The sequence below is a fragment of the Rhinolophus sinicus genome, linkage group LG06 (genome assembly GCF_036562045.2).
Source record: "Rhinolophus sinicus isolate RSC01 linkage group LG06, ASM3656204v1, whole genome shotgun sequence".
Classification (NCBI taxonomy): Eukaryota; Metazoa; Chordata; class Mammalia; order Chiroptera; family Rhinolophidae; genus Rhinolophus; species Rhinolophus sinicus.
Genome location: NC_133756.1, coordinates 480,968 through 620,410, shown reverse-complemented (window position 1 = coordinate 620,410; position 139,443 = coordinate 480,968). Strand labels below are relative to the sequence as shown.

The 139,443-nt window shown below is 50.7% G+C and overlaps 4 protein-coding genes, 1 long non-coding RNA gene, 1 other non-coding gene and 1 pseudogene across 16 annotated transcripts; 5 read left to right on the top strand and 2 right to left on the bottom strand.

Annotated features, from left to right (window-relative positions):
• Positions 1–21,194: 21,194 nt before the first annotated feature.
• Positions 21,195–21,406, bottom strand: LOC109460683 (small ribosomal subunit protein uS14; annotated as a pseudogene).
• Positions 21,407–23,415: 2,009 nt separating this feature from the next.
• On the top strand, positions 23,416–23,532 carry LOC141572624 (U5 spliceosomal RNA). The gene has a single exon (XR_012497932.1). It is a non-coding gene; the product is annotated as a U5 spliceosomal RNA (small nuclear RNA).
• LOC109460685 (uncharacterized) lies at positions 23,425–39,681 on the top strand. Of its 2 annotated transcripts, XR_012497059.1 has the most exons (5): positions 23,425–24,176; positions 32,294–33,468; positions 33,649–33,814; positions 38,516–38,694; positions 39,452–39,681. It is a non-coding gene; the product is annotated as an uncharacterized LOC109460685 (long non-coding RNA). The 2 variants fall into 2 exon arrangements; XR_012497060.1 differs by lacking the exons at positions 38,516–38,694; positions 39,452–39,681 and adding an exon at positions 34,632–35,279 and having other exon boundaries at positions 32,294–33,814.
• Positions 35,356–41,546, bottom strand: KIAA2013 (KIAA2013 ortholog). Of its 2 annotated transcripts, none has more exons than XM_019756284.2 (3): positions 40,364–41,546; positions 37,559–38,412; positions 35,356–36,048 (listed from the first exon to the last, which is right to left on the bottom strand). In XM_019756284.2, exons 1-3 carry the CDS (start codon positions 41,394–41,396, stop codon positions 36,031–36,033), a joined length of 1,905 nt encoding a protein of 634 aa, XP_019611843.2. In that variant the 5' UTR covers positions 41,397–41,546; the 3' UTR covers positions 35,356–36,030. The 2 variants fall into 2 exon arrangements, with proteins under 2 accessions (XP_019611843.2, XP_074190143.1); XM_074334042.1 differs by lacking the exon at positions 35,356–36,048 and adding an exon at positions 36,055–36,585.
• A 4,413-nt stretch (positions 41,547–45,959) lies between these two features.
• Positions 45,960–71,538, top strand: PLOD1 (procollagen-lysine,2-oxoglutarate 5-dioxygenase 1). Of its 2 annotated transcripts, XM_074334041.1 has the most exons (20): positions 45,963–46,139; positions 53,242–53,333; positions 54,281–54,414; positions 54,861–55,024; positions 56,085–56,197; positions 57,526–57,589; positions 58,748–58,837; positions 58,966–59,063; positions 59,917–60,018; positions 60,593–60,724; positions 62,217–62,338; positions 63,384–63,488; positions 63,917–64,042; positions 64,332–64,473; positions 65,409–65,522; positions 66,184–66,249; positions 66,878–66,982; positions 68,193–68,339; positions 69,146–69,271; positions 70,654–71,538. In XM_074334041.1, the coding sequence occupies exons 1-20, from the start codon at positions 46,064–46,066 to the stop codon at positions 70,807–70,809; spliced, it is 2,274 nt and encodes a 757-aa protein (XP_074190142.1). In that variant the 5' UTR covers positions 45,963–46,063; the 3' UTR covers positions 70,810–71,538. The 2 variants fall into 2 exon arrangements, with proteins under 2 accessions (XP_074190141.1, XP_074190142.1); XM_074334040.1 differs by lacking the exon at positions 58,748–58,837 and having other exon boundaries at positions 45,960–46,139.
• Positions 71,539–76,429: 4,891 nt separating this feature from the next.
• MFN2 (mitofusin 2) lies at positions 76,430–106,819 on the top strand. 3 transcript variants are annotated; one of them, XM_019756306.2, is made up of 20 exons: positions 76,430–76,687; positions 77,830–77,963; positions 78,378–78,445; positions 83,904–84,082; positions 87,475–87,610; positions 91,906–92,068; positions 92,718–92,842; positions 93,512–93,620; positions 93,710–93,817; positions 94,874–95,027; positions 95,719–95,786; positions 95,928–96,049; positions 97,826–97,952; positions 98,336–98,440; positions 98,684–98,786; positions 99,215–99,435; positions 100,091–100,246; positions 101,748–101,944; positions 102,765–102,899; positions 104,755–106,819. In XM_019756306.2, exons 4-20 carry the CDS (start codon positions 83,908–83,910, stop codon positions 104,822–104,824), a joined length of 2,274 nt encoding a protein of 757 aa, XP_019611865.1. In that variant the 5' UTR covers positions 76,430–76,687; positions 77,830–77,963; positions 78,378–78,445; positions 83,904–83,907; the 3' UTR covers positions 104,825–106,819. The 3 variants fall into 3 exon arrangements, with proteins under 3 accessions (XP_019611865.1, XP_019611867.1, XP_019611866.1); XM_019756307.2 differs by having other exon boundaries at positions 76,649–76,769; XM_019756308.2 differs by lacking the exon at positions 78,378–78,445 and having other exon boundaries at positions 76,451–76,687.
• A 7,613-nt stretch (positions 106,820–114,432) lies between these two features.
• MIIP (migration and invasion inhibitory protein) lies at positions 114,433–138,611 on the top strand. Of its 6 annotated transcripts, none has more exons than XM_019756330.2 (11): positions 114,433–114,571; positions 115,106–115,164; positions 116,045–116,259; positions 116,503–116,820; positions 117,237–117,321; positions 117,803–117,911; positions 117,990–118,042; positions 118,537–118,666; positions 118,826–118,922; positions 119,801–119,935; positions 120,211–120,534. In XM_019756330.2, exons 3-11 carry the CDS (start codon positions 116,146–116,148, stop codon positions 120,283–120,285), a joined length of 1,116 nt encoding a protein of 371 aa, XP_019611889.2. In that variant the 5' UTR covers positions 114,433–114,571; positions 115,106–115,164; positions 116,045–116,145; the 3' UTR covers positions 120,286–120,534. The 6 variants fall into 6 exon arrangements, with proteins under 6 accessions (XP_019611889.2, XP_019611888.2, XP_074190140.1 ...); XM_019756329.2 differs by having other exon boundaries at positions 114,434–114,571; positions 118,585–118,666; XM_074334038.1 differs by having other exon boundaries at positions 114,548–114,597.
• The last annotated feature ends 832 nt before the right edge of the window (positions 138,612–139,443 follow it).

Genomic DNA, 139,443 nt, shown 5'->3' with positions numbered 1-139,443 from the left:
AATTAGCATGGGAAATCATGCCTCCAAGGCTGAGGAGTTCCCAGCCCCCCATTAATATTCCTGCAGATGTACAACTTGTAGAGAGCCTTCACTTGCAAGTACTTATAGAAATGGGAAGATTTTTTTCCCCCCTTCTTCTGCCTCCTCCGCCCTCTCCCCACTCCGGTTCAAGCCGTTGTTTCTCAGTCTAGTTGTGTAGGACACAGCTCCTTGGCCCATGCTGGTATTATGAGCCTTGCGCTCCCCACAGCTGAGGCAGTCGGTCACCGGTCGTCAGCGGCTGCTCACAGCAGATCATAGCAGCTCTCGCTGGCTGCCAGCCACTCACGGTGGCCACGGGTCACTCCTGGCACACACAGTAGCCCACGGCAGCACAGCAGCCCGCGGCAGCCCAGCTCCAGGGAGAGCTGTTGTTCACAATCTTAGCTGTAGAGGGTGCAGCTTACTGACCCATGTGGGAATCAAACCGGCAACCTCGGCATTAGAAGCACAGCGTTCCAACCACCTGAGCCAATGGGCTGGCCTAGGAATGGGAAGATTTAACTAGAAGTAATATCAACTTAAGATGGCCAAAATGGAGCTCTTTTGACATGTAAAATTAATTTTTTGCATGCATCAGAGGGGGGCAAAAAGCCAGCTCTAGGATCAAACTGAATGAATGTGAGGTTTACCTCAATTGGCAATTAGAAGCCTCTGAAACAGAGCACAGAGAGACTATCTTCTCTCCAGGGAGTTAATAACATTTTAGAGATTGTGTCTGAACCAAAGAAGGTTTCCAAAGCTGCTGAATGCCAACACCCCACTTTTCCCTCTTCTCCAACTGCCCCCCTGTATACTTCGTTGTTCAGACTTACTCTCCTTTCCTCCTCCCCCTTCTCTCTCTCTTCTGCACCTTCTCCACTGCAGCTCTCTATTGATCTAGGGGACACTCAAAATAGAAAACCAGACCAGGATAGACTAGGAAAAAACAGAATTCTCGCAGCTCTCTTCGGAGAAAAGCCATTCTCGGGCAGAGAGGAACAAGCAGTAGTGTACGTTCCTTGGAATAGAACAGAATTAAGGAATCTACTTAAAGATTTCCCCAACCCTCTCCAGGACCCAGGACCCAGAAAACTGTTAGAACATCTGGCCCTGGCTATTCTGAACCATTCTAATGAATACACCTACTAGTTTCTGAGAGCAAAGCAACAGAATGACTAAATAAGTTGTACTAGGAAACTCCTATAGAGAACTCAAAAAGAAAAAAAGAAAGAAAAAAAAAGACAGACAGAAAAATGCATAGGATTAGCCTACTGGCTTTACCAAGCCGTACCTGAGATTTTTCCCTGGAAAATGGACTGGACCAAGACCCAGCAATGATTTCTTTGAACTTTTCAAAAAAACTCAAACAATACTCAGGTCTGTCTCCAGACACTTCTAAAGAGCATCACAATCATCCTTTACTAAATTTGGCATTTTTGGAAGGACTAGATGAAGAGCTTGTCACTCTGCAGAAAAACATAAATTAAACTGGCTGACCACATGCACTAACGAATGGGCAATTCTGACTGATCAACTATCTAAAACTATTCCAAAGAGAGAAAAGGACAAAGCTGCCAAAAATCATGAACTTACAGCTCCAGCAATTAAGCAGCCAGGTCAGACCCTGTCTAAATGAAGGCTTTTAGATAAGGAAAAAGAAGAGTCTGTTCTTAATGTAAAAAGTCAGGTCACCTTAAGAAGGATTGTACAAAAACTGAAATGGGATTTAAGAAAAGAAAAGAAACAGAAGCAGGCGTAGGGCTGTCCCCCTTCTCCTTACTCAGACTGTGACAGAAGTTGAAATTACCATAAAAGGGGAAATTACTGAGGCCTTGTAGAAACTGGGGCTACTTTGCCTGTTTTTAACCCTATTCGATTATTAAATTGTCCTCTCTCCCTCAAATGGTAGGGACATCTAATCAACTAATGTCTGTTTTTAAATCAAAACCTGTTCCCTTCCAGCTAGGGAACACTATGGAGCAACATATATTTTTACTAGTCAAATCTGCCCCAATTCACCTGACAGGGTGAGGCTTTCTTGAAACCAATGATGCCCACCTATCCTTTTCCAAAGAAGGGTGAAATATATTTAGAACTAAATGAATCAGACACTGAACTGATTGGGAAAATAATGATTTTAAAGGAAACTCCACGAGAAGAAACTAATCTTGAGACTGACTGAACGTTTGTTACAGGACGTTCCAACGCGATTAAGTCAGCCACTATTATTAAAATAACTATTGACAATACTTTGCCTCTACGTAATATTCACCAATATCCCAAGGACATCTCCTACTTCCTTTAGGTCCATTTGAGGTATAGTAATTGTATTTTATCCAAACGCCACCATCTCAAAAGTACAAATATATGTTGTGATTTGTGGTTGTTCACTGGGTTGAGGCATTTCCTTGCAGGAGAGCAACAGCCTTAACAGTAGATAAATTATTATTGGAAAAAAATAATTTCCAGTTGGGGAATTCCCTCTGAGTTACTTAGTGATTGACGGACTCATTTCACTGGGCAATTAACGCAATCTATTTGTAATATTTGGCCTATTCCACAGCATTTTTATTGTGCTTCTCACCCCAGCCCTCTGGATTGGTAAAACGTACAGATGGTACAATTAAAACTCAACTAGGTGCATTCTCAGAAGCTTTTAATCTCCCTTAGCCAAAAGCCCTCCCTGTCATGCTCCTCAACCTGAGATCTCCTTTCGGTAAACATAACCTTTTTCCTCATTAAACAGTCACTGGTCATCCTGTGTATCTGGATGAGGGGACATATGAACCAACCTTACAAAAAGGAGACATTCTACATTATTATTATCAAGGACTTATTAACCAGCTTAAAGAAATTGATAAATTAGTATCGGATTTATTTCACAGCGTGCTCCCAGGAGACAAAGACTTCAAAGACCACAACTTACAACCAGGAGATTTTGTCCATTGGAAAAGACATCAGTTAAGAGACTGTCTCCAACCTCATTCAAAGGGATCTTATCAGGTATTACTGACTAATCCACGTGCAGCTAAACCTAAAGGTGTTAATTCAAGGATTCACATTTCTCATCAAAAATGAAAAATAAAGAAAGGTACCTAACTGCAAATGGAGCTCTGTCCCTCTCTCTGACACTTGTCTCTGCCTACAGTGGACATCAAAGACTCCTTGAGGATAAGAAGTTGATGACATGAGAGGCAGACAGCTATCACAAGACATTGACAAGGCTGTATACCGACAAAATGACATTGAACTTAAAAACCATTTGTTTGATTGTCTTTACCTGTCTGCTAAAAATATTAGTCATAATAATAGTCATACTTGTTCTTTGGCTTTTCTCAAACCCTGTTCTTATATAGCCCAACTGTTAATAATTGCTGAAGGTCTATAAGATAACTTTTGTCTTATCAATAATACTGCTTATATGGTTTCTCTTTTGAAATTTAGAAGGAATGTTATTGCAGAAGGAAGAAAAGGGATGTGTGTGTGTGTGTTTGTTTGTGTTTAATTTTTATTGGGGGATATTGGGGAACAGTGTGTTTTCCCAAGACCCATCAGCTCCAAGTCAAGTTGTTGTTTTCAATCTAGTTGTGGAGGGCGCAGCTGGCTGGCCCATGTGGGAATCGAACAGGTGACATTGGAGTTACGAGCACTGCACTCTAACCAACTGAACCAACCAGCTGCCCCTGGATGTGTGTGTTTTTGAGAGAAATTAAAAGAACATAGTTTGTCCTAATAAGTTGGTTATTTCTGAATGAGTAAAAAAGAGAGAAACTAAGAAGGGTAAGAGAAGTTGTGGAAGGTTAGTGGAAAAGGAATCTTGAGAAAGGAATTTCATGTGTAAATGCTAGAACCCTATTATGAGAATGTGCTTACCCCTTAACCCAACAAGGACTATTAACTATATTAATTCAGATGAAAGCTGAAGGGCTATTAAAAAAAAATGGCCCTGTTTGACGGCTGCTGAAGCACAGGAAATTTACTTAGGAAACTCTTACTGTCCTCCTGGCTTCTGGACATTTTTTTTATGGTGCAGTAGTACCTCGGTTTTCAAACGTCTCCATCGACAAACATTTCGGTTTACGAACACTGTAAACCCAGAAGTGAATGTCAGTTTTCCGAACACGCCTTGGTAGTCAAATATGTCACTCGGCTTCCACTGAGTGCAAGATCCTGAGGCCTAGCTGTCGGCTGTTTTCGAACATTTCAGAACTCAAACGGTCTTCCAGAACGGGTTACGTTTGAAAACCGAGGTACCTTGGTAATTGTAATTTACACCATTATGTTCTTACAGCTTTGGCTCCAATTAAACCTAAAAGTTACAGTTCCCAATTGCGCAACTAGCAGGAATTAGATTAATAATGAATGATACTTGAATGCTTCCAATGGGAAGTAGAGAGATCATATTAAAATAATAATAATAATAGTAATAATAATAATAATACCAGTAAATGGGAACCCATCTCATGGTCAGATTGTGAAAACTGAAGAGATGTACCCTCAAACTATAAGTGAATGCTATATTAGATGCTAAATACAGAAAAGTGAGATAGACAGCAAAATTTGGATCACGATAGTTTTCAGGTTAAAAATTATCCAGAGCATGTTTTCTTAATGAAGGCCCAGGAGACCTTCCCATTTACCTGCCTTTGCCTTTTGAGAAAAATTCAGCTTTGACGTCCATCTAAGAATATGGTCTTGCCTCATTCCCAGTGGTCTACCACTTCAGCAAGACAAATGACGACACTAAGACGTCCTAGGAATGAGCCTTCCTGGCACCATGGGACCACCCTATCCCGGGGTCATTAAGTTGGTCATTAACGCATCCTTCAGATTGGTTTATGACCAAAGTGGGTAAGTGTGGATGAAAAGGGGGTCACATACTAAACCCTACAAGCTCAGGGGAGGCCTTACAAACTCAGAGACTGAAAGTAACCATATCGTCTGAACACAAAAATTCCTAACTAAAAGCAGGTCATGGCGGGTAGTCCCTCCTAGGCCTGTAGCTTCCTTGACAAAGGTCAGTCTTTATCTGACGTGAGTCTGTCTGTTGTCTTTTTGCATCTAAGATAACATACCTTTGAAATGTCAGAGTCATCTTGTTTTCCATACCCCTCAGGACACACCCTCCATACCAGGGCACAAGACCAGAGATACCCTCATTGTTATCTTGTTCCCGACATACCATCTCTATGTGCTGTAAATGTTAATTACTAACTGTCCTGTACCCACCAATGTAACAGCAGTACATGTCTCTCCATTTTACTTTTATCCAATCACAGAGATTTCCCCCTCCCCTTTTTGCTTTCTCCCGCCCCTTTAATCTACCACCAATGGATTTCATGTCTCCTCCTTTTATTCTAATATGTAAAATAAACGGCAAAACTGCCATTCTCAGAACATGTCCTCAATCCGTTGAGAGTTTGCTTCCCAGTGATTGTCTTCAGTTTGGCTCAAATAAATTCACAAAAATTCTCCACAGGTTTGGACGTTTCTTACGTCGACACTTCCTTCCTGTGTTCAGATATACACCAGGTTTCTAAGAGCCCTGTAAACCAGTCAGTGTTTACGGAGCACGTCCCACATTCCATGAATGGTTCTACACACTGTAAGCAATCATGTCACTGACAGCGAGGATGGAATCAGCAGAGCCTGGCACACTGACTTTTATTTTTATTACACTGGAACACAGAAAGGCCATGTGCCTGGCCCAAAGCCCCCGGCACATAAATGGTGGCACCAGGGTCTGTGGTCTCACCCACCACACTGCTCAGTCCTTGAGGGCCAGGCCGGTGTGAACCAGCAGGCACTGCTGGGCTGGGTCCTGAGATGCTGTCCCTGTAAATGAGCTCTGCAGTCTGGGGTCTGTGCTGGGCATGCGTACAGCACCCTCGCTGTACCCAACCTTGCTGTCTGGAGACTCAGTCTAGGGGCTTTGGTGGGGGGAAGGTCAAGGCCCTGTCTCCTGATATCTAGGCCAGTGCAGACTTACAAGTAAATCTTAGGACGCGCCCAACGTGGGCATTACTGCTGTCTGGAGGGCTGGGGCTATCAACCCAGCCTGTTTCAGATAGAGGACAAAGGCCAGGAGGACCCAGGGAATGAGGACCCAGGGCTTAGGAGGCTCCCCCTTCAGGGCTGTTAGATGCTCAGAGTGGGGTTTCTTTTCCTCTCTCATACTTTTTTGCCTTGAGCACCTTCTGCCAGGCACAGAGGGCAACTAGGAAAGTTCTCTCCAAGGAAATGGCATTTAACACTTGAAGAATGTGGAGGAGCCTAGATTCCAGGGAAGAGTGATCCAGGCAGACGGAGAAGCTGGGACGAGCGTTTGAGGAACCGCTGGGCTGCCACAGGGAAGTTGAGAAAGGTTAATTAACGGCCAAAAGATGTGCACGTCTTAATCCCTGCAACCTGTGAATGTCACCCGACGTGGCAACAAAAGGACGTTGCAGATGTGACTAAGTGAAGGATCTAGAGATGGAGAGATCATCCTGAGTCATCCGAGGGGGCCCTCAATGCAATCACAAGAGTCCTCAGAAAGGGGGGGCACAGAGAGTTTTGACACAGGCCGAGGGGAGAAGGCGCCATGACCACACAGACAGAGGTTGGAGTGATGCAGCCACTGGAAGGTGGAAAACGCAGGGAACGGATTCTCCCCAGAACCACCCCAGGGTGTGTGCCCCTGACACACACACATTGGCTTTAGCCTGTGGTACTGAATTTGGACTTCTGGCCTCCAACACTGGGAGAGCTCCGTTATCTTAAGGCAGTGAGTTTTGGGTGATTTGTTCCAGCAGCCGCAGGACACTAACCGCCAGGGCAGGGAGGTGGCAGCGGAAGTGGGATGGAGTTCATCTTCCCCACCCCTTCTCCCTCTGATGCGCCTCAACACTCCCCACCTCCTTTTACAATCATTTAACTTGTGGCAGTAACCAGGCATCAGCTGTGAAACTGTAAACACATTTGAAAATCTTTGATGGAAATCAAGTGGGGAAAAAGCAAGTTGGTCAGTTCATCTCTCTCTCTCCTTCTCCCCGCCATCCTCCCCTCTCCTCAAATATCCCTGCGGTTGGTTGCACCTCCCACCCTGTGATGGGAACCGGAGGCACTGAGCAGAAGCTGTGCCCTGCCCAGCTCCTGGCTGTCAGCACCCGTGGCCTGCAGGACTGTTGCAGACTGTCACGCTAACAGCTGATAAAGTCCCACGACCTGGTTGTCTGGAGCCTGGGCCTCTGGTCCTGATAAGTTGGGCCTGTCAGCACCATGTCCACACCTTCTCCTGGCCGGGCCTCCCAGCCCCACCCCTACCCTGGGCTTCCTGCTCACCGTTTACAGCCAAGCCCTAGCCACAGTGCCTAGGCCAGGCCACAGTCACCTTCAGATGACCCCAGGGAGCCAGGCTTGAAGCAGCAGGATTGGGGAGGGCTGTTCATTCAGGACGTGGAGCAGGTCCACTAGGGTGGAGATGGTTTGCCCGCGTGCTGGTCCGGCTCCTGTTTCCAGATTCATCCATGTGGGATTCCGATTGTACACAGAGACTGACAGCATCCCGACCCTTCCTAAGGCAGCCAGCTAGACCACGGGGGCGATCTTGACCCCTGGAAGCTATTTGGCAATGTCCAAGGCATTACTGGTTGTCGTAACTGGGAGAGGGTGCGACCTACAGCCAGTGGGTGGAGACCAGGGAAACTACCAAACATCCTACCTGTACACAATACCCACAACAGAGAATTATCAGGTCACAAATAGCAACAGTGCTGAGGGTGAGAAACTCTGAGCTGGAGGACACAGAAGCAAGCCTGGAAGTGGGGCCTCAGAATGCCTTCCCCAGGAATGCAGAAGCCCAGTATAAGCACTGCCTGGGAGCCCGGGACTGGACCAGAGCCAAGCATACCCCACCCTCAAGGACCCAGGAAAGGCCAGACTCACCTCCCCAGGCTGGCTCCCTGCAACCCAGCCAGGCCCTGTCCTGCCCTGCCCATAGGCATCAAATGCAGGTACTTCCTGACCTTGTAGCCTCTCATCTTAGGAATGTCATAGGAAATAGCTGCTGTCTTCCTGGCATTAACTACAAACTGAGCCAAGTGTTTTTCTTCCTCGTAGTGTTTCTACGCAGCAACTCGGGGAGGGAGGGATTGTTACCAACCCCATTTTACAGACAAGGAAACCAAGGCCCAGAGCTATTATCTGACTTACCCAAGGGTACTGTTATGGTCATGTTGTTGAAGTCTCAAGCCCCGGAAATCAGAATTACCTTATTTGGAGATGGGTCTTTAAGATCCTATCAAATTTAATGAGGTCGTTAGTGTGGGTCCTCAGCCAACATGATTGGTGTCCTTATAATAAGCAGAATTTGGACACAGACACACACACATTTCCACAGGAAGGCAGAGGTCAGGGTGACGCTTCTACAAGCCAAGGACTCCAAAGACTGCCAGCAAACCGCCAGAGCTAGGAGAGAGGCAACAGTCTCCCTCAGAAGGAACCAACCCTGCTGACAACCTGATCTTGGAATTCGCACCTCCAGGACTGTGAGACAACACATTTCTGTTGTTTAAGGAGTGCAGTTTGTGAGCCTTTGTCTGAAAGCCCTAGCAGATGAACATGGTCGCACAACTGTCAGGTGTGGGCTCCGGGTGGAGTGCACATCTGTCCAGCTCCAGGCAGCCTCTGACCATGTTTCTACTATTCCTTCTGAGGCAGGTGCCCTACATTTAACAGGTCCCTTGAAGTAAGATTTCAGCTTCCAGAAGCTTCATTTTATTGCTGCTCATAACACCTAACATAATGCTGCTAAATACCACATTTAATCCATATAAGCAAGCACCATCTCAGGCGGTCTGGTGGGATGTTTTTTACTTCAGAAATAATCAGTCTGGATCATTTGGTTGGTAACTAATAGATGATTGATCAGGAGTAGAATCTGGGCTCTGGAGGCCTGAATGACAGACTCATACTCAAATCCCAGTTCTATCACCCACCAGCTTCATGCTCTTAGGTGAATCACTCAGGATCTAGACTCAGGTTTCCCAATCTGTAAAATGGGTATAACAATTGTATCCATTTCATGGGATTTTCATGAAGTTTAAGTGAGATATAATGCCTATAAATTGCACAGCACAATTCTTGGCACCTCAAAAACTAGCTATTATTATGATTATTACTATTATTATGACTCTGTTTTATGGTCCCAGGAAGACAGGAGTTGGCTATTGACAATCATTAAACTTCATCTCCAGGTCCCCCCCTGCCATTTTTCAGCACCCTACCCTTTTCCTCAGAGCTGGGGCTCAGGAGACCCTGGAGATTTGGGATAGGGGTTCTGGAGCCCACCCACACACTTTTCTTCACAGTTCCCTGAGGAAGTCACATGGGTGATCACACAAGGAGCATGAAGTGCTGTCAGCAGCTCTGCCACATTCCAGGGATTCTTCAGCTGTGTGAGTGTGATGAGAGCCTGGGCTGGCATCACACAGAATGTCTTTGCCCCATCGCATGTGGTACCATCATTCTCCCATCCCACACCCCCCGGAGGCACTGCTAACCACGCCTGGAGCTACTGCCACCAGTTCCCCAGAATCTGTTACAAGACAACCATGTTTGCCATCTTGGTAGGAGAGCTAGAAAAACCTCTCAGAAAAGATGGGAGGGTAACCAAGGACAGGCACCCCAAAGAGATCCTGCAGGCTTCCAGTTTCTGAGGGTCAGGCTGGCCTTCCTCCACTCCCCAGGACTCCACAAACATATATTGACCTTCACCATGAGCCTGACACTGTTGGGCAAAGGGGACCCCAAAATGTCTCTTCCCGGAGTGTAGGCTAAGGGAAGGGTAGGGATGTGTGGAGACAGTTCTAGAGAGCAGTTTCCAGGCTCTCGGCCTCACGTGGAAAGGTGCTGGCTCGGGTAGTAGATGGCCATCAGCTGTGACTAGTTGGCCATCAGCTGTTACTGGTTAACTATTAGCCACTGATATAACTGCCATGGCTACATCGGTGGGTTGGTTGGCAGAGAAGCAGACAGCAGGTTGCGGATCGTGTGGCTCCTGCTTCCATGTCTCCAACCCAGCCGCCAGTGAGAATATAGTGGTATGACTCCCCTACCTATGGCTCCGTGGGTGTTCCTTTTTGTCCTCACCATATCCTGCGTTCTTGTGTGGGGAGCGGGACCAGAGGCCCTGCATGACAAGATGGTAGATGACTGGCCTTTTGTTTGTTTGTTTGTTTGTGTTTCCCCTTTCTTCCACCTCATCCCCCCCCCACTCCGGTTCAAGCTGTTGTTTCTCAGTCCAGTTGTGTAGGACACAGCTCCCTGGCCCATGTTGGTGTTATGAGCCTTGCGCTCCCCCCGGCTGAGGCAGTCGGTCACTGGTTGTCAGTCGGCCACTCACAGCAGCTCACAGCAGCTCTCGCTGGCTGTCGGCTGCTCACACTGGCCACCGGCTGCTCCTGGCAGCACATGGTAGCCCCACGGCATCCCAGCTCCAGGGAGAGCCGTTGTTCACAATCTTAGCTGTAGAGGGCGCAGCTCACTGGCTTATGTGGGAATCGAACCAGTGACCACAGGCGTTAGGCGCGCGGCGCTCTAACTACCTGAGCCACCAGGCCGACCTGTGTTTGTTTTTTTAATTTTATTTTCTGTGAAAATGTAACACATGTTCATAATAATAAAAAAGAAATCAAACTTTTGAAACAGGTGCACCCACCAGGAGCCCCTCCGAGACACACAATGGTCCAGTCCTTATAGCTCCTTCCAGCCCACCCATGCACAGGCACATACGAATATGTCTGCATGATTGTACATCTAGTATTTTGCATATTTCTACTCTTTTACTTCAGTGATTAAGCTATTCAATTACTAAATTACTAAATAAATTATCTTAGAGATTATATGAACATATATTGACCTAAAAGCATAATCACGTAACATAAAGTCCAAACCAGGATGCTTTTGAGCATGAAATGGTCAATGATAAAAATCTGGGCGATGGACATAAACCAGCACTGCCAGACAACATGTCCCAGGAAGAGTCTGGAGAGACCCAGCTAAAGCCGAGGTGAATACAGTTCAACAAGTGAACACATCTTTTCTGAGTGTTTCACATGTTCTCTAAGCACGCAACAGGAGGTGCAGGGGTGACAGGCTCTAAGCCGTGGGCCTCACAGCTGAGAGACTTCCAGTGAGACCCTCTGGGGGGTTCAGAGGGGAACATGTGTGCTAGGCTTTGGGGAAGACATACACATCATTTTCCTCAGTAGGCTTTCTCCTACTTTTGCTTCCAAATCCCTAGCAAGTTCCCTGAGTGTTGATTCCAGCCCATCTGCTTGTCCACTCTGGTCTTTGACAGTCTTGGGGAACCCAGGTTACAGACCAAAGACTCGACAGGAAGCCCACCGATGCTGGCCAGTAAGTGACGAGCCACCCCTGTGTATGACCATTGTGGACACTGCCCCTAGGCCTTATTCCAGCTGCACCCCCTCCTCCCCATCCCCTTCCTGTCTCCCTTGGTGACCCAATCCTTCTTGGCCCAGGCAGTCTGTCTACAGAGGGGCACAGCCACTTCCTCAGATTTCCAGGCCCCTGTTGCCCAAGAGTGACCAGGGCACTGTCCTCTTGTGCTCCACCTCAACTTGACTCATCGTGTGTTCTCGAGCACCTACTATGTGCCAAGCACTGAAGTTTACATTAGTGAGCAACCAGCAGTGGTTTACACAGAGCTTCTACCCTAATGGGGAACAAACACAAGCATACAAGCGATGAGTATAAGCAAAGGGGAAAGGGTCCTGCAGACACAGAGGAGACTAAACCTGGTGTCGGCCTGGGCAGGCCTTTCTGAGGAAGTGACTTTGAAGTTGAGTGCTGAGGCTCAGCTGGTCAAGGAAGAGACAGGTGGTCAAGGAAGAGCAGGTGGGCAGGCCTGTGTCAGAGGAACTTGGCATGTTGGAGAACAGGAAATGGCCATGCAGCTGAGGGGCGGGGTGAGAGGGCGTCCAGACTGGACCTTGGTGGGGACAGGGAGCTTCTAGACCATAATCCAAGGGCCCTGAGCAGTCGTTAAAGGAATTTAAATGGATATAATGATGGGATCAAATTTGCCACCCTCCCTGCCCTGGAAAACAACTTGGGGTAAGGGACAGGCAAATGACAAAGTCTTGGACCCCAGGCCAGGGTCTGGGGAGGGGGAAAGAAGAGCCAGCTCAGAATGGTGGGGCTGGGAGCTCTCCACACCTCACCCCTGGAAGCTGGCTTCATTAGGACTTCCCCAGCTCCTTCGGGGGACCATATCCCTGAGGGTTGGTGAGGCCTAAGGACTGGGGGAGGGAACAAGGAAAGTCCAGTGATAGGGGTCTTCCGTGACCTTGGGGGGCAGGAGCAGAAGCCTAGGCCCAAGCCTGGGCTAGGGCACCTGGCCTCTCACCAGCTCATACTCCCAGCCCCATCCTGGGAGTGCAAAGCTTCAAGATGGCCGCTTCTTGTGAGCAACACACATACACACACCCAGAATGGAGCAGAAAGCACAAGAAGCAAAGGGATGGTCAAGAAAGGAAAAATACAGCCACCCAGGAAGGTCATACTGTGCCAGGAATGGGCAGCTTTGGCCCTTCACCTTCCCGCTCACCTGGTACAGACAGGAAGCAGTTAGGACCAGCTCCAGAATTTTCCACGTAAGGTGGCTAAAGGAGAGGTGCCCATGACCACCGGCCATTGGATGGTCGCATTGGTCCTGCAGGCTGACCTCATTGCCCAGGCCCGCGGAAGCCCTTCCTGGGGTCACATTCCATGCTGAAGAGCCCCTCTCCAAGGCCTTGGGTGGCGCCAATGTCTTTTTAGGAACCAAGGGTCTAATTTTAGTGTGCCGGCCTTCGACACCTTCTCGAAATAGCTCCCTGTTTTCCCTTTGTCCTGCCCCTCCTTGGAGAAGGTGAACCCCTTGCATCCCCGTGATCCTAGTTGGTGAGTACAGGCCTTGTATGGGTTTGGGTGGAGGGACCCGTGTCACTGCCGTGGGTTCTGTGAGACCAGACCCAGAGGACTTACCCGGGGAGAGGGCAGGTCACAGCGCCCACCATGGGTGGGGGGGTGTCCCACAGCAGCAACAGCCAGGGCTCACTCCCACCTCCACCCCATCACATGGCACACGCTTGTGTGACCCAAATTCAGGTCCCCAATCTCCTGGAAATCAAGCCTCTCCCTGTAGGAATAATGGGTCAGCTGACACCTTGACCCAGGGAAGCCTCTATTTTTCATTTTGCAGATTCTGTGCCATTCTTGTATCAACAATAACAATTGCTAAGCCTTTTCTGAGCACCTCCATCCATCCAACAGTCCTTTCTCCACGGCCTTTGTCCCAGCCCCTTCCACAAAGTACTCTGCTCAGATTCTTCTAGGCTTCCCAAGCGAGCAGACCAGAGGGGTCAGCCTGCTTGCCTGAGGTCACACCACACACTAGTGGTGGACGAAAACACCCAGCTCCAAAGTTCTAAGATCCAGGTGGAAAGACCCATGTGTGGGTCCACATCGAGACAAAGAAGGCGGTCCCAGGAATCAGCCAGGTGTGTGCATCTGGGCCTGGCCCTAACAGACCCATGTATCAGCAACACGAAAGCTTTCTAAAGGGGCCAACAGCAGGCTGAGCAATTGGTGTCTGGGAAGCATGATTCAGCAGGCTCTCAGGAATCTGCCTATTAGGACCCATTGTCCTGCTGGGAAATGGACACATCCCAAAGGAGAAAAGCCAGAGTGGGTCTTCCCAGGCCTCCTCCTGCTGCCATCAGAGCCCAAACCCCACATCCAGGGGCTCCCTAGAGAGACCGTGGCAGGCAGCAGCTACCTCCTGGGTCCCTGAGGCCAGGCTCCTGCGATGGGCTCCTGGCCTGCAACCTGGGAGTCTGGTCATGCTGTGCAAGTGCTTCAGAGACCTGGGTGGTGTAGGGGGAAGACAGAATGGGGCTGGGGGCAGAGTGTCAGTGCACTGAGTCAAGTGGGACAGGCCCAGTCCACCTGCCAGAGCAGAGCACATCAGGCGCTTGGGGAGCTCTTTCAAACCCCCAAACTGTCTCATACTGTCTAAACTCATCTGTGCAGCCTGGATGTCAGAACAGGAAAGTGTCATCTCTTGTCTGAGTGGATAAAAAACCACTCTCCTGCAGGGAACCAGAGCCAGCAACTTTCTTAAATGTCACCAGCCTGCTTGGTGCCAGGCAGGTGGGTACACACAGGGCAAGAGGGAGCAGTGGGAAGAAGGGGGGGCTTTCCTCAGCCAGAAGGGATGCCAAGCCTTGAAATGATCAAAGAGACTTCCCATGTAAGTAATGCAGGGGTTACAAACTCAAGCACCTCAAGGGGCCAGAATGGGTAGTGTAAGGACTAAAGCAAGCCAGCTTAGAATCTGACCTTGGGCCTAAGCATTGGGGACATAACAGAGCATGCAGAGGGCTGTGAGGACCCAAGGAACTTGTCTGAAGGGAGAACTCAGCGTGCCTGTGTCTTGGGGGAATGTGTAGAAGTAAATTCAAAATCTTCTTTTTTTCTTTTTAAATTTTAATTGGGGGATATTGGGGAACAGTGTGTTTTTCCAGGACCCATCAGCTCCAAGTCAAGTCATCGTGTTTGTTTTCAATCTAGTTGTGGAGGGCGCAGCTCACTGGTCCATGTGGGAATCGAACTGGCAACCTGGGTGTTATGAGCACTGCAGCACTGTGTTCTAAACAACTGAGCCAACAGGTATGCTCCAAAATCTTCTGTAAAAATCTGATTTTTAAATGTTGGCCAAAAATTAAAAAAAAAAAAATTTTTTTAACTGCTGAGAGAGTTTCTAACAAAATACGTCGCAGGTAATATCCAGCTATGGAGAGGGCTGGGGAGACAGCATTTGCTGTGAGATTATGCTTTTCTTATTTACAAAGCACATTGCCTTCTATTATTGTCACCCCGACCCTGTGAGCAGATGGGACAGATCTTCTGTGCCCATCAGACAGATTAGGAAAACCAAGGCACTTTCCAAGCGTCACAGAACAGTGTCAGAGCAGGGACTTAAACTCAGGTCTCTCTGATCCCAAAGGGGGGGGGGGTGCTCTTTCCGCTCATCTATGTCAAAGCTGTGTGGTGAGGGAAGGCGGGGCTGCCTGCGTGTGGGAGCCACTGCGCACTTTTGCACCAGGAGAGCTGTCCCCATCCTGTTACCTGAACTCCCAGCACCCTGTGAAAAGCTAAAGGTGGGAAATAAGATTGCTGGGGTTCTGACGGGACATGTAACATGAAGATTTCTGCAGCTCCAAAGATGGCCCCACCCTCCCCAGGTCTAGCAGGTGGAATGCAGAAAAGAAGGGTCAGGTGATGGACAGGGTGTTGGTGATAGACAGACTCCAGTGCCAATTCCTGGAACTCCAGGCTGAGCTCTGCCCCACCTCTGAGCCCACCTCCCCACCTGTGGGCTTCCTGTAACTCATCTGCCATGGCTCCTCCCTCTCCAAAGTGTCCTCACAGTACAGGGGACTGCCAGCCTCTTGGGGTTGCGTGGCTCTGAGATCTGAGATCCCCGGTGGGGGAGGGCAGCCCAGATGACTCCCACTGGACTTATCCATCCATAATGCAGGAGCAAACTGGTGTGCTGCAGACCTTGCCTTCAAGACTAGCCAGCTTTACTGGTGCTCTAAAGGAGACCCAGGAGAAGCCATTTGGGACAAAACACAGACCTCCCCCACCAGCTCGACCCGCGATACAGGAGGCTCCAGCTTCTGAGCACCCAGGACACACACACACACTCTGGAAGCACCTGTTCAGCAGCTTCCCTGACTCTGGACTCCTAGCTCTGCTGCCCACCCTCCCGGACTTAACTGCTGCTTCCTGGATGGGGCGTGGTTCCCGTCGTGGGTCCTGTTACTCTCCCCGCTGGGTGCTCTGGCCAGCCCGACATTCTGCTGCCCCTGCTCAGAAGCACATGCCTCAAGCACCCACCGGTTTGCCAGTGGGGCCAGACCCTGCTTTTTCACCGGAACTAAACCAAAACCCCCACCTCTAGCACTGGCTTTGCTGTTTTTTAAAAATCCCCAATCTTTTATGTCTTAATATCACACATAAGCACAATGATGTTTGCCTTGCCAGGCTTTGTCTAGAAAAGCAATTATTTTTTTATACAAAGTAGGATTTTCCCTCCAGCTCTGTTGTGAAAGATGCAGGAGGTAGTATTGGAAAATCGGGGTGATGTGCCCAAGTGCCCCAAATGGGTGGCACATACTAGTGAGCTGTTAGTGGGCTTGAGGAAGCAGTTTCCGGGACTTACCTCGCCCCACCTCTGTCCTACCAGGAGTGCAGTTCTGTTCTTGCTCAGGGAATGGTTTAGAATGAGTAAGAAATAAGCCCCATGCTGGGCTCGGACTGCTGACAGGACCACCACAAGGCCTACGGATGGGGAGTGAACCCCGACACTGAGCATTAGGCATCATTACTCCCATTTTACTGGTGAGTAAACTGAGGCTCAGAGAGATGAAGCAACTTGCCTACAGTCCCACAGCCCTCCACAGGCAGAGCTGGGATTTGAACTGAGGTCTGTATAACTGCAAGGTTTATGCCCTTCCAACGCCCCGGGCACAACTCTCAGAGGAGACAGAGTGAGGGTGGCTCTGACCACCATGTAGGTGATACCAGACAGAAGAAGCACAGGCTCTCCTTTACAGCCTAGGAATGCTCACAAAAGGACCAAGATCTCTTCTGGGAGTTCCCCTGCCTCACCTGCTGGCTTCAGGCTGAGCCACTGCCCTGTGTTCCCAGTCTGGCTGAGCTGCTCCTTCCCAAAGCAAGGACACAGCGGGCAGTGTCACCCAGATGGAGAGAGAGAGAGAGAGAGAGAGAGAGAGAGAGAGAGAGAGAGAGAGACTTCAGCGCCACCTGCTGGAAACATGGTAAGACTGGAAGTGAGATACGACAAAAGGCAGGGATGGGGGCCAGCCCGCTTCTCAGATTAGCTCCTCTACTTGAGCCTATAAACAGGTGTGGGTATTCTTCCTGCCAGAAGCTTAGAAAGTTGCAACTGGAGGTAAGCTGGAGGCTGACCTTGCAAGGTTGGATGGATGAATGGGTGGGCCAACCGACAGATGGGTGAAGGCGTGTCGGTTGCTGAGGGCCAGTTTAGAAGGAAGATTGGCTAATTGCTGTAGCATGTAAGCAAGGCAATTTTCTGCACGCTGCCCTGGCTGTTTGAGTCCGGAGAGGAAGAAGATCAGATGGGCCAGCTGAGGACTTGTGTCATCCCTATTTCTTCTTTTTTTTTCCTTCTTTTTTCCCCTTCTCCCCCCTCCCACACCCCCCACTCTGGTTCAAGCTGTTGTTTCTCAGTCTAGTTGTGTAGGACACAGCTCCCTGGCCCATGCTGGTGTTATGAGCCTTGTGTTCCCCCCGGCTGAGGCAGTCGGTCGCTGGTCGTTGGTCACCCAATCACAGCAGCTCACGGCAGCTCTCGCTGGCTGCCGGCTGCTCCTGGCAGCACATGGTAGCCCGCGGCAGCACTCAGCAGCCTGGGACAGCCCACAGCAGTTCATGCCGCCCTCCACCTGCTCAGAGCAGACCAGCTCCAGGCTGTAGAGGGCGCAAGTCACTAACCCATGTGGGAATCTAACTGGCGACCTCGGCATTAGGAGCACAGCGCTCCAACCACCTGAGCCACTGGGCCGGTCCCTCCTATTTCTGATTAGCCTGAAATTTTCATAACAATCATGACCTTTAGTGAGCCTGTAGCCTCTGCCACTATAAACCTCTCCTCTGTTCCCTCTCCCAGCCTTACTGCCCACAAACTTCCACTGAGGGGCCTGGGGTGACACTGGCCCCAGGAACCTGTGAGAAGTGGGCAGCAGGACTCTAAGGAATGTCCCTCATCCTGAATTTGTCTGATATTTTTCCTTAAGGTAGACACTTCTTCCTCCAAATTTCATTTGTTCCTATATATTAGGCACAGCCGGAGGAATAAGTCGCGGGAGACCAAAATTGGTCTATTAGGATTTATTTGGTGTGTTTGAGCAGTGGGAGGTCAGGTTAGAAAAGACCATCACCTCCCCGAGGGTGTAGAGCTGTATAGGGGGAGGGAAGCAAGGCTGTTCCTCTTCAGTGCTTCAGGGGCTTTTTGTTGCATTGTTCATGGCAACTGAGGGTTTTGGGGTGTGGCCATGTGTGGGGGCAGAGCCCCAGAGAGCAGTTTCCAGGCTCTCGGCCTCACATAGACAGGTGCTGGCTCAGGTAGTAAATGGCCAACTGTGATTGCATGGCCATCAGCTGTAACCAGTGAGCCATTGGCCACTAATATAACTGCTGTGGCTACGCTAGCAGAAGAGAAGGAGAGTGGAGGAGAGAATGGGGGCTAGCAAGAAGATGGCGGCTGGGCTGGCAAGTGTGGATGGCGGTTTGTGGACAGTGTGGATCCAGCCTCCAGTGAGAGTATAGTGCCGCCAGAGAGAATATAGTGGTATGACTCCCCTGCCTATGGCTCCGTGGGTGTTCCTTTTTGGCCTCACCGTATCCTGCGTTCTTGTATGGGGAGCGGGACCAGAGACCCCGCAGGGGTCTCCTGCACAACAAATGGCTCAGCGAGCAGGGTCTCCCGCATGACACCCTGTCGTTTTGCTCCACATCCCTGTTCCCATGCTGTTATCCGGGAATGTTCAGGTCTGTGGATCATGGGCTCCTGTGAAATACAAGCCAGCAGGTATTAATACAAATAAGCAGATAGCTTCTAAGATAAGATGGTTTCTATTCAGGCCATTAGGGGAGGTTTCTCCAGGCCTAAGGTGGTTTCTGCTCTTGGCTTAACACTATATCCTTTAAACTTCTGTAAACTAGATATCAGATCTGCAAGCCTGCTTAGGTTCAAGTTTGTCATTTTTGCATTTTTATATAGTCTGACATGAAATATATTGCACAACAGCTTTTCATGTTATTTCATAGGGTTTTCAGGGGGATGAAAGAATCATAAAGCATTTCTCAACACCTGGCTTATTCCAAGTACAACACGAATCCCAGCTGCCGTCATCATTATCGTTCAATCAGTTACGCCAGAGATGAAAAACCCGCAGCCTGCTGGTTGAATCCAGACTACAGATGGGGCTGGTCTTGTTCTCTAGTTTTGAATTATTTTTCAACATGTAAAAAGCTGAACATTTAAAATACAATTCTGGATTTCTGGCTTCTCTGGAAAAATGAGAACTGGCAACGCTGGGTCCTTTTGTCTGCATGGCCTCATTCAGCTAAAGCTGAGCTGCAGCTCTCCCTCCAGTTCACAGTGGTGCCCTCTCAGGGTTTCTCACACCTGGTCCAGGCTCAGCCAGGGTCTCATCTGAAGCGGAGGGACTATTTCTGATGTCTTTTTCAGGTAGTTTCAGCTCTCAGATCCTCAGAGAAGCTGTGACAATTTTGATTCAGCAGATATTCAGAGTCCTTTACTCAACCAACTAAAATAACAAAGGCCATTCTCAGCAACCATTCTGCCACCAGCCCAGGTCTCTCCAAAGAGTTCCATGGTTTCTATCAGGGGCCCAGTGAACTAACCCTTGGGAAGAAATTTTGACCCCATCCACGAAGAATTTAGTCTCTGTGGTTAAGAAATGGACAAAGCTACCAGTTGGCTAATGGTGGGGAAATAGGGAGAACTTGCTATATGAATCACACAACTCATACTGTGTATAAAATAAGACCAAGATGGCCTCATTTCCCTACCACCATTGTTTCTCGAGAAGTCTCACACAGAAAAATGCAAATGGCAGTGGGGAGGCTGTGTATGTGAGGACGCAGGGGACTATGGGAAATCTCTGTGCTCTACTCAATCTTGCTATGAACCTAAAACTGCTCTAAAAAATAGTTTATCAATTTTTAAAAATCAAATGCACGATTCCACACCAATACAGTTAAGAACATAGACACAGTGGATACAGTTCTAGAAAAATATAATATTTCAAAACTGGCGTAAGAAAAATTAAACTTCGGTAGATCAATAGCCAATCAAGAAATTGATATGATAATCAAAAACCTCCATCCCCAAAGCCTTAAGCCAAAATAGTTATAGACAAGCTCCACCAAAATTTTTAGAAGTAATTATCTCCTATCCTATATCAGCAGTTCCAGCCATTTGGAAAAACATAAAATCGAATCCATACCTGACACCATATACCAGAATAAACTTCAAACACAACAGAGATCTACATGTGAAGTAATGAACCCACATAAGTACGAAGAAAAATATAAGTGAATTCTTTTCATGATACAGAGGGTGCCAAAAAATGTATACACATTTTTTTTAAAAAGGAAAAAGCTATTAAAATTGTAATACTCAATATATACAGATAGCAAAAGATGAATATAAGTCACATTTGACTTCTGCAATTACAAGAGGTGCTCAGAGTGGTTACCATCAGGGTCCAGACACTTCTGATTATGGTGAACTACTGCTTGAGCAACGTTGATCAAAGTGTCCACTTGTGTATATTTTTTTAACACCCTCTGCACTTTGAATAGTAACCCCTTATCAGATATATGATTTGCAAATATTTTCTCCCACTCTGTAGGTTGCCGTTTTATTTTGTTGATGGGTTCCTTTGCTGTCCAGAACTTTTTAATTTGATATAGTCACATTACTTATTTTTGCCTTTGTTGAATCCAGACCTAACGCACATTTGGAGAAATGCTGACATCTCTTAAATCTGGATGTCTGATGCATATTTGCTCATTTGTTATGCTTTTCTGTGGAGCTGGAAATATTTCGTGATGAATTTTTCTTTTAATAATGAATGAGAAAAGTGAGGAAATGGAGACAAAAAGAAAAATAAGAATGCTGTTTTACTATAGAGTTTAGTTTTACCTAATTAAAAATGCATATTGACGATTCTGATACTTGAATTAGTCTCAGGATTTGTGAACCATTGCTCATTTGTGAACCATAGGTCATTTCGAAAAAGTCTAGTGTGGAAATCAATTCAATGTCCTATCAGCTGATGGAAATGTATCAACAGTAAAAGTTATTAAGCTTCTTTCTAAAGGTGAAGCTCAGTGGAAAATAATTGTTTAGCATGAGTAATTCTGTCTCTTGTGGCTTTAGGAAAGTTTTTTGTGCGTGTATGGTAAAATATGTATAACATAAAATTTGCCATTGTAACCATTTTTTTTAATTGAAGTCTTTTTTATTTTATGTACAAAGAGCTGACATTGTTTCTGCAGTGAGGTAGACATCTTGAATGATTCATTCATGGAAGTTCACTTAGTCCAACTTAATGAAGCCTATATCCTTCACATACTGACACATATTGAGGCCGTATTTCTGGATCAGACCGTATCGCTTTGAGCAGACATGGCAAGAACGAGAACTCTGGCCGAATTTTCTTGCATGATTCCAGTAGAGCTGCTGGTGACTCATCTTGCTCTCTTGGATGCAACGAGGTAAAAGGCATTGTAAGCATCTTTAAGTACACAATTCAGTGGCATTAAATATTACATTCACAATACTGTATAACCATCACCAATATTTCCAAAATTTATCATCCCGCCAAACAGAAACTCATTAACCACTAATTCCTATTCCCCTCCTTTCCTCCTGCTACTACCGAGCTGGGGTCCTTCCTCTCACCTGAAGTCAGCCAGCCACAGCCCCCTCTCCATTTCCCATCCCACCCCCTACTATTGCTAATTTCCTCTCTCCCAGATCTTTGCCCTCTCCCATCAATGTTTAAATCCTTTTGTCACTCCCTTGATATCAAAGAAAGGAAAAGGCTTTCTATGACCTCCCACCCCTTCCAGCTGCTCTCTCTCTCTTTCCTCCACTCTCCACCCCCACTCACTCCCTCATCAATTCCTGGCAGTTGGGCTTTCATCACCCCCGCTCCCTGGAACCACCTCTGGCCAAAGTCACCAGCTTCCTTGCTGTGACATCCACTGGCATTTGCAGCTAACTTCGTGACCGCTCATGGACCTTTAACATCACTGACAGCTCTCTTCTTCTGCCCTTGATTTCTCTGTAAGGGCCCCCACTCCTGGTTTTCCTCCTGCCTCCCTGGCATCTTTTAATCTCCTTCAGTGCTCCTCCTGCTGCACCCGTCCCCACCTCCGTTTATACCACCATCCCCTAAGGATCTACCTAGACTGGTCGCTCTCCTCACTTCCCACCTTTTCTCAGGCCTTGCCCCACCCCATCCAGGCCACCACATATTTCTCTCTGGCTTTAATGCTCAAGCTTCCTAAATTACCTCCCCAAGCCTTATCATCTCCTACAATCGCCGCAGTAGCTCCAATGGTTGTCAAACAGTGGTTCTCAGTCTAGCCTGCGTCACAATCCCTGGAGGAGTTGTTAAAACCCAGCTGTTGGACCCCACTCCCAGTTTCAGATTCACTAGGTCTGGAGTGGGTGGGACCTGAGAATTTGCATCTCTAGCAGGTACCCAGGTGAGGCTGATCTGTTGGTCCGGGGACCAGATGGTGAGAAGCACTGTTTTAAAACACTATTCTCTTTGAAAACTCTTCCATGTGCTCCCATTGCCCTCAAGGTAAGTCCAAGCTCTTAGTTTGGCATTGAAGGCAGTGGGTTTACTCACCCCCTCAGCACTGCGCCTCCCTGCCTAGAATGCCCTCACCACGCTCCTACTATGGATTGTTCACTGCTCTGCTCAGATGTCACCCAACATTCTGTGATCAGTGCTCATCACACACACCTGGCTCCCCATCACATAGAACATTCCTTGAAGATGAAATGTTAGGTACGTGCTCTATCTCCAGAACCCAGCCCAGAGTTCAATACATTTTTTTTTATTGTAGGAAGATAATATTGAATGAAGATTATTATTTTCAAGTTTTATTTTATAATTTAATTATAAATTAAATTACAATAATTATAAATTAAACTATAAAATAATTAAAATTACATCATTTTAATTATTTTATTTATTTAAATCCAAAATAAATTTTACTTGGAGTGCCAATTATAAAACAGAAACTTTACACAACTAGACTGAGAAACAAGAGCTTGAACAGGAGGGGGGAGGCGAAAGAAGGGCGAAAAAAATCAAAACAAAACAGGCTTTCCAGGCTGGACCAGAGTCTGGTCTATATCCCTTAAATCTGGCCTCCGCTCTGCCCCCTGGTGGTAGTCCTGGTCCCAGCGTCAAAACGAGTGAACTACTTAAGGTGTTTCCGGAACCGGAGAGTGACGGCTATATTTGCATACCCACAATGCATTGCACACATGATTATTTCTGACCATAAAATAACTAGATTATCCTTCTTACTTTGAACTATTTTTTCCCAAAATGAGATTTATCTCAGGTACTTCTCTGGGAAAAAGAAGGAAGTTCACTAGCTCTTCCGGGTAAATAATCACCATTATAGTGTTAGGTGTAGCAGTTACCCGAGGACTGTGGGCCGTAAGTAATGCGCATACTCTGGTTTCTCTTCAGATCGCATAAATCTTTCGCCTTTTACTAAAGATTTCCGTGGAGAGGAACAATTCTGAGTTTTGAACCAATTTTTTGAGGTCTTGCTTTTTGCAAGACTAACAACTGTGTTTAAAAAGTAGATGTGGTTTTAGCCGCTGACTTTGACATGTTTGTTTTAAGGTTTTGTGTTTTTATTGGTGTTTCTTTGTTATTTTTTTCCGTTTTGTTGTTTTGTTTTTAGCGGTGGTAGAATTGTCTATGTGGTTAAGAAGCGGGGCTGTTCTCACAGTGGGTTTACCGTTAGGGTTAAATCAACTCCAGGAATAGTGAGTGTTTTGATCATAAGTGGCTCCCTGCCTCGTCTCTGCTAATGAACATTTCGGTTTACCAACGCTGTAAATTTTATGGATCTATGTAGTAAAATTCATGCTAAATTTGCAGTTTTAGGGGTTGATTTTAAAGGTCTGGAACGGATTAATCCATTTTGCATTATTTTCTATGGGAAAACTGTGCCTCGGTTTTCGAGGATTATGTCGAAAACCGAGGTACCGCCTTACAGCTTGCCTTACAGCTTGCCGTTCTGCCCGTAAGAAGACATGGGAAACACAAACCAGCTTGAAAGAGGCAACCAGGGAATGCCTCAGACACCTCTGTGCAGTCCCAAGCACAACCTCCTGAGCACCAACACGGAATCATTTTTTAAAAAATGATTCTTGGGCATATCTGTCCATAAACATTTTTTTCCAAGAAGGTAAATGCCTGGTAAGTTCCAGCACCTTTCTGATTCTGGCTGTAAGTGTTGCACTTATTTTCAGTTTTGACTTTTTTAAAACAACGTTTTAAAAAATTGAAGGTTTTCTATGAAATTTTTATCAATATTGCTGTTGGTTTTGTTTTCGTTGCTGATGATGTAATTTAGCCCTAAGACTAAAACGGGTCATTTGTTAAAAAAAAAAGGAATGAGACAATTGATGATGGTTATAATGGATTTGATAAAACTCAAGCAGTGAATTTTTTAACCAATCCCATTGGCCACAACTTAGTTTCTTGGTCACGCCTAGCTGCAAGGCAGGCTGGGAAATGTAGTTTTTCCTCTAGGCAGCCATGAACTTTGCTAATACTATGTGAATACTGGGGAAGAAAACTAGCAGTATCTACCCCAGTAAAGGAGAGAGGGAATCCATCCCGAAGTTCCCTCCTTGGGCTCCCCAAGCTCTTCCCTGTGACCAGTCTTGTATGGAGAACCATGACTCTCTAAGGTCAGGCAGTTACCCACAGTCAAGCCCTGCTCCATTATTCCCAAATATTATTCAAGTGATAGATTATAACATTTTTCTAAAGATATCTATTTTAATAAGATGTAAAATTTGTTTCCCAAATGTTAGTTCATGGACCTCTGCCAATTTCAAATGAGTTTCACTAGCCTAAAAGGTAATACCAAAAAAGAACATATGTGGGGACACAGTCCCAGAGAGCAGTTTCCAGGCTCTCGGCCTCATGTGGAAAGGTGCTGGAAAGGTGCTGGCTCGGGTAGTAGATGGCCATCAGCTGTGACTAGCTGTTTCTGGTTAGCCATTAGCCACTGATATAACTGCCGTGGCTACGTTGGTGGGTTAGTTGGCAGAGAACCAGACGGTGGATTGCAGATCGTGTGGATCCTACTTTGTGTGTCTTGCCCGGCCGCCAGCGAGACTGGGGTGCAGGAAGACCCCTTGTTGGGGTACTGGAGGATGTTTGCTCCCCGTGTCTCCAACCCAGCCGCCAGCGAGAATATAGTGGTATGACTCCCTTATCTATGGCGTCATTGGTGTTCCTTTTTGGCCTCACCATATCCTGCGTTCTTATGCGGGGAGCGGGACCAGAATCCCTGCATGACACATGGTGCAGCGAGCAGGCCAGAGTTTCCAAAGGGGTAATGAAGCAGTTTATACGTATGAAAGGTCAGTTTCACGAGCAGGGTATGGTGCCGGCCAGAGCTCTCTGAAGGATGGTGGAGCAGTTTGTGCCTATGAACACTCAGTCTCAGGAAGCCCTTGAGGCGCGGCACCAGGAACAGGAAACGCAATCTGCTTGGGAGAAGCGTGACCCCTCAGTGAATTGGTGGTCCTCTGAAGCCTCCGGATGGCATGCCGCCCTATTGGCCAAAGCAAGCCAATAGGGCGGCTTTGGTGGTCCTTTTGGTGGTTTGCTGCCATGGGCTCCTAGAGTTGTGGACATTTTACACCAAGGCCTCCACCCAGTCAGACACCTGGCACGGTGAGCAGGATTCCGGCCAAGTAGGAATGGTGTCTGACTCTGGGCAGGAGGACAGGTGGCCTCCCCACAGTGTGTGGTGTCCGGTAGCCGCTGTTCTCAGGAGTTGGACCCCTGAGGAGGGGTGGGAGGACATGGATGGCTCTCCGGCCAGCGTGGAGAAGGCCCTGCAGGTTCTGGCTGAGCGGTTGCCAGAGGAGGCGAAGGGGACAGCCGGCCGTGTGGGCTGGATGTTCCTCACTGTGTTGCATCGTAACACGGAGGCTGTGCTTCATGAACTAGCTCAGGTGCAGGACCAGCAGCCCCTGCGGGAGGCGCTGGAAGCTCGGGTCCGCCTGTTAGAGGAGGAGGCCCCTAGTGGAGACTGAGGCAGAGGCGGAGGACACCGGTGGAGACAGTGTAACTCCCCACCCCCACGCCTGACCCATCGTGCAGCAAAAGGTAAATCATGAACAGCCTTTGGGCCCCCGGGGGTGTTGCTGCTGGCAACCCAGCTGTGACTGAGTTCACGACCTACCCCCCCTTACACTCCCACTGAGTTGCAGGAGCTGGGGAGGCGGTACAGACAGCGCCCTGGAGAGCCAGTCTCGGCTTGGCTACTACGTTTATGGGATGAGGGGGCAGACAGCATTCTCTGCTCCCCAGGCGAGATGGAAAAGCTAGCCTTTGTGATGGGGCATCGGTCCCTGTGACAAAAATTACAGGGTTGCCATAGGTTGGCCCACGACCAGGGCAACCACTCTCTAATGGCGTGGCTCACGGCTGCGGTACGCACCGTATGGGGACAGGCTGGCGAGCTGCCAGACACTGTGAGTCAATGGCAGTCATATACGGAACTTACGCAAATAATCCGTGAAATGGGTATGAGACGTGCTATTTTCAACCCTAATATGCAGAGGCCAGATGACGAGCTTTTTACAGCCAGCATGAGAGATCTGGTTTTCGATACTGCACCTGCGAGTGCTTTTGGATCCTTGGTCACCATTGTTATGCCCTATGTGGGGTGGCGGATCCATGAAGTTACAACTGCCATGGCCACCCTAGGAGATGTTGAAAGCTGGAGGAGAAGGAAGTTAAGACAGGAGGTCCGCGCAGTCGAGACCTGGAGCCCAAACCAAAGGTAAAGGGGCAAGGTCACAGGCCTCAGAGAGTAAGACGCGCACAGATGTGGCATGATCTCGTGGCAGCAGGGGTCGATCGGGAAAAAATAGACCGACAACCCAATGCACTCTTGTTAGAACTTTGAAAACAGTTGCGTCCGGAACAGCAATTCCGGAGAAGCCTAAAGGAGAAGTCTGGGAAAGCGCGACCCGTGTCCCTCCAGGACTTCATGCGGCCGCTTGAGGCCAACTCCTTTCAGCTCGATTAGGGGTGGGGCCAAGGTACCCAGTCAGAGAGGACAACGAGCAGGGACCGGAGGCCCCATGTGGAACTGTCCATACATTGGTCCCCTTCTAATGTGCAGAGGGTTTTGGCCCTAGTCGACACTGGCGCAGACTGCAGTCTTGTTTATGGGAACCCAGAACTGTTCCCTGGACCAGCAATCTGCATTGATGGCTGTGGGGGAAAGACTGACTGTGAAAGCCATTTCCTTACCACTGGGTATAGGAAGGCTTCCCCCTCGTACATACAAGGTTTATGTCTCCCCCGTTCCGGAGAATATTCTAGGGGTGGACGTGCTACATGGCCTCAGCTTACAGACGTCGGTAGGAGAGTTCCGTCTCCGGATCCGGGTGGTGAAAGCGGTGACTCACGGGCATGCTCACCACCTTCTCAAGTGTTGCCACAGCCCTGGCACATGGTTACAGTGCGACAGTACCGCCTGCCAGGAGGGCAGGAGGAGATTGGTCATACAATATTGGAATTGGAGAAGGCACATATTGTGAGGCCGACGCACAGTTCCTTTAACTCCCCAGTATAGCCTGTCAAGAAGCCAGACGGGACCTGGCGAATGACTGTGGACTATAGGGAGTTAAATAAGGTGACGCCACCCTTGCACGCTGCAGTGCCTTCAATACAGAATTTGATGGATCATCTGACTGTCCGCCTGGGAACGTATCACTATGTAGTAGACTTGGCCAATGCTTTTTTCTCCATTGATATTGCACCTGAGAGTCAAGAGCAGTTCTCTTTTACTTGGCACAGGTGGCAATGGACTTTTTAAGTCCTTCCGCAAGGATGCTTGCACAGCCCCACTGTTTGCCACAGGCTTGTAGCCCAGGACTTGGCACAGTGGGATCACCCATCCTCTGTGGTCCTGTTTCACTATGTTGATGATACTCTACTAACATCTGATTCTCTTTCAGATTTAGAGCAAGCAGCTCACTCTCTTCTCCGCCACCTGAAGTCATGTGGCTGGGTGGTGAATGAGGAAAAAGTCCAAGGCCCTGGCTTATCTGTTAAGTTTTTGGGTGTTGTGTGGTCGGGTAAGACAAAGTTCATACCTGAGGCGATTATTGACAAAATACAAGCCTTTCCCCGGCCGACCAAGGTCTCCCAACTGCAGACGTATTTGGGTCTGCTGGGGCATTGGTGGGTGTTTGTACCCCATTTAGCACAAATAGAAAGGCCCTTGTATTCCATGATTAAAAAGGGGGACTCGTGGGATTGGACAGAGGCTATAGAGCAAGCCTTTGTTGCCATAAAATGGGCAGTGCAGCAGGCACAGACTCTATATGGAGCAGACCCTGGTCGTCTGTTTGAATTTGATGTTCACGTAACCCAAGAGGGGTACGGTTGGGGCCTCTGGCAATGGCAAGAGCATCTCCGGTTGCCAGTGGGATTTTGGTCCCAATTGTGGAAAGGAGCGGAGATCCATTACTCTCTAATAGAGAAACAACTGGCTGCTGTGTATGCAGCTTTAGTGGCCGCAGAAACCATCATAGGAACGGCACAGGTGTTGGTTCAAACAAACTATTCCGTCCAGGGGTGGGTCCGTATGTGGATCCAGGGACCCAAAACGGGGGTGGCACAGACCACCACCCTCGCCAAGTGGGGTGCCTACTTGGAGCAACGTAACACCCTTAGTTCAAGCCGTTTGAGCACAGAGCTACAGCAAGTCTTGGGGCCTGTGGAGCTTGTAGCCCAGGCTGAGCCAAGTGCTCTGCCTAGAGGGGAGGACTTGGAGCCCTCACCCTATGGGGAAGGACAGCCCCCAGTACCTGAGGATGCCTGGTTTACTGATGGCTCTCGCCGGGGAGCTGCAGCCGTTTTGGTGGCTATTGGTGAGCAGCCCAAAACAGACACCATTTGGTTTGATACTGGGACGGGCCAGAGTAGCCAATGGGCTGAGCTACGGGCTGTGTGGATGATAATCAGCCACGAGCCTGGGCTCCTAGTTATTTGCACTGACAGCTGGGCGGTGTTCCGGGGCCTAACGTTGTGGCTCCCTACGTGGAAACACCAAAACTGGTTGGTAGGACACCGTCCACTGTGGGGTCAAGCCATGTGGCAGGACCTCTGGGACCTAGGGCAGAGAAAGGAGGTGACCCTAATGCATGTCACAGGTCACTCCCCCTTAGTGTCCCCAGGTAATGATGAAGCAGATGCCCTATCATGGATCTGATGGTTAGAGCTGCTGGCCCATTGGCTGCATAGGAAATTGCAGCACGCTGGAAGCCGAACCATGTGGCAGGTGAGCAGACACTGGGGTCTGCCTTTGAAATGGCAGGAGATAGCAGATGCCTGCTATGACTGTGCTGTCTGTGCCCAGGACGGCCCCCAAAGGCGGAGGCTCCCCTGGGAGACACAGCAGATTACGCGAGGGAGGGTGCCCCTCACTCGCTGGCAAGTGGATTACATTGCACCTCTGCCTAAGGCCCGCAATGTGATGTGTGCGTTCACAGCAGTGGACACTGCTACGGGGTTGATGTTTGCTTGGCCGTGTCTGGCTGTGGATCAGCGGCATACAGTGGTCGCCCTTACATGGCTGTGCGCCCTCTATGGGCGCCCCCAAGTTGTTGAAATTGATGGGTACTCATTTTACGGGGCAAGAAGTGCAGCACTGGGCTGCCAGGATGGACGTGCAATGGTTGTTTCACACCCCGTACAATCCACAAGCAGCTGGCATGATTGAATGCTACAACGGGCTTTTGAAGCAAGGCCTCTGGGTGTCAAAACACCCTCCCACGATGTGCGACTGGGCCTCACGTCTGTGGGATGTCTTGAGAATCCTGAATGAGAGACCACGGAAGGGAGGGCCCACACCAGTAAAAGCTCTGCTACATCGAACGGCCGCTCCCATTCAATTACAAGTTACCACAAGTGAGACTCTGTTAAAGCCAGGCTACGGCAGGAATGGAAACATTTTGCTGCCAGCACCCACATGCTGGAAAGTAGGGAAATGGCAGCAATGGACTTGGCCCTGCTGGGTCAAAAGCCCCCACTGTCGGTGTTTGGGCCTGATAGCCCAGTGGAGGGCTGGTTTGACCCATGATTTGCAAGTGACACCAGGGGTGGTGGCTGAGTGGCCACTGCAAGTGACTGTGGTATACAGAGATCCTGATGCCAGGATGACTTTGTGGGGAACCTATGTGCTCTAGCTATGGCCTATTATGGGGTCCCCTGTTCTGCTACATGTTGAAACTATGCAAGGGACCCCGAACACTGCCATAAAGGTCTGGTACCACAAATCAGGAAAGGTGCCAGTGGCAGCGAACCTCCTTTCCCAGGACAAAATGCTAGCATGTATCCTCCCAGATGGAAGGGATTTGCCATTGTTGGTTCCTAAAACTACTATTCCTTTCTGCCTGTAGGTGCCTATGGGCTAATACGGCACAGGGCCCCTCACAGAAGACATTTGTCACTTAGATTGTGAGGCAAGACCCTGTAGGGGTGGAGTGTGGGGACAGAGCCCCAGAGAGCAGTTTCCAGGCTCTCGGCCTCATGTGGAAAGGTGCTGGCTCGGGTAGTAGATGGCCATCAGCTGTGACTGGTTGGCCATCAGCTGTTACCAGTTAGCCATTAGCCTCTGATATAACTACCATGGCTATGTTGGTTGTTTGGTTGGTTGGCAGGCAGAGAACAAGACGGCGGATTGAGGATTGTGTGGATCCTACTTCATGTGTCTCGCCCGGCCGCCAGTGAGACTGGGGTGCAGGAAGACCCCTTGTTGGGGTACTGGAGGATGTTTGCTCCCTGTGTCTCCAACCCAGCCGCCAGTGAGAATATAGTGGTATGACTCCCCTATCTATGGCTCCGTGGGTGTTCCTTTTTGGCCTCACCATATCCTGCGTTCTTATGTGGGGAGCGGGACCAGATCCCTGTATGACAACATATTTTCGTACAACTAAATGTATTCCATTTAAAGGACTGCTCTTCATTCTGATATTATGCCATTTCTACATTTTTAATGTTAAAATGTGTTTTAAGAAATTATGGTGGTAGTGGATAGCATTTATTTGCTTGACAACTTTGTGTGGCCTTAGATTTTGTGTGTGTGTGTGTGTGTGTGTGTGTGTATGTGTTTGTGTTTTAATTTTACTTGATGCTTCAAATCTAAATGTTTGGAAACCCTTCCAGAGCAGTTTACTACATAATTTAATATATAGTCTGTGTGTAAAGCACCCTGAGAATTACTGTGTGAGGACAGAGCCAGGAGAGCAGTTTCCAGGCTCTCGGCCTCACGTGGAAAGGTGCTGGCTCAGGTAGTAAATGGCCATCAACTGTGATTGGATGGCCATCAGCTATGGCTAGTTGGCCATCAGCTATGGCTAGTTTGCCATCAGCTGTAACCGGTGAGCCATTGGCCACTAATATAACTGCTGTGGCTACGCTAGCAGCAGGTGGTGGCTGGCAAGCATGGATTGCAGTTAGCACGGCGGATTGCAGTTAGCAAGGGGTTGGTTGGTTGGCAGAAAAGCAGACGGCAGATTGCACATCATGTGGCTCCTGCCTCCTGTGTCTCCAGCCCAGCCGCCAGCGAGAATATAGTGGTATGACTTCCCTATCTATGGCTCCGTGAGTGTTCCTTTTTGGCCTCACCATGTCCTGCATTCTTATGTGGGGAGCGGGAGCTGAGACCCTGCATGACACTCCCAAGAACCAAAGGCTATCAAGACGATTAAGATGAATAACCCTAATTTCCTTTGGAGAACCAGCCTCTCCTATTATTTTCTGTTTAGTGGTTTGAGATTGACCAGCTCTGAGGAGGTGGCCTGAGTGGCTTAACCTAATTATCATATCCCTTGCACCTGGCCACAGCGATGGGCCACCCAATCAAGGGTGAAGCTCAGCACTTTAGTTAGGAATGCTGGGGTTCAGACTCTGCTGGCCTTAGCTGGCCTTACTAGGAGAACATCAATCTTGTGATAACTGACTTCACTTTTTTTTTTTAATCTCATGTTTGTTTTTTATTGGGGAATATTGGGGAACAGTGTGTTTCTCCAGGGCCCATCAGCTCCAAGTCATTGTCCTTCAATCTAGTTGTGGAGGGTGCAGCTCAGCAACAAGTCCAGTCGATATTTTCAATCTTTAGTTGCAGGGGGCACAGCCCACTATCCCATGCAGGAATAGAACCGGCAACCCTGTTGTTTTAAAGTCAGGCATCCTTAGAGCTCGTGCTCTAACCAACTGAGCCATCTGGCCACCCCCTGACTTTTCTTTTCTTTTTTCTTTTGTTACCACAGGGTAGCCAGTCTGAGGATGGAAGCCCATCTTCAGGAAGCAAGAGAAGGATCCTGCTGAAGTGACTTGAGTCTGGATCAAGCCATTCCTGAAGCTCCTACTAGACTACACTGTTATGTGAACCAGCACTTTTCCTCTTGTGTAAGCCAGTTAAAATTAAGTTTTGTGTCACTTGCAACCCCAGAAGTCTTAATTGAGACACAAGGATCAAATGACAGAATGCATGCAGATGCAATTCAACAAGCATTCTTTGAACACCTATCCTGTGCCAGGCATTGTGCTAGTTTCTGGCCATCCAAGGGTGATACAGTCACTGCCTTTCCGGAACTGAAGCTAGTGGGGAAGTGCCAAATGTGCAGATGTTCATCAAACGTGAACTTTTCCACTTTGTCACCAAGGGCCAGATGCACCGCTTGCTAGAGGATTCACAAGGAACATTGACTGAAGCAAACGGTTATCTGAAGCTTCCATGGGTCGAAGTCCCCAGGAGTGGCTCCCAGGAACCAGGAGCGTCAGACTGTAGGTGGCTTGTTTGGGGAGAGGCTGTTTGCTGGGCCAGTGCCCAGCAGCTGAGATGACCCCACCCCCCGAACCTCCTTTCTGCAGAGAGGGTAACTGCCCCATGGTGAGTGGGGTGATCTGTCCAATTGCCAGAGCTCTAACCAGATATCAGAAGCTTGGGCCACTGCTGCTTCCGGGGTGGGGGTGGGGGTAAAAACAAGACCCCAAAGTGCAGGTTATTTTGTTAAGGTTTTTTTAAAGTCAGGCATCCTTTTGAGGATCTGAAGAAAGATACAGAAACTCTCCTCATGAAAACAAAAAGTCCACACATTTTGCAATTCCAGGGGTTCACGGTCCCTTGTGGCCAGGTTATGGACTCTGGAGCAAGAAAAGCTCTAAGGTTTCTTCTCTCCCAAGGTCCTGTGAGTCTCTGTGTTCTTGGTTTGTTATCACCCTTGAAACGTTCCATTTCTTCACTGGAAGAATATGTGCGTCTTAGTAGTTTGGTCTATAACAGAATACCATACCCTGCTGGGCTTGTAAACAACAGAAGCATATTTCTTACAGTTTTGGAGGCTGGCAGTCTGAGATCCGGATGCCAGCAGGGCCCGCATTCTGATGAGAACCTCTTCTGGGTTGCAGACTGCTGTCTTCTCCTGGTGTCCTTACATGGCAGGTAAAAGACTAGAGAGTTCTGTGGAGTCTCTTCTATTAGGGCAGTGGGGGCCTGAGCCTGCCAGGGCTGGCTGAGGAGAATGTGTCTCAGAATTCACACTGGAGGGGGCCCTTGTCCACTGTCCCCATCTCCCATGGGGGAAGGGCTGCCCCAAGCAGTATTATCATTTGTATGCTTCAGGGCTACACACGCGCTAGTGCCACGCAGCTTCCTGAAGGTGAGAGAGAAGCTAAAGCAAGGTGCTATCAGGTCCTTATACCATGCGGAGCTGGTGGCTGCAACGGCGGCAAGAGTCAGCTGTGGGCTGAGAGGACGTGAGATGGGGCACAAGAGGCGTGTGGTGCAGGTAGGCTTTCGGGGAGTCAGTCCATTTCCAAACAACTTTTCAGCTGTTGAGAAGTACTGGGTGGCATGCAATCAGATTTTCCGTACCAGGTTCCTGCCCCTGAAAAAGCAACGTGATAAATAAAGCCTTTGATATCCCACCCAAGAGGCTGCGGAGACAGCTCCTCCCAGGGCACGAGTGGACTGTGAGGTGGCCCCACCAGTCAGTGCCTAGCTTGCGGCCGGCTGAGGCCCGCCAGCATTTTCCTTCTGCGAGGGGTGATGCATAGAGGCACTGCAGAGGTTCAGGTAGAGAGTCACTTTTACAGCGGGCTGCTGCTGCCATCCTGGATGGGAGGAGAAACGCTTTACCCACTTCCCATCTTTCAGGATCCATCAGAGGAGCAGAATGAGGAGGAATGGAGGACGGGGGCTCAGAGAAAGGCGGGGCCCAGGGCAAGCCCGAGTTGGCATTCCCGCCTGGCACTCGCTGCTTGCTCAGTCCTGGGCAAATTGTTCAGTCAGAGGTTATTTCCTCGTCTCTCAAATTGGGATCTTAACCCTCAGCAACCTCCTCCCCCATAGGGCCACATTCATGTAAAATCCCTCACACATATGGTGAGCACTAAGTAAGAGCTATAATTCACAAATACCAGTTTATTGAAATTCTGGTTGTTCAGCCAGTATCTCTAGGGCACCAAGTACACGGGTTCGTTTTTACATTGATAGGTACCCACATGTTGGGTTTCAAGTTAAACAGAGTGAGTGGGGCTATGAAGTGTGGCTCTTGACAAGCAGCTTCCAGTGACGCAGTGACTGAAAGGCATGTCACATTATAGGTCCTGCTCCTTGAAATGGGCAAGCCAGCCAAGGGCCCAGGCAGGAAGAGGAAGGCATTTCTGAGCTCTCCACTATCCAGAGCATAAGTGGAAAGTACATGGGACTGAAGCGCCTGGAAAAGCAGGGCAGCTGGTAGTAGAGCCTGACACTTGTTTACTTTGTCACCTAGCCATCTGTTGTGGGCCACAGTTTCTTGGCAAACAAACCAGGCTTCCAGGTGAGTCAAACTGCTTAAACCAACCACAACACTGAGAATGCCGGCCTCCCCAGGTGTGTACTGCCATGCCCAGCTCAGTCTTTTCTGGTCCAGGGGCCAGCTCCATTCTCCCCACAAAGGTAGGGAACCGTATCTTAGTTTCAGGGAAATGACATAAGGCCCACTCAGGGTTTTTCCTGCTGCCTAGTGCTATGGCCAGCAAAACCCAGGGCAGGCAAGTCTAGGCTATTTAGGGTAGGTAGGAGAGGCCACTGTACCAGAAAAAGGACCGGGGTGATGCTTCACCAGCCCACCTGGCCGGGATACCCCGAGAACCCCCCAGGGGAGCAGAAAGGTGGCCTCCTCTATATCTGAGTGTTCTCCGAGCGTAGACGTGGGAAACACAATTCCTGTTGTTACAGCGGGGTTAGGGGGCTGGCCCTTCCGCTTCAGACACTACCCAAAAGTCTGGTGATGGGAGGGAGACAGGCCCTCCGGAGGTTTCAACCACACACAAACCGGTCATGAAAGTTTGAAAGAGATTTATTTAAAAACAGAACAAAAGAAAGCTTTGGTATTTCAAAACCCAACAATCATCAATCACTAGAAAGTTAAACACCTCCCCGAAAGCCCAGAAGTACAAAACCACAGCTCTCCACAGGCTCATGATAAGACAATGTGCAAACCCGAGGATGACCCGAGACCCACGCCCTCCACGCTGGCAGCGTGTGGGGCCTCCAAACACCACCCCGGCGGCGAAATCACCGCCAAGATTCACTGTCTAAGGTGGATGCAAAAGCCATTCAGCAAAATGTCAACAATAAATTAAAAATTCAGTCAAGAAGCAACACATTAAATTAGGAAAAAAGCCAAAATTTTTCCTAGACAAGAGTCTTTTCAAAAGAGGTTCTATTTCCTGGGCCCGAAGGAAGGGGGAAAGTGGAAGGAGCGAGTTCAATTTCAAGTATGTTCCACACAGTTCATTTTATTGAGTGGAAAGCTTACAAAAAGTCCACTGGCCCCTCCCCTCCCGCTCCCCAATGCAAAGTCCTGAACATCCGCACGCACGTCTGCGTCACTGGTGTCCCCAAAACAAGGCACAAAAGGGTGGGTGCTTTCAAAGGATCCCTTGTTCGTAGCAGCAGGACTGAGTGCTGGGTGTCTTGTGCAATTGGTGGCTGAAAGCAGGGCTGCTGGCTCGCTCAGACACTGGGGTCTTCCTGTTCAATTAACAAAACAAGCTGTTACTGCTCGCTGCCAACTCTGCGGACAGCTACAGAAACACTAAGGGAAGCAGGCGATGGCGGCGGCCCTGGTGACGCCCCACCCTGCGACAGCTCCTGGCCCAGGGACAGGCTAGAACTACCACGGAGGTAGTGGCTTGGGGACTCCTCAGGCTGGTGCAGTGATCGCTGGGCTCTGCTGTGGTGTGGACCTGGGGCAGGACCCCATGAAGGCACTTTGCCTTGTCCCCCGGATTACGTGGGGAACCAAGGTGGATGGGTATATGCCAGATTAAGAGCAGAGAAGCCGACCAGCCAGCAGGCAAAGCAGCCCACCAGCTACACAAAGAGGCTGCAGTGCAAACCCACACAATGCAAATGAGCAGCGTTCTAGCACAGCTGGCCCTGCACTTGTCTTTTTCATCTGATTTTCCATTTGTTCTTCAAGCTTGAGGAGCTCAGACCTGCCTCCCACTCTTCTCCCAGTCCTTCAGGTCGAGCGCTACTTCCTTCTAGTCCAGGCCACAAAGCCCTCTGTGGAGGTGAATGAGGCATTTCTTAGAGCGTCATGTACCTCTCTACTCTCACCATCTGGGGAGGGGAGGGGAAGGGAGGGAAATGGGGAGGAGGGGAGGGGAGGGAAGGGGAATGGAGAGGGAATGTAGGGGAGGGGAGGGGAGTAGAGAGGAAGGGAGGGGGAGGGGAGGGAGGGGGGAGGGGAGGGAGGGGGGAGGGAATGTAGGGGAGGGGAAGGGGAGTAGAGAGGAGGGTAGGGGAGGGAGTGTGGAGGGGAGGGGAGAGGAAGGGAGGGGAAGAGAAGGAAGGGGAGGGGAGGGAAACAAGCTCTGCTCCCTCAACAGCACTCTCCTGTGACTGCCAACAATGACCTCCCTTCTGGTCTTTCTCTTGGGAAATCCTGACAGTGAGAAAGCTCGGAGCACTGGGTGACAGGGCAGAGGAGGTGGCCTCCCGAGACACCAATCCTGATCCCTAAGATATATTCTGGAGGAGAGCCTCACAGCAACGGTGGTCAAAGTCACGGCTTCCTGGGGGCAAAGATGTCTCAGGAAACAGGAGGGGACTGACCTTGTCCTGTTCCGACAAGATAAGCACCTTGGGCTGGCCCTTGGTGACAGAATGACCTGGGAACCACGGTGGACAGGCCCTCGGGTGAGGTGGGGGTTCCACCAGCAGTTTAGATAGAGGCTTCAGGTCAATGTAGGGGTTCGCTGAGATTTACGGGGGAGGGGTGGGAGACAACTGCCCCCATGCCTGGGAGGCCGGGGACTCACCTATCCACACCTGGTTTTCTACAGGTGTCCCTTCCTATGGGCTCCTCTCGAAAGTCACTTTTTAATGTCCTTTCAAAACACACTCGCTCCTCTCTCTAGGTTGAGGGCTGAGGGCACTGGCTTAAAAGGACAGCCCGTGACTGCCCAGGCGTCACCCCCTCCTGGACTCAGGAAAAAGCCGGGCCTTGGGCGCTGTAGACACAGGGGGTTTATACCTTACTCCTGAAGAGGGGCTTGGCCCCTGGCCCACAGTACTCGTTGTAGATGAGCTTGAAGAGGAAGAGGTGGAAGAGGGTGATGAGGGAGGCCACGCTGAACCAGAAGAGGAACGGCAGCCCGGGGTCCTGCTGGGCCATGTGCTCGTCGTGGGCCAGGATGGCCTTGAGGTGCAGCGTGTGCCGCAGGTCCTGCAGGTGCGTGAGGTCGGTGGAGATGTACAGCAGCGGCGTGATGGGCTGTGTCACCATGACCGAGAAGGTGTGGCCCTGGGGCGCCGAGGTCAGCTCCACGGGCTCTTGCAGGCAGCCCGCCTCGCAGGCGTAGATCTTGCCGGGCTGGCCGTGGGGCTCCACGGACACGTGCAGGTACGGCTTGCCCTCGGGGTCCGCCAGCACTGCCAGGTTGATGTGGTCGTTCTTGTAGCGGATGCCGTGCAGGGCGTAGCTGTTGTGCAGCACGTCGGGGTCGGCCTGGAACTGGAGGTGGTTCTCGGTGAACTGCAGCCCCCCGAAGCTGAGCACCATGCCTTGCAGGATGCCGGGGGCGCCCACCTTCACCAGCCCCTTGCAGCCGCGCTTCTGCAGGGTCAGCTTCCACAGGTCAGACAGCTGCAGAATCTGCTGGACGGAGGCCAGCCAGCCCGGCCAGAGGTTCTCAGCGTGCATGGTGGCGTGGCCGCTGAAGCAGTGATCTTCGTAGCTGAGCGTCGACTCCATCTGCTCTCGCTCCTTGTGGCTCAGGCTGGGGCTGAGAAGTGGGGCTGCTGAGCAGGACAGCATGTAATACAGGGTCAGGTTCACGGTCAGGCCAGACGGGGTGTGGGCATCCGTGATCTTCTTCATTTCCACACCTGTAATGCCACAAGGATTGAATGTTAAGAAGGGAATGGCAGGGTTGGGAGGCTGAGGTTATGAAACACATCGAGAGCAGCAGAGACACTGTTTTGTCCCTAGGGATGCAAGTTCCAGTCTCCGTCAAGTAAGACAGAAAGTCATCCTGCCCGGCTTCCTCACATGACCACCTTGAGCCCTGGGGGCCTGAAACCAAAAATCCTGTGAAGAGCAGTGGGGCCTCCTGCCAGAGCTCAGAACACAGACTTAGCCAGGACTTGGAGCCAACCCCACGGTGCCACGTAAGTCCCGTCCCCCAATCCCGGACACTGTCATCAATGCCCTGGCCTGTCTTGGGCTTCTCTCCTCTCACATCTGTCTCTCCAGTCCTGTAGCTTTACAGGACCTCTGAACACAGGCTCCCCCAAGTTTGTAGGACCTCTAGACTCAACCAGCTAACCGCCCGCCTGGTACCTCCAACTGGACGTCTGACAGGCATTCTGAACTTGACACGGTTGAATTCTTCGAGCCCCAAACCTATCCTTCCCCAACTTGTCTCCAGACACCTGCTCAAGTCCTCCCCTAAAATTCAGGAGTCACCCTCAAGTTCTCACTCCCCCAGCTAGTCCTTGGAAAGTCTGGGCAGCTTCACCTCCAAAAGTATCAGAATCCATCCACTTCTGTCTCCACGGTCACAATTCTGGTCCCAGCCACCCTCCTCTCTCGCCTGGGCTCCATGCTCCACTTTTGTCCCGGTGGTCTACAGTCTGCATCCAGCAGCCAGAGGGATCTTTAAAAATGGGCATCAGATAGTCTCTGCCCTGCTACCGTCCTCGTTATTCAGGTCTCAGCTTAAGTGTTTCCTTCTCAGAGAAGCCTCCCTGACAACTGGAGCAAAACAGAGGCCCCACCCCACTCCCACACACCCTCACCTGCTCCCATTCCAGTCACCCTCAAACATGCTTTTAACCTTTCTCCATAGAACTTCTTACCCTAAAAGGTATCTTGCTTCTGTATTGAAATTTTCACTTTTCTAATATTTGTCTTCCTCCCATTCAGAATTTCGGCAAGTACCATGAGGGCAGGAACTTTGTTTTGTTCACTTCCATCTCCTCCATGCGAGAACAGACCCCGGCAGAAGCATTCAATACTTGCTGAATGAATTAGACTCTGAGCAACTAAATATATGGATTCAAACAACTACTGTGTTTCCCCGAAAATAAGACCTAGCTGGACCATCAGCTCTAATGTGTCTTTTGGAGCAAAAATTAATGTAAGACCTGGTCTTATTTTACTATAAGACCCGGTCTTACTTTACTATAAGACCGGGTCTTATATTAATTTTTGCTCCAAAAGACGCATTAGAGCTGATGGTCCGGCTAGGTCTTATTTTCTGGGAACCAGGGTAGAACCCTGGAAACCAAAATCTCTTATCTAGAACCGGCCTTTCTTTTCTTAAACAGTCAAGGGGGAAAGAAGTTTTCATTTGACAGGAGCCTCCCACCTGCTGAGAGATCCCACTGCCTCCTTGTGAAAAAGCTGCCGCCACACCAGCCAGGGCACACCTCAGCCTCGCGGGAGGTCAAGAAGCCCATGGCTTGTCACTAGCCAGATTGTGGGGAACTGAAGAAAGAATGGGGATCAGCCAGGCCTCTCTCTGCCTGTTGGTTTATCCTTTGCGAACTGACCTCCAAAACCACTCTGCTCAAATCAGGCCTTACCAACAACAAGACCTCCCCTCTGTGCTCATTTTTTCGTTAGAATCTCACAAAAGCCCTCTGAGGCAGGTGCTGCTCCTGTTCCAAGGACACATGACACCCAGCAGTGGAGGAGAGTCAACCCCAGGTCAAACACCAAGCCCAACTTTTAACCATCCCGTTGCTCTCCTTCAGTATCGCTTCCGCAGACTCTGGAGGGGCATCTCCAGGGTGTGAGGTGTGGACTATGAACCAAGCACCTGCCAGGCCTCACCTGGGCTGAAGAGCTGAGCCCAAAGGCGCTGGTGGTCCTGCAGCAGCTCAGCGGCAGGCATCTCCAAGAGCTCCAGCATTTCCTTCCGTGCCAAGTCCTGGAGCACCTTGAGCTCCTTGGCTGCTTTGTTTTTGAGCACCTGGGGGTTAACAGGACCTGAGACATGCACTACCCACAGCACCGTCTCGTCCAGCTGCGTCTTGGGAGCCACCTGGAGCCGGTTCACTAGTTTCTTGGCGGCCACCACCACCAGGTGCACCAGCCCCGTGGGAGAAGGCGGGGACCGGCCCGAGTAGAGGAGGAATTGATGGTCTCCGACCTTCTCCAGAGTACTGGTGAAGGCCCTGGGAGACGGGCCAGCAGTGGGCCCCACAGTCTGCAGCGCGGCCACGCGCTCCGTGGGGTTGTTGAGCTGGATGCGCTGCAGGTAGACGTGGGGTCGGCCCCGGTGCGCCAGAAAGTCCTCTTGCAGCAGGACACAGTCGCGGCCGGATCCCGTGACAAGGCCGGAGGCCGAGGCTGGCCCGGGGGCGGCGGCAGCAGCACCGAGACCTGGGGTCCCGAGCTGCAGGCAACGCACGCGGCGCAGCAGCCCTTCACGCAGCAGCAACACTGACTCTCCAGCTTCGGAAAGCGCACTCAGCGGGCGCAACTGCACGAAGGGCAGGAAGTCCGGCGCCACGGCGGGCTCCCGCTCTCTGGGGGTCACCCACAGCCGGTTGGCAGCCACGTCCAGGGCCAGGAAGCCGTTGGCCACCAGGGCTGGCACTCCAGGGCCCAGCGGCACAGCCTCGCCGCGCTCCCGCAGGCCGCGCCAGGCGCGGGTGGCCGCCTCCAGGCAGGCAGAGGGCTCGCTGGCACCGCGCTTGCCGCTGGCCCAGGGCAGCAAGTGCAGGCCGCCCGCCGCCCGCCGCGCCCCGGAGCCCCCGAACCACAGAAGCAGCAGCAGGAGGCCAAGCAGGCAGAGTAGGCGGCGGGCCCAGCTGCTCGACAGCAGTCCCGGGAGCCCCTTAAGCCGCTGCTGCAGCCACATCGGGCCGCCAGGCGCGGGCGCGGCGCGGGGGCGGCCGCTGGGCCCGCCGCCCAGCCCACCGGCCCGGCCGCCCGCGCCTCACTCCCAGGACTGGACCGCGGCGCCCACTCCAGCGCCCACTCCGGCCCCTGTCGCAGCCGCCACCGCCGCTTCCTCTTCTTTCTCGGTTGCCTCCGGCCGTCAAACGACGCTGGCCGTCAAGCGCCGCCGAATCTTTTGCGACATATGGAAACGATAAGGGCGGAGAAAGAGGAGAAGGGCGGGCCAGAGGGGAGGAGGCGGAGCCACAGCGAGGAAGGGACGAGACTCGCTGGGGGCTGGACCACGTGTAAGGGGCCTGCAGCGTGAAGGCGAAGGGAGGAGAGACATCTCGGGGGCGACTGAAACATCCAACTCACTTGTGGAAAAAACACCTGAGCCAGCCAAGCAGGACACGTGTGGAGCCCCGTTTGCTACTGATGGATTCAACAGCCCTAAGATTAAAAACAATAAAACATTTTTTCTGTATAAATGACCATCCTCACTGCAAAACAACTTAGTACAGAAATTTTTAAAAAGAAAGGAAGGAAGAAAAGAAAAAAGAAAGTAATCACTGTAAACTAGACTTCTTAGGAAATACTTTGTTGACAACTCTTGCAGACCTGTCTGGCTGCGTGTATGGCGCATGGGACTAAAGTTTGGCCGAGGACTGTCTATTTCTGGGCCACACCAAGTCATCTTCATATCCACCCTGCGTTTTAACTTATTACGTAACATGACACTAAAGTCTCATAATTTGAAAATGCTTTATTGTGAATCATCGAGGCAAAAGTGAAATTTTGCTTTGTTTATGGGGAAAAAATTCAATGTGAGCACAGGGGCAGAATGGGGCGATTGTTTCCATTTTGGTGTAAAGACATTCCAAAGCCAGACAGTGCTTCCCAGTTGTTGAAAATGTAATGGTTATTTGAGGTGGCTTCTTGTGGTCTGTGAGCAGACACAGATTTGTTTGCCCAGTTCGAGGGCCAGCGCCCTGTGAAAAGGTGCCTGTGCAGGTGATCCAACAGTATGCTTACCTTTTTTTTTTTTGTTATTATTAAAACACAAAATTCTGAATTACCACCGGGAGTTCACAAACCCCACAGAATATGTTTGTGGATGTGCAGAAATCCATCCATGCCCTACAGTTAGAGACAGGATCCACCCAAACCCCCACCTGTGAAATGAGGATGACGCTGTCTCTCATTTTCTTGAGGAATAAATACGTTAATACAGGTAAAGCAAGCAAGGTGCATGACACACAGTAAGTGCTCAGTAAATGTAACCCATATCATTTTGTTAATGCTATAAACATCCATGTTATAGGCATATATCTAGACCCACTTGTGTGAATGTTTCCGGGGGGAGCAATTTCTGGAAGCAGATTCCTACGTCAAAGGGAAGACTCATTATTCGTGCTCTTAACTCCCTCACCAATCTCACACACTCCAGGGGGAGGGGACTCCCAGCCAAGGTCAGCAACACAGCCACAACAAAGCTAGGGGGTTAAGAGCAAGGACCCTAGCATCAGGCTGCCTGGGTTTTGAATTGTGGCCTTCTCCCTTGCTAACAAGACAACTAACTTCCCTGGGCCTGTTTATCCATAAAATGGGGATCATGAGACAGAGTAGGATTGCTCTAAGGCTTAAACTGGACAAGCACGTGAAGCATTTAGAATAGTGTCTGGCTTAAAATAAATCATTTTAATTTATTTTTACTTGGAAACAGAATACACGTGTACATGATGCAAAACTCAAAATACGCAAAAGGGTCAAGAGTAACAATTAAGTCTGCCTCCCTCCTGGGGCCTCAGCCAATCTGTTCCTCTCCCCAGATGCAACCACTGCCACTGGTTCCTTGGATATTCTTTCAGATATTCTATTGGTTTGCAGATATATAGATATGCAATACATCCATATTTTTTTCTTTTACAAACATGGTAGCATATGATGTGCACTTGCATCTTACTTTTTCACTTAACGGAGCAGCCTGGAAATTCTATTTGTATTATTATTATTAAAAGGGCTAAGTGCCAGTGGGACTAGTTGATGGGTGGAAAGGGGGAGGAGACTGAGGACCCGCTGGCAGCACAGAGTGTGGCTGTCGGTTCACTGAGGCCATAGCTCTCTCTTGGGCCAAGAAAGGACATGGATAAAAGAAGAGAAGGAAAGTGAGAAAAGTCCCTGTGGCATTGGACAACTGCCCTCCAGGCCAGCTATCCTTTCTGCACCTTCCCAGAAAAGCAGGGTCCTGCGCCTTTAACTGCATAGTACGTGCTGCACGTACAAGGAGTAACATCTGGCGAGCAGCTACCCCTGTTAAAGAGACAGGCTCTCCTTTTGGATGAAACTTGGACTGGGTTCAAGTTCTAGCAATCTGATGAAGGGAGGAGGATACACATACCAAAGGTATGGAGGCAAGTGTTGCCAGGGTGAATCCTTTCTCCAAGGGGGGCCAACAGCCTTCAAGATTCCTTCCCTCTCCTGATTTGCAACGACTCTGGGGACTTGGGCCATAGGAACCTCACTACCCAGGGATTTTTTTCTGTTTACAGAAAATCACCACTGAGGTTCTCCTTAGGTCCCAGCAAATGGAGAATTAGAGCCAGCTTCCAAAAGCTGCCTCCCTTACTGTGGTTCCACGTCAGCTGTGTGACTTCAAGCAGGTTGTATCACTTCTCTGAGCCCCCATTTCCTCGTTTCACAAATGGGGCAACACTGCCTAATTTGAAGGGCTGTCTGAAACAAGGAATGAAACAGCTTTGAAAACTGAGCCAGGGACATATGCTCACTCTCCTCCATTTCCTCCTCGAAAGGTCTGGAATTTCAATCTGCAACCTCCTGAATTCAAAAACATCCGGTGGATTCTGGCACCAAATTCTGTCCCCAGCTGCAGAAACTCCCCGCCTGGGTCCCAGTTGGGTGGTAGAGGCTGTGGATTTCACTCATGCTTCTTCTCTTTATTTGCTTTGTGCCTGGGGCTTGCTGCTGGGGCCCTCCGGGCCTTACTTCTACTGGTACCATCTGTACAACGAATAAATCTCTGTACCATGAGATGATCTCCTGGGTTCCCAGGGATTGTACCTATCTTCTAAAAATAACATGTGTCGGTTTTGTTTGGTTTGTACAAATAGTATATATTCATTGTAAAAAAAAATCCTAAAAAAATTACCTGTCAATAATATACATAAATATGTATATAATATATAATGTTATATACGATATATATAATATATTTGACATACTAATATATATTATATATCTTAGTATATATATAGTATGTGTTATATATACATATACATATATATTCCCACATCCTAGAGATAATCACTGTAAACATTTGGCTGTCGTTACCTTTTATCATTATCTCTATGCATCGTATCTATAAGAATATATTTTTACTGAGTGGGGTCATACTGTGTATATGGCTTCTTCCACTAAACACTATCTTGGGAGTGTATTTTCCTTGCTGGAACAGCCTTAGATACTGTTGATTTCTTTTCTCAGTGGCTACGCATGGCTTGCTTTATGTTGCTCATGACATTCCTTCTCCTTTGACCCTTTGTTCCACTGGCAGGGGGGCAGCCCCTAACCACCAGGGTCGCACTCACCACCCATTCTTCTGGAGCCTACTCCTCTGGAAAGAAGCCCCTGGATCTCTGTCTGAGGGTCTCTTCAGAAGAAGGGAGGGTTTGTTTTCCCCCCCAAAGGTGAATGCCCTTACTAGCTGGCATCTGCTCCAGGCGCCCTTGTTCTAGAGGTCCTGGAGTTGATTGTTGGGCTTTGAGAAGACCCAGTCTGTGAAGAGACCCTAAACAATTTATGTATGTATGTATTTATTTATTTATCATTCATTCATTCATTCATTCATTCATTCATTCATCAATGAGACCTCAGGTGCAAGACCTTCCTTGGCTCATATGTTCCCTTTGCCTCCTGGGGACATATAGGCAGATTAAGTGACTCCCTTTTGGGTGTGTGTGTGTGGTGGTGGGGAGGGGTGCTGCAGTTTCTGCATTTCCAGCAGCCAGGAGGGTCTTGACAGTGGTGTGAATGCCTCGGAACACATTCCTAACCACCTCTCACTACTCAGGGCTGAGACTCTCACGCCCATGGGTTTGGGGAAGGACTAATGAAATTCTAAGAGCTGAGTTTTACTGAGGGCTTGTCAAGGGGCAGTTCTAAGTGCGCTACAGGTGACAATGCCATTTACCCGTGAAAGACCCAATGAATAGATGCTACTATAATCCTCACTTTTCAGGCGAGGAAACTGAGGCTCACGATTATTGATATTATCTATCAAAGCTTTGCGCGAACTCTGGGCTATAGAAATTGTTATCTCCCCCCCACCCCCCCTCCTGGTCGTAGTGAAGCCCCTTTGAGAAGGGAGAGAGGAGGACGGGCCGGCGGAAGGACCCGGGAGCTGCCGGACAGGCTCGAGGGAGCCGCTCCAATTTGGAGAGGCCTCTGTTTGGGCAAGTCTGCAGGAAAATCCTTCCCCCTGGGGCGGGCGACAGGGAGGGGGAGAGGGGCGGTGTGACACCGCCCCCAGGGCGGGTCCAGTGCGTGGCAGGGGGACCGCTGGCCTCGTCACGAAGTTTCCGGCCTGTGAGCGCCGCTGAGCCGGCCGAACGTCTCCAGACCCTGGCTATGCGGCCCCTGCTGCTCCTCGCCCCGTTGGGCTGGCTGCTCCTGGCCGAAGCGAAGGGCGACGCCAAGCCTGAGGGTGAGGGCGCGGGCCCGGCGGGCCATGGGAATCCGGGGCGGGTCGGGTGCAGGAGGGCTATCTAGGGGCTGCCTTCGGGAGGACCGGTCTGTATGGGGTCAGGGGCAGGCCTGGGCTTGCAAGGAGATCTGGGTTCCGGGCTACTTGTCCACGGACTCACTGGTCTCTTGGATTAATCACTTCCCCTCTTGGGGCTGTGGTTCCCACATTTGTGCTTCTAGGGGGGAAGGAACGGCTGAAGTACCATTCAGCACCCAGAGGGACACATAATAATAGCACTCATAATAATTACTGCTATTTATGGAGTACTTACTATGGGCCAGGCATCAGTTAAGCCAGATGGCAATCGTTTGGGTGTGCATCCCTCTGTTATCCCCATTTTTCAGCTGGGCAAACTGAGGCTTCAGAGTTGATTCATGTGCCCAAGGTCACACAGTTTGTGGGCCTGGAAACCAGGATTAACACCCAGGTGGTCTGATTCCAGAGCCCAACTTGGGCCACTAGGCCTTGAAACCCCCCGGGATGGGTGGGAGGTTGCCGGGTGGTGTGGAAGGGGTGTCTCACATTGCAGAGCTGTGGGCACTTTCAACCATGTCCTCTGTGGTCTGCTGTGCCCCTGCCAGGTGAGCCTTACTCTCTCCAGTTTGCCCATGAGGAAACTGAGACCCAGACAGATACTGTGACTGCCCAGAGTTTTCCAGTCCTGGAGTGGTTGCTCCAAGGTCTGTTAGACTCTGGGTCTAGTGTTCCTTCTACGTCCCCAAGGCAGAAGGGATTTCAAGGGCCCCACTGTCTTGAGTGAATGGGTGCTACTCTCCTTCCCAGCCCTCCCTGGGGCACGTCCAGGGCTGCCCGCTGAGCATCTGAGAACCCCAGGAGGGCATAGACTGTGGGCAATCTCAGGGAAGCAGAGCTAAACTATCCACACCTTCCATGATACTCTGTTCCCTGGCCCCACCTCTTGGAGATCCTGGGAACTGGAGGGGGTAGGGTGGTGGTTTAGCAGACTCGTGGATCAAGGGAAGGAATGGGAACCTACGTTTCTTGACTATTCCTTTGTGCCAGGCTGTGCCCAAGGCCACACATCTCCTGGTGGTACAGCTGGGGGTGCTTGACCTCCATGAGGCTTGTTGTCCTCCTCTGCAAAACAGAAGCCATACGTACTAGTACTTTACTCCTAGAGCTCTTTCAAGGATTCTGTGGAATGAGGCCTGTTGGTGAGAATTTAGCTCAATGCCTGGCCTATAAAGTCATTTTCTGGCCCAACGCTGCCAGCTTTCCTGCAGGTATCCTAGCAGGGCAGTAAGATAGCTCAAAAAACCCAGTGAGGGAGGTGCTGAGCACAGGGCTGGGCTGATTGCAAAGGCCTGGGTCCACTCACTGGCTGGCAGCCAGGAACCCTATAATAGTCTTCATTTCCCCTGGGCCTCTTCCCCTGGGCTCTGCTTCTGTGTATGTGAACTCCCTTCACCCAGACCATCCCCATGAGAGAAATTCTAGCCCTGCACAAAGAAGCCCAGAAAGGTGTGTCAGGGAGGGACCAAATCAGTGACAAGCCTTCAGGTGCCCTGATGCCCAGCAGGTGATGGGAGGAGGTGGAGTAGACACAAGGCAGCCCTCACAGAGGGTGCAGGATCCAGGGTGTCGCTGAGATAATCCAGGAAAGGCACCTCATAGATCGTAAGCATTCATTGATGGAGAAGAGACAGCAGGTCCCCAGGTGTGGAGTTAATGTCAAGCCACTCTCAAGCTGAAGCTCTGCTTCTCTTGTTCCATTCAGACCCTTTGGATAAGTAAGGGATCATTAGCCCCATTTTGCAGATGGGAAGACTGAGGCCCTGAAGGGTTAAACACCTGGTCACATGTTTCCACAGCTGATTGAGGGTAGAGTCATTGACTGGGACTCAGACCTACTGCTCTTTCCTGCAAACCCCTCCTCTGGATGGGGGGTGGGGCTGTTGCCTGGAGACACTGCCTGTAGGATCCTGCCCAACTCCCCCAGACCCAGCTAAGGTGGGACCCTCAGCCTACTGGCCAGGAAGACAGAGTGGGATGGTAGTTTTTCCTGCAGTCCTTGCCCAAGCTGCCCACTGACTGGTGTCAGGGAGGGAACACCCTAGCAGTCCCCAGAGAGGCCAGCTCCTTCCTTCCTTCCTCTGGCTGGGCCAGGACTCCCAGTCCAGCACCAGGTGCTGAGGAATGTGTTCCATTGAGGCAGGCATAGGGACAACACTGTGTGTTCCTTGGGGGCATAGTGAGGCCTGAGGTGGGGCAGGGGATTTGCTACGGAGACTTGGGGGTGTGGTGGGTGGAGATGCTCTCTGCAGCTCATCCACCCTTCATCTGAACACCTGTGATTGTGGCACATAGAAAGAAAGATGGACAGGGGGCTCCCAATCTGAGGAGGCAGGACACAGAGCTCCTCACCCCGGTGGACGCCCAGTCTGATGGGGGAGAAAACAACCCTTTGCTCCCAGAGAAACCTGTGCCTGAGGGAAGAGACATTGCCCTGTCCTGGGGGAGCCCTAAGTAAGACCAATGTGGGGACAGAAAAAGGCCTTCAGCAAAGCAGCATCCTATCAAGCAAATTTCCATAGAGCTGAGAGTCCAGAGGCACATTTCGCCCTTTTGTAACGACTTCTAGCCGATCCCCTTTCCCTGGGCTCATGCCTTTCCCTATCGGCCTTGGCATGGAGCTGGAAGGACCCGCCAGAGCTTGGAGCTGCTGAAATCTGAGGCTCCAGGGATGTCAGCTGGGCTTGGGTGGGGCTCCAGGTGATGCCGTTCCATGGCAGGGAATGGAAATGTCCCCGGAGTCAGGCAGGCTGGCAAAATGTGTATGAGTCAGGAGGGGAGAGTCTGAGGAGGCCTGAGGCTGCAGAAATGAGTGGGCGGCTAGACCCGGAGAGGCAAGCTTGGCTCCTGGGCACTGGGGATCCCCATCTCCTGCCATTCTGCCTGACTGTTTATGGCTTCCGGTCAAGCGCAGGGTGAGCATGGAGGCTGGGGGAGGAGCTTCATTCAGTCCCACCTCCCCAAAGAGCAGATTGGGTGTGTCCTGACAATGCCTTGAGAGCCAAGGCCACACACTGACCATCCAGTCCCTTGCCTAGGCTGGCACTACTTGGGACAGACGGGACATCAGCTGGAGCATAGTGAACCCAGCCTGGGTCCTCAGCCTTCTCTTAGGACCCCAGAGAGGTGTCTGCACTCCCCCAAACCCTCTGGCTCAGGTTCTCTGCATCATTCTTGCTCTCAGAAAGGGCTCATCTCCATCTGTGATCCCCAGGGCAGTACCTGCTCACGCACAGCTCCCTCTCTATGCGTGAGAGGTTCCCTATGACAAAAAGACATGCGGCTGCCATGGTAGGTACTGTGCTGAGCACTTGACGGACATCAGCTCATTTAATCCTCACAGTCTCTGGAGGAAGGTACATTATTGTTGTCATTACTCCCATTTTGCAGGTGGGGAAACAGGCACAGACAGGCTAAGCTACCTGCCCAGCTATCTCTACTCTGCCACTGTGCTGTCTTGTTTATCTCTGCTGACCCTGGATGACGGGTTGTCCGTCTGGAGAAACCACGGTTGGATTTTGGGCAGCAGGTTAGGAAGGCTGAGAGCCCTGGGTGTCAGGCCTCATGCGGGCGGGCCCTGGCCTCGGCCCCAGGCGGCAGCTGGACCAGACAGAAAGCAGGTGGGTGGGGCCCTGGTATGCAGACAAATCCTCCATATTGACGCCCTGTGGGTTGCCTAGAGCTCTGGCCAGGCCCCAGTGAGTTGGAAAAAGACCTCACCCCGTGATTGGGGCTGTGCGCCCACACTGGGAGTCTGAGAGAAGGCGGCTGGAAATGCTGGATTCAGTCTTCAGGTGAAAGTCTCAGCATTGGGGATGTTGGACTGGGAAGTGAAGAGGTGCAGAGCATGGGCATTTGGAATTCCAGTATATTCCCTTCCCTCTTCGAGACTCTGTGGCCTCAGGCAGGTTATTTAGCCTCTCTGTGCCTCAGTTTCCTCACCTGTAGAAGTGGGATAGAAGTACCACCTACTGTAAAGGGTGCTGGCAGTTAAATGTGATAATGAATGTGACACACTTCCTGCAGTGCGTGGCATCTGAGTAAGGACTCAACCCGTGGTAGCGCTTAGCAGCATCTCCTTCCCACAGTGCTGCTTAAGGCCAGACAGTGTACACTTAGGAGTCACACTCAGTCCCAACAATGGTGACAGAGAGGGAGACCAAGGAAATAAAGATGTGGTGGGCCTGGCCTGGAAAAGGGAGAAGGAGCAGGTTTATACTGGTACATCAACTGCTAGGCACCCTGACACTGCACAGGCTGACTGAACACATAAGGGGATGAGATTAAGGAGGGCTTCCTGGAGGAGGTGGCCTGGGGCCTCTTCAGGGGAAGGAGCGAGTTTTGTAGGCAGGGCAAAGGAATGTGGTGTTGATTAGGTTCACGGAAGCTGTTCCATTGGGGTGTTGAGAGGGGATGCCAGGGTCCCTTCGGGAGGGGTCTGCCTTGGGTTCTTTTGCTGTGAATCACCTCCCAGTCCTCTGCATTGGAGCTTAGAGTGTGAGAACCAGGGGATGGGTTGAACTAGAGGTTTCCAAATGTGGCTGGTACCAGAAATCCCCTGGGAAATGTAGGAAAAATCCCGACTCCTCGGCCCATCTCAGACCTGGGGTCTTGGGACCCAGGAGTGTGAATTTCACAGCTTCCCTTGTAATGCTGACTTGTAGGCAGGTTTGGGACCCTCTGGACTGTAGTGATCTCCTGGGGTTCTCGGCCAGGGAGGCGGGTGCTTTGTGGCCCAAGGAATGCGGGATTTGTTAAGGCCCCGTTGCAGGCATGTGGCAGCAACCAGGGAAACAGAGAAAAGACAGTCTGGGCAGGAGGAAGGTGGGCATATGGGGATGGTCTGGCATGGCCTGGGACCCTCCCCTCTACCTCAGCTAGACAGTCTCCTTAGACAGACAGATGGAGAGACAGACACTTGGCCAGTGCTTATGGGAGTTAAGAGAGAGGGCTCTCGTTTCATTCAGGCACTTGTGTCCAAATCCTGGTACTGCCACTTCCTAGCTCCCTTGGGCAAGTTACTCACCATGTGTGAGCCTTGGGTTTCTACCTGTAAAGGGGGGTTGGTATGTATAAAGTGCTTAGAACAGGGTCCAATGTGCAGAAGGTGTTCCATGAAGGATAGCCATCATTGTCATTGTTATCTGTAAGCAGACACCTGAAAAAGGAGCCTCAAGACACACCACCCCTTCTCCTCTTCCCTCCCCTGCTGCCTGACTTCAGGAGCCCTGATCCAATGGAGAATCTAGAATCTCACAGACACACACGCTGGCTTTTTCCATCCATGAAAGGCGACACTCTCTCTGTCTCCAGTAGCTCCTGTGGACAACAAGAGGGCCTCAGAGCGGGCAGCGCTTGCTCTCCTCACCAGCATATCGGGGACTGAACCATCCTGGCAGGAGTTAGGGGGAGCCCTTCCACTCTTTCCTGGCCCCCAGGGGCAGGTGGTGAGGTCTCCTCTCTCCACACCTGCCTAGTGAATCCACTGCCTTCTTCCCCAGGTCCCTGGGCCCACTCCCAGCAGATTCCTGCCAATCCCTGCTCTGCCACCTGGCTCCAGACCCCTGCTCTGGGGCCAGCAGCCTGCTCTCCGTGCAGATGGCTCTGCCAGGCTGGACCTCTTTGTTCTTTTAGTTCAGGCTTCTCCTGACTTCCTGGGGTGGGAGTGGGGGTGCCTTACCTGCTTTTGCTGGCCTGGCCACACCACTTGGGGGGGGATCTGTTCATCTCGGAAAGTGTTAAGTCCTGGATCCCAGGGAAGGAAGACTCATCCAGTGGAACAGTGATGAGTGCTGCAAAGTGAGGTGAGAGAGATCAGGAGAAATCTGAGAAGACTTCATAGAGGTGGTGGCAGGGAAGAGGTGTTACTGTCACTGGCCTTGTGACCTGGAGGAAGGTTAGAAAAAGGGCAGGAAGAGGGAACCCTGGCAGGAAGGAGGAGCCCAGCAAGGTGAGACTCTTGGCAGGAGGAGGGCCCACTAGTAGAGGGAATGAACACATCATCGGGCTGATCAGCAAGGGCCTTGAATGCCACAGCAAGGCATTTGCTTTTCACTAATCAGTACTGGTAATATGCTCGTAGTATGTACCAGCATCGCAGTAAGGATTTTATAAGCCCGATCTCATGGAATTAGTCCAGCAGCCCTGGGAAGTACGTACTGTTATTATCCCTATTTTATAAAGGAGAAACTGAATCTCAGAAAGGTCCGGGACTTGCCCAAGGTCACACAGTTGGTAAGGAGCAGAATTAGGATTCTGACCAGGCAGGCCAGCTACGGAGCCTTCACTTCTCAGAGAACGCAGCCTTAAAGTGTGGTCTGGGAGGGGCTTTCCAGGGCTCCCAGAGATGCCGTCTGGGGAGTTGTTTCCTACAGGTTCTATTACAGTGGTAAAGCAACACTACAGAGCCCAGGAGAAGGACCCTTGTTATAAAGGTGATACACTTGCTCTGGCCAAAGACCAGGATTTTAGGTTGGTTTCCACTCCGAGTCAACTCTCATTGCTTCTCACGGTTTTGGGAGAATCCAAGGATGAGTGAGGCTCAGCAAGAAAGCCTGCTGGGATTGATTAGCAATGTCTGCCCTGGGTGCAGGCATGGAGAGTGGTGGCCATCCCTGGGCTAATGTCTGACATTGGCCAGAGAGGTCCTCCTGGTGTTCAATATTCAGAGTGAATCCTTCCCTCTGCCTCTGTGTCTGGCTCCCAAAAGCCAGAGAGACCCAGTCCCACAATGCAAGGTGCTGACACCTCTGGTCTGGGCTCTTCCTGTCATATTGGTCAGTTATAGGTGGATGGAGCCCTGGAGGAGAATTGGGAGACCCAGGTTACATCCCAGCTCTGTCAGTAACCAGCTGAGAGATCTTAGACACGTCTTTTCCTACCTGGGCCCTCAGCTCTTGTCTGTAATGGACATGAAGACACATCCTGCAGTATTTGACAAGACTGGGAATGGGAACAGCAACCCGCTCGTTCCTGTCACCTGTCCTCATCCTCCATTCCCATTCACCACACCCTTCTCTGTCCCTAGACAATCTTTTAGTCCTCACGGTGGCCACAAAGGAGACTGAGGGGTTCCGACGCTTCAAGCGCTCAGCCCAGTTCTTCAACTACAAGATCCAGGTAAGGGGCTCCCCGGGGGGGGCAGAGACAGCTGTGGGGTGGAGGGAGAGTCCAGGGAGAGTCTACCTTTCTCCAACTGACGAGGCCACACAGAAAGCTTCCGGAAGCCTGAAATATGAAGATGAGTTAGGAAAAGCAAGAAGGGAAAGAACATAAGCAAAGTCCAGGAGGGGCTGGAGATGGAGAGTGTGGGAAAGTGAGACTGGACAGGTATGTGGTGGTGCTCAACGTTCGTGTGCATAGGACTCACCTGGCGGTGCTGGTGGCTAGGTTAGAGGGCAGGCCTAGGAACCAGAATTTCCACAATTTACCCTAGGTGATTTTTGGGATGGCCACAGTCTAGAGACCTTACCTGTACAAACCTTGTTCTAAAGACACACGGGCTAATGCCCAGTTCATCAGTGTCCTGGACTTGGTGTCCTGTGCATGTGGCCCATGGCTGAGCCCTGCAGGGAAACATTCCTCCATTGAGCTGAGTGTGCTGAGTACCTAGTTGTGTCAGGCACAGTGGTAGGCACTGGGGATGATGGACAAGACAGACCATGTCAGTACCTACTCAGCTTGCAGTCTAATGGCATTAAGCCAGAAAGAAAGTTTATTAGCTCACATGAATGGGGGTTACAGTAAGGGGTTGCTTCGGACATAAATGGATCCAGTGGTTCAAACATGGTAAAAGCTTTGTCTTCTCATCTCTGGGCCCCGTTTGTTTTCATTGGCAGACGTGCTCTCTCTGTCGTGGCAAGATGACCACCAGCCACACACTCACATGCCCCAGCTTGTCAACCTCAGCAGAAAAGACAGCCTTTCCTTAGTTTTAATAGAACAGTCCCAGGGAAGACTCTGATAGGCTGTGCTTGGGTCACATGCTCAAACTCATGGCTATGGGAGAGCATTCTGATTGGCTAGTCACGATCACATGACCACCTTTAAGGGGCCTCTCCCTGCAGGTCCTGGGCCTGGGGGAGGACTGGATTGGGGAGAAGGCAACATCAGCAGGTGGGGGGCTGAAAGTTCGGCTGCTGAAGAAAGCTCTGAAGAAGCATGCAGACAAGGAGAACCTGGTCATTCTCTTCACAGACAGGTTGGTGGCTAGGGGCATCCTGGGTGGGGCCCTTCAGCAGGGAAATAGAAGAATGTTCTAAAGTGAGGCCCTCCTAGGACTTCGGGGATAAGAGGTGATCACTCTGGCTAAGGTTGCCTATAGTTTTAGGGGGTCTGTGGACCCCAGGAAAGATCCTTTGGTATAACCCATTCCCAATCTTGGTGAAAGATGGGTGAGGGGACCTGCCGAGGTAGGACCAGCCATGCTCTGACTGTGAGAAGGACATGGGTCATAGGGACCATCATTCTCCCTGGGGGTGGAGGCATTGAAACATGGCGGGCAGGGCCAGGGGCAACGGGCCGGATCCATTCCCTAGACTACGGGAGGAAGGGGATTTGTGGAGAGCCTTGATCCAGGTCTCCTGCCTGGGCCCTCACTGCGCTCCAGCTCACCTCTGCCCCATCTTTTCCTGGCTCTGGCTGCAGCTACGACGTGCTGTTTGCGTCGGGGCCCCGGGAGCTCCTGAAGAAGTTCCGGCAGGCCAGGAGCCAGGTGGTCTTCTCGGCCGAGGAGCTCATCTACCCGGACCGCAGGCTGGAGGCCAAGTACCCGGTGGTATCAGATGGCAAGCGGTTCCTGGGCTCTGGAGGTGAGGAACGTGTGGCGGGGCTGGGTGGGCTCCAGAGGGCTCCACCCACTGCCTTCCTGAGTGTCCGTGCTTGCTTGAGGTCCACATGGATGTCTCTCAGGTCCCAAACACGGAATGTCCTGACAAGAACTGGTTTCTTTAACCCTTCATCCTGCTCCTTCTGCAGTCTTGTTCATTAACAGGCACCCACCTGCACAGGGAGAAGCCTGGGAGTCACCCCGACCCCTCCCTTGCTCTCCCCCACCTCAGTCCATTTGAGTCACACCACTCCTACCTCACAATATCTCTTGAATCTGCCTTCTCATGCCCACACCCACTGCCACCTTCTCGCTAGGCTGCTGGCCATCTGCAGTCGTCTGCAAACTGCTCTGCCAGCCTCCACCCTCACCCCATTCCAGCCCATTCTCCACCCAGCATCCAGATGCAAATCTACACACATCACTCAAGGGCTTCCCATTGCAAAGAGAATAAAATCCATACTTTATTTTGGATTTCTCTGTCTAGCCACGGAAGGGGGATCTGCCCCCAGCAGAGAGTTAGCACAGTCCAGGTGGCCTGGCCCTGGCCCAGGGGTAGCGGTGTCCCCTGGGGCAGGACCTTCCCTGGGTGCCCACCTTCTCCCATTTCTCTTCTTCTCTCACCAGTCTGCCCCATAGCCAGGGACCCATGTGGGTTTTTCCCTCTGAGCCCCCATGTGCTTTGACCTGGTCTCAACCTCTGCCCTTCTCTGGGCCAAGTTTCCCAGTTAACTGTAGAAAAGGGGCTCCAAGCCTGTGCCCCACCAGCTCTGCTCCCCAGGGGCTCCTGGTTTAATCCATTCATTCACCACCTATGTGGTGCCTAGTACCTGAGCTGGTTTTCTTTCTGGGCTTAGTGGGAACTCATCACCAAGTGTCATTAACTGGCAGACTATAGATATCACCTCCTGTCAATCTAGGAGACCTTCTGAGAGGAGGCAGGGCTTGTGGGTCAATGAGCAGGAGGTAGATGAGGGGGAAGAGGCTCTAGCTTAGAGGCTGGAAGCTAAGTGTCTGTCTCTGTGTCCCCATGTAACCCCCAGGCTTCATCGGTTATGCCCCCAACCTCAGCAAACTGGTGGCTGAGTGGGAGGGCCAGGACAGTGACAGCGACCAACTCTTTTACACCAAGATCTTCTTGGACCCAGAGAAGAGGGTAAGAGGCAGCAGTGGGGCTGGAGAGTCCTGGATCCCATGGGTCAGACTGCACAGGGAGCAGCCCCTTCAGGGCCTGAACTCTTGGCTTGGTCTTGACACCCCCATTTATCCATTCATTGATTCACTCATTTATTTATTGAACTCCTGCTGTGTGGGAGACACTGAGGGGCAGGGCAGGGATATGGCAGCAAACAAGACAGTCAGGGTCTCTGCCCTCATGGACCCTCAAGTGGGGAGACAAGGAATTTACAACCTCATGTCAGTGGTGGTGATGGCGATGAAAGGAACTGACAGGCTGAGCTGCCCCTCCCCCACTCTGCCTGGGGCTGTTCCTGGGGGGCTGATGAGAGCCTGTCTGCAAGATTGTCTCCAGGCAGAGATCATCAAGGTGGCAGAACCAGGGCGGTGCAGCCCCAGACCCAGCCAGTACCCTCTGGGTCGGCAGGAAGCTCTGGGAGGTCTTAGGGGTCAGGATTCCTAGATTCTGCCCTACTTACTCCCCAACCCCCATCCATGCTGTGCTTTGTGACCTAGGGTAACTCACTTCCCCTCTGGGGACCCCAATTTTTTTCATCCACAAAATGATGAAGTTGTTGGGCCTGTGCAATGGAAACTATGAACTTAATCTTTTTGTTAACTCAGTCCTTCCTCCTTCCCCTTTGCCTCCAGTGACATTGCTTGCAGAAGCCCAGGGTGTAAACCATAAAAGTGGAACTGCTCTATATGGGATGAGGGCCAAGCCTAGAGTGCCCCTTGCCCTTTCTCGGCCTGGCCTAGGGCTCCATGAAGAGGTAGCATTGTGTCATGGACGTCAGGGCCAGGCTACCTGGGTTCAAATGCCAACTCAGCTACTTACTAGCTGTGTGACCTTGGGCAAGTCACACAACCTATTTGTGCCTTGTTTTATAAACCTGTAAAATGCAGTGATGGTGGTATTTTCTCATAGGGATGTTGCATGGATTAAATCAATTAATGTATATATAATACCTAGAATAGTGATTGGTACACAGTAAAGAATTAAACGAGTCTTTGCTACTATTATTTTGGTTGTTGTTATAATGGAATCAGCTATTTCCTTAGATTCCTTCCACTTCTGGGAGCCCCTGGTTCTGTGTGAAAGGAGCCACTAGCCCAGTAGATGCCAGGGGCTTAGCCACTGGCTGGCCTTCCCAGGGCTCCTGGCTGTCCTGATGTAACAGGGCAGAGATGGTGTGAGGAGAGGAAATGACAGAGGTAGGCGGGCAGGCTGCCCACACTGGGTGTGATGGAGCCCTGTCCTCTGCCAGGGCCTGTCCCTGATGCAGCCTGCTGCCCTCTTTCTTGTAGGAGCAGATCAATATCACCTTGGACCACCGCTGCCGTATCTTCCAGAACCTGGATGGAGCCTTGGGTGAGCAGCCCCCAAGGGGAGGGGATCGTGAGAGGTGGTAAGGAGATGAGGATTCCAGGCAGGGTCTGAGTCCAAGGAGGAGAACGAGCTGGTTCCGCTCTGCCCATTGTGCTGGGAGGTCACCGGCCCCATCCTCAGGTCCCCAGAGACCACCTGGGGCAGAGCTGTGTCTTTCTGAGGGTGGAGAAAGTAGAGTCACGAGGTCAGTCCACACAGCCCTCACAGGGTCACCCACCACAGCCCACGCAGGACACCAGGTCAGGGAGGCAGCCACTCAGCCTGGGAGGAGCTGAGTAGTGCACACAGCAGGTACTGACCCCTGCCCGGCATCCTTGGTCCTGTAGGTGAGCCTGCTGCACTTCCTTTCCCTGCCCTTCCACCTCCCAGGTGAAGGCTTTTTGGTCTGGGGGCAGGCACTGACCTGGCAGGGAGCTGGGAAGCAGAGAGGCCACTTGGCCCTTGAAACCACTAATGCCCTTGGGCTGACCCCAAGTCTGGCTGGTGATGACATTGCTTGGCTTCTATTTTGTTGAGTGACCTCAGGCAAGAGACACACACACACACACATATGCGCGCCGTGGGCCTTAGTTTCCCCACCTTTAGGAAAGAGAAGTTGGACCAGATCACTGATTGGTGATTTTATGGGGTATCCCTTTGAAAATCCTTTTGAGAATCCGAGGATGATTATGGCTCCTCTCCCAGGAAGATGCAGGGATATCATGCCCTTTTGCCTGTGGTTTCTGGAAGTTTATGAACCTAGGTTAAGAAGCTGGGTCCAGATCACCTCTTGGAGCTTTCACGGAGGGGCTCCCCTCACAGGCTCATCCATCACAAAGCCCTCCCTCCCCAGCATCTTCTCAGGCCGCTGAGAAAAGGCCCTTCTGCAGCTTCCTGTCTTATGTGCAGAGTAACGCGGTCTGCCGCAGAGGCTCTCTCCAGCAGGACAGGGTCTGCCCCTGCCCGTGTGGCTGGCGTATTCCCAGTGCTGCTCTGCTTGTCTGTCAGAATGGGCACCTCCCAGACCCCGTTCGTGGGGCTTGTCTGAGCTGCGTCTGGAGCTGGGATGTTCCAGGTCTTTACTCTCTCCCATCCCCTGCTGCCGGCTCTAATAAGTGATCACAATAAATAATGGGTTGCCGTGGATTCCGTGCTCACCAGGTGCCAGGTGTGCTGCTAAGTGCTTGCTGGACATGGAATCTTCAGACTTTTGTCCCCATTTTACAGATGAGGAAACTGAGGCTTGGAGAGGTGAAGTGACTAGCCCAGGGGAACACCTTGCTCCCTGGGGGGAAGCTGGGATTTGAGCCCAGCCTCTCGGTCCCTGAGCTTGGCCTCTGGGTCTGATGCTGGATGGCACTGTGTTTTCTGGCCCCCAGATGAGGTTGTGCTCAAGTTTGAAATGGGCCACGTGAGAGCGCGGAACCTGGCCTACGACACCCTCCCTGTCTTGATTCATGGCAATGGGCCCACCAAGGTAGGATGGGGCCCCAGCCACTTGGGAGAGTGGGAAGGGACTAGAGCCCAATTCTGCCCTCATGGTGACCACACGTGCTTCTTGGGGCCAAGGCCACCTACGTGGGCTACCTATGTGGGCCTCAGTTTGAGCTCGCTGCCTCTGACTGCACATCTGAGTTCAGTGTGGCACCTTCTTTCTTTACTGTGGTGATTGGTGATGCCTGTCATCCTGCTGGAACACAGGACACAAAGGAGGCCACTGTCCCCATGCAGGCCTAGGCTGCCCCATGTCATCCACACTCCATTACACCAGGGCAGACTCGTTTCTTCAACAAATATTTATTGAATGGTTGCACAAGGGCATGAGGCATAGTCAGTCACGAACAGGACAGACTGGTCCCCATGCTCCTGGAGCTACAGAAGGGACTGGGACACAGACCGGCCCCTGGGGGCTGACCCTGGCTCACAGCATGTTTCTCTGAGTGTGGTCCTCAATGACCCAGGCCAGAATCACGTGGGAGGGGAGCATGTTACAGATGAAGATTTTCTGACTCCACCCAAGAGCTCCTCAGTTGGAATCTCTGAGGGGTGGGGCCCAAGAACCTGCGTTTTACAGGCTCCCAGGATATAGAGCTGAAGAAGCACCAGAGTGCTGAGCCCTCCCTCTGCCCTCCCAGAGCAGCTCTGGTGCTCTCCAGGGGGATGGACATGCTCTCCAAGGCCCACCCAAAATAAAGTCACATTCCTGTCCCCTTAGGGGTGGCAGATGGGGGGGGGGGTGCGGGCCCACCAGGGGGCCAGGGAGATGTGCCTCGGTGGTTGCAGGTGGGAGGGACTGGCCCAGCTCCTCTCAGACCCCTCGTCTCCCACAGCTGCAGCTGAACTACCTGGGCAACTATATCCCGCGCTTTTGGACCTTTGAGACGGGATGCACTGTGTGTGACGAGGGCCTGCGCAGCCTCAAGGGCATTGGGGTAAGGCCACCGGACACCAGGGACTCCGTTCCCTGGGGTGCGGGAAGAGGGGTGATTCTGGAAAAGACTGTTGTCTTTGGTGGGAGGTAAAGGGATTACTTTCCTGTCTGGGTTTCCATCCTCCTCCTCACCCAGGCACCTCCTCCTGGAAGCCTTCTCAGACTACCCATGACTCCAGCTTCCCCCAGATGCCCATGTTCCAGTTTCTTCTGCCTGGTCATTCAGGCTCTTCTGCAGCCCCCTCCCCATCCCACAAACCTTTTACGCCTAATTTATGGCCCACTTCAAATCCCACACCAGCCAAGCTCTCCTGACAGCCTGCCATCAACCGGTCTTTGCTCCGAGTCTGAGCTCACGCTGCTACCTGTCCCAGCAGGGACGTCCTTTTGCTTCCCTGCCAGTCCCTGCCTCTGCCCACCTGCATATCCTGCTCTGAGCTCCCTGGCCCAGACCCCTTTCCTGCCCCGTCCATAGGCCTCTGCCTCTGGCTCTGGCTCTCAGGCCACCCTAGGGCTCAGCGGCGGCTCCGTGGCTGGACATTGCTGGACCCTTGTGCTGCCCCCTCCCCATGCAGGATGAAGCTCTGCCCACAGTCCTGGTCGGTGTGTTCATCGAACAGCCCACGCCGTTCCTGTCCCTGTTTTTCCAGCGGCTTCTGCGCCTCCATTACCCCCGGAAACGGATGCGGCTTTTCATTCACAACCACGTGAGTAGCAGGTGTTTGGCGGGGTCGCCTTGTGGCTTTGGTCAAAGGCCCAGCCTCACAAGGTGGCCTGAGACCTCTGAGGAACTGAGTAAGCCAGACTTTTCTGGGCCAAATGGAAGTGAGCAGTGGGCTGTATCCCCAAATCACTGGGTTGACTGGCTGGCTTGAATCCCAACACCACTGCTTATATTGGCTGTGTGACCTTCAGTGTGTTGTTCAACCTCTCTGTGCTTCAGTTTTCTCATCTGTTAGAAAGGGATGATGGCAGTGCCGACCACACAGAAATGCTGCAAGGGTTAACCAGGATGACACATAACGCACATGAAGCCTGGCGAACAGGCAGCACATAGTAGGTGCTCGTAACTGTCATCATTATCATTATTTTCCTCCTTGCCCCAGTAAATCCATCCTAATTTGATCTGGTGAGAGTCAAACTGGTTTTTATTCCCTGACTATCTTCTGGGGGAATTGGGAGGGCCCTGAGGCTTGCTGCTTTGTGGGGAGCAGGCCTGGAATCAGCATTCCTAGTTCCCTCCTTTTCCTGCTTCTCCTTCCTAGCCAGATAAAGTCCCACCTCTCAGCGTTTGCTTCTCCCAATTTCCCAACACTCTCCAAATCCTACCTGCTCTCAAGTCTCCTTGTCTTCCATAAAGTCTAGGGTCACCCCTTTCTGAGACCTCTCAGCCCTGACGGCCTGCACCCCACCCCCAGGGACCTGTGGTCCCATACTCAGCTCACCTTTCTGCCTGTGTCACAGACATTCAACTGTGTCACATGGAGACAGGATGTCGGCACTGCCTTTAGGAGGCTCCCAGCTTCCCTGCACACATCAAATAGTACACCCATGAATTGTGACTGGGTAGAAAGAAAGAAGTGTCATAGGCAGTGTTTGAGGAGCTACTGTGTGCTCCGTCCGACTTGTCAACTCGTTATAGTGACCCTGTGAGGGAGGCATGATCACCCTCCTTTTTCACAAGGGAGGAAACAGAAGCCGAGACAGGTGAAGTGACTATTCAAGGCCACACAGCTAATTATAGTAGAGCTGGGCTTCGCTCTAAACCCTGGGTTTGGTTCTAAAGACCTTGTTCTCTCTGCTTCCTTGTGCAAGGGGCCCTGGGTGTAGACTGTTAATTTTTCAAAGTGTGGTCTCAGCATCACCTGAAGTGTTTGGTAACAAAGCAGATCACTGGGCCACATCCCAGACCAGCATAATCAACAACTCTAGATGTGGGACCTTTGGGATTGGGGTGCTGTCTGGTGCCAGGGGCTCTTCAGAGGGCATGGCTTGGTCAGGGGAGGATGGTCAAGGATGGCCAGGGAAGGGCACTCCAGGCAGAAGGTCTGGCATGGGCAAAGGTCTGGAGTTTAGGAAAGCAGGTGGCCAGGGTTGTGCCAGGAACAGAGGGAAGCAGCCTGAAATAGCACAAGGTGCTATGGTCCCTGAGGCCGTACCTGTCTCCTCATCCTCACCCTTCCTCCCCCCACCCCTCAGGAACAACACCACAAGGCTCAAGTGGAGCAGTTCCTGGCAGAGCATGGTGGCGAGTACCAGTCTGTGAAACTGGTGGGCCCTGACATGCGGGTGGCAAACGCTGATGCCAGGAACATGGGCATGTGAGTTGGGGGCCGGGGGGAACATGGTTCTCTCTGCTGACTATGGTGCCAGGAGCAGTAGGCTGGGAGAAAGGAGTTCAGAAGGCTGTGTGGTCTCCCGCATTTCCTGCCCCTCTCTGGGCCTCAGTGTTCCCATCTGTTGAATGGGGAAATAGTCTGTCCTGCGAACCTAGGGGCTCCTGGCTGGGGCTGAGCAGCATCACTAGGGTTTAGGAAGCAAATCAGAGAAAGAGGAAGGATTGGGGGGCCTTGAGTTGATAAATGATAAAAATTAGAGAAACAATCTCTGATTTTTTCCCTTTATTATTAAAACAAACAAACAAGTAAGTTTTGTTGACTGTAGAAGAATTAGACGGTCCAGATCCATGGTTGGCAGACGTCCTTTAATGGACTAGATAGTAAGTCTGCGTAAACTGGCTTTGGGGCTCTGCGGGTGTAACCTGAATGAGCACGGTTGGGCTCCAACAAAATTTTATTTATGGACACTGAAATGTAGATTTCCTGTGATTTCCATGCAACTTCTTTTGATTCTCTCCCCAACTCTTTGAAAATGTAAGACCATTCTTAGCTCACAAGCCGCATGAAAGCTGGCAATGGTCTGGATTGGGACCGTGGACTATAGTTTGGTGAGCCAGATAAACAAAAAGAACAGAAATTCTTCAGGCTTTGGTATAAGTTACCAAACTGCCCTACAGGAAGGCAACGCCAGTTTACCGCCTGGTCCCGGGCAGTGTAGGAACCTGTGTGTGGACCATGCTCTCCCCGGTACCAGGGCACTTGATACCAGTTGCCAAGCTCTGGGCCTTTGTCCTGAGGGCTCAGTAGCCCAGGGTTGGGTCTCAGAGTTGGGAGGGAACTTGGAGGCTGCTGGTGCCAACCTTGCCCCCCAGGCTGGCCTGACCTCTCTAAAGACCCTTAGCTGGTCCCTGGTGAGCACAGATGTGAGCTGGGGTGGAGAGTGCAGCTGCAGGGTAGCTCCAGGATCCTGGGTGGGGAGGCTGGATGGGAGCCCCAGCCCCGCTGACCCTGTGTCCCCTGCCTGCAGGGATCTGTGCCGGCAGGACCGTGGCTGCACCTACTACTTCAGCGTGGATGCTGATGTGGCCCTGACTGAACCCAAGATCCTGCGGCTGCTGATTGAGCAGAACAAGTGAGGCTGTGGGTAGGCTGCCGCGGGCAGGCAGGTGGGCCCCCAGAACGTGGCTCCTGGGGGCCCAGCACTGCTCGTGATAGGCCTGGGCCCAGGCTGGAGGCCCCCACCTACCTTTCCCTTCCTCCTCTGCCTTGGCCTCACCTGTTACCCTTGGCTTGCCCCAACCTGACCACCTGGTCTTGGTCTAGGATGTTCCCCACCTCCCTTCTGCAAGCACTGTATCGCCTTCCCCCTCCGCCACCCTCTGCTCCTAGCTGCCCTGTGGGAGGGAGCAGGTACCAATGTACCAAATCCCCCTTCAGGCCATGCCCCAGGGAGGGGCTTGCAGGTTCAAAGGTACTCTCCTCCCCTGCCCCACACCTGTCTAGATCTGCCCCAAACTCCCTGTGGGCAAAGGGACTACCCTGAGGTGCTCCCTTCCTTAGGAATGTCATCGCCCCATTGATGACCCGCCATGGGAGGCTGTGGTCGAACTTCTGGGGGGCCCTGAGTGCAGATGGCTACTACGCCCGCTCCGAGGACTATGTGGACATCGTCCAGGGCCGGCGTGTGTGAGTACCTGCAGGGTGGGGCGCACCTCTGTGTTCTCCCTGGCCTTGCAGCACCGTCCTCCCCAGCATTCCTGTCGTTGTTGCCCTCACATTCCTGCTGAACCTGCAGCAAGGAAGACTGCAGTGAGACACACAGACCGACTTTCTGACAATTACTCGGGGCCGTGTGCCCAGGGAGGGGAATCCAATCAGCACTATTGTGCCCTCCAGCCTGTGACGTCCCCTCTCCCTGGCCTATGACTCTCACCACCAGCCTGTGGCCCCCTCCATCTTCCTCTGTCTCCCTCAGTGGTGTCTGGAACGTGCCCTATATCTCGAACATCTACCTGATCAAGGGCAGTGCTCTGCGGGCTGAGCTGCAGCAGACAGACCTGTTCCACCACAGCAAGCTGGACCCTGACATGTCCTTCTGCGCCAATATCCGGCAGCAGGTCAGCCTGGGGTGGGCAGTCAGAGGGGGCCCTGGTGACAGGGAAGGTGGGCTGCCTTGTCACCACAGGCCCTGGAGATTCCAGCAGGGTTGCTCAAAGGCTGCCAGGGCCTGGTGAGGGCACTGGCATGTAGACAAGTCCTCAGGGTTTGTGGGGATCATTAGCAGACCCCATTTTCACAACCTCTATTTTATTTACATTTTTGACAGCACCTAAAGAAAACTAAACTTTCCACCTCAACATATTCCAAATAATGTGCCCAAGACACATCCTTACCCTATCTTTGTGCCCCACCCCATAATTTTTTTGGTTATTTTTAAAAATGTGACAGCATGAGGATGTGTTCCCCTGTGCCCAAAACTTCAGGATCAGAACACCACCCTTTTTTTTTTTTTTTTAAAGATTTTATTGGGGAAGGGGAACAGGACTTTATTGGGGAACAGTGTGTACTTCTAGGACTTTTTTCCAAGTCAAGTTGTTGTCCTTTCAGTCTTAGTTGTGGAGGGTGCAGCTCAGCTCCAGGTCCAGTTGCTGTTGCTAGTTGCAGGGGGCACAGCCCACCATCCCCTGTGGGACTCGAGGAATCGAACTGGCAAACTTGTGGTTGAGAGCCCACTGGCCCATGTGGGAATTGAACTGGCAGCCTTCGGAGTTAGGAGCATGGAACTCCAACTGCCTGAACCACCGGGCCGGCCCACCACCTTTTTCTTTTGCACATTCATTTTTTCATTTCTGTTCAGTCCTCCAGGAAGCCTTCCCTGGTTGCATCCCCAGTGTCAGGCCTGGGCCAAGGAGTGGGGAGATGGGGTGACCCGTATTTGGTTCCCTGATCTTATGAACTTAAACCTGGCAGGCAGAGGGAGCTGCCATCACGCCCCTCTCAGGGGCGTACAGGGGAGGGGTAGGGTCTCTTCCATCTGGCCTGCTCTCCCCAGGATGTGTTCATGTTCCTGACCAACCGGCACACCTTTGGCCACCTGCTTTCCCTGGACAATTATCAGACCACCCACCTCCACAATGACCTCTGGGAGGTGTTCAACAACCCTGAGGTGAGGCCCTGGGTGGGCAGGCAGGGGTGGGAGCAGAAGGAACCCCAGTAGTCCTGTATTGCCTTCCTCTCAGAGCCTGACAACAGCTGGGACCCTGTGAGCCACCTGACTCCCTCCACCCCAAGGTGCTTGTTGCACAAAATTTGGGTAGGGAGAGGAGGGCGTCTTGAGAGGCAGCGCCATCTAGTGGAGGAGGGACCAGGAGTCAGAGGCCCATCAGTTGTCACTTAGTGGAGCCTCTCAACCTTTGGGGCCTGTTATCTTAGCTCTAAAATGGGTACATTGTCCCAGCCTGATTTGGCCACAAGGGTGTTATAATGATCAGAGGAGGAGAAACGTCTTTCTAGACGTTGTGCACTTCTGGCTGACATGGGTACACACCCATACCTGCATGCAGACCAGTACACACATGCACACATGTGTACAAATACATGCAAACATCAGTTCCTGTGGGCACACTTTTGCACCCAAACAGCACACATAAACCCACCGGGCACAGGCGCATCCCAGCTCCTCCAGACGTGTACACATTCACTCACATTGTGTGTGTCCTGGGGGGAGGAACCCCCTCTTGAAGCATCCTATGGAGATGAGCAAGGGGTGAGCCCCAGCTGGCCCAGGTCAGGCCCAAGGACCCCAGCCCACTTCCCCCTCCCTACAGGAATGGAAGGAAAAGTACATCCATGAAAACTACACCAAGGCACTGGCGGGGAAGCTGGTGGAGACGGTAAGGACTGGGCCCCCCTGAGAACAAAGCTACTAGATTTATACCCAACACCTGCTGCGGGGGACGGAGGACTGAGGAACAAAACTAGTGACCTGGGGGAGGAGGGGAGAGGAGGCCCCTTTCTATGCTCTGGCAGTGCTCAGTGTGAGAGAATGGACAGCGGGTAGCCCCTTCGTCCTGTTGGTATGTTCCAGCTGCAGTCTGCAGGGGCCTTGGGGGTATTAGGAAAGAGAAAAACATCCCCAAATGTGGTATCAACGGTGGACAATAGTCCCTGGGCCAGGAGTGAAGAGCGGGTACTCCTTTGCTCCCCCCAGAGCCTGAGGGCCTTTGCTCCCTCAACGTGCATGGTCCTTTGCTGGCCCTGGCACTGGTAGCTCTGTGACCCTGGCTGAGAAAGGCCAGCTCTGAGCTCTACTTCCCTCTTCCTTTAGCAGCTCCCTGAGCCCCTGCTCCATGGGGACACCTGCGGGGACCTTCAGAGGGCTCACAGACTGGGATGTGGGGCAGGGTATGGGCTACACCAGGGACTTTGCTTTCAGCGAGTTCCACAGAGGGCTATGAGGACAGGTGGAGGAGGTGGTGGTGCCACTCTGGATCCCTGTGACTGAGTCTCTGTCCTCCCCAGCCTTGCCCAGACGTATACTGGTTCCCCATCTTCACGGAGACGGCCTGCGATGAGCTGGTGGAGGAGATGGAACATTATGGCCAGTGGTCTCTGGGAAATAACAAGGTGAGGGCACCAGGCGCCTGCACTGGGGCTGTGGGGAGACCGGTCACCCCTCCACCCCGTGCCAGCCCTCTGGGTGCTTCTGGCAAGCTAGCCAGCCTCTCTGAGACTCTTTAGATGGGGACACTGGTGGGGGTGCCTGCAGGCTCTTAGGTGTAGAGGAGTCCCCAAGCTGCCGTGGCCACTGGGGACTTCAAGCTGCCTTCATCGGAAATTGCTAGGTTTCCAGTTCCTGGCTTGTTATCAGAGTGATTGAGCTCCTTCCCCAGATTGGACATGGAAAAGGAGAGGACTGAACAAGTGTAGATAAGGAAGAATGAGGAAGGGACATCAGTGCCGCGTTCACCAGACAGCAGAAGCAAGTGGCTTGGTGGACGGGAGAAGCTGTGCGTTCTGTGAAGGAGGAGTGCCATACCTGTACTCATCTTGGAAAGTTCAGGAACCATTTTTAAAGGCCCATGGGCCCTTGGACCTGGGTGCCTCAGAGACCAGCTAACCTTTGATCAGGCAGCCGACTAACCGGTAGTTCTGGTTTCCTGCCTAATCCACATGCTCTGGTGCTGAGCAAGTCTCCAGTGCCCGGTAACTGGCATAACCCCTGCATTCTGGGGTCTGGCCATCCTTGTGCTCCCGTGGCCGGGCTGGCCCTGGGATTTCAGTGCTTGAGCTAACCTGTGGCCCTCTGCATTGGTTTTCTATGCTGTATAACAAATTACCACAAAGCTCAATGGCTTGAAACACCACCCGTTTATCGTCTCCGGGTTTCTGTGGGTTCGGGCGTCTGGGCACGGCTTAGCTGGTCCTTTGCTCAAGGTCTCACAGGGCTGCAATCAAGGTGTCACCTGGGGTTGGGGCCTCATCTGAGGCTCAGGGGTCCTATTTTGAGCTCACATGGCAGAATTCATGTCGCTGCAGCTGTAGAACTCATGTGACTTGCTTCTTCCAGGCCAGCAGGGGACAGAGTTTCTCTCTTTAAGATTCTCCTTTAAAGGGCTCACCCAGGATAATCTCCCTTTTGATTAACCCAAGGTCAACTGACGAGTTACCCGAATTACACCTGCAAAATCGCTTCACTTTTGCCCTATAACCTAACCTTATCCCATCAGGTTCACAGGTCAAGGGGAGGAGATTAGACAGAGCCTGTCCACCAGGTGGTGGGAACCTGGGGGCCATCTCAGAATCCTGCTTACCGAACTCTCTTGGTCACTCCCAGGACAACCGCATCCAGGGGGGCTACGAAAACGTGCCAACCATTGACATCCACATGAACCAGATCAACTTTGAGCGGGAATGGCACAAGTTCTTGGTGGAGTATATTGCCCCCATGACGGAGAAGCTCTATCCCGGCTACTACACCAGGGTGGGCATGCCTGGGGCACAGCCAGGATGAGGGCAGGGGGTGGAGTGGCTGGGGAAAGGAGAGGGGGGAAGAGGGAGAGAAGCATTCCCAGCTTGGGAAGAGGCCCGCATATTTGGTCTCCAGGTAGAAGTAAAGTCTCCTCCCATCAGGCCCTGGGGCCTGCGAGGCCGGGCCACTCTGCCTCCAGCCTCTGACACCACGTGATTCTTTGAATCCTTCCACTGTGTCCTTAAGCCCCCGCACCCCCATCAGTGATTCCTTTGCCAGCTCACCAGACAAGCCCCATGTAGCCAGCCAGCAGGCTCGTTCCTCCCATCAGTTTCTCTTTGGCTCCTCACTCACGGGTCTGTTGACTGCCTCTGGCTTTCACACTCTTTCCCTCACTCAGTCATTCCTGGTTCACATGGTTTTCTCCAGACACCTGCTTTGATTGTGCCTGGGCCTTGCCCTTAAGGAATCACCAGCCTTGATAGTTGCCAAAAAGGGTTGTGAGGATTAGATTCATTCCTCCCGCCCTTCCTGACCTCTTCCCTCTCTCCTTCCTCTCCCTCTCCTCTCCTTCCTCCACTTCCTCTCCTTTCCCTTTCCTTCTCTTCCTTCCCTCCTTCTGTCCTTCCCTTCCTCCCTATGATTTTACTGAGAACCTTTTCTGTGCCAGGCACTGTTCCAGGCCCTGGAGAACACAGTGTTAAACAAGCCTGCCCTCAGGGAGCTCACATCCCAGCAGATTGGGTGAGACATGCCTGCCTTTCCTGGCCTTCGCGGCCTCTCTAACGCCAGTTCTCTGTGTCACCTCCTTGGCACAGGCCCAGTTCGACCTGGCCTTTGTTGTCCGCTACAAGCCTGATGAGCAGCCCTCGCTGATGCCACACCACGATGCCTCTACCTTCACCATCAACATCGCCCTGAACCGGGTCGGCGTGGATTATGAGGTGAGCCGGGGCCACCCAGGCCCTGGGAGCAGGCAGGAGGGAGGGCTGACTTCTGAGCAGCTTACAGGGTGGTTGAGGCTGGGGGGCTCGGGACACCCCAGCACCAGAGAACTAGTGAAACCAGAGAGAAAGGGCGCCAGGCCCATGGCGAAGGCTTCCTAGAAGAGGTGGGTCTGGAGCACAGCGTGGCAGGAGGGGAGGGCTTTGGACACAGGAGGCCTGGGGCCAGATTGCCGGGGCCTGGGGCCTGCCTCTGCCCTTGCTCTGGGGCCTCAGGCGTGTCTCTTCGCCTCTGTCTTAGGTGGGAAAACTTAGAGAGCCCTGCACAGAATTGTCGTGAGAATGAAATGAGCTCATCCAGCTGATTGCTCAGGAGGACCCTTAGTAAATCTCAAGGGATGATAGCGATTAGTGATAAGGAGTTGGGGGTTCCCATCGTTCTGCTTTGGGAACGGCAGGCCAGGGTTAGTCTGGGTGTGGGGCACAGGCTTATGGCTGGAAGGGAAATCTGGGGAAACCAGGAAGACGTAAGAGTGAAGAGGCAGCCGAACGGAGGCCTGTACGTGTGATCAGCTACAGAGGCATTCATTCATTCATTCATTCATTCATTCACTCCATAAGGTACTATTTTTAAAGAGATTTTTGGGACTCAGTCCTGGCTTAGGCATTGAAGGACACCCATAAAAACACCTTTTTTTTTTCAAGAGTTTGCAGTGTACCAGGGGTTCTCATAGGGGATGATTTTGGCTCCTCCTCAGGGGACATTGGCAATATCTGAGGACATTTTCAGTTGTCACATCTACGGGGGTGCTACTGGCATCTAGTGGGAAGAGGCCACGGATACCCAGACAGCCCCCATAAGGAAGAATTATCTGGCCCACAGTGGTGATAGCTGTATATAATAGTGTGAATGTACGTAATACCACTGAACAGTACACTTAAAGTGGTTATAGTAGCAAAGTTTATGTGATGTGTATTTCACCATAATTAAAAAAAAATTTATCTGGCCCAAAAAGTCCATAGTGCTGAGGTTGAGAAACCTGGCCCTAAGCTCTTACTGTATCATCTCATTTAATTCTCACAACCTTGTGCAGTTTAATGCCCATTTTCCAGAACGGGAAACTGAAGCTCAGGTTGGTCACAAAGTCAGTAAAGGGTGTAGCGGACGTTGCCCAGGGCTGCCTGACTGCAAGGCCTCTGCTCTTGATCACTCGGTCTTTGCTTAGTATCTTCCTTAGGCAGCTTATAGCTGTCCCTCCACAAGCGTCCCAGGCAGGCTGTGCTGAGGGCCCCTTGGCTGCGGTGACTCAGATGAGAGAGTAGGGGACTACAGGGGGAAGGCCCAGCTTCCTGTTGGGGAACTGACACTTCCTGTCTTCCAGGGTGGGGGCTGTCGGTTCCTGCGCTACAACTGCTCCATCCGAGCCCCACGGAAGGGCTGGACACTCATGCACCCTGGGCGACTCACGCACTACCACGAGGGGCTCCCCACCACCAAGGGAACCCGCTACATCGCCGTCTCCTTCGTCGATCCCTAACTGGCCAGGCCAGACCGCTCTGGACCTTTTTCTCTTTGCCAAGAACCACTGCCCAGCAGCCTCTGGGGCCTTAGGGTCCCAGAGAACCCAGTGCAGCCAGCAGGCTCTTGACCTCCCATTGCTCTTGGAGCTGCCATAGAGAGATTGGGCTGCAGGCCAGAGACAGAGCACACCTCCTTGATGGGGCTTTCCTGGGGCTCTGGACCCAGCCCGGGGAGACAGTTTCACTACGTTGAACCAACTCATCCTTTCCCACTCGTCTTCCTGTAAAACCCAGTCCCTCTTCCTCCATGTCTTCCATGAGGCAAGACTTGATCAGAACGGGGGCTTACCCAGCTGCCCAGAGAGACTCTAGGGGCGGGGAGCCACACCCCAGAGCTTCTCCCAGCCTCGCTGCAGCCCCAGGGCTTTCTGCTTCAAGCTTCAGGGTAGACATAGAGACCTCGATCAGACTCAAGTTCCCCCCCGCCCCTGGGACTGCTGAAGCCCCTTCTTCCCTGGCTCCTGTCATGATAGCAAAACTGTCCCCTGGAGACTGTGACTCAGGAAACTTGGAAGACAGGAAAGACATCAATGCCACAGCTCCATCCTCTACTTGACCCTTGCGGGGGGTGGGGGAGTAAGTAATGTGTCCACACACTGCACTGTGTCACCCTGTACTGGATGCCTCCAGAAAGACAGACAGATCGTCAGAAACAGGCGAGTTTCTATTAAAGGCCATTCAAAGCACTGAGTGGGAGATGCTTGGGTGGGTGAGTGTGCACGTGTCAGGGCGACTGCAGGGAGAGGTTTTAAGAGCCCGTGACTGGCAAGAAAGACTGTGTCGGCAGACTCAGGGACCTGTGTTTCCCAAAAAAACACATTTATATATTCCGTAAACCATGTCATTTGTATTCCGTCAACCCTTATGTGTGAGCTGGCACTGGATGCCTAGAGCATGCTTCTTCATCTGTCAAGGTCTGCATGAGGTGTCACCTCCCTTCTGAAGACTTTGCTGACCACCTTTCCTGCAAACATGAATATCGGAGAACAGAGAACTTCTGGTTTTCCAGGACCCCCCCACACACACACACACACACACACCTCACCGTACCCTGGACAGACTCATAGCACCAACAATTCAGGGCATTTATCAATAAAAAAAAGCTAACATCGATCCATCCCTTGCTGTGGGCCTGTTCTGTACTCAGCACACAGTTCTCAGGTAGAGCTAGATTTCCCTTTTATAGATGAGGAAATGTAGGCCCAGAGAGGTCAAGTAAATTGGCCTAAGGTCACACGAGAAGTAAGTGATGGATCTGAATATGATTTCAGCAGAAATTGGCTCTAGTGGGAAGAGGGCAGGGATGCTTCTAAACATCCTATAATGCACAGGACAGCTCTTCCCCTTCACAAAGAATTACTCAGCCCAAAATATGAGCAGTGCTGAGATAGAAGCCTGATGGAGGCCCCTAAGGCAGGTCTCGGAGCGGGAGGAGATTTCCATTAGGCAGAGAGACTCCAGGTCAGGCAGCTGAACCCAGGAAGGCACAGACAGGTGGGATCAGAGAATGCAAGTTGGCTGGTGAGGGTGGGGTGGACGGGGTCAGATTGTTAACGCCCATTTTCCCAGGCTAAGGAGAGTTGGACTTTTATCTATTTAATTCAGGGGCTTTGCATATGTGTTCTAAGATAACTTTAAGGGTTTTTTTTTTGTTTGTTTTGTTTTTACATTGGCCCATGGTAAATGCAAACAGCACAAATCTTAAAACCTTTCTCACCTCTCACCCGTGACTGCCCAGTTCTCCCCAGAAGCAATCATGCCTACCTGTTTCTTGAGTGTCCTTTCTGAATTGATCTGTGTGCATATATAAGGCCTGTGTGTGCGTGTTAGGGGTGTTTTTAACCGTTTTTAACCTTATTCTGATTATAAATGCAATTCCTGTCCACCGTAAAAAAGTCCATCAAAATAGAAATAGGTAATGCAGAAGGGTCTCCTGCAACCGCACCCTACCCCTGCCCTGCACCCTCCCCAAAACACTGCCAGTAGAACTGGGAGGTCCTGGAGGGCCTCACCGCTTGAAGTTGTTTCAGAGAAACCCCAGGTGCTGGGTGGAGGGCCAGGCTAGAAATCTGGGGACGGATTCTGAGGCTGCTGCAGCAGTCCAAGCAGGTGACCAGGGCCGAGCGCTCGCAGGAGGGAATGGACAGGATGGATGTTTAGAAGGGAAGCCCTCCAGTCCTCCACCTGACTTGGGCAAGATTCTGCACCAAGGGAAAGGAAATGAATTCAGTTCCTATCTTTACAGAATTGATAGTCCCTTTAGGGAGGCAGGGAGCTTGGAGGAAGAAGCCATCAGCCAGCCAGCTGCAGGACAAGGCAGCAGTAACAGGCCCTCTGTGTATCACATTCCAGAGGCCGGCCCACACCCCAGGCGGCATCCTTGAGCAGCGCCCCAGTCCGGCCTCTCAGGACCTGAGGCTACTAGTTGCCTCAGGGCAGTATGGCAGGACCGCTTCCACTGACCAACCTCACTGGGAACTGATACGCTGGTAGATACAGCGGGTACTGGTTTGCCTCTTGAGGAATTTGTGACGAGATTCTACCGTGCTGTCCAGTATAAAACTCTATTGTTTCCTTTATACTTCACATCATACTCCACTTCTGACATTTCTGATCACCAAGTGTATGGTTTTTTTTTCCCACACCAAGCAACTCTGACACTCAGCAGACACTGAAAAGATGTCCTACAAATTTAATTCAATTCAGACACTACCTGGAGATAGCAATAGATCGAACAGGTTAAGGGCTCAGTCACATACGACTGCTCTACCCTCTGTCTAACACTCATCACACGTCCAGGTTTGCCACCTGTGCTTCTGGCCCATGAGGGGAAGCAGAGTTTGCCACCCAAAATATGCCTTTTGGATACTAATTTTAAGCTGGTTATTTTTAAGAAACAAAAGATTTGGAAAGAAACTTTGACCTTCCCCCTAACCTCCTAAAAATTTTTAGAGAACCTGCTCCAGGAAGGGGGCTCTTATCATAGATAACTATAGTTTAATATGAACTAGGTGTAATAGGGAAGAATGCAGCAAGGTGAAGGGTCCTCTTTGTATCCCATTGTTAAAGATGACCCAGGAAACATTTACTTACCAAATATCTGCTTTTCTATCTCCACGTGAATTGCCTTCCTGCCCTTTGAAGTCCCAAATCACAACCCCCAACCCCTTCTCCTTGGGTCAAGATGGCATATATGAGTTGTGACAATTAAGTTCCAGAAGTTGTTGCAACGATGTTGCTAACCTTTTTTGACATCAGAGGGATTATTCATTATGAATTTGTACTAACTGGACAAACAATTGACCAAGTTTACTATTTGAAAGTGCTGAGAAGGCTGCATGAAAGAGTTAGATGACCTGAGTTTTTCACCAACAATTCATGGCTCTTGCATCACGACAATGCACCAGCTCACACGGCACTGTCTGTGAGGGAGTTTTTAGCCAGTAAACAGATAACTGTGTTGGAACACCCTCCCTACTCACCTGGTCTGGCCCCCAATGACTTCTTTCTTTACCCAAAGTAAAAGGAAATGTTGAAAGGAAGATATTTTGATAACATTCAGGACATCAAGTGTAATATGACGACAGGTTTGATGGCCATTCCAGAAAAAGAGTTCCAAAATCGCTTTGAAGGGTGGACTAGGCACTGGATTAATGTGTAGCTTCCCAAGGGGAGTACTTGGAAGGTGACCGTAGTGATATTCAGCAATGAGGTATGTAGCACCTTTTCTAGGATGAGTTCGCAAACTCAATTGTCCGACCTCGTAAACCTTAACTGCCCCATCTGTCCTGGGGTCTCATATTCTTCTGGAACATATGTAATAAAAATTCGGTCATTTCTCTTGTTAATCTGTCTCATGTTACTTGATTGTTGGTGCAGCCAGAGGAACTTTTTCCTCCCCACACCTAGTAGGTATAAATCAGAGACTCCCACCACCCCCTCCTGGGGTTCGATTAATTGACTGGAGTGACTCATAGAACTCAGGAAAACAGTGTACTTAGTAGATTACTGGTTAATTATAAAAGGATACAATTTAGGAAGGGCCAGATGGAGGAGATGCATAGGAAAGGATACATGGGAAGGGGCAGGACTTTCCGTGCTCCCTCTGGGAGTACCACCCTTCCAGCAGCTCCAAGTGTTCACCAGCTTGGAAGCTCTCTGAATCCTGTAGTTCAGCGATTTTTATGGAGGTTTCATTACCTAGGCATGACTGATTAATTCATCGGCTATTAGTGATCAAGCGAATGTCCAGCTTTCCTACCCTCCCAGGAGGATGAACAGGTGGTGAGGCTGAAAGTTCCAACCCTCTCATCACCTCCTTTTCCCTGGCAACCAGCTCCCATCTTTACGGACCTATCCAAAAGTTACTCATTAACATAAACTCAGATGTGGTTGAAAGGGGCTTGTTATGAATAACAAAAAACACCACTTTTGGGTGGCCGGTTGGCTCTATGAATGCAGTGCTCATAACACCAAGGTCGCTGGTTCGATTCCCACATAGGCCAGTGAGCTGCGTGGGGAGGGGTCTGGGGGGATGTCGGGGTGGGGGCCCTACAACTAGACTGAAAACAATGACTTGACATGGAGCTGATGGGTCCTGAAAAGACACACACTGTTCCCCAATACTCCCCAATTAAAAAAATAATTTAAAAAAAGACACCACTTTCACCTTTATTTGAACAGCCGCTAAGCTATTTCAGGAACTGAAGACAAAAGTAAATATTATAACAAAAAATGACCTTATGGCTCTTAAATAGGAAATTACAAGGATTTCAGGAACTATGTGCCAGGACCAGTGGATGAAGAACAAATATATGTATTTCTTATTATAAACCCCAATATTACAGCGAGCCACATATAATTTTATATTTTTTAGCAGCCACATTTTAAACAGTAAACAGATGAACTTCATTTTAGTAATATATTTTATTTAACTCAATTTATCCAAAATATCACGTTAACACATAATCAATACAAAAATATTGAGATCATTTGCAGTCTTTTTTGGTACTAAGTCTTTCAGCACATCTCAATTCGCACTAGGGGCTCCGAGGTCACACGTGGCTGGTGGCGGCTGAGCTGGAGAGCTGAAGGCTTCGGGCCTTCCATGCTGCTGAGGCCATCAGATCTGTTTCCTGCTGTATCCCAGTGCCTGACACATAATGAGGCCAGGTGATCTTTTATATCTCTTTTATATCCCTTGGGCTGGGGTGATCTCTCCGAGCCTCGTGAGTCTGTTGTGAAGGTTAAATAAAATGAGGTATGTTAAGTACCAGCTCAGTAACTGTTGATGTTCTTACTTCCTCAAAGTCAATTGAAGGGCAGCAGGCCCAAGCTCGCTTCCTGGCTTCCTCTTGAGAGCTCGTCTCTAAAATTACAAAACGAAAGCTTAGATTCCAGAGCTAGTAGAAGCCTTGGGGTATGACTCTGGGACACGAAACGAAAGAACTGAAACCTCTAATCCACGCCCTTGTTTTCTTTGCCCCTTGACAGCTCGAGGCCCCGCCCACCCAGCCCTGACAGGCGCGGGGCGGAACTACAGCCCCCAGGATGCAGCGGGAGTCCCGAGCTTACGTCATCGGCTTGGGACGCCTGGGCAGGGAGGGGAACGCGCGGAGACGCCTCTCCAGGCCATCAGCAAGCGGGCCCTGGACACGTAAGGAAATGACAGGGTCAGCCGGCTGAACTCGGACTCCAGTGACTCACCCGGGCCAGAGCCGCAAACCTGCGGTGGCTGGTGACGCGCGCGTCCTCACTCCTCCCGCCTCTCCTCGAGGTTGCGCTCGCTGGTGACGTCGGGGGCATGATGGCCGCCGCGAGACCGGGAAGGTGAAGGTGAGAGGGCGAGCGCGCCGGGGTGGTGGTAACTGGCCCGGCCCAGCCTGGCGAGTCCTGAGCAGTGCGGTGTGGGCCGGTGGTATGCTGGGGCCCTGGGGCTCGGAACCCGGGCGGGTGGGCGTCCCCACGCTCTGGCTCCGCGCGGGGCCCTCGGTAGCCCTGAGGAGGGGGCGGGACTCGGGGTGGGGTCTCCTGAGGCTCCTCGTCGTCCCCGCCTTCCCAGGCTTCACGGCCAAATGTCGCCCCAGCCCTTTCCCCACTTCTTATCCAGTCCTTTATATCAGCCAGCATTTGTCCCACACAGGATAAGTCCCCGTGTTCATCACCATAGCGCCCTGCCCTGACCTACCCCACGTTGGGCACTTCATACACTCTTGTATAGTCGTCGATTTATTTGTTTGACTTTCAACCAGATGGTAAGCCCCTTGAGGGCAGGGCCTTTTTCACCCATCCCTAACTCTAGAGCCTAGCGCACACTGAGAAGGCATACAGAAAATGCCAAGTAATTAACTGTTTGGATGCACAAAGCCAGATCTGCCTATTACCCTCTTTTGTAATCCTTCATTACCCTATTTCTTTCTCTTTCTTTCCCTCCTCCCAGAAAGGGCTCTGATTACTGCCCTTCTCACCCCATAATTGAAAACAGGTGATCTTTGGAGGCAAAGGGAGGTGATATCTCAATTCTCAGCTTTGACTAGCAGTCTATAAATCTTTTAAGTATTCCAAGCCTCTATTTGCACCATAGAATTGAGAATTAAGTAACATATTTGATAGTGTCTGGCACCCAGAGACTTTCAGTAAGTTCCACTTCTCTTTCTCATCCCTACCCTCCCGTCACTAGTCCTCAGTTCTCAAGCCCAGTTCTTGTCCTGGTTCTGCTGCCTCCTCTTACCCCTCTGGTTTGCCTTCACCAGGGCCCCTGCTTTTCACGTGACAGAACACGTGTTTGTGCACACCCAGGGTTGGCCCCACACCTGTGTGTTGTGTTTTTCCCCAGGGCACTTCTTCGCATATCACCCAGTACTGCAATGAGTAAGCTTCCCTCAGGGATGAGTTTGTCTTTATACCTGATTAGACATGTTTTGCACACCAGTTGTTTTTTTCCCTGCCTGTTGACATGTCTCTTTTTCTTTCCAAAGTTGGAATTGGTGGAGTCAACACAATCAGCCAACCTCAACCTAAGACAGGACAGAGAACTCAAATTCCTTTCGTCTTTTTGACTCCAGCTATGTCCATGATGCCCACCCTGTGACAGTCTCTCACCATCCAAAAAGTAAGTGGTGGCTGTGACATCTGGCGCTCTGGATTCTGGGTTGAGTGGAAAGGGATGTGCTCTGTTAGCCATCCAGTGGCGAGTCTCTTGGATGGGGTCATCTTTGCACAGAGCTGCAGTTTTCCAACCTGTGTTGAAAAAACTGTAACTCCTTTCAACTTCCGTGGAGGATGTCACTGGTTGCTGAGAAAGCCTGTTTAAAGGTTGACAGTTCAGAAAGTAGCTGGGATCTCTAGGATCCCTGAAGAATTCGCTTCTATCTCCCTTGTTTGTTCTTTGCTGTGTTGGCTCCACCCTGCTGCTCTCTGCTCAGCAAAGATTGGCTCCTTATCACATCTTTCCTAAGAGTGTGCTCTGCCCCATTTATCCTGTATACTCTTTTGTTGCAATTTCTCAGCATTTCCTTTGTTCCAGTTGTGCCTGCAGACGATCCGTGGATCCATTTTGTTTTCCCTGCTAGGAGTTGCTGTGCATAAATCTGGGTAAGGAGGTGGTGTGGATTCAGGGACTGTGCTTGGGATCCAGACACATTGCAGTGAATTTTGCTACTACCCAAGATACCTAATACTTCGCAACTAATAGCCTAGGTTGAGGCAAAGCTTTGGCTTACCTTGGAGTGCTAATAGTTTCAGTTTAGAATTAAGTTTGGTTCTGGCCTTAGGTTAATGTCTGTTAATACTGTGCTCCCAGAAATTTTGGGGGCTGGGAATGGGAGACTACCAGGATGAATGAGGCTTTTCCCAAAGTGTGATCCTTAGGATTTTAAAAGTTGTTACGTAGAAGAAGGGTTTCTTCAGATAAATTTGTGAAAGGCTGCGTTCGGTACAGTTCAGCCAGTGTCTTTACTGTAGCCCTTGCTTCCCAAAGTCTTTACTATGCTCCTGTGCTCCAATGGTGGCGGACTGTAGCACGTAGTGTTTTAAAAGTTGATTCTACATGTAACATTGGGCGCACTAGAGTGCTGTGAACTATGCTTTGGGAATGCTGCCATAAACTGTCTGAAGCCATGACCTTCAAGAGCACTTTGCAGCACTTAACAATAGCTCAAAATGTGCCGTTTAGTGTATAGCTGATACTGGAGCAGACTCGGGCCCAGCTATGCTTGGAGGACCAGCCCTACATGCCTGCAGTGAACGCTGTGGTAAAGCAGGGACTATCAGGGCTTTCCAGAGGAGGAACAGGAACCCAGCCGCCTCCCAGCACTCTGGCCAGCTAGGAAGCCAACAGGCGAAGCCCCAAGATAGTGGAGGCCTTATCTTGGCTGGTGTGCGTGTATTTTGCAACTTTGGTTCGTTTGTGCACCGGTGTACGTCTAGCTTGCTCTTTGGAAGGATTAAATCCTGGAGTCTGAAAGGTTTGTTCAACTTGACTCACTGAGCTCTAAATAATAAGGAACAGAAGCTTGGTCAAACGCTGCTTTTTAAGAAAAAAAGTAGGTTTGTGTATTTCAGGGATGGACGGGTAGGAGGTTGCCCCTCTTAAGGCGCAGTCACTAACTCAAACCATGTCTCTTACAGTTGTGGAGGAGGCAAGTAGAAATGGAAGTAGGTCCATACTCTGTGTCAGAGACTGGCTTTCTAGAAGCTGATAGGCTAGACGGAGACAGAGTGGTGAAAAACCAAAAAGTCTGGTAAGGTTGTGTGTTCACCATGGGGACCTCCGGGAGGGCTCCATGGAGGGGTGACACTAGAGTCGGGTCTAGAAGGACAGTAAGAGTCAAATGGGTGAAAAAGGAGAGGATTCTAGGCTGAAAGCAGCAGGTGCAGCGCAAACATGGACTCTCCGCTTGGGAATTAACAGCGAGAGAAATCAGCGAGTCTGGAGGGGTTGGAGGTTCCACGCGAGTGTTTCCGTGTGAGCGTTTCCACAGGAGAGGTTTGGAGCAGGCAGCTGCAAGCTGGGGAACGGTGAGAGTGGGTCGGCTTCTGGACACGCTCAAGTCCCAGCAGACTGAGCTTTTACTAATGTGCATGCCTCTGAATCTTGCCTTCACTGAACACTGATGCTTTTGGTTTCATGTCCGTTGGGTGTGCAAACAATGACCAGAACTTGAAAGCACTTGCTTCTAAAAGCCCAGCTGATCTCAGTGAGCTTGCTGCCTGTAAGCGGGTCACTTCGGGGGCTGGGCACTGCTCGTCCTCACTCCTGAGCAGACCTGTTGACTCCATCCTGGGCGAGCTGTGGGCGTTTTGGTGGAGTTGCCTCTGCCCTTCCCTGATGGCTGGGTGTTGTGATCTTGCTGGTGGAGTTTGCTGTCTTCACCTTATAACATGTAAAGATACCTTTGAGTTTGTCCTGTGTCATCCTTAGTCTTCTCACAGTCCCTGTGGTATCACGCTTGTTGTACACACAAAGAATCCAAGGCTCTGTGGTTAAATAACTTGCTCAAGTTTATACAGCCCAGAAATAGTCCAAGCACAATTTTTCATTTGTTTGGTAGGTTTTTTTAAAGGGAATTTTTTATTTATTGGGGAATATATTGGGGAACAGTGTGTTTTTCCAGGATCCATCAGCTCCAAGTCAGGTCGTTGTGTTCAATCCAGTTGTGGAGGGCGAAGCTCACTGGCCCATGTGGGAATCAAACCGTCAACCTTGGTGTTATGAGTGCTGTGCTCTAACCACTGAGCCAACTGGCTGCCCTTATAGGGAATTTTTATAAGAGTTTATTTGAGCCCAACTGATGACATATGCCAGGGAGCAAGATCTCAAATGCTCCCACTAGCATGATTTGAACCCAGTTCTGTCTCCTTCCAGAATCTGTCATCTATAATGCTATATCACACTCCCTCTCAGACCCCTTTTCTTCCTCTTCTGGTCATGTGTATCCCCTATTTCTCTAAGAGTCTTATCTGCTGGGCCACAGTAAGCCTGATTTCAGTGCACTCTCCTTTCCTGCTTTGGAGGAGTCAGTGGTGTTTTCTTCCCAGTATCCCTTCTCAGAGGTCTGCTGTCTTTCTTATTTAAACCCTTAACATGTGGCCTCCATGCTAAGAAAGTCTCTCTCAGAGTTGTGGTGTTTTACTGAGGAGGAAGGTAGAAATGGACATACAGTCATTTCTATATCATTAAGCTGAAAATCATTAACATCACAGAATAATTTGTAGGTTTAGGCAAAACACGTGGGTTCCCATTTCCCTGTGAGTCTGTCTTTCTGTCCACTCTTTGGGATGGTTAGTTTCCAAGAGCCAGTTTTCAATTATGCTAAGTCTACTTTTTCTAGATGTTCTTTCTGCTTCTCAGGAACTTGTTCAACACCCTTTGGCACCCTTTGGCAGTTTCTCATCTGCTCACTCATGAGCAGCGCCTTCTCCCAGGTAGAGAGAGTGCCGGCTTGGTAGGGTGGAGCGCTGATGGCCCTGTGATTAGGGCTGCTGGGGAGGGAGTGGCCGACAGGAATTTGCTGGGTGTTGGAGAGGCTAGAGCCAGGCACACACTACGCCTCATCCTTGGTCTTTTTCCTTTGATCCCCAGGATCTGAGGGCTGTTTTGGGGAAGTAACTCTGCATGGAGGGATCTCTGAGGAACAGTCCACTTTTGAAAGGGACCAGAGATTCCCAGCCATATCTGGGTGCCACCTTCTGCAGTCTGTCTGCCCCTTTTGACTTTGACCAAAGATCTCTAGGACTTTGGAGTCAAGTCTTGTGCCCCCTAACATGATATTACTATGTGAAAAAAATAAGCTACAAAGATGTGTGTGTGTGGCTAAGTGAGAACAAGAGACCTACCCACACAAGCAGAAGCAGGCTGTGATGATAAGTGTGAACAGTGCTTATCACAGGATGGTGGTATCGACCTTCAGAACTTCCAAACTAGTAGAAAAAATGCACAGGAGTTTATTAGAGTTTATTTCAGCCAAACGGAGGACATGCCCAGAAGCAAGACTGAGAAAATGATGATTGGGAAAATGCTATAGAGAATGGTAGTTTTGCAGTGTTTTTTTTGCGTTTGGAGTCAAAGGAGGGAACATGAGGACAATTACATGAAATCTGCTGATGATGGTAGATTAAGGAGGTGAGAACAGCAAAGCCGGGAAATCTGACCGGTTAAAAAGTAAAATGGGGGCAGACGGGTGGCTCAGTTGGTTAGAGCGCCAGCTCGGCAATGGGGCCAGTTCGATTCCCACATGGGCCAGTGAGCTGCGCCCTCTGCAACTAGAATGAAGTGAATGAGCTGCCGCTCAGCTCTTGGGTGGCCGGATGGCTCAGTTGGTTGGAGCGCGGGCTCTCAGCCACAAGGTTGCTGGTTTTGACTCCTGCAAGGGATGGTGGGCAGTGCCCCCTGCAACTAACAATGGCAACTGGACCTGGAGCTGAGCTGCGGCCTCCACTACTAAGACTGAAAGGACAACTTGACTTGGAAAAGTCCCAGAAGTACACACTGTTCTTCAATACAAGTTCTGTTCCCTTTCCCCAATAATATCTTTTTTAAAAAAAGTAACATGGAGAGATACATACCATATTTTACTATGTATAATGTGCACTTTTTTCCCAAATTTGTGAGGGGGAAAAATAAGGATGCGCATTATACATGGGGAGTACTAATTCTGTATCTGTATGTTTTTAATTCTTTTATTTATGCTTATGAGTTTAAATTGTAACTCTGGAAATCGATGATATCCATATGCAAAATGATACCCTGGAATACGATGAGCAGTTTTGTTGAACTTACGACAAACTTGTAATGATGAAGAGTTCTTGGCCTCCTATCATGTGTAAATACGGTAAATTTGTTACCGGTACATAAAATTTCTTGTACCTTGTATCTTTTCTTGTGTTTTGTAATTATTTATTACGTAAAATTTCTTGTACCATAATATGTTAAAAATAAATGCTAAAATTCCTTTATAATACAAAAAACAAATACCTAAATGTAAACAAACATTTGAATTAAAAAATTAAAGCAAAAGATATTTTTCCCCCTGAAAGTTTAGGCCAAAAACGTAAGTGCATGTTATACATGGCAAAATATGGTATTTCTTTTCCATCGGTGGGTACAGGATGGTTAACATTTAACATTCACAGTCAATAGAGACGGTAATGGACAACAAGATCATGTGCTTCCATGAGGGTAGTTACGCCTCCAAGGGCTCTGGAAAAGGACTGCTCTGGCATTTCCAAGGTATGCTAACCTAGATGCCCAAGAACAAAAGGTGGAGGCAAAGATTAACCTTTCACTAGGGAAGTTATAGACCTGGGGCATGGTTGCCCACCGTGACCTGCCCAGTTAGGAATTTATCAGATCATCCTGTGAGGTCACTCAGTCGTGGAGCTTGTCAGAGTTACTGCATAGTCACAGTGGGGTTATGGATTTTTTACCGTTAGTTTCCACATTTTCTACTGTGCACACATTGATAGTGAGAAACACCAATAAATAGTTTTAAGTACATTGTAGGCCTCTCACTTGAAGATCTTTTTTTTGTCCACCCTCCCCCCAAACCCCCAAACCAAAACTTGTTAGAAATAGGGCCGTCAGGACCTGGACAGCAGAGTGGCCAGGGCCGGGTGGTGGGAGTCACTGACCTTGAGCGACACTTGGCTTTCCCTGTTTTCAGCGCTTTTTCTCAGGGGGGTGATGTATAGGAGATAAGTGAGATTTCTGTCACTCTTTTCTTCCTAAGACGCAGGAGGGCTTCTGTGTTACCTTGTAGTTTCTCCCTGCCTCTCTCAGAGGTGGGGAAGATGGCCTATCGCTGTTCAACAGGCGAGGGACGTCAGTGGTCTGAGTGCCCACGCTGTGTGACGGGGAGACTGGCCCAAGTGTCCTGAAAGTTCCTTTCCTACTCCTGAGGCGCTGGTTCTGATTCCACCACCCTGGTCTAGTCCTGGAGAGCCCTCTGTTCAGGGCTGGTCCCACTTCTCCCTGCTGCACCCTACCCTATCCCTAGGGGGGGCCTGCCGAGCTGGGTGTTTCTGGGTTTGCTTATGTTGTCTTTCCTTGCAGCGCAATGTCCCTATTCTTCTCTCGATGCAACTCCGTTGTCACGGTCAAGAAGGATAAGAGACACATGGCTGAGGTGAATGCTTCCCCACTCAAGCATTTTGTCACTGCCAAGAAGAAGATCAATGGCATTTTTGAGCAGCTGGGGGCCTACATCCAAGAGAGCGCCACCTTCCTTGAAGGTGAGTTAGGTACCCTGGTAAGCCGGGCTGACTTCTATCAGTTTTCATATTTAGGTGGCAGGATTTGGGGGTGGACAGGGGAGCTCATACCCAGATGGGTCGTCAGCTTCCACAGGGCTCTGGTCTTGGAATCATGTGGAGTTGGTCTCCGGGGAGATGGGCCAGGGAAACGGACCTGTCATTTAAGAATTCTGTGTATTCCCTTTCATTTAATCACGAGGGGTGGATGAGTCTTACCCTCACCTAAAAGATAAGCAGATTGAGCTTTGGAGAGTTGATGGACACTTTGTAAGCGCTGGGGGCTTCACCCAGGTGTCTCTGACTCCAAGGCCCAGGTGTTTTTCTCGGCCCAGTTCTAGCTGCCATTAATACTTGGCCGTGTCTGGGTGTTGGTCGTCCCAGGCCAGGGTGTTCTTTCTCTGATATTTTTAGATAACAGGACTATGAATAGGAAGCTTGCATCACTGGCACCTTTTCCATTAGTTACTAATTTGAGCCCACCCTGTAGTCCCTGCGCTGTCCGCAGAGAAGAACTGGTTCCCGGGGTTCCACTCAGTCTGAGCGCCAGCTCCAGCCACTGGCTTTCTCAGGCTCTTTGTCTAGAAGGCACGCCCTGGCTCCACATGCTGGGATTGTCAGTGAAGACCCAGTAGCTGAGTCTTATCTGCCCTTGCTTTGCTCACGTATGAAAGGGGCTCAGGCGAGACCAGAGGTTTTCAGCTCCTAGCCTGCAGAACCCTGGGAAGTACAGTGCAAATGCCCCTGGAGTACCCTTCTCTCCACGCTCTGCTTTCCACCAGAGTGGCTTGGCTGCTGGTTGGTTTACATGTTAGGCTGCCACTGAAAGGGAATGGGCCCAGTCCTGTGGTTTGAATGTCTGTGTCCCCCCAAATTTCACATGTTGGGATCCTGTGGCCCAATGTGATGGTGTTAGGAGGTGGGGCCTTTGGGGGTGATGAGGTCATGAGGGTGGAGCCCTCCCACAAAGCTCTCTAGCCCCCTTCCCCCAGGTGAGGCCACCACGAGAAATCTGCGACCTGGAAGACGGCCTTCCCCCAACCAGGCTGCCCAGGATCTGAGGCTTCCAGCCGCCAGAACTGTGAACAGTCCGTTTCTGTTTTGTGTAAGCCACCCGGTCTGTGGTACTGTTCTAGCAGCCCAAAGAGACTACGACTGAGAACGGCTCTCTGTGTCCTTCCCTCAGCATGGTGCTTGATACAAGGGAAAGTATTCCCTAGGTATCTGTTAACTTTAAAAATAGGAATTTTAAACTTACAAGGCTGGTGGTTGAAATTATTCCAGCATTACCTGCTTACTTAGCAGTAGCTCTGGTGTGCCAGGCCCGGGGCATGTAGGGATGGGGCAGACCAGGCCACTGTCCTCCCAGGGCCAGACCAACCCTCTGAATCACTTATTCAGATGGTGCTGTGGACAGACAGGTGATTCATGAAGGTGTTTATGTGATGGCACCAGGACTGGGTGTTTGGATTTCTCTTTTTGTGAAACTATGAGGCCTCTCCTGTTGGTGGACTGGAAGGGAAAGAGCTGGGCTGATCCTGAGATGTGTTTGGGATTGCCCTGGCGGGGGGAAGGGACAGTTACTGCCTTGGCACTGAGAGTTTGTTGGCTTACTAGCTGTTTTCTTTTAAATGGAGCCGCTTGCTGGAAAGCTGGCTTCCTCTGAGGTACATTCCAAAACTGAGGCCCACATGTTCATATAAAGGAGGAATGTTGATGGGTCTGAGGCAGGGTGACCAGTGGACATGGGGAGGCCTTGTTGGTTTGGTCACTTCTTTTCATGGCTCCAGCTGTAGGAGAAACTCACTGGCCAGTTTCTGAAATGCCACTTGTGCTGTGGGAATGTTCTCAGGGCTGGGGCCTGTCAGCCTAGTGGTTGACGAGTGTTGTAATCTGTTTGGGCTGCTGTAATAGAAATACCATAGGCTGGGTGGCTTATAAACAACACATTTATCGCTCACAGTTCTGGAGGCTGGGAAGTCCAAGGTCACGGCATCAGCAGACGATGTCTGAGGCGGGCTAACTTCCTAGACTGCTGCTGTCTGTTCTCTGGAACCTCACATGTAACTACGTGGCACAAGAGGCTGGCTAGCTCTCTGGGGTCTCCTTTGTCAGGTCACTAACCCCAATCCTGAGGGCTGCACCGTCATGACTTCCCTAAGGCCCTGCCTCCAGATGCCATCAGACCATACACATCACACGGGGGACATAAGCATTTAGTCCACGGCAGCAAGAATGTGCTGAGGGGCCAAATTCCCACCCACTCTCTAGCCAGCTGATGCACCTTCCTGTGCAAGTACTAGATGGGGTGGGGGCAGGATCGTGCTCATTTGCTCCCATCTGTCATAATTTAGTATCCATTTGCCTGTTAGGGACTCTGGGAAAAAACAGTGCAGTGATCCCAGGATCTGCTTGCTTAGCAAACACTGCATAGCTGCTGGGCGCTGGGTGCTGGGATCACACAGTTTGGCCCTCACAGGGTAGATGACGCAGACAGGTAAGCTAGGTGGCTACGCTTCGGGGAGGCAAGTGCTGAGATGGGAGAAGTACAGGGTGCTGTGGGAGCATGGACAAGGGGACCTGAGTCAGGTTGGGGGCGGGGCGGTCAGGGAAGGCTTCCTGGGGGCTGTGCAGTCCAAGCTAGACCTGAGGCGAAGTGGGACTGAGGCAGAGGGGCCCAGCGTCATGCATTCATTCTTCAAAGTGCGGGTTGGGGGCAGCATTGAGCAAAGCCCAGAATAACGAGGCAGCATGCGGGCAGTGGTGAGGCAGCGGGATGGCAGGAGGCCTGGCTGGAGCAGGGGTGGCCCCAGGAAGCCGCACAGGGGGACTAAACGCCAGGACTCCAGAGCCAGCCTGCCTGGTCCCTTTCCTGGCTCTGCCACTTACTCTGTGACTGGTAAATGACACCATGTTTGAAAAGTGATCGGAACAGTGGCTGGCATGTAGTGAGAACTTTGTAAGTATTTGTTAAGTAAAAAACCAAAGTAAATGATGGCAGTTAATGTTTGAGTATTCATCACGCGCCAGCTACCATTTTTAGCACTTCTTGAGTTTTAATTCATTTAATCCTTGCAATAGTCACATGCGGTAGGTACTGTTAGCTCCATGTTAAGGGTGAGGAAACTAAGACCCAGGAAGGTTCGTGTGAGGTCCCAAAGCTAGGAAGGGGTAAGAGCCAGCACTTCGTCGCCTGCACTGGAACCCAGGTAGGTAGTCTTGCCCTGAGAGCCGCCATCTGACCTGCGGCTCTTCTGCCCCACAGTAGGGAAGCTGGACTGCAGGGAGCCACAGAGGTGAACTCTGTCCCTTCCAGCCCTGTGACTGGACCGGCTTAGACCAGGTGTTGACCCATTTTCAATCTCCGCCTCTAGACACCTACAGGAATGCAGAACTGGACCCTGTTACGACAGAAGAACAAGTTCTGGATGTCAGAGGTTACCTGGCCAAAGTGAGGGGCATCAGCGAGGTGCTGGCCCGGCGGCACATGAAAGTGGCCTTTTTTGGCCGGTGAGTCCCTGAAGGCCTCACACCTTCTTTCTTTTTGGCTGGGAGGGAGGGGTGAAGGGAGGGAAGAGAGGAAGGAGAGAGGGCAGGGAGGAAGAAGGGAAGGAAGGGAGGTAGGAAAGGAGGAAGGCGGGAGGGGAGGAAGGAGGGAGGCACTTTGTGCAGAATCGCAGTCTGGGTGCCCCAAGGCGCTCTTCTGTTTATTTTTACTTGTAGTGAAACACTCGTAACAAAATTTAACATCGTAACCATTCGTTTTTTTTAGCAAGGGAAAATAACCAAATTTCATACATACATGTATATGGGAACTCCACATACATGAGAGTCAGAGACCTCACATGCATGAGATGTTCAGAGACAGGAAGGGGGCCTGAGCGCATTTAAGACATCCTGAGCTACTGTGTTTCCCCGAAAATAACACTGGGTCTCCTATGAATTTTTGCTCCAAAAGACGCATTAGGGTGTATTTTCAGGGGATGTCTTATTTTTTCATGTACAACCATCTACACTTATTCAAATACAGTCATGTCATCTTCTTCTGGAACCATACTAAATGCGTCTGTCTAGCTGACGATCTTAACTGGAACTTATTTTTGGGGTACGTCTTATTTTTGGGGAAACACGGAAGGGATGAGGTACTGTGCCCTGGGGGCTTCAAAGGGTCTTTGCAGGAAGATAAGAAGAACAGACATTTTGCAAATAGAAGTTTGCTCTGCGCTGCAGATAGTAGGTAAAGGAAGGGCCAAAGTTTCTCTTGAGTCTGATGCTAAAATTGCCTTTAGCTCAAAGTAATCTACGTACCACTGAGGCACAGCTTGGGGTGACTCCTTCTGAACCCCCACAGGTCCCTCCTCTGAAACTTCCCTGGAAGTTTCATGTTCTGGAAGCCAGTGTGGGAGACCTTCTGTCATTGAATCCGTCTCAGTCCTGAGAAAAGTTCTGTTGGGTTAAATAGTTGTGTCTCATTTCAGGAGGCGGCGATGCTGGTGGGCTCGCCAAGTGAAGCCTGTGGTGCAAGCAGTCAGGCATTTATTTAATAGGAGACATCTCTATGGAAACAAGAAAAACAAAGTAATTATCGAAGTGGACTAGAATCCCGCTTTCTGAGTTCTGAAGGCAGGCAGTCAGGAAGATTTCTGGTATCTGTCTCGAATCATCTTCAGGTGGAGTGGAGGCAGCCAGTGACGGTCTGATAGATTCTCCTGGTCTGTAGTTGGAATGTCTCTGGTGATCTGTCTGCATCCGGCACGGAGACTGTCCATAGATGAGCATCATAATCATTCTTAGGTGTACAGTTCAGGAGTGTTACATACACGTACGTTGTTGTGCAACCGTCACCACAAGCCATATCCAGAACTCTTTCCATCTTGCAAAACAGAACTCTTTGCATCATTAACTCCCCACTCCCCTTCCCCCAGCCCCTGGTAACCACCATTCTACTTTCTGTCTATGAATTTGACAGCTCTAGGGACCTCATATGAGTAGAATCATACAGTATTTGTCCTTTTGTGACTGGCTTATTTCACTTAGCGTAATGTCCTCAAGGGTCGTCCATGTAGCTGCAGGTGTCAGAATCCCCTTCCTTTTTAAGGCTGAGTAATAGTCCATTGTATGGAGAGACCATATCTTGTTGATCCGTTTATCCATGGTGGACACGTGGGTAGCTTCCACTTTTTGGCTCTGTGAAGAATGCTGCTATGAATATGGGGTACAAATATCTGTTCGAGACTCTACTTTTAATTCTTTTGGGTCTATGCCCAGAAGTGGAACTGCTGGATCATACAGTAATTCTATTTTTAATTTTTTGAGGAGCCACCATATTTTTTCCAGAGAGGCTGTACCATTTGATATCCCCACCAGCAGTGTACAAGGGTTCCAGTTTCTCCATGTCCTCCTCCTACTTGCTTCCTGTTTCTTTTTTAGTAGCCATCCTAATGGGTGTGAGATGCTATCTCATTGTGGTTCTGATTTGTATTTCCCTCGTGATTAGTGATGTTGACCATCTTTTCATGTGCTTGTTGGTCATTTGTGTCTCTTTGGAGAAATGTCTATTTAGGTCCTTTGCCCATTTTTAAATTGGGTTTTTTGGTTTGTTGTTTTTTTTGTTGTTGAGTTGTAGTTCTTTATATATTCTGGATATTAATCCCTTACGAGATACATGATTTGTAAATGTTTTCTCCCATTCTGTGGGTTTCCTTTTCACTCTGATGACTGTTCTTTGATGCACAGAAGTTTTTTATTTTGACAGTCCAGTTAATCTATTTATACTTTTGTTGTCATATCTAAGAAATTGCCAAATCCAGTGTCATGAGGCGTTCTCCTATGTTTTCTTCTAAGAGTTTTATAGTTTTAGCCATCAGATCTCCTTCTTGTTCCTCTTTGAGGTCCAGTAGGCACCTCTGGAATGTTTTCCATACCACCGAGCAATTCTCCAGTTCTCGGTGGACACTGACTGGTGTCCTACAAATTGAACTCAGTTCTGACACTGTCTACCTGGACACAGGTAAGGACTCAGTCCCACAAGACTGCCCCCACTGCAGACACCATTCAGAAACCTGTGCTTCTGACTGAGTGGCTGTAAACTGGAGGTTCCCAGGACCTCCTCAAGTTTGATTAATTTGCTAGAGCGGCTCACAAAGCTCGGGAACATTTACTTACGTTTACTGGTTTCTTATAAAAGGCATTGCTATAGAGGATACAGATCAACAGCCGGGTGCAGAGGTACATGGGGCCAGGACTGGGAAGGTGCTGAGTGCGGAGCTTTTGTCCCTAGGGAATGGGGATGTACTACCACCAGGCATGGGGATGCCTTTCGTCCCCTGGAAGTTCATCACATCTCATTGTTGAAGAGTTTTTTTGTTTGTTTTTTAAATTTTATTGGGGAACAGTGTGTTTCTTCAGGACCCATCAACTCAAAGTCACTGTCCTTCAATCTAGTTGTGGAGGGCGCAGCTCAGCTCCAAGTCCAGTTGCCGTTTTCAATTTTTAGTTGCAGGGGGCACAGCCCAACATCCCATGTGGGAATTGAACCAACAACCTTGTTGTTGAGAGCTCGCACTCTAACCAACTGGGCCATCCGGCCACCCCTCCGGAAGCTCAGCAGCAGCTCATTGTCTTCAGTCTAGTTGTGGAGGGTGCAGCTCACTGGTCCATGTGAGAACCGAACCAGCAACCCTGTTGTTCAGAGCTCGCGCGCTTACCAACTGAGCCATCTGGCCGTCCCTGTTCAAGAGTTTTTGTGGGGCTTAATTTGCAGTCCCCTTCTTCCTTTTCCCAGAGGTTGGTGGGTGGGGCTGAAAGTTCCCACCCTCTAATCACTTGCTTGTTTTGGTGACCAGCCCACCTTGAGACTATCTGGGGAGCGCACCCTGAGTCACCTTATAGCATAAATAGGTGTGCTCAAATGGGGCTCCTTGTGAATGATAACGACATTTCTATCATTCGGGAAATTCCAGGGGTTATAGCAGCGCTGTGCCAGGAACTGGGGACAAGGACCAAATACATTTCTTATACCACAGCATCTAAAAAAAAAAGAAAAAGAAAATCCCATCCAGGAAGAAAAGGCTCTCAGACAGTTTGGATGCAGCACAGTGGTAGCCTGAGGAACAGGCACTCTGCCTGGAGTCCTGTCCCTAATGACCCATCACCTCGGGCGTGGCTGTCATTTCTTCATCCTCACCTCAGAGGTGTGGCCCTCACTTCAGGTGAGCTAGCAGCCGGATCCCGCCAGTGTGCTGAGTAGAGCTGTTTTCAAGCACCGGAATCTAGCAAAGGGGCACGGTAGGCAGGGGAGCTACAGCAATCTCCTCTGTACCTGGCAGCTATCAGCTGGGGCGGATGGGGTGAGGCTTTCTGTGTGAGGGGGAGCACGATGGGAGACAAGCAGCAGGACAGGCCTTTTGTGGAAAACCAGCTGAGGTCAGTTAGACTGAGGAAGACAGCCCGGGGGTGTCAGTGGTTTAAGTAGGAGTGGGTCTCCTTCAGGTGGTTTCTATACGTGTTGCTGAGAGGTTTACGGTTGGTGGCAGGCCTGTTTCAGGACAGGTTGTGTCAGCATGTGGCACTGTACTATGTGAGCCCCTTGCAAGTTGGTTGGTAGTGATGAACCAGGAGCACGTCGCAGGCACCGGCCAGAGGTGTTTGTCCATTCATTTTCGGAAACTCAGGCCCCGACTCCCCTGGCTGGGCACTGGTGTCCCTGCAGAGAACAAGACTTTGGAGTTGTACGCTGGTAACTTCATTGTGAAAGCCCCGGATGCAGATGTTCGTGGCTCACTGACAGCAGTATTTCCTCACAGGACAAGCAACGGGAAGAGCACCGTGATCAATGCCATGCTCTGGGACAAGGTTCTGCCCTCAGGGATCGGCCACACCACCAACTGCTTCCTGCGGGTGGAGGGCACAGATGGCCACGAGGCCTTCCTCCTCACGGAGGGCTCTGAGGAGAAGAGGAGCATCAAGGTGAGGGTTCTGTGGCAGGTACTGGCATGGGGACCATGCAGCTGCAGCGTGCTGGCCGGCCGTTCAGCATGTGAGGGGACTGGTGGCACCTCTAAGGAGAGGACAGTGCCCCGGGGGAGGAAATGGGAAGCCCTGTTGTAGCCTAGCTGTTGGGAGGAGCGAGAGCTTCAGGGAGGGTCTGAAACCTGGGGCCCCAGGAATCAGGAGTCTTCAGGGCCTCGTGCGCTGCCAAGCGGGCCATCTGACCTCCGTCTTTGCAGTGAAGGGAGTGTGTGCCTTGGTACTTCTGGGGTTGTTGCCAGAGAGTGAGTCCTGCACTTGCTCTGTGATTCTGACATAGCAGCTAGGGGCTTGCACATTTTCGTTTTTCTGAGAGCCAGTTACATTCTTGTTTGGAGCCAGATACTCATTTTGGCTCATAATGACTTAATACAGAACACGCTCGGCTTTAGGACAATATCCAAGAAAGCAGCTTAAAAGAGGAGTGAAGAGGAGTTGCTTGTTCCTGGCAGCTCCCGACTTTTCTTTTCGCGGGTGAAGTGAAGGAAAGGGGTAACCCACTGGGCAGCAGTCTCAGGCCAGGCAGCACAGGGACTCTGGCTGGTGGCTCGTCCTCAGCCCTGAGCTTTCTCCCCCTCCTCCCCGTCAGACCGTGAACCAGCTGGCGCATGCCCTCCACCAGGACGAGCAGCTGCACGCCGGCAGCTTGGTGAGTGTGATGTGGCCCAACTCCAAGTGCTCACTGCTGAAGGATGACCTCGTGCTGATGGACAGGTAAGGGGGAAGGTGCCCCCCCCGGGAGGGCCAAACTGTGTCCCATTTCTGGATCATCCAGGCCAGTGTCCCCTGGGCCTTGTCATTGCTCTGCTTACGTATTATTGCCTTTCAAACTGGCTCCACCAAATCTTCCTGCCTCTTGGATTTATTATACCCATTGGCACCAATGCCCTGAAGATGGCCCAGTGATAGTCTGTAAGGAGGGGTAGGAGGGGGTGGTGAGAGCCGCAACCCAGTGCTAGTGTGTATGTGTGTGTGGGGGGGGGATGAGGTGGGGGGGTGGTCGTGTTGTACTTTATTTCTACCAAAGGAGCACTTCACTTTGCTCCTGCTTTGTGGACAGGTTGCAGCTATATCAAGAAATACGGTACTATAGTGCTTGTTGGACTCACATCATATAAAATTTCACCTTAATTGTTTGTCCCCCAAGTAAAATTGTAAATCATTGTCTTTATAAAAGTGATAGACGCATAACAGAAAACACATTTTCAGATGATTTGGGATGTTATGAAATGCAAAAGTAAAAATCCCTCCAGTAAGGGACAATGGGCCCAAATACTCTCCCTCTGGCTGTCTCCCTTGCCTGCCTGCCTCAGGTCTGTCAAAGCAGGAAGAAGGGCTGCTCCTGGTCTGTGCCTGATGTTGGTTTACCCCTGTCGCCTCTAGCCCCGGCATTGATGTCACCACAGAGCTGGACAGCTGGATTGACAAGTTTTGCCTGGACGCTGATGTGTTCGTGCTCGTGGCCAACTCGGAGTCCACCCTGATGCAGACGGTAACCCCTCCTCTGCCTGCCTTTCTCACACGCCCAGGGCCTTGGCTAGCCTGGCCCCTCGTCCACTGAGGTCTTTGCTCCTCCCCCAGGAAAAGCAGTTCTTCCACAAGGTGAGCGAGCGTCTGTCCCGCCCCAACATCTTCATCCTCAACAATCGTTGGGACGCGTCTGCCTCAGAGCCTGAGTACATGGAGGAGGTTGGTGTCTCTTCATTCCGCAGTTTGGGGACTGCCACCCCGTGTGTCTACCCACAGCCCCTTCATGCACTCCCAGATCGCATTGGCCCTGACGTCTCTGAAGGAGTTTCATCACCAGAGGTTTCCCAGGTGTTCCCTGGGGTCGCTGTGGGGTCCTCTGCCAGCTTTGAAAACACTCCCTTCATTTCCCCAATCCCGCCACCCTTCAGAAAGTTTTCATCCAGGTCTGAAAAGCATCCTCAGGACGTTAGCTGAACCCTTGATTAGGGCCAGTGCTCAACTTTGGTTCATAAAGAATTAGTCATCATAGAACAGGCTCAGCTTTAGGAAGATATCCAGGAAAGAAGCTTAAAAGAGGAACGAAGATTGGTTCATGTGTGAAATGAGAGAAAAAGGAGTAATAGATTGGTAACATGGGATGATGACATATGCTATACAGTCACAGCAGGCTGACATTGGGCAGTGTGACGCTGGTAAATTCCTTAAGCCTTCTGGTAAATTCCTCACCTGTGAGATGGATAGAAGAGTTACAGAGAGGATGAAATCTCTTAACTGAGAAAAGCACCTGGCACATGGCAGGTGTCCACAAGAGGCTGTTACTATTTTTAAGTTCTAGCAATAGAGCCCTAGGGCTTCAGAGGTAGATGGGCTTGTCTGGTGGCGCCTAGTCATTTCATAAACAAGGCCCTAGGAGGACTCGGCTCGTCAGCATGGAGCCCAGGTTTAGGTTTCTCGACCCCCAGTTCCTTCTGAGGCACCAACGTGAGATCCTGTGTAGACGTGAACAAGAGGCAGCTTGGGGCATGTTGTAGCATTTCTGCTAATGTAAGTCATACCCCCAAGAAACATGGCCATATTGGTTCTGAGGAGTTTAGTGTCTAGAGAACAGAGGTAGTGGCAGATGGCTTGCTGTGTATGTGTTTGCACCTTATGAATACTGAACCGTGTGAATTATTGCTTATTTTTTTAACAAAGAAGCAGTTGGGGGCTGTAGGCTCCATCAGGAGGGTCCACCCACCCCACCTGGTCACATACACCTATCTGTTTGGGCTCCAGGTGCGGCGGCAGCACATGGAGCGTTGTACCAGCTTCCTGGTGGACGAGCTGGGCGTGGTAGATCGAGGCCAGGCTGGAGACCGCATCTTCTTTGTCTCTGCCAAGGAGGTGCTCAACGCCAGGATCCAGAAGGCCCAGGGCATGCCCGAAGGAGGTGATGATGGAACAGACTTCCGCCTTTTCCCTGATGTTTGAGACATTGGGTCGCATGCCAGGTCAGCCAGTAGAAAATAGTTCTGAGAACGAGATGGTGAGAAGAGGCTTGAGTGAGAAGCTGTTTGCTTCCCAGTGTTTAGCCAAGTGCCCAGTCAGCTTGGCTTTGTGGGTTTTCTCCGGTTTCCTCTGCTGCCAAGTTATTGGGTTGGTGCAAAAGTAATAGCGGTTTAAAAGGTTAAAAATACCATGTTTCCCCAAAAATAAGACTGAGCCGGACAATCAGCTCCAATGCGTCTTTTTGGAGCAAAAATTAATATAAGATCTGATCTTATTTTACTGTAAGACTGGATATAATATAATTAATATAATATAACAAATATAATGTAATATAATATAATATAATATAATATAATATAATATAATATAATATAGTATATAATATAATATATAATACCAGGTGTAATATAACGTAACATAACGTAACACTGGGTCTTATGTCATGTAATACAAGATTGGATCTTATATAATATGATATAAGACTGGGTCTTATATTAATTTTTGCTCCAAAAGACGCATTAGAACTGATTGTCTGGCTCAGTCTTATTTTCGGGGAAACAGTGATTGCAAAAACCGCAATTACTTTTGCACCAACCTAGTATTTCGGAACTGATGTTGTGCAATTCTCCTAGGGGGCGCTCTTGCGGAAGGCTTTCAAGTGAGGATGCTTGAGTTTCAGAATTTTGAGAGGAGGTTTGAGGTGAGTCCTTTGATTCTGGTATCTGGCGATTCTGGGCCTCCTTAGCTGTCACCAGCTGTGTCCCTTGGCAGTGAAAGCCAGAGCTGGGCCCTTGGCTGGTGGTCCCTGGTGGCCTCCCTCAGCACCTCTTGTCTGTTCCAGGAGTGCATCTCCCAGTCTGCGGTGAAGACCAAATTCGAGCAGCACACGGTGCGGGCCAAGCAGATTGCGGAGGCGGTTCGCCTCATCATGGACTCTCTGCACATCGCTGCTCAGGAGCAGCGGTAAGAAGGGTGCCTCGGACAGGTGGGGGGAGTGCGGGAAGTGACCACCTGACCCCCTGTCTGGGGATGGGCCCAGGGACAGAGCTGGCAGAGCTGAGTCTCTGGGTGCCCAGCAGGTCCCCCTCCCCAGGCACCAGCCACATTAGGTCCGCATGGAGCAGCCTGGCCAGGGTGGGCCGTTGGGGGTCTGTTGGTCCCACCAGGCCTGTGCAGCACAGTCCCCTGAAATGCCGCCCCCACAAGCCCAGCCATTCTCAGAGCTGGAAGCAGAACACTTTTTTTTTTTTAAATAACTTCTTTTGGGAGATATTAAAATATAGGAAAGTATAGAGAATAAGTTAACACCTTGCTTCCACCACAAGGAATTGACAGTCAACATTTGCTTTATATTATTTTTAAGTTAAAATAAAACACAAAAAATGTTAAATACCTTTGATTCTTCAGCCTCTTGTCCCAGTGTCACTCTGCCCACCTCAGAGGGCACCATGATCATGAATTTTGTGTAGTCTTATCATCCATTTAAAAAGTACTTTTTACATAAATCCTGAAGATGCTTTGTATATGCTTTAAGTGTACAGATATGGCCTCGTACTGTGTGTGTACTGACCTAGCTTTTCTTTCCACTCAGCATTGTTTTTGCCCTTTTGTTTTATTTTTTTATATTTATTTATTTACCCCCCGTTTCTTCCACTTCCCCCCACTCCAGTTCAAGCCGTTGTTTCTCAGTCTAGTTGTGTAGGACACAGCTCCCTGGCCCATGCTGGTATTATGAGCCTTGCGCTCACCCCCGCTGAGGCAGTCGGTCACCAGTCGTCGGTTGTCAGTCACCAGTTGTCCGCTCACAGCAGCTTATGGCAGTTCTCGCCGGCTGCTGGCCACTCTGGCCACTGGTGGGGGCACACGGTAGCCCATGGCTGCATACAGCAGCCCGCTGCAGCCCAGCTCCAGGGAGAGCTGTTGTTCACAATCTTAACTGTAGAGGGCGCAGCTCACTGGCCCATGTGGGAATTGAACCTACGGCCTTCAGCGCGGTGCTCCAACCACCTGAGCCACCAGGCTGGCCTTCCCTTACTTTTGTTGATACATGTAGTTGAGTTTATGATGACTGTTAACTGCTATAGAGTATTCTGTTGTGAATATACCTCATTTTCCCACTGATTGATTTTTAGATTTCATTTTTTTTTCTATTGCAAACTTCACTGCAGTGGACATCAGTTCACGTGTCCCCTCCTGCACATTTGTGCGAGCCTTTCTGGGATTAATTCCGGGAGGTGGAATGGTTCTGTTTTAGGGTATGTGCATTTTCGGTGTTAGCCAATTTCACTTTGTTGCTTTCTGAAACATCTAATCCCGTTCATAGTCCCACCAGCAGGATGTACTGGAACTCCCATTCCCCCGACCCTCACCAGTAGGTCAAATGTGGTGAGTTTTGGAGACATTTTGGTAGAGAGTAGTACCTCTTGTAAATTTCATTTCCCTGATTACTAGTGAAGTTGAGCATTTTTTTCTATGATAATTGGCAGAACTTGTTCTAACCCCCTGAAGGCATCCTCCCCACTGTCACATCTTCCAAATGGAAGACTTGAGAGTGAGTGGTTGGTGCGTCTCTCCCTCATTCCTGGGGAGGGGAAGAGCACGTCTCTGGGTATGTGTGAATCTGCCAAGGCCCCCTGCCAAGATCACAGCTGGGGCCCATGCAAGCTTTCTGGCGTCCCCTCTTGCTCCTCTGCTTAGTTGGGTGGGGACCTGGGTCTAGTAACTAATGATCTTTCTCAGGGTTTACTGCCTGGAAATGCGTGAGGACCGGCAAGAGCGGCTGAGATTCATTGACAAACAGCTGGAGCTCTTGGCACAAGATTACAAACTCAGAATTAAGCAGATTACCGAGGAGGTCGAGAGGCAGGTGAGAAATGGGGAGGAAGCACTTTGGGGAGATTCGGACTGCGGTCCAGGGTGCTGGCAACGTGAAAAAGCAGACCTCATGTGGGGGCTCCTCAGCCTTCCAGAAAGAAGCTGTGGCATGGCCCTGATGCAAGAATGCAGAGCCTCTCTGGGTTCACCGTTCCATTGTGTGACCCTGGGCAGGTCCCTTTCCAGATCTTAGATGAGTGATTGGTCAGCCAGTTTCTCACGTCCCTTCTACCTCAAAGCTTCAATTCCATGGATGAGCTGAGGAAACTGCTGGCTTGTGGGGAAGGAGATAGTCTCTTAGGATCTGGTAGACGCTCCCCTGCAGATTTGAACAACGTTCATCCTTGATACTTAACAGCGCGCTTCCTTCTGTAGGTGTCGACTGCGATGGCTGAGGAGATCAGGCGCCTCTCGGTGCTGGTGGACGAGTACCAGATGGATTTCCACCCTTCTCCAGTCGTCCTCAAGGTCTATAAGAACGTGAGTCGTTATGCAGCAGGTGCTGTGGGCAGGGCCCCCCTTCATTCCTTTTGGCTGCTGGGTAGAATCACCAGGCAAACAGCAGGTCAGCCCCTGCCGGTCTGTGTCAGGCCCCACTTGGCTTTCCCTGGTCACTGGGGGGGCGTAGGCCAACCAGCCTCCTATCTCCTTGTCCCGTGGCTCCCCAGAAGGAACTCCTGACTGGGGATGCTGCTTCTCTCAGCCTCTCTCATCTGGTTACAGGAACTGCACCGCCATATAGAGGAAGGACTGGGCCGAAATATGTCTGACCGCTGCTCCACGGCCATCACCAGCTCCCTGCAAACCATGCAGCAGGAGATGATAGGTCAGTGCAGCAGGGGAACTCGGGTCCTCGGCTCTCGGCTGCCCAGAGCTCAGCTTCGGAGGCCAGGCTGCAGACATAATGACCTTTCCTGGTCTGTCACCTTTTATGATGAGTCAGCTCGATAACTTAAGGTTCTGGGTGTGTGTCGCGAGTTCATTCCACACCTAGACTTCGGAGCTGTCTTGTGTTACCACGTGGGACTGTCACAGGCTGAGAGTGTGGCCTGTTCCTTAATCCATGCCTCGGTCTGTGTACCCCTGGGGGAGCGGGCCTGCCTGCCCTGAGTGCGGCACTCTGGCCCCACAGGCCCGCTCATCCAGGCCTGGTTTCCGGGCAGAACCGTCAGCGTCCTTGGCCGTAGCTGGCTTGGCACCGGTGTGGCACATAGCGGAGCTGACGTGCTTTCTCCCCACTCCCCTTCCTGACAGACGGCTTGAAACCCCTCCTTCCTGTGTCTTTGCGGAGTCAGATCGACATGCTGGTCCCTCGGCAGTGCTTCTCCCTCAGCTACGACCTCAACTGTGACAAGTTGTGTGCTGACTTTCAGGAAGACATCGAGTTCCATTTCTCTCTTGGGTGGACCATGTTGGTGAATCGCTTCCTGGGTCCCAAGAACAGCCGCCGGGCCCTGATGGGCTACAACGACCAGGCAAGCCAAGTCCCTCCCCCGTGGGCGGTGTGGGAGGTAAGTCTGCATTCTGCCTCCACACCCACGAACCATTCTGGAAGGGGTTCCCGAGGTCGACTGCCATGGCACGTGTGCCACCCCACAGTGTACCATGGTCAAGGTTTTTGCTGTAAATCAATCTAACTTTATCCTAAGCACTAATATTTGTGGAAGTATAAATGCTAGCAGGATTTTTTTGTAATACACTAAGTCACTGTTGGTACTATTAAATTACATTAAATTAAGTACTATTAAATAATTTCTAATACATGTGACTATTAAATGCAGATGGCCTATAAAATATGTATTCATATACCACCGTTTTAACATTTAGATTTTACACCACCTGTTTACCACTTGAATTATTGCATGTACTGCTCTTGGTACACGTCCCACACTTTGGGGAACTGTGCTGATGCCTTCCAGGATGGCCACTGCTCATATTTTGGGGTATCCTGCAGTGCTCACCTTTGGCCAGACAGGTCTGTTATGAAGCTTAAATCCTCTTTGCAACTTGAGAAACTCATTTCCACGTTTTTGCCTTTTGGAAGTTGAAGAGCCACCTCTAGCCTCGAGGGTCACTGAGGGTTTTATTGAATAAGCCCCACTCTTCTTACCCCTCGCCTCGTTTCTCCAGGTTCAGCGTCCCGTCCCTCTGACACCAGCCAACCCCAGCATGCCCCCCCTGCCACAGGGCTCCCTCACCCAAGAAGAACTCATGGTTTCCATGGTCACTGGCCTGGCCTCCCTGACATCTAGGACCTCCATGGGCATTCTTGTTGTTGGAGGAGTGGTGAGTAACAAGCCCTGCTTGGGAAGGGGTGGGGGGAGGACAGGTGGGCGCAGACTGGGGCACAGTTCTGAGGCTATTCCCTGCATTGGCCTAGCATCTAACAGCGGACACAGCATCTGCAACTTTAGTCATTTAACGTACATTTATTGACTTATTTAAGTCAACGAGCATGACATTTAGATAGCACCATTCCCATTTTAGAGATAAGGAAAGTCTGTGGTTGGCTTGCCAGGGATACACAGAGAAGACTTGAATTTTGTTTCCATGTGCCTCTAAGGCCATGTTCTTTCCCCTGTGGGGCCTGAACTACATGGTGGGTAGGGAAGTAACCTGGGAAATTGACAAGCCTGGGTTCTAGAGAGCTGGGGATGAAATCAAGAGCAAAACTTGCAAGGGTTTAAGACAAAAGAGGGCAGACCGGGCCTTGAACCCTTCTTCCTCCATCTCCTGGTTTTGTGGCCCTTTTCCTTTCCACCTGAATGCCTGAAATCATAGATTGCCTTCTTGAAACCTAGGGTATTCCCTGCGTCCCGACCCATGATACACTGCAGCCAGAGTAACTTATGCCTTGAATTTTCTTAATGATGTGGGCAGGTTCTCTATCATGGGCATTTGGCTTGTAGAGTGGTGGCAGAATGTAACTGTAACCAAACTGTCAGGTACTGCGTTCTCAGCTTGTAAGATTAGGGTGAGACAGAGCGAAGGCCTCTCCTCCTCCCCATCTACAGAAAGCACATGCTTGGTTCTTTCATGGAGGTGACCTGGCAGAGGGTCATTGGCTGAGACACTGACACTTGTCACCCCTTTACAGTGTCTTGCTTTACCCAAATAGCCCTGTGCATTGGTGGAAACCTTATGCTGGTTCTGTGAGGAAACAGGTGTACAGAAACTTGCCCGAGGTCATAGCCAGGATGGCCGTCTGCTCTAGAGCCTCGGTTTCTGGCTCCAAATCCAGTGCTCATTGAATATATCTGCAGTGCCTTGGAGCAAAGTATTACAAAAGAAGCCATCTGCTCAGGAATGATGGTGGAATTCAACTTGACAGTGTCGTCAGTACATTTATCTTTAAGAAGTCTGTGTTACTGGACCTGTGCTTCTGGCCCTAACACTCCCATGCCCTGCTTTGCACAAGTCACGTGTGCAAACACTAGCGGGGCCAATACTAAGTTTCCCTCATTTTTATTATTTATTTATTTATTTATTTTAGGAGGGCGCAGCTCGCAGTGGCCTATGTGGGGATCGAACCGGCAACCTTGGTGTTGTTAGCACCATGCTCTAACTAGCTAACCGGCCACCCCAAGTTTCCCTCATTTTAAAGCTAGAGACAGTGTCTGCCCGTCTGGCCTCAGTGGGATTAAACCAGACATTGAAAGAGCTGTTCTGAGGCGCAACACAAAGGCTCCTTGAAAGGGGCTCTTGCAAAAGTCCTGGCAGCGACAGGCCGCGATGATGGGCGGTGGGGTGGCAGAGGTCATGCTGGCTGACCGCTGTGCTCCTGCAGGTGTGGAAGGCGGTGGGCTGGCGGCTCATTGCCCTCTCCTTTGGGCTTTATGGCCTCCTCTACGTCTACGAGCGCCTGACCTGGACCACCAAGGCCAAGGAGAGGGCCTTCAAACGCCAGTTTGTAGACTACGCCAGCGAGAAGCTGCAGCTCATCATCAGTTACACCGGCTCCAACTGCAGCCACCAAGTCCAGCAGTGAGTGGCCCTCCAGTCCTGAGGGGCAGCGCCAGCTCCCGTGTTCAGGTTCAAGACTTCCCTCACGGTTCCCTTCCGACCTCGGCCCAGAAGCCATTGGGTCCTAGCATCATCCGACCCGGGCCTTCAGCTGTGCAGCGCTAGCTTGAGGACAGGGATGGGGACAGGCAGCTCTCCAGGGACCTATGGCCTGGGCCCGGCCCACGTAGTTGTCTGGTCCCCCAAAGAAGGAGGACGGTAGAGGAGTGACGTTACTTGAAGGATTTTTTTAAAGGTTGCCATGAAGGCCTTGGGTTGTGCATGAAGCTTTGCAGTTCTAAGCCACAGCCCGTTCTTCATGGCACGACCTCGCTTGGTCTGGGTGGTGGGGGGGTGAAATGCTAGCTGCTGTCTGGCAGGCCCTTGCTAGGCATTTTGTGCCTAATTTTTCGTTTTCTCCTCCAACCCCTTAGAGGTAGATGTTGTTTTTCTTGGCATCTGCTTTTTCAAAATGAAGAAATAGACTTGGAGAGTAGTCCCTTGTCCCCTTGTCATTCAGCTCATTAGCAGCAGAGCCACGATCTGAGTCCTGGTCTCTTGTGCCCAAGCCGGGCACACACTATGGTGATGCCGGTGTGTATGGTGGTTGTGATGGGCACGACCTCAGCAGGGGGTAGGGAAGAAGAGTCTGCCAAACCAGGTCCGGTGCAAGGCAGAGCTACCAATAGGTGACAGTGGGTCTGGCTGCTGCCCTGCTCTGGGTGGCTCGGGTTTAGTCCCCAGTGCGGTCCTGCGAAGCATCCTTGTAGCCTGGTTGACCCCCACTGACTCTATCCCTCAGAGAACTGTCGGGGACTTTTGCTCATTTGTGCCAGCAAGTTGATGTCACCCGGGAGAACCTGGAACAGGAAATTGCCACCATGAACGAGAAAATTGAAGTTCTTGATTCACTTCAGAGCAAAGCAAAACTGCTCAGGTGAGCTTGGCCTGGACGGCGGGAAAGGTTGGCTCTGGTGTGTGGCGCAGGCACGTTGGGAGCTCAGCTGCTTGTCTGTGTCTTGGGTGTTGGCACAGATCTCTCTGGTGGGCATTTAGCTCGCTCATGTGTTAGATGTTTGCTGGGCACCTGCTGGGTGCCAGATGCGGGGCTAGCGCTGAGCCTCAATATGACGGAGTCACTGCCATCCGGGCACCTGCAGTCAGGGCCGTGGTGGCCACAGAGGGACCAAGCAGGATGGGACCGTGAGGTTGCAGCTCATGGGCACCTTCGTAACTGCAGCGTCTCAGGCACTTGACACCAGCTGTTCCACTCAACCTTCAGCGTCCTTTCAGGGTCACATCATCATCTCCATTTTATGAAAAGGAAGGTTGGGGCCTACAGAGGTTGAGGAACTTGTCTGGAATCTCACAGTACATGGTCAGTCTAGGAGTGCTTGGCTCCTGCGCCCCCGATGCTACATGTTGATTGTCCCTGTTGTCTGCTGTGTGCTGGGGACACTGGGCTAGACCCACCCGACACATCTTAACCCCATTTCTCTTTGAGGGAAGGGGACAGATCAGCATTTTTACCCACAGGAAAGCTGGCTGAGTAGCAGGTAACCAACAGGGCCCTGATTGGAATGCAGATTCGCGTGAGGCCTCTGTTGAATCTCAGAGTTTGCTGGACAGAGTCTTGATCTAAGGAGTCAGGAGTCCTGGGTTCTGGGCCAGGCACTTGTGTTCGGGCAAATCCCTGAGCCATCCTGTGTCGCAGTTGTTACCTGTAAAGTGGAGTTAAGACTCCATGACACAGAGCTGAATGTGTCTGTGCTCTGTAAAAGTCCTCGGCCGCTTAGCTGAGATAACATCAGCGCGCGGGGACCCTGTGCTTCCTGCCCCCGCCCCCAACGTCAGCGCCAGAGGAAGCTGCATCAGGAGGCTCGGGCTCCAGGCCCCTGAGCAGATAAATGGGCTTCCCCTTCCCTGACTGCACCCTGCGCCCTCCGCCCACCGCCCCAGCAGCCATTTTCTTCCCCCCCCTTCTTCCGCCTCCCCCCATTCTGGTTCAAGCCATTGTTTCTCAGTCTAGTTGTGTAGGACACAGCTCCCTGGCCCATGTTGGTGTTATGAGCCTTGGCTGAGGCAGCTGGTTGTCGGTCGGCCACTCACAGCAGCTCATGACGGCTCTTGCTGGCTGCCAGCTGCTCATGATGGCTGCCGGCCACTCACGCTGGCTGCCGGCCGGCCATTCCTGGCGGCACACGGTAGCCCACAGCAGCACACAGCAGCTCACGAGGACCTCCGGCTGCTCATGGCAGCCCAGCTCCAGGGAGAGCTGCTGTTCACAATCTTAGCTGTAGAGGGTGTAGCTCACTGGCCCATGTGGGAATCCAATTGGCGATCTCGGCCTTAGGAGCACAGCGTCCCAACCACCTGAGCCACCGGGCTGGCCCCCAGCAGCCATTTTCCAGGGACACTGCTCATCCCCTGGGAACTGTCAGGATGTGTGTGTGGGGGGTGGGGGTTCTGCTGCCTGTTAGCCACAGGGACAGGCTGAACCTGAAACGGGAGAGGCAGGAAAACTGAGTTCCTGCCAGCTCAGGACTTTCCTGTGGTCCCAGGGTGGAGCAGACAAGGCTTGACAGTCTTTCGGTTCCACCACTTATTAATCGTGTGCCTGGAGGGTTGTTTCACCTCTCTGGGCCTCATTTTCCTTGTGTGTAAGAAGATGGGGGTTATAGGAGGAGTAAATGAGGCTCCGTGTCACGTGTCCTTAGAACAGCGCCTGGCGTGTAATGCCAGTGTTACCAGTTGTTAGCTGTGAGCGCTACAAAGTCCCCATTTCTCTGCAGGAATAAAGGTGGTTGGATGGACAGTGAGCTCAACATGTTCGTGCACCAGTATCTGCAGCCCAGCAGATAGTGGGCAGCCTGGAGCCCGCGCCTGCGTGGAGAGGACAGTGCCGCCAGCTGCACGGGGCCTCCACCAGGGCCTCCGCCAGGGCCGTGAGAATGAAAGCACCCTCTGTCTCATACAGTTTTGAGCCCTTAAACACTAGTTACCTGCCCCTCCTCCGCCGGCTGCTGCAAGAGATTTTCCAGCTTGTACCCCTGAAGGAGACTTTCTAACAGTGACCACGGACAGCATGGGACTGAGAAGTCACGTCAAGTCTTCTCTCTGCTTTGTCAGTTCCCTTGATTGAGAATCACTTGACTGCTTGATAAGGTCTTGGATCTCCCAGTGTTGCGAATGCCTGCTTGGAGCCTGTCGGGGTATCAGGCAGGCACCCCTTCCTCCAGCCAACATTAATACTGACCCATGCACTCCTGCTCTCCTCGCCCCAGCACACCCGCAGAAAAAGGGTACCTTAGGAGGTGGGTGGATTTTCTTCCCAGATTGCATCGGCAATAGTACTATCCCAGAAGGACTTGTGGCTTGTGTGTCACTTCCTTCAGCTTTCATGCTTTGTCCCATTTGCAGAGCCTTTCAGACACGTCTTGGTTGTGGGGCTCAGTCCGGATGCCTTGGGTTTTAGGTGAGGTGGTGCCTGTGCCAAGAGGGGAGGAAAGATGCAGCAGAGACAACGGGAGTAGCAAGAACTTAGGGGAGCTGTTGTGGAGGGGCGTGTCCCTGTCCTGATGGCTGTGCTGTCGTGGGAGCTGCCCTTACCTTGACAAGGAGGGATGTGCCCCTCCTCTCCTCGCTGTCCCCTGTTCTAGTTTTGGCCCTTGGCCTGTGGAGTTGGGTTTTAATATTGGTGAAAGATGGTTTAGTCGAGATTGTTAAAGAATGTAGTAGAAGGAAGGATGGAAGGAAGGGGACCTCGGCGCAGGCTGAGGAGTGGGCCCCATTCAGGACGGCTGGAGAATGGAGTTGACGTAGAACAGAACCCTTCACCTGACCTCACTGAGAGGCTCGTGGGGTCGGAGAGCCCGTCCCACTCGCTTCATTACATCCTTGTTACGCCCCTTAAGAGACATGTGCCCACCCCGCCTTGGCCATCAGTCCTCTGGGCTAAGTCTGCTGTGCCAGTGATGCTGCATTTAGCCAAGTGTTAGTGTGGGAACCCCAGGACCCGCCCTCCCAGCTTCCCCGATCCCGTCTCTGACTGATACACATGTGGCCTCCTGTCGACTTTGAGAAATGTTTCCCGTTGTTGAGTTTGGCTGTTGTTATTGGTTAAAGTGGGGGCAGGTTCCTGTCTCCAGTGTGTTGTCAGGGGCAAGTAGCCTTTGGGTGACAGCCTTTGCGGCACAGATCAGAGAACATGCTAGAAACAGGCAGTACCTCTCTCAGAACGAGGCAGGGCTCAGGCAGTGAGCCTGGGGCTTGTCCTGCTTTTTTGAATCCACCTGCTTTCCGTCTTCAGGGATGTGAGTTGGTGGCCTCTGCTCACTGGTGGGTGGCCACGCAGGTGCGTCCTCACCAGGTACCTGCTGGTTTTTCAAACCCTCAGTCTCCTTGTTGTGTGGAACAAAACGACTTTGCCAAGGTCGGCGTGCGGTAGGCGCTTTGCCAGGCCTGGATGGTAGCCACCTCACAGGGTGCCAGGAGAAGTCAGTGCCACACAATTCCAATGAATTTTGTATTTGGGGGGGGAAATTAATTTAGAATAAGTAAACATGAATTTTTTTGAATGTAGCCCCTGGGCAGTGAATGGAATTTTGAGCTTATACAATAAGTCAAATGCAGTGTATACCACTAAGGGAGAGACTTTCTGAAAGAAATGTGGCAGAAAACACTGATTTAATGCTGCTGACTTTGTTCTCTGTTTTTATGTTCATTTGCTGGAGTGTGAGACATGCTTCACACAGTGAGTTTTTTCTCTGATGTATTTAAGGTGATATATTGCCTGAATTACTCCTGTATCATTGCTGATAATATTGGAAACTAAAATAAAACTCGTTGGAAACCCTTTGTGGAATCTCCTCAGTTTACTGTTCTGAAGCCTCCCTTTGACATAGCCGAGTCTGCAGGCTGTATGTTGAAATGACCTTATCTGTATTTAGGGGAAGTTGCCACCATAATCTGCCTGTGGGTTCCTCCTCACTCCTGGAAGGACTCAGATACTCTCAGAAGAACAAAATCTAGAGTGATTTCTTTACCGATTTCTCTATAACTCCAAACCATTTTTCACTTAAAAAGTCATGACTCAGACTGGTCCACCCTAGTTTGCTTTCTGAGAACATGGCTGTGTGACCTTTTCTTTCTCTTTTTTTTTCTGAAGGACTCAGCAGTGGCTGCAGGCATGAGTAGTCAGTTTCCTTGGTCCCCCACACCTGTGCCCTGGGCTGTGGCTCCGCCCACTGTCTGCATTGCTGGTCTTTTTCAGAGGTCTCCACATTTTGGTGGATGGCAACCTCCTTCCAGGTTCCCAAGCCACACAGTTGGAGCATCGTCCTGGACTCCACTGTCACATGCTGCATCTAACCTGTCAGTTTCTGTCTTCAGTACACAGACTCTGATCACTTTGCCCACGCCATCCAGCCACCCCTCTGACCAGGTTTCTGCCACCTCACTCGGCCCCTCCTCCCACCATGGCCCTTTTGTGTTGGTGTCAAGGCCAGCCAGAGTGACCTTGACGTGGATTTGAGAGAGAATCAACTCATGTTCCTTACCTGCTCAAAACACTGCTTTGGCTCCCTGTCCCACCCAGAACGAGGCTCAAGTTCTTGTGGTGACTTTTGGGGTCTGCACGGCCACCGACCGCCCCTCACTCCCTGTTGCCTGTGTTTCGGCCACCCCGGCTCCTTGCTGTGCCTTGAAACTGCTCAGCACACTTGCCCCATAAGGCCTTTGCCCTGCCTGACCCTCGCGTTCTTCCAGAGAGCACCACAGCCAGCTAACTCCTCTACCTCCAAGTTAAGTCATTGTCTGGGTCCGCCCAGACCCCCTCACTTAACATCTGTCTCCTTCCCTATCCCCCGGCACTTCTGAGTACCCTCCCCCTTACAACCTGAGTAACATACGTGTTTTCTATAAGAGTCCTCAGCTAACACATAATACTGTTTTTTTGTGTCTCTACCTGCTAGAACATAAGCTCTAAAGGGCTCAGTTTTCTGTCTGTTTTGTTTATTGATATGTGCCAAGCATCTAGACCAGTGCCTGGCACAGAATCACAACTCACTGAATACTTGTCGAATTAACGAGTCCTGTCCTGAGAACACAATCCAGCCATTATCAGCCCTCTAGCGTTGGGGGACAGAACAAACGCTACTGGAAGCTTCCTACAGGTAGGCACAGCCGGGGGGGTTTTCGGGTGTTCAAGCCTCAGCAGCTGCAGGGGCGATGAAGCCTGAGAGGGGCCCAAGTCCTCATTTCCCAAAGCCCAGTGGCTTTCAATTGTACTTTTTCACCCTAACCCACAGATAGGCATCATGATCCAGTATACACATATGTGTAAGTGAAACCAGCAACTTTACATCAGCCATTGCTCTTTCTGCAACCCACAGGTATTTTCTCGTTAACCAGCAGCTATTTGCAACCCACAGAATTGTTCACCAGCGACTCCAGGGTGATGACTTGCAGTTTGAGAAAGGGTGTTCGCCGCCGTTTGCCTTATCCGACACCCCCTAGCTCTCTCTTCCCAGTCAAGGCCAGACTCATTCCTGTGGCTTCTCAACCTACTTCGTTGTCCTCTGAGAGCTCTGGGGAATCTGAGAGGCTGGAATTTGGGGCCCTCCAGTAACAGGGTCGCTATTTAATCACGAAAGGTATGTAGCCAGGAATGTACCTCGCTGTTCCAAGTCTGGCCCTCCTCACAGGTGTCAGCTAAAGTCACTCTGTCCTCCAGGACAGGATTTTCTGTCTCTGAGTCAGACTCTTAGGCTTGAGGTTAGAACGGCTAGCTTGCCTTGAGAGCTTAGCGTGGGTCAGACCTTATATGCATGAACCCAAATCCTCTCAAAAACTCAGTGGTCTATCTTCCTCTTTGTAAAAATGAGGGAAACTCATTAATTCATCAAAATATTGGAGAGTCTCCTATGTGCTAATAAGCAGGGTTCTAAGCAATGGAGGTAGAGCAGTGAATGGGTGGATAAATCGCTGCTTTTATGGAGCTTGTATGCTAGTGGGGAAGGCAGACCACCGGCAAAACCAATTGAGTAAAGACATAATATGATGTCAGAAGATAAGGACTATTAAATGAGGCAGGGGAAGGTGGGGGACGGTGTAACAACAGTTAGTTGGGGTGGGTCTTGCGAGCAGATATTTGAAGAGACTTGAATGATGCCCTGTGAATATATCTAAGGTCAGGCATACCCGGCAGAGGAAGCAGCATGTGCAAAGGCCCTGAGGTAGGAACATGCTCAACATCTTCAGGGAACAAGATGAGACTAGGGGGGCAGGAAAAGAGAGGGAGGTGGAGAGTGGTAGGAGATAAGATGGAGAAAGTACCTGCGGGCAGCCTGGCATCTGGCAGGCCCCTGTGAGGACCTTTACTGTGAGTGAGGTAGAGGCCATTGGAGTTTAGAGAAGAGGAGTGACACGAGTGACTTACATCCTAAGTCCCACGCTGTGGGGGAGGAGACAACAGAGGGTAAGGACAGAAGCAGGGGGACCCGTCTAGAGGTGACTACAATATTCCAGGGAGGAGAGGACAGAACCTTGGACCAAGCAGCCATGACGAGGTGGTGAAAGTGGTCAGGTTCGAGAGACCTTTTGAAGATAGCACCAATATGATGTGCTGACAGACCGGGTGAGTCGTGGACGACCCAAGGGTTTTGTCCTGGGCACAGATGAGGAAAGCTTCAGTGGAGCAGGAATTGGGAGAAGATCAGGAGTTCCATTTTGGACATTATAAACCTTGGCTCCCATCAAATATATGGTGACGGAAGGAGAACTGACTCTGGGTGGTGAATACACAATGGGATTTATAGATGATGTAATACAGAATTGTACACCTGAAATCTATGTAGTTTTACTAACAATTGTCACCCCAATAAATTAAATAAAAAAACAAAAAGAAACCTAGGGTCCCTGTTCTGTGTTAGGATATGTGCGCTTGGAGCTCAGGGAAATCTGGCTGGAAATACACGTTGGGAGGCAGCACGTGGGTGGTGCCTGGGCCAGGGTTCCCAGAAAGCAGAGCCTAAAGCAGAGGGCTCCTGTGCCCTCTTTTTGTTTTGCAGAGCAACCCAGAGGAGCGGTGCGGGAGGGAGAGAAGTCAGAAGGAGGGAGAGGTCGCATAAGGAGCTCTCATTTAGTGGCGGCCAGCGCCATTGTGGCCGCCACTAAATGGGACTGCTGCATCAACAGACTGTGACCCTGAGACGCCAGGTAAATGAGTCTCAGCACCATTTCTTGGTGGGGAGAAAAGGGGAAGAATTTGTCCACCGTCTCCTCTTCCCATTGGTTGAAGATTTGCCCCCTGGGGCATTGACTCGCTGCATTTCTGGGTTGCGTGTGTAAACATGGGTGCTAAGTTGAGCCCATGGTAGGTGGTGGAGGTGAGAGGGGCACAGGGTGGGCAGCATGGTGCAGGCAGGTTGTGTTGGCATCAAATCACTCAGCTGGAACAAAAGGAAGTAAGGCCAAGAGGGTCTGTAGGGGTGAAACAGTCCAGCCCCCAAACCACTCAGAGCTGCCCTTGTCTTTCTCTCCCTGCTTCCCCGAGAGAGAAGGTCTAAGTCCTATGGAACAGAGTCCCCTGCGAGGTGGCAGCCAGCACTATCTATCTCAGAGGATTAATGGCCTCAGCTACCTCCCGGTCCCTAGTCTACCCCCGTTCTGGATTTTTCCCTTATCCTGGCCTAAGGCTGCAGCTGGTCTGGTTATTTCCTGATGGGGGTGATCCAGACATTCATTGCTGGGCGTCTGAGCCCTTGGTTGTCTTGCCTTGGTTGCCACAGTTGCCACTTAACCATTATCCATGGGTGTAGAGACACTCAAGGGGGATCCCCACCGCCCCCTGCCCCACTGTGCAGCAGCAGCCCTGACTCCTCAGCGTGATCCACTACCCCCAGCAGTGCAGCGCCTCTCTGCCTGAGAGGGTGTCACGGTGTAAGAGTGGCAGTGGTCCTTTGCCAGCTAGCGCAAATGTACTGTGGCCATGGTCTGGTTTGCTTACTTGCTTCACATCTTTTAATAACTTGGAGATATAATTTATGTACAATACATGTTTAAGGTGTACAATTTGCCAAGTTTGGACACATGTATGCACCAGTGAAACCATCAAAGACGCCTCGTGTCCTTTTGTTGTCGCTCCCCTGACCGCATCTGATCTTTCTATCATTATAGATTAGTTTACATCTTCTAAAGTTTTATCTAGAAGGCAGCCTACAGTATGTACTCCTTCTTTTCCACTTGGTATAATTATTTTCAGGTGTATCCATATTGTTCTGTGTATCCAAAGTTTATTCATGTTTATTGCTGAGCAGTACCTATATTTGGAATTACGATGTAGCCACTATGAACATTCATAGACAAGTCTCTGTATGGACAATATTTTTCCCTTGGATAAATGCTTAGGAGTAGAATGACTGGATTGTATAGTAGGTATACGTTTAACTTTTTTTTTAAAGCAGCTTTATTGAGCTGTAATTTACATATCTTCAGATTCACTCATTTTAAGTGTGTAAATCAGTCCTTGTAGCAAATTGACAAAGTTGTGCAGCTATCATGACAATCCAATTTTAGAACATGTTCGTCACCCCCAAAATGATCCCTCATGTCCGTTTACAGTAACCCCCTGTTCCTACCCTAGACCCAGGGAACCACTAATGCATTTTCTGTCTCTGTTGATTTGTGTTTTCTGGACATTTCATAAAAATCGAATCATACAATATGTGGTCTTTTGTTTCTGTCTTCTTTCACTTAGCATGAGGTTCATCTACATTGTAGTGTGTGGCAGTACTTCGTTCCTTTTTATCACCAAATAGTTTCCATTGTATGGATAGATCACATTTAGTTTATCCATCTATGAATTGATGGACATTTGGGTTGTTTCCATTTCTTGTGGCTGTTGTGAATTATGCTGCCAGGATTATTACTCGTACATTCATGTATGAGTCTTTGTGGGCACATGTCTTCATTTCTCTTGGGTAGATACCTCAGACTGAATTGCTGGGTCATATGGTAAATTTATACTTAACTTTTTAAGATACTGCCAAACTGTCTTCCAAAGTGGCAGTATGATTTTGCCCTCCCACCATTAGAGCATGTGGCTTCCAGTTTCCACCCATCTTTAATTTTTCATACCATAATTTTAGACATAGAGTTATATAGTGGTATCTCACTGTGGTTTTATTTTACATTTGCCTAGTGAATGGAGCTCAGAGAATGAGGGGACTGTAGAAAGCCAAACTGATATGAAAGCTGGTGTTAGAGGTATTCCTGGTGGGTAAGGTTGCTGTGTGGATTCTCTGGTAAACCTCCGTAAGAGAGTTTTACGATGCTGAGCATCTTTTCATGTGCTTATTTGCCACCTGTATCTCTTCTTTGGTGAAATGTCCATTCAATTCTTCTACTCATTAAAAAAAAAAAGTGTTGTTGTTTGAGAATGCATTATTATTATGGATACAAATTCTTTATTAGATTTGTAATCTGCAAACATTTTCTCCATCTGGTGGCTTGTTTTTCCGTTAACAATGTCTTTCAAAGAACAGAAGTTAATTTTTACAAAGTCTAATTTAATTGATCACTTTTCTCTTTTATAGATCATGCTTTTGGTGTCACGTCTGAGAAATTTCTGCTGATCCAAAGTCACAGGGATTTTCTTCTAGAAGTTTTATAGTTTTAGGATTTGCAATTAAGTCTATGATACATTTTGAGTTAATTTTTACATATGATATGAACATGGAGGATTCTGAAAAATTTGTTTTCTTTGGTGGTGTGTGTGTTTTTGGCATATGGATATCCAGTTGTTTCAGCACCATTTGCTGAAAATGAAAAGACTCCTTTCTCCACTGAATTGCCTTTGCATCTTTGTCAAAGTTAATTGATCATATATATTTTCATATAATAGTGGAACTATTTCTGGACTTTCTATTCTGTTTCAGTGATCTATTTGACTAGCTTGATGCCAGTACTAACTACACTGTGGAACTTTATACTAAGTCTTGAAGCAGGTGGGTCACCTGACTTTGTTCTTCGTTTTCAAAATTGTTTTGACTATCTAGGTCCTTTGTATTTCCATATGAATTTTAGAAATTATCAATTTCTACAAAGAGACTAACTGGAATTTTGATTGGTATTGCATTGCGTCTGTAGGTCTACTTGGAGAGAATTGGTATCTTAAAATTTTTGAGCCTTTCTTTTGAATTTATAAACACAGTGTATCTCTCTGATTATTTCATCTTTAATTTTTCTTCACAACATTTTATAATTTTTAATGTGCAGGTCTTGTACTTTTTTGTCAGATTTACCCCTAAGTATTTAATTTTCATATATTCTTGATTCTGTTATTTTAAATTTTTTTCAGTTTCTGATTGCTTATTGCTAATACATAGAAATACAATTGATTTGCATGTTGATCTTGTATACTGCAACTTTGCAAAATTTTTTGACAATTCTAGTGGCTCTTTTGTCGATTCCATGAGATTTTCTATTATGTTGTCTGTGAATAGACAGCTTTACTTCTTCCTTTCCAATCTAGATGCCTGTATTTTTCTTATTGCACTGGCTGTTACTCTAGTATAAAGTCGAAGTGGTGAGAACAAACATCCTTACCTTTTCCTGATATTAGGGGGAAAGTGTATTTTATTATGAAATATACTGTTAAATGTAGGTGTTGCCTTTTATCAGGATGAAGAAATTCCCTTCCAGTCCTAGTTTGCTGATTTGTAAAAGTTAGAAATGAATGCTGGATTTTATCAAATGCTGGGACATCTCTCTAAGGTAAAAGACAGATTGTGGCACTCCTACTATCAACCGCTAAGAAAGAGGGACAATTCTTGGTGAATTTTCTGCATCTATTAATTGCTTTTCTTTCATTTTGTCTATTAATTTGGGCATTACATTGATTTTAAGATGTTCAGGGCAAGTTACTTCTCTCATGGCCTTGTTTTTTGTTTTGTGTGTAAAACGGGACAATTAATACACATTTTAAAGCACATTTTTGAGGCTGGCATGCATTGGCATATGGAAACTACCTGGTGCATAGGAGGCTCTCCATGTAAATTCACTCATATTTTACAGACTGGATTATAGGTATCTGTTCCTCATACCCTGCCTCTCTCCCTCCTCCAGGCAGGGACTCCTTTTAATTCTAACCTGCCCCTCAGTGCCAAGTACAGAAATAGTTGAACGTATGAAAGAATGGGTCACCAGACGCCGCGTACTCCGCTCGCCCTGGGTATCCCAAGGTTACATCCCAACGCGTGGGAGCAGCGTCAGATCCAGATTCTGAAACTGCCTCCGCCGAACACTGCATAGCTCGCGGCCCGTCCTGACCAATCGGAGCCCGCCTTCTGGGGGCCCACCCCATTCCGAAAAATAATCGACCTTGGGAGTTGACCAATCAGCTGTTGAGCAACGCTGTTAGTCCCGCCCCAATGTTGAAACAGCCGTTTCAGAACGCGGAGTAACGTTCGCAGGCGCGTCCTAGCATCTGACCAATCAAGGTGAACAGATCGCCCCTCCCTCCCCCACTGGCAACTTGTGGAGTGGGCGGGGCGAAACTCCTGGCTGCCTAGGCTGCGGTCGGCCGCGCCGATCTGGAGCTTCCGGGCGGTGAGTGCAGGACTGGCGTGTCCCAGGTTGGGGGAAAGGGCTCGGTGAGAGGTTTCGGGTGGGTCCTCGCGGAAGTTTGGGGGCCGCGATGGGAAAGATGGCTTTTACTCCAAGTGCTAAGGTAGGCTCAGTCTCCCTTTCTCGGGAATCCCTCCGCATCCCCCGACACTGCCTCTGGTTCTTTTGCTGTCCCAGTTTCTCTTTTGAATGTTGCCCTCCGGTTGCATTTGTGCAGCTTTTAGCTTTCCAGAGCGGGGCCGGAGCCGGTGGAAGTCAGTGCAGGCTGTTCTTTTTAACGCGGTGCGAAAACGGAGACCCTCAGGAAGGCCCAGAGTCTCTGATCAGATAAAGGCGGACGCTGGGACTCCCAGGTCCCGCGGATTGGGCTGTTTGATCCCCTTGCATACAAGAGACCCCCGCAGACTCGTCTGTACTTGAATCTCCTCTTTTCCCCCCTTCCTTGCGGGGCATATGTGAAATGGGTTGTGGGGCGTCCAGTGTAAGTCTGGCTTCTCTCTGCTTTATCCCCTGTAGCCTGGCGCTAAGGAGTGCCCCCCTCCCCACCACGCACACCCGGTGTGGGCGGTCCACAGGTGAGGAGTGTGGGCGGGAGGGCTGGGGCAGGGTTTCTGCGAGTAGACGTATGACTGGACCCAGTGTTAAAAAGGGATTGTGTGTATTGGGGGAGACTGGTTGGGGGAGTCTGGGTTTGGGGTTCTGAGGAAAGTGGGAAGCTCCTTCCCTTTGCCTGCAGAAATCCCTTTCAGAGACATCTGTGTGTCCCTGAGCCTGGATCCCAGCGTGGGGGGGGGGGGGGGGCGCGAAGGCTCAGAGAAGGAGGAGGTGGCTTCCTAGGCCCCTCTCCACACTGCTGGGGACAGGCTGGCGTGCCCATGGTCCCTGGAGCTAAATTTGGGTTCAAATCCTGGCTTTACCACTTACTGGCTGTGTGACTTGGGGCGAGTTGCTTAACTTCTCTGAACTTTGGTTTCTTCATTTGTAAAAGGAAAGGGAAGTGGGAAGGGCAGGTAGGAGAGACAGAAGAGTCCCTTCAGAAACCTGATTTGTGTTGGATTGACAAGTCGTAGTGCCTTACATTTGTAGACTTGCCCTAATTGTTTTCTATAAATTAAACTAGTCTAATCTTACAGTTAAGGTTGTTAAAGGGGGATTGTTCTCTTGGCACATAAGGAAACACACTCTGGCCAGATTAGTAATAATAGACTTTTATTGAATGCTTATCATGTGCCAGGCACTGTATCTGAGATGTAACACGCATTACTTCGTTGAATCTTTACAACCACCTTATGAAGTAGGTACCGTTACCATCTCTGTTTGGCAGATGAGGAGTCTGAGGCACAGAGAAGTTAAATAACTTGCCTGAGGCTGCACAATTAAGGAGGGATTTGAAGCCAGGCCTCTGGCTCCACAAGGCAGCCTGCTAAGCCCTGTGTCATGCTGTCTTGGCTTCAGGTAGCAGAGCTGGGCCTGGAACCCAGCCCTGAGGGCACTCTGCAGCTCAGGAGTCTGCAGTATCCTCTCTCTGCTGTGGGAAGCCAGATGGTACGCCCAGGATGATGGAGACCAAAGACCTGGTGCAGCTGCGGCAGCTCAACCTGGAGCTTCTGAGACAGCTGTGGGTTGGGCAGGATGCCGTGCGGCGGTCGGTGGCCAGGGCAGCCTCAGAGGTGGGTGTCCACCTTGGGGACTTTCAGCGGAAGGGGCTGCTAACCCTCAGGCCAGATCTGGACCTCCAGCGTCATCCTGTGCAGCGTGCCCATTGTACTGCTGATGAGAAAACTGAGGCCCAGCAAGGGCAGGGACTGGCTTGGGACCCTGCAGAGGCTGGAACAGGGATGAGGACCCAGGCCTTCATGCCTAGTACATGCCAGCTGGGTGGGTGGCTGGGTGACCTGGCCTCTCTGTTCTAGTCAAGCCTGGACTCCAGCAGCAGCTCCGACCCACAGATGCCATCATCCCAAAGGACATCCTCTGTGGTCCTGAGAGCCTCCTGCCCACGGGATGCCCACCAAGGTGACCCCGATGATATGTCCTCACCTGGCAGGGCCAGCTCTGGGGTGAGCTCTCTCCCACCTGCCAAGTTCCAATACCAGGAGCCCCTGAGCCCACAGAGGCCCTGCTCGGCACCCTTGCTGGCCACCTCAGACTTGAGTGATCCAGAGTATTCAGCAGAGCTGGAGGCACAGGCCCGGATGGCCATCCTGGATCAACAAAGCAAGCTATCCAAGGTAACATGGGAGAGGGGGCATCCGTTGATGGGAGCGTCCTTGAACCCGTTTCCCTGTCTGACAAATGCACTCATGGGCAGTCTCCATTGCCAGGTGAGAGGCTATCCAGGAGATACTGTCCGTCGTGCGCAGCTCGGCCGAAGTGCTGAATAAGTGGTGGTTGTTAGTTTCTCAGATAGCACTTTGGGGAGAAGGTGATGAATCCCATGATACAGATGGGAAGACCAAGGCTCAGAGGCCATACCATCTCGAGTTTCACGTGGAGAGGGGCAAAAGCCAAACTCTTGATCTTTCAGCCCCCGAGTCCTCAGCTGTGACGTGGGGCCCATGTCAGCGTGAAAGTTAAGTCATGGTCCCTTTCCTCCTCCCAGTTGGGGCCTCCTTTGGGCTGACCCTTCCCCTCTTTGCCTCCTCAGCCAAGAGTGACCTTCAACAAGGAGTCTCCAGTGCCTGAGGAGAGTTGGCGGCTCAGACCATACCTGGGCTACGACTGGATTGCAGGTATGGTTCTCGCCTTCTCTCCCTTCATCAGGTCTCTGCTCAGGTGTCACGCCCTCAGAGAGACCTCCCCTGGCACCCCCGCCCTGTCAAGCTGGGGTCCCTGACTCTGCTCTTTTATTTCCTGGCAGGTGTCACCATTTGACATATCACATGTTTCCATGGTGGCTAGTTCGTCTGTTGCCGCCATATTAGAATGTAGCCTCACAAGGGCATGGACTTTGTCTAGTTCACTGCCCTTTCTTTCCCCAGCACATAAAACAGTGTCTAGCCCGTAGCAGAGGCTCTATAAATATTTCTTGCATGGACGATTGGATATGCATCAGGGTAGGCAGACACTGAGTCACAGTGAGTGGAGGGCACCGTCCGGGTCTGTACGAGGCCCCGTGGGGACAAAGCAGGTGCTCTGGGGTGCCAGCGCTGAGCGTCCTCTAAGCCTCGGCCAGTGGCCACACAGCAGCTCCTGGTGCTCTGCCCGCCCCAGGGTCTCTGGACAACAGCTCACCCATCAGCAGCAAGCCCGAGGCCTTCTTCTCGAAGCTGCAGGAGTTCCGGGAAGCCAACAAGGAGGAATGCATTCACACCGACCCCGAGTGAGCAGGGGCGGGTGACGGTGGGCAGGCAACTCAGGCACCCCGGCGCCTGCCTGCTCACCCCACTCACCCTCACAGACCCCAGTTCCTCAGCCCGCGGGAGAGCAGTGGTGTCGAGAAAGAACATGAATGTGAGTATAAACCCTCTTAGGCCACCACAGAGCCCAGCCAAGGTCTTGGGGACCTCGGGAGGCAGCTGAGTGCTGGGGTCTCAGGGAGGGAGGCTTGGGGTCCAGACAGGGTGGGCCAAGCCCTGGTGGGATGGAGGATGAGCTGAGGCCTGGCCTCGTGGGGATTAGGGCTGGTCCCATGTCATCTCGCCACCCTGTCCCCAGCAGCCTGCATTTTCTTCCTAGCTGCCTCATTTTCCCATGTGCCCCCAACTCCTCCACATACATGTGTGTGCACCCTGTGTGTCATTGTACATATGGATACATGCATGTGTATCCAGGACTGTGAGTGAAGCTGTGTTTTGTGTGTGAGCACAAGTATGTGCCTGCTCTGTGTGTGTACACGTGGCCAGGAGGTGGGGAGGTTGGCAGGCCCGAGTGGTTGGGGGCAGCTAGGGGCCCTGGAATCTAGCTCCGTGGCTGAGGGGCACTGCTGCTTCTCACTGGCCTCTCAGGCGTGTACTGCTACCGTGTCAACCGGCGCCTGTTCCTGGTGCCTTCAGATCCCAGCACCCCCTGCCGCCTGTGCCGGGTACCACGGGACCAGCGGGGCCCTGAGACCCTGGCGGCGCCAGCGCAGGTCAGGTGAGTGGCCAAAGCAGGCAGGACATGTGGGGCTGGCTGTGGGGGCGGCAGCACCTGAAACGAGGGCAGTTTGAGCGAGGAAACAATGGGCCTGGGGCTGCGGCCCCACAGCAGCCAGGAGGCCCCAGCAGCAATGCCCCCACTGTCACCTCCTCCCAGGGTGAGCATCCCACTGTCCATGCTGGACCCCCCCCACCAGTACCGCATCCACCGGCGGAAGAGCTTTGATGCCTCTGACACGCTGGCCCTGCCTCGGGTGAGCAGCCACATGGGGCCTGGGTGGGGGTGGGCCTGGGGCTGCCTCCTGTCTGGCTCACGTCCCCAGATGGAGCCGGAGGTCCAGAGAGTGCCAGGGACTGTGCCACGGCCACACAGCGAGGCTGGGCTCGAAGATGAGCACCTGGTTCTCGAGGTCAGGCAGGCCACATCCGTCACCTGTGCTCTTGTTCCATGGGGGAGGTGGGGCACCCTGCCCACCCCCTGGTGTTCAGGATACGTGTCTGCCTGCACACCTGCGTGACGCTAATCGGCCCCGTTTATGGCGCTCTTGTGCTGTGTGTGCAGCCTTAGGAGGATTGTCCCGTGGAGCCCCCACAGCCACCAAGAGTTCAGGTTCTGCTGCTGTCCCACCTGATAGAGGAGACTGAGGCAGAGGGAGGTGACTTGTCCAAGATAAGCCAGGTGGAAGAGCAGGGATTTAAACCCAGGTCCTTGTGCTTCCATAGAGATGTCCTTTGTGTCTCCTGAGTAGGACGGGTCAGCAGGGACCCCACTCATACCCGGTTGAGGCTAGGGGACTTGGGCCTACAGGGAGGAGAAGGGGTACCAAGGAAAGTCAGTTTGCTCATCTGTGAAATGGGTACCACATACCATCGTAAGGCTTGTGTGGCAAGGTGGGGCAGTGAATCAGTACCTGTTGGGCGTGGGGCAGAGCCCGGCACACAGGAAGTGCTCCGTCAGTGTCCCTGGCCTTGCCTCTGCCCACCTGGGCCTGGGTCAGCAGGGTTAGGAAAGGGTGACCCAGTGGGTAGACACAGGCTCCTGCCCTGGGAGGGCCTCAGTCTGCGGGGGATACCGTGACTGTTTGCAGGGAGCCCTGCCCCAGGCCAGGTGCCTTAACCCCTCACTCCACAGCACTGCCTGCTGGGCTGGGACATTCTACCTCCGAAGTCTGAGAAGAGCTCAGCCCCCAAGAGCCTGGACCTCTGGTCCTGTGTCGCTTCCGAGGCCCAGCACCGGAAGCTGTCAGCCACCAGCCCTTCCCACCTGGTATGGTCCCGGGTGACTTGGGAGGGGCAGGTACCTTGGAGCAGGCCTGGGGACTGCAGAGTTCTGGGGGCAGGATTGGGACGGAGAGTGCAGAGCCTGGCAGTGTCTCTCTGTAGCCCCCACCGCCCCACCCTGGTCCACCTTCCAGACTCCACCGGATACCCCACCCCACCCTGGAAGGTGACCCCAACTCAGATCCAGAAGGGCATGAGATTGGAATGGGGTGACCTGCCCCCAAAGTGGCCCCCTCTGACACCTCCTTATTTATCATCCAGGCCCTGCCAACACGGGTCCCGATCTGGTCAGAACCCCAGGTGTCCCGGCCCTGCGCCTCCCGGCTGAAGCCCTGAGGACTGGCCACTTGGAGGCCAGTGCCCCTGCCATCGCCTCCAGCCTTTCCCCTCTGGCAGGGGCGCTCGCTAGAGGGAAACCCTCCCTGGCCTCATATAGACTCAGGCCCTACCCTCCTAGGTTGCGTAGGTGGGTAGGCCCAGGGCTGTCTCCTTTCTGGGGACAGACAGAGAAGACTACAGGGTGAGCAGTAAGGGCATTGTGTGACATGTTTGTAAATAAAGCTCAGCGCTGTCTGCAGCTCCAGATTCCCATGTATGCTGGGTCATCCTCTGCCGCCCTCAGGGCCTGGAGGGTTCCTGGCCTCAGCTGCCCTCCCCTCACCTGGGGAAAGACACTTTTGATGTTCTGCGCTGGGCAGGGTGGTTCCAACTCGCTGAGTGTGGCTCTTTGTACAGCTCCCTACTTTGGGTAGATGGCCTCCCAGGTGGGGGTGAGGGTCCCCAAAGGCTGATGCCAAGGTCAGTGTTAAAAAGCCATCTCAGCAAGGGGTTCGGGATCTCAAGCTGTCCCCTGTAGATAAGGCAGAAGTTGTGACAGTGGGGAGTGAGTGAGCTCTCCCCTTCTTGGTTCCTGACGCTGGGGTCCATTCATAGAAGGCTCTCTTGGAGTCCTTGGGCCAGGAGGCTCCGCCCCTCTCTAGCCCAGCCCTAGACGCCATGGGCAATCCAGAGGGATCAGATGGGGAAACTGATGGCCAGACAGAGAGCTGGAGTAAGGTTAGGTTGGCAGACAGCCCAGCTCTCCCCTCCTGGATTAACAAGTAGCATCTGTCTCTCGCCATAGACTGAACAATATGAAATTGATGTTTTTCTAAGATAAAAATGGAGAACCGTAGCCCAGAGAAAGCACATGCTTCTTTTGAGGTTTCCCAGCTTAGAGGGGTGGGTCTACGGCTATGGTCTCCTGTGGCTCCCACCTGGAACTTGCGAAGCTGTGCAAACCTTTCACTTGTCTTTCACCACACATATATTAGTCAGGATAAGTGACTACTGCAGGTTATGCTGCAGTAACAAATTAACCCCCAGATCTCAGTGGTTCGACAGAAAGGCTTATTTCTTTCTGACTTGCTCACACTCGCTTTCTGTCATGGGTCACATGGGGCCTCTGTTTTTGGCACTGTCACTTGGAGACTCAGGCCAATGGAGGCTCCACCATGGGGACACCACCAGTTGCTTCAGCCCAGAAATGACACACAGGTCACTTCTCATGGTTCATTGGGTAGAGGTAGTCACCTGGGCCCCTCCTGACAGCATGGGATTGGGACTTGGAGGGGGCTCATGGGATTTTTAGTGAGCATTCCTCTTCCATGCCCTGTCCCTGACTTCCACCAGCTCTGTGCATGCAGGGCAGGCCGGTAGGCAGAGCTCCCAGGCTCTGGGCAGAGAGGCCACTAGCATAATAATAGGTGCTACAAATTCTTGCCCAAAGTCTTTCCTCACTCTGGGGTTCCAGCCTTCAGTAGCCCAGCAGATAAGGTGAATGGGAGTGGTGAGGCTCAGGCACACCTGGTGAGCACATGTCACTTCCAAGGGCTTTCAAGTTCAAATGCCTGTATGATCCAAACTATACATGTCTGTGGGCAGATTCCACAGCAGGTTGCGGTTTGCCACTTGATTCTAGGACCTGAAGAAACAAAGTCTCTTCCACATGTAATTTTTTTTTTTTAATTTTTAAAATTTATTTTTAATTGAATAAAATATACACAATATAAAACTTATCATTTTTATACATACAGTTCAATGGCATTAAATACACATTGTTGTACAACCATCACCACTGACCATCCCCAGAATTCTGTTCATCTTGCAAAACTGAAATTCCATACCCATTAACAAGTCCCCATTCTTTCCTCCCAGCCCCTGGCTGCCACCAGTCTACTTTCTAACCTTTTTTAAAAGGTTTTTTAAAAAAATACAGCCGGGGCCGGCCCGGTGGCTCAGGCGGTTAGAGCTCCATGCTCCTAACTCCGAAAGCTGCTGGTTCAATTCCCACATGGGCCAGTGGGCTCTCAACCACAAGGTTGCCAGTTCAGCTCCTCGAGTCCTGCAAGGGATGGTGGGCTCCGCCCCCTGCAACTGGGATTGGGCACGGCACCTTGAGGTGAGCTGCTGCTGAGCTCCCGGTGGCTCAGTTGGTTGGAGCGCATCCTCTCAACCACAAGGTTGCCAGTTCGATTCCCACAAGGCAGGGTGGGCTGTGCCCCCTGCAACTAGAAAACGGCAACTGGACCTGGAGCTGAGCTGCACCCTCCACACCTAAGACTGAAAGGACAACTTGACTTGGAAAAAAGGCCTGGAAGTGCACACTGTTCCCCAATAAAGTCCTGTTCCTCTTCCCCAATAAAATCTTTTAAAAAAAGCAAAAAATCCCCAAACAAACAAAAAACATATATAGACATTTAAAGCCATAAATTTACCTTGCAGTGCGTTAGCTGCGTCTCATTTAAAAAACAATACAGCTAACATATATTAGTTTCAGGTGTACATTATAGTTATTAACAGTACTCATCTGGCACTGTACATAGTTATTACCATGTTGATGATATTCTCTGCTAAAGAAGTGATCACCATGGCAAATCCAGCAACCATCTGATACCTTATCGACACTATCACAATATTATTGACTATATTTCTTATGTTACATCCCCAAGACGTATTTGTTTTATACCTGGAACTTTGAACTTCTTATTCCCCTTTATCTTCCCCCCCTTGTTAATTTTTCAATTATAGTTGACATTCAATACTAATTTCAGTTGTACAGCATAGTGGTTAGATATTTATAATTTATGAAGTGATCCCCCTGACTAGTACCCACCTGGTACTATATATATTTGTTACCATATTATTGATTATATTCCCTAGGCTTCCCATCCCCATGACTACTGTGTAACAACCAATTTGCACTTAATCCCTTCTTCCCCTTTTTCATCTACCCCCAACCCCCCTCCCGTCTGGCAACCATCAAAAATTCTCTGTATCTATGAGTTTGTTTCTGTTTATTTTGTTATTTAGATTCCACTTATAAGTGAAATATGACATTTCTATTTCACTGTCTGACTACACTCAACACAATACCTTCTAGGTCCATCCATGTTGTCACAGATGGCAAGATTTCATTCTTTTTTATGGCTAAGTAATATTCCATTGTATGTATATACCACCACCTCTTTATCCATTCATCCACTCAGGGACACCCAGGTTGCCTTCATATCTTGACTATTGTAAATAATGCTGCAATGAACATATGGATGAGCATGTCCCCTCGAAGTAGTGTTATGGTTTCTTCAGATAAATACCCAGAAGTGGGATCACTAGGTTCTTCTTTGTCTCTTGTTATAGTCTTTGTTTTAAAGTCTATTTTGTCTGGTATAAGTATTACTACCCCAGCTTATTTTTTTGTTTCCATTTTCATGAAATGTCTTTTTCCATCCCTTTATTTTCAATCTGTGTGTGTCTTTGATCTGAAGTGAGTCTCTTTTTCGGCAGTATATGTAAGGGTCTTGTTTTCTTATCCATTCAGCTCCCCCCCCCATCTTTTTATTGGAACATTTAATCCATTTACGTTAAAAGTAATTATTGATAGGTATGTAGTTATTGCCATTATATACATATATATGTATATATATGTATATGTATATATATATATATATATATATATATATATATATATATATATATATATTCTTAAGTCCCTCTAAGTTTCCTTGTAATGCTGATTTGGTGGTGGTGATGTAATGCTGGTTACCTTTTTCTTGTCTGGGAAGCTCTTTATCATCTGTCCTTTGATTCTAAATGATAGCTTTGCTGGGTAATCTTGGTGGTAGGTCCTTGCTATTCATTACTTTGAATATTTCCTGCCAATCCCTTCTTTCTTGCCAAGTTTCTGTTGAGAAATCAGCTGATAGTCTTATGGGAGCTCCCTTTTAGGTAACTAACTGCTTTTCTCTTGCTGCCTTTTAAGATTCTCTCTTTGTCTTTAACCTTTGGCATTTTAATTATGATATGTCTTGGTGTGGGCCTGTCTGGGTTCATGTTGTATGGGACTCTGCACTTTCTGGGCTTATATATCTATTTCATTTGCCAGGTTAGGGAAGTTTTTCATCATTATTTCTTCAAATAGGTTTTCAATTCCTTGCTTTCTCTCTTCTCCTAGTACCTCTATGATGTGAATGTTGGTACACTTGATGTTGTCCCATAGGCCCTTTAAACTATGCTAGTTTTTTGTTTGTTTGTTTTTTGATTCTTTTTTCTTTTTGCTGTTCTGATTGGGAGTTTTCTGCTACCTTCTAAATCGCTGATTCAATCTCTGCTTCATCTAATCTACTGTTGACTCCCTATAATGTTTTCTTCATTTCTGTTATTGTTTCCTTTATTTCTGACTGGTTCTTTTTTTAATGTTTCCTATCTCTTTGTTGAAGTTCTCCTTGAGATCATTGAGCATCCTTATAATTTGAAACTCTGCATCTGGTAGATTACTTGTCTCCATTTTGTTTAGTTCTTTTTCTAGAGCTTTGTTCTCTTCTTTTATTTGGGACATGTTTTTTTGTCTCCCCATTTTGGCTGCCTCCCTGTTTTTGTTTCTGTGCATCTGATAGGGCTGCTATGTCTCCCAGTCTTAGTAGGGTGGCCTTATGTAGTAGGTGTCCTGTGAGGTTCAGTGGCTCAGTCTTCCTGGTTACCTGAGCTGCACACTCCAGGTGTGTCCCTTGCGTGGGTTGTGTGTGTCCTCCTCTTGTATAATACCCTGTTTCCCTGAAAATAAGACCTAGCCAGACAGTCAGCTCTAATGTGTCTTTTGGAGCAAAAATTAATATAAGACCCAGTTTTATTTTACTATAATATAAGACCTGGTGTAATATTATACAATACCGGGTCTTATATTAATTTTTGCTCCAAAAGACTCATTAGAGCTGATTGTCCGGCTAGGTCTTATTTTTGGGGAAACACAGTGGTTGAGGCTTGGTTGCTATTTGCACATTAATAGAAGGGATTGACCCTCTGGCTCATTGGTTGTAAGGACTGGCTGTGACTACAGTGGAGGAGTTGTGGTGTAGGGGTTAACCCTACAGGGCAGGGTCTGTGTGGGGACAGAGCCAGGAGTTCAGTTTCCAGGCTCTCGGCCTCACGTGGAAAGGTGCTGGCTCAGGTAGTAAATGGCCATCAACTGTGATTGGATGCATGGTCATGAACTGTGGCTAGTTGGCCATCAGCTGTAACCAGTGAGCCATTGGCCACTAATATAACTGCTGTGGCTACGCTAACAGAAAATGGGGGCCTAGGAAGAAGATGGTGGCTGAGCTAGCAAGCGCAGACTGCAGTTAGCATAGCAGATTGCAGCTAGCAAGTGAGGTGGGTTGGCAGAGAGAGAAGTGGACGGCAGGTTGTGGATCATGTGGCTCCTGCTTCCTGTGTCTCCAACCCAGCCGCCAGCGAAACTATAGTGGTATGACTCCCCTATCTATGGCTCTGTGTGTGTTCCTTTTTGGCCTCACCATGTACTATGTTCTTATGCGGGGAGTGGGATCAGAGACCCCGCCTGTCACCCCACATGACAATCTGCCTCAGCAGCATTCTAGTGCCTGCCCAATCCACGCCTTTAGTGCGTCATTCTTGGAGGCGGATAGGTGATGTTCAGCTCATTTCGAAGCTGCTTGTCTGGGTCCTGTGAGTGTTTGAGAGACCCTGAGAAAGTCTGTAGCATGAGCCAAGGAAGGCTGTTTGTATACAAAAGCCACTGGAAGTGCTTGGGTGGGCCTGAAAGTTGGGTGGGGTGGGGTCTCAGACTCACCAGGGTGTGGCAAATGAATAGTGTTAGCCAGCTTGATGGAGACTAATATGGAGGCCACCTGCGTCTGCATGCCGGGAAGGGGGAGGGCTCAACAAAGAAACAATGGCTTCCTCCAGCTTCTCTGTCCTGGAGAAAGCTGCCCCTCCAGCATTCATCCTGAAGCCAGACTACTCAGTTCCCTCCCACTCCATATGTCCCCGTTACCTCTTCAGCTGCTGCCCCAGCACTGCAGCTCAGAGGCAGTGATTCCATAGGTAAGTCCTTGTGCGGTCCTGTTAAGAGGAGTACCTGGGACTCCAGCTGCTCTATATCTCAGCCACAGTCTCCACTGGTTTTCACCACAGAAATGATGGGGACTTTTCTATTTGGCACTGAGACTCTGGGTTGGGGTGGGGTTGGGACCCCTCATTCCTCCAGAGGGGACTGCCACAGCCAAGATATACTTCCCGATTTTATGGTCACACACAGGTATGGAGCCAGCCTGTTTCGCGTCTCTGCCCCGCCTACCCATCTCCAAATGGCTTCTGTATGTCCTTAGCTGTACGGCTTTGGTTCAGCAAGAATTCAGGTGATTTGCAATGATGATTGTTTTGTAGTTTAGTTGAAATTTTGATGTGGTCATGAGAGAAGGAAAGCACAGTGTTTAGTAATTTTCCATCTTGACTGGAACTCCCTGCCACCAGTCTACTTTCTGTCTCTATGAATTTGACGACTCTAGGGACCTCATATGAATGGAATCATACAGTATTTGTCTTTTTGTGTCTGGCTTATTTTACTTAGCATACTGTTCCAAAGGTTTGTTCATGACAATATTTCCTCCCTTTTTAAAGCTGAATAGTATTTCATTGTATGGATGGACCACATTCAGCCATGATGGACACTTGGGTTACTTCCACCTTTTGGTTACTGTGAATAATACCACTATGTACATGGTTGTACAAATACCTGTTTGAGGCCCTGCTTTCAGTTCTTTGGGGTATAAACCCCAAATTGGAGTTGGCTGGGTCATATGTTAATTCTATGTTTAATTTTTGGAGGAACCACTGTTAGTAAGTCCTCACTTAATGTCCTCAATATGTTCTGTGACTTTAAGTGAAACGATATATAAGGAAACCAATTTTACCAGGGGCTAATTGATATGATTAGCAAGAGTTAAGTTCCTATGTGCGTCTCATCAACATTGTAACGAAATAATATTGAATGAAATGATGTTATTCCAGCATCTGCTGTATTGTATTTTATAACAGCTGCACCATGTGACGCCCCTCCCCGCCCCCGCGATGTAAGAGGGTTCTCATTTCTACACATCCTCACTAACACTTGTTTTCTGCTAGTTTGATAACAGCCATGCTAATGGGTGCCCCGTGGTATCTCGTAGTTTTGATTTGCATTTCCCTCATGACTAGTGATGTTGATCAGTGCTTATGGGCCATTCATGTCTTCTTTGGAGAAGTGTCTATTCAAGTCCTTTGTGGGGTTTTTTTCGTTGTTGTCTTTTTTGCCAGTTGTTCCACATGTAATTTTAAGTCAAAGAGCTTGTAGGAGTCAGTGGCTTTGTTAGAAATTCTTTGGCTAGAGGGCAAAGTGAATCCAGAAGCCTTTGTCAGACAAAAATGACAAAACTTATAGCTGAGATTAGTTTTATAAGTTCATTTGGTGCAGAGTAGCATCAGCTTGAACAAGATAAAAATCTTTCTGTCCCATGAAAGTCCAGACTACCTTGCTGACTCCATTAAATTGTCAGGGTGAATGGCTTCTCTGGACGGAATATTCTTCTGAAAATTTAGTAAGTTGCTGGCCTTTTTGCTTTTAGTCATTTCCAGGTGCAGGAAACCACAGCCCCATGTCTCCAATTATGTTTCATCAAACCTGTGACGCCACTGATTGAAGGACTCCCCCTGACTTTCTGTACCGCCAGGAAAAAATGCTGCGATCTCTGACGCACGCTGGCTATGAGATAATGCTCATTGCAGAGATGTTAAAAGGTGAAAGAATTCACATCTTAGAATTAATGGGAGGCAAAAGGTCTTACGCTCTTAAGACCTTTTGGTCTTTCTGTATACCGACTTCTCTCTCAGTGGTGGCCTCCTTGTGGCCTTCTGGAACAATCAGTCGGCTGGGTGGAAAGACAGCAGCCCTAACCCTGCTGGTCTGCCTGCTCACACTGCAGGGAGGTGCTTGAGAAAGACAGTCCATGGGCTGCTGTCTTGCCCATGCTGTGTCTCCAGAGCTGCTCCTGTGACTGGTTCAGTTTGAGGACTAGCTTTTTCTTCCCCCCCCCCCCTTTCTTCTGCCTCCCCCTCCTCTGCCCCACTCTGGTTCAAGCCGTTGTTTCTCAGTCTAGTTGTGTAGGACACAGCTCCCTGGCCCATGCGGGTATTATGAGCCCTGCGCTTCCCCGGCTGAGGCAGTTGGTTGTTGGTCGTCGGTCGGCCGCTCACAGAAGCTCACAGCAGCTCTCACCGGCTGCCGGCTGCTCATGCTGGCGGACGGCCACTCACACTGGCCACCAGCCACTCGTGCTGGCTGCCGGCCACTCACGCTAGCCACCGGCCGCTCATGGCAGCACACGGTAGCCTGCAGCAGCACACAGCAGCTCACACCGACCTCCGGCTGCTCATGGCAGCCCAGCTCCAGGGAGAGCCGTTGTTCACAATCTTAGCTACAGAGGGCGCAGCTCCCTGGACCATGTGGGAATCGAACTGGCGACCTCAGTGTTAGGAGCACAGCACTCCAACCACCTGAGCCACCGGGCCAGCCTGAACTAGGCTGTTTCGAAACCAAGGCCGCAAGAATGAAGGTAGAGAGGCCCCTGAACAGAGCTTCATGTCTTCCAGTGCTGCCTCCCTCACCCAGCACCTGCCCCTCCCAGGTGTCCACGAATGCCACCACTGCCCTCCCAAGTACCTGCAAGCCACTCCTGGTTCTTCTGGGCCCTTCCCTCCCGCTCACTTGGGATTTCATGGATCACTTCCCCCCACCTTCACCCCTTCCTGCTCCTACTTGTCCTCCAGTCTCAGCTGGAGTGTTTCTTTCAAGGAGCGTCCCTGAACCCCTGGAGCCCTGATACCTCCCGCCTCCAGGACACTCTCACCTCCCTGCCCTTCTCCCTCTTGGCCCTCTCACAGTATTACATTACCAACCGTGAGATTCATTGCTTCTTGTCTCTCCCCTGCTAGAATTTAAGCTCCATGAGCGCAGAGATGGTATTTGTTTTCTTAGATTTTTTTATTTGTTTTTTCTGTTTTCTCAAAAATAGTAGCTAAACTGTGTTTCGGGATTTGGCTTTCTTCTCTCACCTGGTTTCCCACCTGCATCACGGACGTGATGTGAAAGTTGCTTTAATTTCTCTGAACCCAAGGAGTCTTGTGGTTGGGCGCACAGCGTAATACACCTTACGTGCTTCTCCCTCTCCTCCAAATTAATAGTGTCCTCTACTTTTGTCCCCTCCAAGTATGTCGCATAAATCCCAAAAGAAAAAAGCAAGATCACCTACTTCTTCTAAAATTGATGTCTTGTGTTCATTGTTTAGAAATGAGAGTGGAGGGTCTGACTCTCCATTGCCTGTATCATAGAGGGACCTGTCATTCATTCATTCATTCATTCATTCATTCATTCATCCATCCAGTTATGCAGAATGCCCCTACTGTGTGCCAGCCACTGTTCTAGGCTCTGCAGATGCAGTGGTCAACAAACAGGGACCTGTCCCCGCCGAGCCTCTCTAGTGCTGGGACACAGACTAAAACAAGCCAACACATAAATGCGTAGGGGGTGCTAAGTGCTGGGAAGGAAGCAGAGCAGGGCCTGACCTGTGCTTCCTTTTTCCGCCTCTCACCCCCCTGCACCCCTCACAGGCATTGGTCCAGCCCTGCTGAAGTTTTTGTCTGGTTCTCAAGTCTACTGGCTCCCACTGGCCTCCAGGTCTATCCACGCTGTTCCCTCTGCCCAAACCTCTCTTTCTCCCACCAAACTCCTACTCAGGCCTCAGCTTCTATGTTCGCTCCTCAGAGGCGGTCCCTGATCCCGCAGACTTGGCTAAGGCGCCCTGAGTCTGAGGCCCCACAGCTGCTTACTCATCTTATCCTCCGTTACACTCAAAGTAAGGTCCTTTCGGGCAGGAACCGACCCTTGTCCTCAGCTCTGTCCTAGTACAGCATGTGGCATATATAGGTGTTCAATAAACAGACGTTGCATGAGTGAATGAGCCCCAGGTCTTGGGAAGATAGAGGCCACACAGCCCTAGGACCCAAAGTGAGTGTGTCCCAGAAATTTGTCACTGGTGAGCTGTAGCTGTTACTGGTTTTCAGTACATCATGTTGTCCTATGTTTCAGGCAGATCATGGGTTACTGGCCTCCTGGGATGGGAGGTGGGGAGTGACGGGGGACAGCTGTGATATCTCCATACTGGAAACTCCCTACACTGTAAACAGCTGCGGGCCCCAGTCCCTTGCATGCAGATGGGGAGTGTGTGGAGACCAGTGAACACTAGTTGGCCTCCCAAGGGACCCTTCCAACTTCCCAAAGAGCAGAAGCATCTCCTGATGATCATCTTGGAGGGTGACTCTTCCTGGAGTGGTGAGTGGACACAGCGTCTGCTTCTCTGTCCTCAGGGAGGTGGACCATGCTTGAACCAGAAAACACAAAACACTGCATTTTCCAGAATTGTTTTCCCACATGCCTTTTGTATGTAGCGTTCTGATGTTCTGAGAATTCACAGCATTTTGGTGCAATGAATGTTCCTACTTGGCACCGGCCTTAGTGCTAGGCTCGCCCCGAGCTTGCCGGCCCAAATGGGGAGCTGGAGAGCTGCATCGGAAGCCTGATCTGTGGGAGGCCCACGGAGCCTGGCTTCAAAGAGATCAGCGTTCAGTTCAGACCACCCCCTACCATTTGGCGGCTTCCTGACTGCGATCTTGGGCAATGTCATCTAACCTCTCTGTGGCTGGGTTTCATCATCTGTAAAGGATGATAATGCCAGGGAGTGGTGTGTGAGAGCACAGGCCTGCAGGCGGCCGGGAAGAGGGCGATAAATGATAAGACATCACATACGGTTGTCATCCACTCTTCCTGTCCTCCCCCCCACTCCCCTCCCCCCATCATAAGACCAACTTGGGTGAAGCAGCCTGCACTCTGAATTCTCTCTTTCCTGCTCACACTTCCCCTGAGGAGAAAAGGGGGAACCGGAAAGAGAGTATCAGGCAAATTGATATAGACGTGCTGTCCCAGCTCCTTGGTTAGGGTTAGGTGGGGGGCACTGTTGCTGGAAGCAAAGGCAGTGAGCAGAGCTGTTTTATCATCGGGGCTGTGGTGACCAGCAGCACCTTGGGGTGTGCAGGAAGTTATAAGGGGAAGCCCGGCCCCACAGGACCATGCTGTGGCTGGTGGGACTGGCATGAGGTTGGGTCTCAGTGACTGGATGCCTGGTGGTGGCTTAGGTGGCCTTTGGGGACATTCCCCTGTCGTGGCACCAGGCTGAGCCCTGACCATAGGTACACTTTCAGGTCCTTTTTGTCTGGATGGAGGAGCAGGGCTTCTCCATTCCCAGAAGTCCCCAGAACAGCCTCTGAAACTCAATAGAGACCCCTCTGCCTCTCTTAGACCCTGCTATTATGGCATCAGGGGGCTCAAGTGCTCTAGGTCCCAGCTCCCACGGAGAAGACACTGTTCTAGGCCAGCCAGGGCTGGGGACTCATCTCAGCCAGGAGAGAAGGGGGGAGGAGGCTTTGAGAATTTTCCAGACCTCGGATTCAGTGGAGGGATCCCTCCTGCCTTCAGGGCTGGGGGAATCAGACCCAGCTGCCCCTCCTTCCCACTCCCAGCAAATTCTGACCCCGCACCCGCACCCCCTCCCCCCACTCCTCTTGCCAGCGTCTGCCAAGAGAGGGAGAAGCAGCAAGAAGGAACACTCTCCCAGATCTGTGGGGTCAGTGCCAGCTGTGTGGGCAGAACACTGGACCTGGAACCACGGGCTTGGAGTACAGAGCAAAGTCAGTGGGCCTCTATGAACCTCAGTTTCCTCATCTGTAAAATGGAGACTGTACTGCTACTTACTTATAGGGGTGTTTTGAGGGTTAAATGAAACGATTAGGTAGTGTAATGCTTAGTGCAGTAACTGGTACTTAGTGCTTAGTAAGTAAATGTGAGCTCTTATCTATCATTTGAAAACAAGGGCCCATGTGAGATGGGGTCCTGTTTTTGTGGAGTCTACCTCACCTGGCCTGAAACAGTGAGAAATGAGAGAGGGCGAGGGGCAGTGTCCTAGACAATTTCCCCAGTAAACGATCAATGAAGGCCTCTGCCCCCGTGTCCCTGCCAGTCTGGGAGGGATCCATGTGCCTGGGAGTGTTGGGTGGGTGGGTGGATGAGAACAGCCCTGCTGGGCTGGTGTGGGAGGGGCAGAGCCCTGGAAACCACTCAGGCCCTTCCAGGAATCCTTGGGTTCAAACTCTGGGGTTGTGGGACAGCGAGTGCCACCCCCTGGGAGGATAGCAGGCGGGGGGTGTGGGAGTTACACAAGCCTCCCTCCATCTCCTCCTTCGGGAAGAAGCCTTTCTCATGTCCTCCCTTAGGAAGTGTTGCCCAAACCTTTCCTTGGTTTCCCTGCTGGCCACATGTACTCCCTGTCCTTACCAGCTCTGGAAGCCGTCCCCCCCACCGCCCTGGCCACCTTGTCGGCCTTCATCTTCCTGTGTGTCTTGACCAGAGCCAGGTTGGCTCATTGGATCTTGCCTCGTTAGGCTGGGGCCTTCTGAACGGCAGGGGTCTCTGGTGTTGTTCGTCCTGCAGGCCCCAGCTTGTCCGTGATCTTAAAGAACTCAGCGGCCTCCAGCATCAGCCCTGGGTCCATGAAGTGGTGACCTAAAAGATATGTCTGGTCACAACCTTGAAGGTGACCTTATCCGGAGTGAGGGTCTCTGCAGTTGTAATTAAGGTGAAGATACTGAGATGAGGTCGTCCTGCATTCGGGAGGGGCTTAACTCCAATAGTGGGTGTCCTGGAAGAGATGGAAAAGAAGGCACACAGACACACGGAGAAGGGATGTGATGACGGAGGCAGAGGTTGCAGGGATGTGTCTACAAGCCAAGGTGCACCAAGGATGCCTGGCTGCCCGCGGATACCAGGAAAAAGGCACGGAACAGATGTTCCCTCAGAGCCTCCAGAAGGAACCACAACCCTGCTGACACCTTGACTTCAGACTTCTAGCTTCCAGAACTGCAAGAGAATGCAAAATTTTTGTTGAAAAATTACTAAATTCATGTTAAAACCAGAACCCGAGTAACCTCTGAGTGTAACAGCATTAGGTAAGAGATAAGGTCTTTAAAAGGGTGATTAAGTTAAAATGAGGTGTGTTTTTTTTTAAAATAATGCAATGTGACTGGTGTCCTTATAAAAAGGGGAAATTTGGACTCAGAGGAAAGATCACGTACAGAGTAAAGACCATGTGAAGACACGGTGCGAAGACAGCTGTCTGCAAGTCAAGGAGGGAGGACTCAGAAGGTACCAACCCGGCCGACACCTTGATCTCAGACTTCCAGCGTCCAGGACGGTTAGAAGATAAATTTCTGTTTAAGCGGCTCACTGTGTATTTGGTTATGGCAGCCTGAGCAGACTAACACACCCTTCATGCCAGAAAATTCCTTGAGGGGCTTGAGGCGGTAGAAGGATGTTGGGGGAAGGGAACCTGTACAGGCATCCTGCCCTGACCCCTGAGTCCCCCAAAACTGCCCTGGCGTGGGCCTCGTTTTTTCTGTCTGCAAATGTGGGTTATTTTCCCAGGCAAACCAGCCTTTCACCGATGGACAACACGTGGAGGAGGTGAATTCCCAGGCAGATGGCCCCGGATGGGCAGTGGACAGGCCTGGGGTAGGGCCCCCACCCACACCTGGGACTCTCCACCAACCTGGGGCTCAGCCTACCTGCTCTTGGTGTCTGGGCACTCCAGCATCTAATGCATCTCGGGATTTCATAATCCTGGGGATTCAGGTGTTCCCAGAGATAATTAAATCCAGGACCTCATTGTCTGTAGACATCACCCATCGGGACAATCACCAGGAAGATATATGTAGTGCTTGCTACGTGCCAGGTGCTCTGCTAGGAGTTCTACATCTCAACTCTTTGAGTCCTCAAACCACCCTGAGTGAGAAGGTTATTATCCCCATTTTATAGATGGAGAAGTTGAGGCACAGAGAGGGTAAAGGACTTGCCTAAGGCCAACAGCTAGCATGTGACCAAGCTGGCCTTTGAACTCAGACCACCATGAACTCCAGAGTCCATGCATCTACCCTGTACCATGTGTCCCTCAGTGACAACTCTCCTGGTATTTCTTTCCTCCTGGGGCCAGCTTTACGTTGGATCCCTTTTTTTCCTGGAGAGGCAGCTCAGCAGGGAGCAGTGGCAAAGCCGGGGCCTGTCTGTGGTCCCGACACCAGGTGACACTGGCAAGTCACCTCCCTGCCCTGAGTTTGATTTTCTTCCCGTGGAGATGGGGGATGTTTCTGCCCAGGCTGCTGTGAAAGCTGGGCATACGCTTACTGCTTCACTGACCACACCTCCCTCACACACATGCACATGTACATCTTTACTTACAGCTGTGAGCACACCCCCCCTCACACCCTCACATACTTGCACACACACACAGTCTCACACACACACCCAGTGTACACACACCATCATATACCCATGTGCACACACACCTCAGAAGGACACGTGCCCTCTCATGCTCGCACACACGCTCCTTCCCACACTCTCGCACATTGTGGGCGCACAGCCTCACGCACACACCCTCACGCTCACCCTTCCTCACATGTACGCACGCACGCGCACACACGTGCTGCAGGAAGCCCTGTCATTGCCACTGTGGCCCCAGCACTTAGTCATTTAACAACCCACTGGGCTGTGTTTCTTTCATGGAAGGCGACGTTTGGCTTTTCTTTTACCCCGATCTTCTCGCTCAGTTTCTCTGTCTCACTTTTCATTCTGACTGGGAAGGACTTTTTTCGATCTCTCTCTCTTTTGTGGTTTTCACAGCGCCAGCAGCCGTAGCTCGAACCCCACACCTCCCGGGTCCACCTCCTGCCTCTGCCGTGTGTCCACTGTGGGGGAACGGGTCCAGGACTGCCTGGTCAGCCCTGCCACCGCCCAGCCACTTGCAAAATGGAAGGTACAGAGGAAGGACGTGTGAGGACGAGAAATGATGTCATAGCAGGGACTGGGGCTGTGGACAGACCCCACGAGCACAAGTATGACTTTCAGCTTCAGCTGGGAGTTTCTGTGAGAGTCAAGAAGTGCTTGGGCAGAGAGAATCCTGACGTTGTAGCTGAGAGCCCCTTCAGGGAACTTGGGGTCACCAGCTGACACGCAGCTTTCGGGGGATGCTGACACCTGTTTGCTCGGCCCCAGACGTGCTGCCCCACCCCAGCCACAGCTGGAGTTCTAGAAGTTGGCTTTCCACCCCCTTCCTTCAGATTGTGTTCACGTCTAGCTCTGCCGCTGCTGGCAGAGTGAGTCTGGCCCTTACTGCTGACTGCATTGCTAAGTCTGGGAAGTCTGGGAAGAATCCCTGAGGGGAAGTGGCCTCTTCCTGCTTCCAGACTTTTCAGACCTCAAGTCCCAGGACTCCCCTCTTCCTTTCCAAGTTATCTGGAGGTGGGGGGAGGGAGCCCAGGGAAGTGTGTTATTCACTGGAATAGCGGGGAATTGTGAGTTTTTTCTTTTTTTCTGATGCGATGTTGGACATTTCATCTCTCAACTCAATTCATATCTATAAATTGGCTATTGTAATGCCTGCCTTGTGGGACATAGGGGAGCACACACGAGCGCATGCAGATAAGGGCTGTTACAGACTGAGCTGGATTCCTCAAATTCATATGCTGAAGCCCTACCCCCCAATGTGACTGTATTTGGAGGCAGGCTTTTCAAAAAGGTAATTAAGAAGAAATGAGGTCATAAGGTTACCCTAATCCAATAGATCTCATGTCCTTAAAAGAAGAGGAAAGGAAACCAGGGACGTGCACACACACAGGAAAGGCCATGTGACATCACAGTGAGAAGGCGGCCATCTGCAAGCCAAGGGCAGAAGAAGCTAAAGCTGCCAGCACCTCGATCCTGGACTTCCAGCCTCCGGAACTGTGAGAAATACGTGTCTGTTGTCTAAGGCACCCAGTCCCTGGTATTTTGTTACAGCAGCAACTACAGACTCATACGAGGGCTGGTACCGGGACCCCTGGCGTGCACACAGTAACTGCTCGATACATAGCAGTATGTATGGTTTGTTGGGAAAGAATTCTCCCCGGTGTTTCTCCACGATTATGTCAGCTCTTGTCCTGGACAATCTTTTCAAGTCTGTTTGCACAGAAGTAGTGTCCCCTTGTGGGTCAGGGAACAGATTTATTTACCTTCGAGGATGGTGGGGTCTCCCCTCTTTCACCTCCCATGGAGATTTGCTTCCATTCCAGGGTAATAAGAATATTGTTTTCTCCAGGAAAAGGGGGAGCAGGCTTGCCTTATGGGATTGGAGGTCTCCTAAACTGTGGAATGGCCCACCTGAACTGATGGATATGTGGCAAGCCAAACTAGTTGCCTGACAATTATTATTATTAACTCAGGAAGGTTATATCGATCAATTCAACAAATGTTTATTGTGCCAAGCCCTGGGGGGAAAAAGCACTGAGGAAATTAGACAAAAATCCCTGCCCTCAGGGAACTTGCTTTCCAGTCATGGGTCCTGAGACTCCAAGGGCAAGGGCTCTTGTGTGGAGGCCGAGGGGACCTGGGGACCTGCAGGGAGAATGGTGGCTTCATCTGTTCATGTGGCTGGGCCCTGACTAGGTGGCCATATATTTGGACGAGATCCCTGTGTTTGAGGCAGTTGGTTGGGAAATGAGAGCTTTGTGTGCCCAGCACAGCGCTAAGATTTGTCACCTCCTTTAATCTTTGCACACGCCTGTGAAGTGGGTGAAACGGAGGCCCAAGGAGGTTAACCAACTTGCTCCAAGTGCTCAGCTGTGGCAGTGACAGAGGTGGGATTTGAACCCAGCGTTGCCTGACTTTTCTAAATGCTTTTGTTTTTAAAAACACTGGATACCTCCAATCACCTTCTGTTACCGTAGTACAAGGCTTTTCTTTCCTTTTCCTCTTTTAGTTTGAAGCACTCAATACGTGAACAAGGCTTTCTGTGTGCTGTTCATTTTCATCTGAGCCCTGGAGAAGGTGGTGGGGACCTGCTTGCTTCAAGGAAAAGCTGCCCTGCCCCCTAAGGTTTTGCAGGGGTGAGCTCCCGGCAAGGGGGGCCCTGTGGACTGAGCGCTGCCTGACCTGGTCATTCTGAAATCAAGGGCCCCTCCGAGAAGGAGGCTGGCTGGGACAGCTAAGAGGCAGGCTCAAAATCAGGGCTTGAGATGACTCATTTGTGGCTATTTATTACCCGTCTCCATTTCTCGGTCTGATTGGGCTGCTCGAGGGCCAAGCCTCCTTCCTTCTGGGTGCTGAGTAAGCAGCCCGTACCATCCTGCCCACCTCTGGCCTCATCTGGAACTCTTTCTCCTCGCCCTCAGCAACACTTGGGCCCCATGGGGTTGCTGGAAGTTCCCCCCAACTGCCCTCAGTGAAGTCTTCCCAGCAGCCCGTTGGTCTTCTCCCCCAGCCTGCTCTTCCTTCAGATCTCAGCTTAAATGTCGCCTCCTCAGGGAAGCCCTCTGACCACCTCACGCACCCCATCACAATGTGGTTAGGTGGCCCTGGCCATGTGCTTCTGCAGCATCTGCGCTCCCTCCTAAGAGTCACCATGGGGTAATTAATCAATTGCCCCATCTCCCTATCTCAGCCGAAGGCTACTCCATCCCCCCAGTTTCCCAGGACAAACCCCTGGAGTTATCCTATTGGCCAATCCTGTCCATTCTACATTTAAAGTTCACCCAAAATCCAGGTCCTTCTCATCACCCCCATGCTCCCTCCTATGCTCCCACCTCTCCCCTAAACATTCTAGTCAGAAGTCCTGCTTCTCCTCTGCTCACAGCTCCCAAGTGGCCCCCATCTCACTCGGGGTAAAAGCCCAAGTCCTTGCAGTGAGCACAGTCCGGCAGGAACCGTCGTCACTCGCTTGAGCTGACCCTCAGCCTCCCAGGTTGGCTCAGTCCCTCCTCAGGGCCTTTGCTCAGGCTATTCTGAGCTGTCCCTCTGCCCGCCTGGCTCCCTCCCTCCCTCTATCTTCAGGTCTCTGCTCCAAAGCCACTTTCTCTGAGGCCTTTCCTGACCATGTTATTTAAGTGTGTACCCCACCACCCAGCACACCCCACCCTCCTCTTTCCCTGTTTCTCTATAGCACCTCCCCCTGCTCACATGCCATGTTCGTTACCCATTGATTTTATTTGTTGTCTGATTTCCCGTCACTAGAATGGAAACTTCAAAGGCAGGGAGTTTTGAGTCTTGGGTTCACTGACGTTCTAGCATCTAGCCCAGGGTCTGGTATCCACACACCTGTAGTGTTTGTCGAATGAATGAATGAATAAATAAATAACAATCCTGCCACTCACCCCTCAAACAGGTGGAAATGTGCTCCTTTTATCCAAACATTCCTGTTCCTGCAGGCGTGTTAGACACTGGTCTCGTGGGAAGCAGGCCTGGCAGAGTTCCAGGTCTTGGTGGGCACCCAACTCTCCTTGACATGCCACCTAGGCCTGGATGGCCAAACTCTGGCCTCTGGAGCACAGCAAGGAAGGGGTCTCAGGGGCTGGGAACGGTGGGAGCAGCTGTACCTGAGGGTGCTAGCAGTTTCTCTGCTTGGCTTTGTTTAATGACTCCTACAGAGCTGGGAGGCCATAGCTCAGGAAGGCCCTGATCCCTTGTGCAGGGTCCCTCCAAGCCAGGGCAGTGGCTGTTCTATCTGCTACCAAGCTCAAGGCTGGATGCCAGCGAGTGGCAGGACCCAAGGAGATTCAAGGACCGGCTGCTTCCTGTGGGATATTTCAGCAACCAGTGGGCATTTGAAATGTGTCAGCCCATGACACTCACACCCCCAGAAGGTGGCCTCGGGATGGACGATACACCCGTTTCTTATCCTTGCCATGGCATTTCCCCCCAGTATCTTTGGCCAGAAACAGGACTGTTTTCAGGTGGTGGAGGCCTCAGCTGTCCTGGGCGTTGGTGTGACAGGTGCCGAGGCCGGGAGGTGCGGGTGTCCAGTCACGGATGTGTCTGCATGTGCATTTGTGCCTGAAGTTTTGAAACAGGCCAACTGCTCCCCACTCCTGATGTTCCATCAGTCTCTGGCTCCCTGCCCACCTCCCTTGTCAGGCTCTGAAACCCTGGGGGCAGGCCTTTGCTTCCGGGAGAAGGCAGATGGTCCAAAGCATCAAATAAGCACAACAAAG

Bases quoted from the DNA above. Each gene is read 5' to 3' on its own strand.
- KIAA2013 (XM_074334042.1), bottom strand. From the start codon at position 41,396: ATGTGGCTGCAGCAGCGGCTTAAGGGGCTCCCGGGACTGCTGTCGAGC. The intron at 38,413-40,363 runs GTGAGGCCTGGC...GTGGCATTACAG, and splicing joins GGCTCAGCTCTTCAGCCCAG to GTGTGGAAATGAAGAAGATC. The intron at 36,586-37,558 runs GTATAAACCCCC...TCACCTCCACAG, and splicing joins AGCCCCTCTTCAGGAGTAAG to AGGGCTTTGTGGCCTGGACT.
- PLOD1 (XM_074334041.1), top strand. From the start codon at position 46,064: ATGCGGCCCCTGCTGCTCCTCGCCCCGTTGGGCTGGCTGCTCCTGGCC. The intron at 58,838-58,965 runs GTGAAGTGACTA...TCTGGCCCCCAG, and splicing joins GGAAACTGAGGCTTGGAGAG to ATGAGGTTGTGCTCAAGTTT. The intron at 63,489-63,916 runs GTGAGGCTGTGG...TCCCTTCCTTAG, and splicing joins CTGCTGATTGAGCAGAACAA to GAATGTCATCGCCCCATTGA.
- MFN2 (XM_019756306.2), top strand. From the start codon at position 83,908: ATGTCCCTATTCTTCTCTCGATGCAACTCCGTTGTCACGGTCAAGAAG. The intron at 93,818-94,873 runs GTTGGTGTCTCT...TTTGGGCTCCAG, and splicing joins AGCCTGAGTACATGGAGGAG to GTGCGGCGGCAGCACATGGA. The intron at 98,441-98,683 runs GTGAGTCGTTAT...ATCTGGTTACAG, and splicing joins TCCTCAAGGTCTATAAGAAC to GAACTGCACCGCCATATAGA.
- MIIP (XM_019756330.2), top strand. From the start codon at position 116,146: ATGATGGAGACCAAAGACCTGGTGCAGCTGCGGCAGCTCAACCTGGAG. The intron at 118,923-119,800 runs GTGAGCAGCCAC...CTCACTCCACAG, and splicing joins ACACGCTGGCCCTGCCTCGG to CACTGCCTGCTGGGCTGGGA. The intron at 119,936-120,210 runs GTATGGTCCCGG...TTTATCATCCAG, and splicing joins CCACCAGCCCTTCCCACCTG to GCCCTGCCAACACGGGTCCC.